This window comes from Salminus brasiliensis, chromosome 6, assembly GCF_030463535.1.
Source record: "Salminus brasiliensis chromosome 6, fSalBra1.hap2, whole genome shotgun sequence".
Taxonomy (NCBI): domain Eukaryota; kingdom Metazoa; phylum Chordata; class Actinopteri; order Characiformes; family Bryconidae; genus Salminus; species Salminus brasiliensis.
This window is the reverse complement of record NC_132883.1, coordinates 14,379,071-14,493,029: the sequence shown is the minus strand read 5'-3', so window position 1 is coordinate 14,493,029 and position 113,959 is coordinate 14,379,071. Positions and strand designations below refer to the sequence as shown.

The 113,959-nt window shown below is 40.4% G+C and overlaps 2 protein-coding genes across 2 annotated transcripts; one reads left to right on the top strand and one right to left on the bottom strand.

The window, feature by feature from the left end:
- Positions 1-21,928: 21,928 nt before the first annotated feature.
- On the top strand, positions 21,929-58,009 carry slc6a17 (solute carrier family 6 member 17). The gene is made up of 12 exons (XM_072681786.1): positions 21,929-22,320; positions 31,658-32,051; positions 38,717-38,874; positions 40,880-41,006; positions 42,869-43,050; positions 43,354-43,464; positions 44,970-45,211; positions 45,738-45,930; positions 46,142-46,334; positions 47,728-47,887; positions 48,083-48,245; positions 48,935-58,009. The coding sequence occupies exons 2-12, from the start codon at positions 31,760-31,762 to the stop codon at positions 49,301-49,303; spliced, it is 2,190 nt and encodes a 729-aa protein (XP_072537887.1). The 5' UTR covers positions 21,929-22,320; positions 31,658-31,759; the 3' UTR covers positions 49,304-58,009.
- A 27,649-nt stretch (positions 58,010-85,658) lies between these two features.
- kcnc4 (potassium voltage-gated channel, Shaw-related subfamily, member 4) lies at positions 85,659-113,317 on the bottom strand. The gene is made up of 5 exons (XM_072681785.1): positions 113,092-113,317; positions 111,933-112,961; positions 95,238-96,174; positions 94,043-94,237; positions 85,659-87,925 (listed from the first exon to the last, which is right to left on the bottom strand). Exons 2-5 carry the CDS (start codon positions 112,596-112,598, stop codon positions 87,858-87,860), a joined length of 1,866 nt encoding a protein of 621 aa, XP_072537886.1. The 5' UTR covers positions 112,599-112,961; positions 113,092-113,317; the 3' UTR covers positions 85,659-87,857.
- Between the last annotated feature and the right edge of the window lie 642 nt (positions 113,318-113,959).

The following is a 113,959-nucleotide window of genomic DNA, read 5'->3' as shown; positions in this document are numbered from 1 at the left end:
GATTGACATCCCCAGGCTTTGGGATCAACAGCAGCTAACATCATAGCAACAACATATGTAACATGAAATATGTAAAGAAAATGTAGTAGCCAGTTAGCTGCATAACTAATAGGCCAATTGCAAAGCTTAATTAGCTAGAGTTGGTTTAGGTTACTTAGAAATTCATTAATTTAATCAGTAAATCAATTGATTAATTAATTATTAATGAATAAAAATTGTACCAACGTGTGGTACAGTTTTTAAATATTTAAACACAGTACAGTAAATCTCACCCGCTGCTACAGATGCATATTCTTAATCTACCGTGTATTTAAGGCTCCCAAATATTTTGTTTTGGGGGAGTAGAGTGCATTGTTTGTTGGTGGGTCAAGGGTCAAAAAGATTAAGCGATATAGATATATCTTTAGTAATATTGTTCATTTGTATTGGTATATATCTATTTATTAAACTTATTGATTAAAAATAGAAGCCCACTTTTGTCATTGGAGACAAAGGGGCGAGCACCCCTCGCAACACTGTACCAGTTTAATAATATGCCATTTAAAAGTGTGGGATAGTAGATCATTATGATGGCTTTTGGGGTTATTAACACCCTCTAGTGGAAGCAGTGGAAGAAATCAGGTTAACCTGTACTGCATGACCAGCTGAACGTTTAGCTCTGTCTGTGTTGTCAGGCTGTAGCAGGTCTCTCTAAACTGACAGCACAGGCCTTAACAGGAGTTAAAGCAGTTTCTGGATGTACAGCATTGTGAATAGTTCTGTCTGTACATCCACATAAACATTTACTTAAAAAAATACTTTTCCATTCATTTTTAAAATCTAAATAAATATAGTATATACCTATTATACTGTATACACCACAACATTAGTAGATTTGGAGGCCAGCGTTGGTCAGAGTTGAGGTCAAAGGCTGTCAAAGCTGCCCTGGATTCATTTACTGGACTGTAAAGCAACCATAAACTTTCTTGCTACAGCAGCTGTAAATGTGTCAACACCTGGTCCCCTGGTTTTCAAATATAGCGCATCTCATTGTGCAGACTGGGTCTGTTAGAAGAATGGTTATAATTTTTTTTTTTAGTGATGTATTTTTTTTAGAAAGGCTGTAGACTAAGATGTACAATATGGAACCGTTACCGTAATCGTGTGGAAAAGGTTCCTCACATTGACAAATCTCATTTACAAAGCACTTTCCTTAAAGAACCCTTAAAAACTTGTTTAAAATAATATATATATGTACATATATATATATATATATATATATATATTTATTAATTTATTTTTTTTAAGAAACTGAATCTGTTAAAAGTCTGCAGCACTTGAGAACCTATTCAAAGTTCTACCATTATTTCATGCTCTCCTGGGCTGATTCATGGCTTGCTCAAATGATTTCCATCTACCAAGTATTTGGTCTTGGAACCCACCCAAAAGCGCCGCCATCACGCAGTTGGTGATGTATAGCCTATTATCGGCCACTGCCTTTGAGTCATAATGCGTCTTGTGCACTGGAAAAGGCCAAAGCCCAGGAGTGACTATAAGTTGCAACTTCAAAAAGCGAGACAAGAGCATCGGGCAGGAGATATATGTCCATAATCATTCCTTATAATGACCAAGCTGCTTGAAGTAGAGAAGCTGACCAGGAGTTTAAGAAGCCTAAAACTGTATATCAACCGTGGAGACCATGGAGATTTTTATGATGCTTTACACCAAGTTCGGCACTGAAGCCAAGGTTGTTTATAGTCGTAATGGTGCAATGTTGCCCGTTCTCCTGAATACAGCAGCAGGCAAGGCCTAATGCAAAAAAGATGCTCCCCTCCCCCCGTGACTTCTGCCAAGACGGTGTGGGTACTAGACCAGTGTATAAGAGCTACACTCTTAGCAGAAAGGGTTCTATGCGCAGTAGTGTCTGTCTCATCAGCAGAAGCCTTTTTGGTGCTGTGTATATCCCTTTAGGACCATCTACAAGTGTGTTCCAAAACCAGGGATGACATCATAGGCCATTAAATGTTTTACAATTTTAGCTTATAGCAATAATACACTAAAAGTCACCATTCCAAATTGTGGAATCAGTGTTATCACTAAAAGAAATCCCTTTTATTTTAACATGATTCGTCATTTGTGATGCTTGAGGTGTTTTGGAGTTCACGCTCTTATACATCTGCTAAACGCTGTAAACGTAAACGTTATACCAGCTGGTTTTCTGCTTAGAACAATTTAAGATGCTTTGTGACAACCAACCAAACTGACCACTAAATAACAACACAAATCCCAGTCATGGTAATAATAAGTAAAACATGTGAGATGCTTCCAAACGTACTAAAGTGTGAGGTGTACTAAAGGAAGTTTGGGCTCCCCTGGTCCTGCTCCCCTGGTTAAAGTGTCTGAGAATAGCTAAATGCCAAAACTGTCTACCGAAAATGTTAAAAATGCCTAAAGCTAAAGCTGAAACATTGTTTTTAAGATTTCAAGCAAGATTGGTGCAATGTTTTTGTTTTGTTCAGTTATAGAGACCAAAATCGAAAGGAGCCCAATTCAAAAGTTTGGAGATTTACCAAGCTCACAGACTTTACCAGTCCACAGGATACCGGGCTTAATAGGGCTATGGCAATTATTCACAATTATTGTTAGGAAAGCAAATTGCTTAATAAATGCTCCAACTTCTCAAACATTGTCCCAACAATCAACAGCCATGAGCTTCTCTAAGCAGCTGCCTAACACTCTGAAAACGAAAAGAACTGATGCCTAGACTAGAAGATGATGGCAAAGCATTGTCTTTTCTTCAGCTAGCCATTTCTTAGTTCCTAATGTAATTAACCCTTGTATAGTCCTAACATTCTGTATACTCCCCTTGTCCTAAGGGTCACAAAATGACCCAAAGACAGTCTGTTTACCCTGGTGGTGTACAGCTTTCATTTACTGTAAGTATTTTTTGCTTTATGTAACTCTAAAACTCTAAACCTGCTGAAAGAACTGCATGTAGGAAAGGCCAGTCTAAACCAGTGTTTCACTTTAGAAGACCATCAGGGACATTTAGCAGACTCTGAAGAGGTGGTGCACTATTTGCCTGTGCAGTGACACCTGCACAAATATAACCTGCATCTTCACTACAAAATTCAGCTTCAAAAGTAGTCAAAGGAACATGCATCTTGCATCAAGTCCTGTAGACCTGAGGAAAATTAAAATGAGTGGTGGCAATCTATTAATTGTGTTAATCACAACAATATTCTGTGATCACAAGTAAAAAGGCTGGTTAGCACATCCTTGAATTTTGGGGCGGAAGAACAAATACATGTCTAATAAACTTGTAATATCTCAGTGTAGTTTTGAGATTTTTAGCCTCGAACACGACGAAGCTCGGACACTGAAGCTTTAGTAGAGAAAAGGCTTCAGCAACTTTTTAAAGAGATTAAAAAATGGATGATCAGTCATTGGGCTGGATTAAGCCAGCTAAGAAATTTGCTTTAAAAAAGGGTAACGTGCTAAAGCAGATTAATTGTGGGCATTTGAAAGCGCTAGTTAAAATATAACATTTTTGGCCACAAAGCATGCAAAGGTATGTTTGGAGAAAAAAAAAGGTGCAGAATTGCATTAAAAAAAAACTCCTCTCCAACTGTTATGCTCTGGGCTTGTGTGGCAGCCAGTGGCACTGGGAAGATTTCAGCGGTTCAAGGAAGAATGGATTCTGTTAAATACCAGCAAATTCTGAAAGCAGACATTGGACAGTCTATAAAAAAAGCTGAAGATGAAAAGAGGATGGCTTCTACAGAATAATGATCCTCAAAATCCACAGTGAACTACCACAAGAAGCGCAAGCTAAAGTTTTTACCATGGCCATCATGGTCCTCCAACTATCTGTGAATAGACCTCAAAAAGAGAAGCATACAAGCCAGTCCAGAACTCACAGAACTAGACGCCATTTGCAAGGTTCTAGTAAACCTTTACTTGAGCATGATTCCATAAATATCAAACATCAAACTCTTAGCAAAGCAGGAGAACTGCAGCTGACGTTTAATAGGTTTCATATAATGTGGAAACCAGGTGTGAGCAAATTAGTGAGTAACATTTACTGAGTAAAAGCGGTTTCCACTGTTTGAGAAATGCCCCGCCCCCCCAGATAAAATGGAGATATTGATTGGTTTTGCCTCTTGAGTTGAACTGTATAAGTGTTTGTATCTTTAGGCCAGTGCAATGTGCAGTTTACAGAGAGAGGAGATTTCCAGTGTAAGCAGCTTGCACCCAATTAAAAGTGGTGGGTCAAATGGCTGCCCACCCCATAAACAGACACAAACCTCAGCCTGTAGAAACTGAGCCAGTGGACCTGCTGCTCAGTGATTTAGGCATATGCTGTTGTCTTATGAAAAATGAGAGATAAAGCTAGATAGAAGCTGAATGGATGAGTGAGGCCTCAGAACAGAGCTCGTATACTGTGTGTAAGCCCTTGTTACTGTGCCAGGGACTAGCTTTGAGACACTGAGATAAAGGAAGATGCCCGGTGATGTCTTCATCTGCTGAAGCAAGAAGCTAAATCAATAGAACAATGAGGCGTAAAGAGAGGCGGGTCGGAGGAGGGATGATAAGTCACACTGCCCTCTGCAGTGTCTGGACGGGGTCATTTGTCATTGTGCGCAGGGGTGGGAACGTAAGCAATAGAAACAGATATGGATTTCTGTGTGGTGGGTTTTTCAGCCACCTTTTCTGCGGTGCTGTTCCCACCCAGGGGTGGGAGCAATTTCAGCCCTAATTAAATGGGCTGTGCCTGTTTATATGGACAAAAATATTTGGACACCTGCTCATTCATTGCTTTTCTTCTGAAATCAAGGGTATTGCTTTTGTTGGAGTAGCTGTTTCTACTGCCCAGGGAAAAAAGGCTTTCTATTAGATTCTGGGGCATTGCTCTGAGGATTTGACTGCATTCTGCAACAAGCGCGTTAGTGAGGTCATGATGTTGAACGATCACCACCTCATCTCATCATGACCTCCATCTTTCCAGAGAACACAGTTCCACTGTGTGGCCTCACTGCTGGGGGGCTGATACTTCTCTAGCCCACACCAACAATAGGTTCATGTTTATCTGCTCCAGAAAGTCCTCCTATTTTATTGGCTGTATGTCTCTACAGGCACTACACAAGCTGTGTGTGTGTGTGTGCACATTTGCACATCTGTGATAGCAGTGGGTGCAACTTAAAGTAGCTGAATGCATTCATCAGAAGGGGTGTCCACAAACAATTGGACATATAGAATAAATTGAATGATTTATTAGAATGATTGAATAAATATGCCTCTTCGTCACTTTTAAAGCATGCTGGCTGGTGTGGAAAGCTTATGCATGGCACAGGCTGAGCTGGCTTAGCGACAGTGTGATGTAGCTGGCTCTGTTCTCATGTGTGAACACTCCATCAGAGAGGTGACCTTTAAGGAGGCTGAAACAAACTGCTGCAGCACAGGTGGTGGTGAAATCTTTCACACATCTGCTGATCACACGCAATCACACACACACACACATACACAAATGGAGATCAGCAGGAGGAGAGAGAACCTACTGATGCTTGAAACTGCTCTAAGAGGATTTTGAATGAACTGTCTAATGTTAATGTTCTACAGAGAGACAAAATCAAGCAGGCAGAAAGACAGGCGGACATTTAATAGAAAGATAGAGGTGGGCAGATATTTAGACAGACAGACAGATGCCCTTTAACTTAATCTGGTTGAAGTTTAGCTTGTTTCTCAATGCTCTCTGAGGTATGAATGCTCAATCCTGGTCCTGGAGATCTACCACCCTGCAGAGTCAACTCCTAACTTAATCTAGCACACCCGATTCAGGTCATGAAAGCCTTCACATGCATCTGACTATTAGAGCCAGGTGTGCTGGATATGATCTCTCCAGGGTGGTGGATCTCCAGAACCAGGAAAGAGCAGCCCTGCCTCAGCGCATTGAAAAGCAAGCTAAACATCAACAACATTCATTTAAAGGGTTTCTTGCTAAGGGTTTGTGTATAAAACACTGCCACTAGAGGGCACTATAACATAAGTCCATCACTCAGTCTATTATTTGTGCTCTGTTGATTATGATAATACTGACATTTCTGACATCCCTGCCTGATTCCCCAACAGAATCATTTAGAAGAAAAAGGCATGGCCTTGAAGAAATGATGACATGAAGGCAAAACTGCCACCTTTCAAAAGAATACATCAATAAGCTGCATTTTAATAGCTCTTGCACATACTAATCACTGTCATGCAAAAACCTGGTATCTCCAAAATGGCAGGAGATGGAAAAAAGCTTGTACTTCATGCCATATTATGGAGCATTTTTCTATTGGTCCATTCATCTGACACAATATGAGGAACAACTGCCAGATTCACATTATGGCAAAAGTGCAGATACAAGGCTTCTGAGTGACAGCAACACTATACAACACATATACCACTTGTCCATTCTCCATCGGTTATTGCTGTTTGCCCACATAGCCTTAATTAGAGAAGAGGCGGATGAGAGATGCACTCAGGCGTGATTGTGCAGAGACATCCCGCAGCCTCATTTTGACGTCGACACACACCCCTCATTACAGTCCATGCAGGTTCTTTTCAGTGTGAGTGCTAGATCTGTGCTGCTGGTAACCTTAGACAACCGTTGTGTGAGGTTAGATTGAGAACATGGAGAGGCCCAGAATAGCTCATTGATTCCTGGCTTTTTCTGAGGCACGCCTCATTGTCCCGGTGCTCTTAACTATCAGATAACAAGCTCTAGTTTTGCTTGCACATTTATGAGTGTCAGTCTAATGAGTTTTACCTTCAGCTTACATGGAAATGAGATTTGTGGAGCAGAAAGGATATTTGGAGGCTCTCTCTTTCACTCCCTCTCGCTTGTCGTCACCTTATTAGAGCATAGGCCCCCTTCTGCTTGGTTACACAAGAATGGAAGAAGGTATTACCAAGGAGTGTGCGGTGAGGATTTAGAAAAACACAACCACGTACAAAAAGCTTATTAAAAATGAAGGTGCCAAAAGGGTATGCAGAACCTTTTTAATGTTTCCATTCACATGATGTAAAGGTTCTACACAGATTAAACTACCTTCCATTTAGGGACCTTAATTTCTAGGAATGTATTGTTCAGTATACACTTCTACACTGTTAAAAGGTTCCATTCATGTGATGTAAAGGTTTTTTTTTTTTACTGTGGAGGACCCTCTTAAGGTGCTTTAAGGAAGGTTTGAATTTCACTTGTCTGTGTGAAAAGCCAGGAGTAAACACCCTCCAGATGCACTGCAATGCGGATTGCGATCAGATCACTCAAACCACATTTGGAAGTGGTCAGAGATTAATGTTGGCCACATTTAACACAAGTGTATACACCTTAGAAAACCTTAATACCAGTAATGTTTACTGTGGATCTTGGCTTCTCTGTCCCTCTTGCTATCTCTTCCTCATGTTGTGTGTGCGCTCACAGTTGGTGTGCTTTTTACCCAGGAAAGTAAAGTCTTATCTCATCTGGTCACTCAGGGGATGCATTTTAATGACAATTATAAACAGAATCCAGGCAAAGGATGCAAAAGGTACGCTGCAGAAATAGCAGAGCTTTGTTACTGACTACCGACTCATCCATGCCATCAACATGCCTACTGTGAATTCTCCAGAAAATGACCTGATCTAGTCACATATCCAGCTCCTCCGGGTGCCAGTGGTGCCAAAAAGGTCACGTCCCTGCTCCAGAGAGTCCTATTCTATTGTTAATACTTCTGTACAGAGACTAGACGAGCTGGGTCAGCGATAGGTGTAACTTAAAGTAGTCAAATGCATTCATTAGAAGGGCTGTCCACAAACATTTGGACATACAGTTTATGTATAAATTAAAGTAAACTAAGCTGGTCTGTTTGCTTATCTTCGATATCTCGTCTAGTGTATATAGTGCTACACAGTCTATTGTTTGCTGTAGTCATCCAAGCTCTTGTTGGTGTGCTGAAAGCTTTTCTAAGCAGACAGTCCTCTCTCTCTCTCTCTTACACACTTTTTTTTTTTTCATTTTTCAAAAGGCCCCTGTGAACAAACCCTGTAGTCATTAAACGGGTGGATTAACAGGCAGAGCTTTAGGTTACAGATTATGAATGAATTGTGCTCAAGTGTATTGCCTCAAATGGAAATTACTCTTTTAATATGTTATAATGGCCACTGCTTTCTATACAGTAGAAAAATAGAGCATATTACTTATCTAACAACAACAATGACACAGTACACCGATCAGCCATAACATTAATACCACAGACAGGTGAAGAGAAAAACATTGATTATCTTCATTTGCAGTGGCATCTGTCAGGGATAGGATACATTAGGCAGCAAGTGAACAGCCATTTCTTGAAGGTGATGTTAAAAGCAGGAAAAGGGTCATGGACACCTAAAGCTCACTGATGTGATCCATGTAGGCCCCATTTCCCAATTTATAACTCTTAAAGGATCTGCTGGTACCGTCTTGGTGTCAGATGCAGCAGACTTAAGAGGTCTTGTGGAATCCTTGCCTCTAATGCTCAGATCTCAATATTAGGCAGGTGGTTATAATGTTATAATTGATTTGTGCATATGATCACTTACTTTATGTACGCCTACGTGACCCAGGGAGTATTACACATATGCTTGTTTGATATGTAAGATATTTTAATAGAATTTCCATGAATCATACTAGTGTTTACATATGTGTTATTATTAGTAGCATTATTTAATATAAGTAATAGCATAAATCATAAAAAATAGTAATTTTATATTTAATCGTAATATTCTTTTATATAACACTTATAACACTGCAGCGTAGTGCCTGCACACAAGATTTTCACTCTCATTTAAAACGGTGTGTATTGATGTACACTTATTATAATCTCACGTAATCTCATTTCATCTAATCTAGTCTAAACATCTCTGGTTACCTTACAGTAAGCTCAGGCTCACTCAGATGTTTGATTGGCATCCCCGTATGTAGCAGTACAGCCTGTGCATGTGCTTCATTGCTTTCTCTAAGCTGAAGCCTCACTGCAAATCACAGTGTTGAATGGTCAGTAAACATGAGCATCTTAAAGGCTGGATAGGTTCTGACTCAGACTGACGTGCCATTTCTGCACCAAGACACACCAAAGCCAGTGGATGACTCACTACTCAACACTTTGCACCTGCTATTTTATTCCTCAGTTCCCAAATGCGTTGTTGTCAGCTGAACTGCCTCTTGGTCATGCCCTGCGCACTTCTTGTTAAAAATAGAGACGGCCAAGCCGGAGAAGCACTGGAAATGACCATTGCACCAACTTACCATGAGATTAGAGATCAGTTTAGTGCATTATATAAGCCAAGCCGTCCGTCTATGCTCAAAGTCTGTAGGAGGCCATCTGCCGTAGCATTGCACCTCATACACCACAGTAATATGGGCTTAGGCCTGACTTAACCCTCGCAACCCTCTTACTGTGACTAGCCAGAGTGGCTTACATAACAGTGACAGGCATTGCAGTTCATATTAAAGATGACTCACACAGTGCAGTACACACAGTTTACTCACCGTTACACTCCGCTTTCCACTGGCAAGTCTACAGAGGCAGGAAAGAAGCCAAAGAACAATGCCAGCATTAACCTAGAGCTTCCTGACCGTTTTCTACATGGCAGTTTGGTGAAGAAGCAAATGTCCTTCATGACCTACAGTATGACTTTGTAAAGGTTAAAAAAGCACAGGCATAGTTGTGATACTGTTCAAACTAACCCCATTGTGTGGACGCTATACTTTAGCCTGGATAGCTCTCGCTAATTCTTTACAAGCTTCAAGTTTTTAGACAGCAAGTGCCAAGTCAAGTTATCTTTATTTATATAGCACCTTTAAAAACAAGTGTCGACCAAAATACTGTCAAATTAAAAACAAAAAGGTGATTCAAATAATTACATAAATGAAAGAATGACAATAAACAAGCAATAAAACAGGGCAGATCAAGAAAACTCAAATGCCCAGGATTTAAATGATTTTTTTTATGGGATTTAAATAATAACTAAGTGAATTCTAAGTGAAACTAGCAACAGTCCAGAATGTTCTTCATTTTCCCATTTTGACAATTTGTCTAGCTAACGATTGATGTACATCCAGCATCTTTAGTGATGCTTTTTTAGCCTTTCCCAGCACCAATCATCTCTTTAACACATCTTCTGAAAGTTGTTTGCATTGATGGTAATGTTTTACACTAGCATTGTGTGCCTTTATTAATGGGCAAAGCCCATTATCCACACTTCCAGCCTCATCTACTTAACTGAAACTCATTGTCAATTAGCACAGAGATTCATTTCCAATGAATTCCAAAGAGTTCACTTACTTTTTCTAGCCTGCACTGTGGATGCTTATTGAATATGCTCAATAAAAGATAAGAACAGTACAGCTGCTTGTCTTCCCATTTTAATTACATTGTTTTTGTCTATAATTGTAATTTCCAATGAATTCCAAAGAGTTCACTTACTTTTTCTAGCCTGCACTGTGGATATTTACTGAATGTGCTCAATAAAAGATAAAAACAGTACTGCTTATGTAACTGCTTATGTTCTTAGTTCATTAGTAATCAATGCAGAAATCCAAGTAATTCCAAAGGCTTCACCTACTTGTTCTTACAATTGTATAACAGCTCCTCATTCTCAGCATGTCTAACACACAAGACATAGATAATCTGTATCTACTGATTAGCTGTTTTTTTTTTTTTTGCAAAATGCAGTTTGTGCCAGACTGCTGACCCCACAAGTCCCATGCACTCTTATGACAAAACAATGTCATGGGAAACCTGATCCAGCTTGATTGTAGCATTGTTTTGGGATCATTGAGTGTATAGGGAGGTGTTTCTCTTCTGAGCTTTTTTCACAGTCAGTGTATTTCTCCAGATGCTAGAAATCAAATCCTTTCTGAACAAGTAGACTCTCTCTAATCATGAAAACATAACAACTAAGCATGGGCTAGGCTAATAATGGGGCTAATCAGTGCACTATTGTTTGGTGGCACACAGTAGTCACACAAAATTCAAATGGACTACACTAGGACATTTTGGTTTTGGCTAATTCATTTTAAAAGCACTTGAACACTATGGATATTTTTGACATAAGCAATGTGCATATTTTTACAGATGAACTTTAATAATACAATGTTACCCCATGTAATGTTACAGTTTACCCCATTGGTGAGGTTAATTGTTAAAGACTGAGAGGCTGGTTGTAACAATTGCTAGAAAGAAGTCTATAAAAAACCTCAACAACATCTAAATAAATGTGATTAGTGCAATGAGACATAAATAACATAAAGAAGGCTGGCCAATAAATCTGAAATTTACATTACATATTTTAAGTTTTTGATGCATTAATGCATAAAACTCAAGAAAAATATGTATTTGCTCTTCATTTATTTGTTTTGTTTTGTTAAACTCACAGCTCTCACTGTAAATTGGCAAAGTTCTTCAACAATGGTGCTATAAATATTTAAATATCTATTTATCTACCAGCAAAATAAGCAGATTTTGAATTAATGTTAAATATACACAGTTATTGTCAGGCAAAATTTATTCGTATCTCCATTTTGATACTTTTGACATTATTGGAATCTGGATGTTGTTGTATACGTTGTATATACACCAATACGTATGAATATGGATAGCTCTCGCTAATTCTTTACAAGCTTCAAGTTTTTAGACAGCAAGTGCCAAGTCAAGTTATCTTTATTTATATAGCACCTTTAAAAACAAGTGTCGACCAAAATACTGTCAAATTATAAACAAAAAGGTGATTCAAATAATTACATAAATGAAAGAATGACAATAAACAAGTGACAAAACAGGGCAGATCAAGAAAACTCAAATGCCCAGGATTTAAATGAAATTTTTTAATGGGATTTAAATAATAACTAAGTGAAGTTTCCCAGCACCAGGCATCTCTTTAAAACATCTTCGGAATCTGGAAGTTGTTGGATACATTGTACGTACACCAATTCATGATAAATGGATCAGTAAATTTCCAGTGACACTCTGACACGCTGTTTTTGTGAAAAGATTTTATTCCAAGTCATTTTGAAGCATTTCTCTTGGTCCATTCATCATGAGATACGAAGCTCTGGTTCTGACAGCATCAATATGCTATATGTTACTCTACATTAGGTTGTGCTCCGCTCTCCCCTATAGCTTGTTATTGCGCAAGAAACCCTATATATCTAGTGTGCTGTATACACAGCAACACGATCCTCAGAGAGCAGAACCATGAAGGCTACTAACTGTGCTAATCAGCCCACTACTGTCCAGTGCCTCATAGTGATTTTATAGAAAATATCAACCATGGAATTTGACTTGTTATTCTGAGGATTGGCAGCAATGTCTATTTTTGGCAGCAATATCCAACATACTGTGTGCACATCAACACAATCCTCAGAGAGCTTCTGTCAGATTGCAGGATGAAATAGCTTTCTATGTATTTATATTTATCACTGAAATGCATATTCATGAGGAACCTAAAGGTACAGGATATCCATGAGTCACAGTGTTCCTGCGCATGGGCACACGCATACACACATATATATGCTCTGCTGGATTCATCACAAAGCAATGTGTGGGTTCTGCCTCTGAATAACCCCTGAAATAATGTTTTTAAAATCCTTGCATTGAAGCACTGTCAGACCTTTAGCAAACAGAAACATTGTGCAGGTAGTATACCAGAAAACCACACGCACTTATCCTCATACCCACTATTAGAAAATACAGATGCAGAATGTAATGTTACAGAGAATTTAATGCCAGCATGGACCGTGTTGTTCAGCCTGTTTATGGTGACGTTGTTCTGCAGATGGCTGTATGTTTTGCAATGTGGGCAGACTGCCCCTTCCAGAAGCTCAGTAACTTTCCAATTTCCACAGTAAGCAGTTAGCAGCGAAACTGTGTGATGCAGAACCGCAACAGCTGGCATTCAATCAAAAGAAAAAGCTGTCACTTGCACTTCATTTTTAGCCCCAATGTCCGCTTTAGTTCAATTTTACGTGACCTTTTTTCAACCTCTCTTTACCAATTCCAGTTAGAACAGGCTGCATTTGTGCATATGGTGCCTTTAAGACTAATATATGGAATAGACCTCTAGCTATCTGTAGTTCTGACTTCTCACACACTAACATGTCAGATCAGTGGTGCCTATATGGTGTTACCTTACCATTGATATATGCAGTAGAGTAGTGACTAACACATCTGTGCAGCAAGAGATGGGCTTCAGTGATGCCAGTGAGTGGAAAAACAAGGCTGGTGAAGTCCTAAGTTAAGTTCTGGGAACTAAATCTGTAATTTTATAGTACTTTATTGTTTAGTAGAGCCACCATGCCTTGGTTATTCAAATGCAAGTACTGCAGTAATACTGTGATTTCATTGGCAATGTTTGGCTGGAAACAAAATGCTTTTGTAATGGAAAATTGTCCAATCTGAATGTTATTCTGTAGTATCTTGGTAGATACATCCAAACTCTCCTCAGAAACTGGAATGAACACCTTACAGGCCAAATAAAAGTTAATAAGTTTAATAAGTGTCATTGGAAACTGGGAAATACCAATTTTCCAAGTTGAATTTTTTCAATGGGAAACACAAGCTTCTGGATGAGGCATAAGTGTTACTGTATGTGACAACATTTGATGTATTCTGCTGGTAAAAAAAAATCATAACATTTGCCATTTTCATTTCTATGTGATCCATGTGCAAATCAATTTTCATATAGCAAAGCAAAGACCTGACCTGGTGCTTTATTTTTCTGTGTGGTAGGTGTAGGTAGTTAACTGTCTAGTATGTAAAACCTTCAGTATCACTTTACTTGGATGGTCCATTGTAGATGTGTCATAGATGCTCACCTGACATTCAACTGAATGTCTCTAAAAGGCAACTGAACTCTAAGTTGAATGTAAATGACTGTCTATTGAATGTGACCCCATACCTAACCCTCCCCCTAATCTTGAATCAAACCTAAATACTAACCCTATAACCTTAACCTGAACCATAAATATAACCCTACACCTTTATTTACATTCAACCACACAGTTCAACTGCATTCAGTTAAATGTTAGTTGAATGTCAGGCAATCATGTACGAAGCATCTACAATAAATCTCACCTTTCTGATAAGCACATGAATGTAGCACAATAACCAGCATAATTAAGGAGCTCTGGTTTCCAATGAGTGGGACCAATTTCTTGAGACAAAACGTCACTCAGGGCTCCTGCAAGTCCACAAAACATCACTGACTATGAATATGAACAGCACCTGCTAGCTTAGCACTAATCCCATTAACATTAACAGATGAAAATGCCTTCAGTTGGACTGTCTATTCCTCCCATTGCTCTTGTCAAGGTCATTATTTGCAAGTCTTCCGGTAATCGTTTGGCGTGTTGCTGCTAAAGCAGCCAGTTCCAGGTGGGCAACGATGCTCTTTATGTCTGACATTTTTACAGCACGTGGAAGACGCATGCTGCATACGAAAAAAAAAGGCTGTGTCTTTGTGTCTTTGGCTCTGACACTGTGAAAGCCCCCTGGCAGCAGCCGCTCATGGCTGTTGTGACGTAGAGGGCTGAGAAAAACAATACGTGCTGAGGCTATTTCAGTACTTCCGCAACAAGGTGTAGATGTGGTGGGCTGTGTTGTTCATTAGAGGTGGGCGAGACCACTGATTTACATTGCAATCTGATATGAGATGCACAATTTCTGCAGTCAAAACACCATCCTTTTGTGGTGAAATTGTGCTTCTAAAGGCTAACATGTTATTAGGGCTGACGTTATATACCTGGAGAGTCGTTGAAGTTATCCAAAGGGTTCTTTGAAGTGATGCTTAAAAAGAGTCACTTGTTTGTGAGTGAACGTGTGTGTGTGTGTGTGGGGGGTGCCCTGTACAGGGGTATTCCTGCGCCCAGTAATGCCAAGTAGGCTCCAGGCCCACTGTGATAAGCAGATAAGATGATAGAAGCAGAAAAGAAGATGAATGGATAGTCGAGATTAGGATCTGTAGCACTTTCAGAATTGGTCTGCTTTTCCGTATTGTTCATACACTTATACTGTTAACAAAGGTGTCAAAAGGCTTCTGCATGTGATGCCTCTTTAATTCCTTAGACAACCGTATAAAGGATGGTTCTCTAGATAAGCATTTTTGCAAAATTGTTTTCATTAAGGGCATTTTCACTATATGTAGTACACTATATGTCCAAAAGTAGACACCTGCACCTTCATCGCTGCTTTTGAAATCAAGGGCAATAACAGAAACAGTACAGTAACAGTAGCAGCTTCTACTGTACTGTCAAAGCATTCGACTAGAATTTGAAACATTGCTCTGAGGATTCGATAGAATTTAGCCATGAGAGCATTAGTGAGGACAGGTATTGATAATAGATGATTAGTTATAAATCAAAAGTACCACTTAAACTTGTCCCTGAGGGAGTGGCTGGAGCTCCAGCACTCTAGAGGAGTCAGTTCCACTGCTCCATAGCCCAGTGCTATGGGCTTTATAGCCCTCTATCTCCCAGATGGCATTGGGCATGGTGATGTTGGACTCATGTGTGTCTGCTCCAGAGTGTCCTGTTATATTGCCAGTGCCTAACTGTGGTGATTAATCAACCATGTGCAATGTGTCAGTAATGGGTGCACCATAAAGTAGCTTAACCTGTTAAATGGAGTTTCTGGATACTTTTGAACATAAACTGTATATATGGAGCAATGACAACTCACAGAACCATTTGTTTAAATGGAGAATCTGTTATATATGGTTCTTCAAATATGATTTTCCAGCATCGCTCAAAGAATGTGATAATTTGTGAAATGTATTGCCAGTAGCGCAGCTATCAAAGAGTAGGCATTATTATAAGTTGGACCCCTGGTGATGTCACAGCCATCCTTGGCTGGGCATCCTCCTTCTCCCTCCATCCCCATCACTCAGCACAAGGCGTCTACTAACTGATGGAACAGAACTGAGAGTTAGTGGCCTCCTCCTTCAGCTGCCCAGTGGCATTTTGAAAGATGTGCTTGGCTAGTGTCAGCCTTCAACCTCCCATTGCTAGTTGCATCATGTAATATGGGGTCTCCTAGCTAGTGCGTGGGAATTGTCAGTGACTAAACATGGGAGAAAACAGAATTAAAAAAACAACAACAACATAAAAAGCATCTCTGTTTGGTGAATCAATCTTGGAATCCTCTCTGTTGTTACTTTCTCTCTTCCTCCCCTGAGTTCCGACGTAAAAAGGAAGAGTGAGAGGGGCTGACTGAAGCATCCTCATCTCCTCTGTCTGGCACATCCTCCTCCCTCTCTCCCTTTCTCTCTCTCCCTCTCCCCCATCCTCTACCCTCCACCTCGCTTTCGTCAGCACCTGACGTGCGTGAGCGCAGCAGTGCTGACGGAAAGACGTTCAGTATCACTCCGGAAGAGAGGGATCAGGGACAGACAGAATTCTCAAAGCCAATCTGGCATTGCAGTGCAGTCCCACTGCGCACTTGGCACAGGGTATCTGGAGGCATCAGTTTGAAGCCAAGTCTAAGCCTGTTTCTATTGTTCTCTTGTGGATGTTCTGTGGGTGTCAATATTGTACGGTCTCATGTGTGGGATAAATCATTCAACACAAGAATCGCAGCTCGCACGCCAGTACTTCACTTCAAAAGCATATTTTCTGGAACCACAACATGACAAGGATGAATTGTGATGAACTAGTCATCAATATCTCAACGGCAGTACTGTTTAGAGTAGATGTGGTTTAGATTCGTTTAGATCAGATTTGGCTGTTTAGTTGGATCACTCCTAAGAGAACTGACTGATTCACAGAGGCTGTGTCAGAAAACTCGTTTAGTTCTTTCATTACCCGAGCACAGTGACGCCAGAAGCACGGCTAATCTCATCAACATCACAGTGCTCTACTGGGGCCATTCACTGTGATGGTCTTATCAACAGAAGATATCAGAGAACGAACCCTAAACTGCAAAAACAGCTTGTATCAAATATGTCATGTTTGTGATATCATAAACATTCATTTTACACTAACACATGATCACCTACATCACCTTAGCATGGCTGTACCACAATCAAGTGATAAGGAGTGTTGTTACTGCAGATCAGAAGAAATTGGTCTGTGCACTTCAGTGTAGATATACACTATATAAGTACTGTCAATAGAATGGAACTCTCTGGAGCAGATAAACATGAACCTATTGGCACCATGTCTAATGCCAGGTGTGGGCTAGAGGAGTATAAAGCCTCTCAGCATTGATCTGTGGAGCAATGAAACTGTGTTTACTGGAGCTCATGATTTGGGGAGTTGGGAATTAAGTGGGATGGGGATCTTGACTTCACTAATGCTCTTGTTTCTGAATGCAATTAAATTCTCCAAACGATGCTCCAAAATCTAGTAGAAAGCCTTCCCTCCAACAAAAGCAAGATAAATGATTTTTAATACCCCCTGATATCAGACGAAACAGTGCAAGAGCAGGTTGCAAGAGCAAGGCGTGTAATAGTCCATGAGGTCACGAAGGATGCACATGGCAGAGTTGCAATGTGAATGCTACCTCTCTCCAAAAGGAGCATTGCTGCCTGTCTGCAGTTTGCTAAAGATCACATGGACAAGCCAGACGACTATTGGACCAGTGTTTTGTGGACAGATGAAACCAAACTAGATTTTTTGGTCTAAATGAGAAGCGTTATGTTTGGAGAAGGGAAAACTGCATTCCTGCATAAACACCTATTGATGGAACAATACATTTTGAATTATACCAGCAAGGGCTAAAGGAAAATATTAGGATATCTGTCCATGAGCTGAATCTCAAGAGAACCTGGGCCATGCAGCAAGACAACGACCCTAAGCACAAAAGTTGTACTACCGAAGAATGGTTAAAGAACCATAAAGTTCATGTTTTAGAATGGCCAAGTCAAAATTCTGACCTTAATACAATAGAAATGTTGTGGAAGGACCTCATGAAGCAAGCAACGCATGGGGGAAACCCACCAACATAACATAGTTGAAGCTCCTTTGTATGGAGGAATTGGCTAAATTTGGAAATGTTTAAGTGCAGTTATTGCTGCACAAGCGGTCCACACAACTGCCAGCACTAAGGTGGCAGTTGTGTGGCAGTGGTGGCTCAGTGGTCAGAGCGCAAGGCTATCAATAATAGGGTTGTGTGTTCGATTCCTGGGCTTGGCAAGCTGCCACTGTTGGGCCCTTGAGCAAGGCCCTTTACCCTCTCTGCTCCCCGGGTGCTGGAGTTGGCTGCCCACCGCTCTGGGTGTGTGTGTACTCACTGCCCCTAGTTCACTTGTGTGTGTGTGTGTTCACTACCACAGATGGGTTAAATGCGGAGGACACATTTTACTGTACAGTGCTGTTCAGTTTGCTGTACGTTACAAATACGTTCACCTTTTTTATACTTTTGTTCACATACTCATTTGTTTTATTTGGTAAACCATATCTACCTTTAGGACTGAAAATCTAAAGTTTTTGGTCCAATATATGCAGAAATAATATGAAAACAATATGATGATAATTCTACACAAGTGAGATCCAAACGATATCTTGTTCCTTTTTAGGAACAACCTTTTTAGGTTTACATTTTTTTGTACACATGTTTTATGTGATTATAATGAATGTAAATGTGAATATAATGTACTTTAATTCCTGATGACAACATTTATATACAACACTGTGCTTCTCTGGCAGAAAGCTAACAGGTCTGGTTATCTAATATCTATTAGGCATTAACTATATAATGGCCATAAATTCAGACCTAAAAGCCTGGTTCGGCTGTGCTGTAAATTCAGACCTTGTTCTATGCTCCATTACCTCAGTAATAAATTTACAGCCTGTCAGGCTCTGCCGGTTAATGCCCACAAACCTTTACATACAACAGAGGATGTCTTTATCAGTACCGAGGTGTGATGTGCAGCCTCTGGGGAAAGCTCATTTGAAGGTTGAGGGACACATGCTTCTTTAGAAGACTATATTAGCAGGCGAACTTGTACACAAACCTGCTTTTGTTGTATTTTGTTTCAAGTCCGCTTTTGCAGTTTGAGTGAATTTATGTAACACAATTCACCATTTATTTTTTGCATAATCATCTTCTACTTATCTATAATCCTTAATTAAACAGATTTTTTGTTCGGTACCTTTACCGCTAACATGTGTAAACTAAACAAGTTCATTTTCAGAGGGAACTGCAGAAAGGTTGTGCAGCTTAAGCGGTCCCTGGTAGTTGGTAGGCTAGGCTGTTGTTATGTGGTCACTAGGGTGTTTTTAAATGGTTGCTATGAAATTGCTAGGTGGTTGCTATGGTATACCAGATGGTTGCAAGTGTGTTGTTAGTGTTTGCTAGTATTGCTAAATGGTTGGTAGATGGATGTTATAGTGTGGCTAAGTAGTAGGGCAGTTGCTATCTCCCAGGTGGTTGATATGGTGTTGCTAAGTGGTTGGTTCAGGTGGTTCCTAGGGTGTAGCTAGGTGGTTGCTAGGCAGTTGTCATGGTGCCCCAGGTGTTTACTATGACATTTTCAATGGTGCTGCTAGGCGGTTGCTATGCTATCCCAGATGTTAACCAATTGTGCTGATAAATGAGTAGGAGATGAATGTTATAGTGTTGCTAGGTGATTGCTATGTTTTTTTCTAGTGTGTTGCTATGGTGTTAGGGTGTTGCCAAGTAGTTAATGTGGTACCCCATGCAAAGTAACACCCAACTATAATGATGTCTGTTTTGACTGGCTCGGCTCTGGGCTCATTTAAAAGGTAGTCCAGGCTGAAACACTTTGATTTCTTGATATGGGCCCTAAAATGTGCTTCCAAAAGATTATGTCAAAACGCCTTAGACAAACTGTTTGATGTCATACAGTGATTTTCAGATTATTCTGCATGTGAACGAAGGAAGAAGGGACAGGCATCTGTGGTTTTATCACTGTAGATATGATGTAATGGATTGTGTGGTGATACGAAAGTGGCTCCCATCAACTGAGCTACGTCACGCTCAAGGTCACAGTGATGCAAAAGATTTTTCAATAATTAAAGAGAGACCCATCACTGCCGCTTTACTGCGTGCGGATGGAACGAAACACAGCAGTGTGACGATATGCCACTGTTAAATGCTATTGTCATGCAAAAAAAACAACAATAAATGAAAGCATTATCAACTGCATCTCTGCAATCGCATATTCGATCCTGGGTCCTGAGAGCGGGCCAGCGGCTGTGTTGTTTTGTTAATATCCGGTGTCATCGTGCTGTACGTGCCCATTTGGCCCATTCATGTCCACCCGTACGCAGGCTCTGGAGGGGTGGGTGGGTGTCTGGTTTGGGGCAACAACAGTGAGAATGAGTAAGAATCATATGATCCGCTGTTGCCATGGCAACAGATCCCAGCAGTGGGCCCTGGCGAGGTGAGTCACATGAGAGAGGCGAGGAGCTTTCTGCGTGCTCCGTCAGAGAGAGTGCTACACACACTCACCCACGAAAGCACCGCAGGCTCTGGGTGCTTCACTCTACCCAAGGTTACATGCTTTAGCACAAGGGGTGGCCTTGTGTCTCAGACCAGGGAGGCATTGAGTCTTTCGGTTCCAATTTGTGTTTTTGTGCACATGTTGGCACAGTTCCAATAATTAAAATATATAGATATTACAGATATGTTCATGGATTACATGGATCAAGATACATTAAAAGGCATGCAGATTTGATTTGAAATCATTAATTGTTAATTATACATGTAATAACGTCAATGTTTTCTGATATTTAAATTGATTGCATAACGTCATTCTACCCATCGTCTGTCATTTCAATACTTTAGTCTAATCTGCATGTTATCCATGTTTTAGCTGAATAAACCATCCAAAAATAGCAGAATAAATCCAAACGGTGGACGGGAAGTGTCCCTACCTGTTTGTTTTTCCAGGGTCTCCACAGCAGCTACAGTTGAACAGCTGTGCCTCAGTACTGATCTCCCAACCCAGGGGGTATGACATCTAAACACACACTCATAAAACACACACACGCACACACCTCTCACACACAAATGCACAGTGCCTTTCAATCACTATCACCACATGAGCCAAATCCTGTTTGTTGTTCTCTTTTCTGATATATTTGATCTAGGACTGTTTGATCTCCCCCCCACACACACACATCATGTCAGCCAGGCCTCCTATTATAGCCTGCAGACGGCATCATCATCATCATCATTTAAAATACTCATCATTTGGCATACTTTTACCAGAGCGGTAACCTATGACAAGAAACCTAAACCTAAAAATCATGGCTTTTAACACAGTGAGACTCTGAATGTATTACCTAAGATAGTGGAGCTGTAATGCTATCCATCTCAATTCTGACTGCGCTATTGTCGAGATGGACTGAATAAAGTCAAGGGCAGAATAAATTCGCTAGACCTGTCAGGAAGAAAAATGAGGCAGACACAGTCTGACTCCTCTCCGGACGTGATGAGATAGTCTGTGAAGACTTGGAGACACATAGCCTACTCCCGCTCCTCTGAGTGGTGCAGCGAGTTAGCTACAGCTTTAAAAACTGTGTGAGGGTCTCAGCAGACGCTTCAAGGCTTCGCGGCTTCGCGGTTTGTACACATCAAATTGACCAGGTTTAAATGAACACTGTTGGTGTTAGAAGAGCTCAGTGTTAGCTACATTTCAACACTACATTTGTAATTTCAAAAAGAGCCCTTTCACACAATTCACGTTCAAGTTTAGTCAGCTAGTGTGAATAATAACTATTATATGAATTTTTTAAGTATAAAAGGTCATTTTTAAATATTATTTAAGTAAATATTTAAAGAGGTTAAAGTTAGCTTAGCATCCCGTTGTAACCTGAATGGGTATTTCATCAGAATTTTCCCGCGTTGCCCAGGTTACGCGCATGCTGACGTAGGAGCGCGTTGGTGACTCACGCGCACCTATAGTAGGCTAATTCGCTAATTTGCTCTCCACCAATCGCCATTAGAGGAAAGAAGAAGTGGCTGCGATAAAATTGTGTTTGCTGTACCGCTGGAGGGTGAATCCCAGAGCTGGCTGCGAGACCCTCCTGCCGCGTATGACCCCCGGCTCGGTGCTGGAAGTTAGCTAGTGCTACTATTTTTGGGGGCGGCTAACGAGGCGCTATCGGCTCCCGCGGGGGCTTTGCGTCAGGAGTCAGGCTCGCGCGCTGCGCACTGTTTGACAGCTCCATCTCCAGCACTGACCGAGCAGTGGAAACGACCAGCGCATCAGAGAGGAGACATTTTCGTAAGGTTGAGAGGACGTTTAGAGACGGTGCGCGTGAGATATAGCGCAAGGCTTCGTCCAATCTGACGGTCATCTCGCGCTGACAGTGAGGTGAGTGATTTCCAGCGGTTTTTTCTCACGTGACGTGTGCGGTTAGTGCATGAATGGGACTGTTTGATGGGAATGATGCGCGGCTTAATGAGGTAGTAGATTTTCCCACTAGTTTTCTCACCTGCCCCGTCGAACAGTTGCATGACTGGGGCTGTAATCTGCTGTTTTCATGCAGTGCACTGTAACACAATAGAGGAAGGCTGTCTTTTAACTTTTGGAGGGGGTGAGGCAGGCTTTTGTGATTATTTCCACTCCTTTGCGTTTATTTGTGGCTCATACGGCGTCCGCGCACCTCATTTTAAAATCCCACCCGTGTAGTTTCTGCCCTCCATACTAAATCGTGTAGTAATTCACAGGCATATCCTTGTCGATACGTGATGGCGTGCTCGGGTGGGCTCCCCACCCCCTTTCCCTGACGTACCAGTTTTAGGGTGGAAACGCGACCCACTTGTTTGACCTTGAGGATGCTGCGCGCGTCTTACCATGGCCGTGACGGTGCTGTTTAAGCCCCGCGCGCACCACGTGTTCGTGTTTCCAAACAAACCTGCGCATCTGCTGCTTGTGGTAAAGGGTCAGAAAGGCGAACGTGAGGCGCGCTGGGTGTGTGACGCCTTTTTCCATCACTGCAGTGGAGAGCATCCACAGCTCAGCCCACAGTTTGATAAGAATAGTGTTCCAGTTCTGATGCTTCTACACCTATTTTAATTCTGATGATTTTACACCTGTTCCAGTTCTGATGCTTCTACACCTGTTCCAGTTCTGATGGTTCTACACCTGTTCCAGTTCTAATGCTTCTACACCTGTTCCAGTTCTAATGCTTCTAGACCTGTTCCAGTTCTGATGCTTCTACACCTGTTCCAGTTCTAATGCTTCTACACCTGTTCCAGTTCTGATGCTTCTACACCTGTTCCAGTTCTGATGGTTCTACACCTGTTCCAGTTCTAATGCTTCTACACCTGTTCCAGTTCTAATGCTTCTACACCTGTTCCAGTTCTAATGCTTCTACACCTGTTCCAGTTCTAATGCTTCTACACTTGTTCCAGTTCTGATGCTTCTACACCTGTTCCAGTTCTAATGCTTCTACACCTGTTTTAATTCTGATGTTCCTACTCCTGTTCCAGTTCTAATGCTTCTACACCTGTACCAGTTCTAATGCTTCTACACCTGTTCCAGTTCTGATGCTTCTACACCTGTTCCAGTTCTAATGCTTCTACACTTGTTCCAGTTCTGATGCTTCTACACCTGTTCCTGTTCTGATGCTTCTACACCTGTTCCAGTTCTGATGCTTCTACACCTGTTCCAGTTCTGATGCTTCTACACCTGTACCAGTTCTGATGCTTCTACACCTGTTCCAGTTCTGATGCTTCTACACCTGTTCCAGTTCTGATGCTTCTACACCTGTACCAGTTCTGATGCTTCTACACCTGTTTTAGTTCTAATGCTTCTACACCTGTTCCAGTTCTGATGCTTCTACACCTGTACCAGTTCTGATGCTTCTACACCTGTTTTAGTTCTAATGCTTCTACACCTGTTCCAGTTCTGATGCTTCTACACCTGTACCAGGTCTGATGCTTCTACACCTGTTTTAGTTCTAATGCTTCTACACCTGTTCCAGTTCTGATGCTTCTACACCTGTACCAGTTCTGATGCTTCTACACCTGTACCAGTTCTGATGCTTCTACACCTGTTTTAGTTCTAATGCTTCTACACCTGTACCAGTTCTGATGCTTCTACACCTGTACCAGTTCTGATGCTTCTACACCTGTTTTAGTTCTAATGCTTCTACACTTGTCCTGTCTATCATTTGAGTTGTAGATAATTGTGATAATAGTACAATAGTGGTAACACTGAAGATCTTGCTTTAAACTACTGTAAAAATGTGTTTCCGGTATCAGTGCAACTCTTTCACGTAATCCTTTTCCATGATGTAGCTTTTAGAGGCAGTAAATACTTCAGACTTCTGTTTCCCAACACTGTATGTTTCACTGGTACATTAAACCACTTCAAATGACTCCACACTGTTTACATTGCAGAAATTTAGCAAAATCTGTAGTCCTTAAATTGACGGAGAACCTTTACATTTCGGCTTTAGACAGGTTCTTCTCACTCCACCGATCTCCAAAAACTTTTTTTTAAAGGAACATCCATTGAAATATTTAACCAAAAGTGGATCTTTTATGGCGTCCATCTGAAGAATCCATTTCAGCACCTGTTTTCAAGAGTCCTACTGAGAAACCTTGTTTGATTCTGTGGACAGAGGGTGCCCCAGGCCAAAATCTATTGCTCACGTAAATGCAGAGAAATTACGGCATAAAACCCTCACCATCTGATCAATGTGCCATTAGGCAGCTCTAATAGCCAATAGACGTGGATGCATGAGTCACTCTTATGCTCCACTTTAGCTCTACACCTGACAAAGCCTATGTACTTTGCATATACCTGATTCCTTTGAATGAATCTGGAAGTGACGTGCTCCTGCTTCTGGCAAAGGTGGAAAGTTCAAAGCGTACAAAGGAAACGGCTTTAGGACAAAGACAGTGGACCCAGAATAGAATTCTTTAAGGCATAAGCAGTGTCACTATCTGTTATCGTCTAGGTACATTTATGTATGCGGACTTGTGCATGTGCACGCCTGGTCATTGGTCTGATAGAAAGAAACAGAGGTCACCTTTTGTATGCTACTTCATCTGTGTTTTTGGGGGGTTGAATCCTTTCCCTTTGAGCTCTGAGTCTCCTCTCCATGCAGTATATTTGTTCTGTTTTTCCAGGAACTGTCAATCAAAGTGCAACGGGTGGAAGAGAGAAAGCAGAGGTTCACATGAAGCATGGAAAGTGAGAATTTCATCGAGGCCTATTGCCTAGCAACCCTTTGAGATAAACTGGAGCAGTCCCCTCTACAACTGACGATTTGAACGTAATGTGTTAGATCAGCAGGCTGTTTTTTTGTTTCTTTGCCTCTGGAGACAGTCACAGCCAGGTGAGAGCTAGTTGTACCAGCTGAGGCACAGATGTAGTGTCTTTACAGTTTGAAAATGTCACCGCAGTCGTTAGTCAATTAATCCGAAAAGCATAAATGCCCTGTAGAGTCTTTTTTCCATACCATTTTCTATTTCAATGTAACAGACATCCTTCCCACACTGTTACACATACAGGTGTCTAAAATTGTTTCTAAAAGCAATGCCATAGACCCACTTTTGGTTCCCTAAATAGCTTTTCAGTGAATGGTTCTTTAAAGAACGGGTTTTATACAAAACCTAAGTCTATAAGATCTTCTACCTAATGTTCATGTGTTACACAGGTTAAAGGTTCTATATATAACTATTGGTGATATGTAGAACCATTTACAAGGTTGTTTAAACTAAACATCTACTAGACGTTTTTCATTACAGAGAAGACACACTCACTGTGAACGATATAAGATAGGACATCCTTTTGCTCTCAAAACAGTCTCAGTTCTGGACAGACACTGGAAACATTTCTTTAGGATTCTGGTCTGGTCTGATGGCATCTTGCAGAGTGAGACATTTTTTCATGCTGTGAATCTCCCTTTCTACCAGATCCCAAAAGGTGTTCTAATGGATTCTGGTGACTGGGAGGTAGGGTTGCTCGATATATCGTCTCTGCATTGTCATCGCAATGTGCACATGCATAGTAGCCACATCGCAGAACGTACAGTGTCCTGCACGCCATATTAAGTCATATGTCATGCTATAAATTGCTTAATGCACAAGGAAATTTTGCATTGTTCTCATAAGCAGATTACATCTACCAAATTTAGAGTTTATATTACTCCAATCTAATATACAGAGGGCATTATTAATATCATGACGTGTTAAATCACTGACTTCTGGTCAAATCTGGTGTAAAGTTTTTATATCAGTATATATATATATATATATATATATATATATATATATATATATATATATATATTGCAATTAATTATTTTTCTAATATTGTGCAGCCTACTGCACTTGGAAGGCCACTGAAGAGCTCTGAATCATTGTCATGTTCATGAAACCATCTGCAATGGCTTTTGCCTTGTGACACGATGCATGGAAGTATCTATTAAAAGATGAGTAATTTGTGACCTTGAAAGAATGCATTGTCAGTAACAATACCCTAAATCTGCCAAGAAAGCATTCCTAGCATTATTGCACCACTTCCACCAGCCTGCACTGTTGACAACAAGGCAGGTTGGGTCCATGGACTCATGATGTGGGTGGCAAACTCTGACCCTGCCATCTGTGTGCATCAGCAGTAGTTGAGATTCATCAGACCAGGCTATATGCTTTCCAGTCTTCAGCTGTCCGGTTTGGTGATCCCGTTGCCTCTGCAGCCTCAGCTTTCTGTTCTTGGCTGACAGAACCTGAGATGGTTTTCTGCTGTTGTAGCCCATCTGCCTCAAGGTTTGATGTGTTATGCATTCTGAGATGCTTTTCTGCTTCGGTTGACGGGAACATCACCTAAAGCTTCTGGCCAATATCTGCATGATTCTGTGCTTTACGCTGCTGACAGATGGTGATTGGATAATTGCATGGATGAGTAGGTGTACATGTGTTGAAAATAAAGTGCGTGGTGAGTGTATGATCAGCCAAAGAACCGATTTCTTGTGGTGTGGCTGCGTTTTGCTGAGAGTCTCAGTGTGCTCATAGAAGAACAGTGCCTGAATGTCTGAAAGCCTTCTCCTCCAGTAGAAACCTGGCTAGCTGCATTCTCTGGGAGCATGGTGTGGGACAATAATACACTTGCCTTTACTTACTCTTTAGAAAAGCACTTTTAAGGGTTCCTTAGTAAAGGCTATGGTTATATGTAGAAACATGACTACCTATAGAATCAGTTTATATGTTTAATCGGTTCTTTTCGGATGCACGTGGTTCGGTTCTATGCTGAAGAAAATGTTGTATTAAAAACCCTGAAAATGGTTGCATATGACATCAAAATGGGTCCTCTCTTCCTAGACTCATTTCTGGTACTATATATAGAACGCCTCTTGCTAACGCTTCTTGTTGGCAGTGCTAAGAAGGGCTTTTAGTACATGTGCAAGCTGGTCGGTAGATGTGATCAATTTCAGTGTTCTAGCGGCCTTAATAGCCTACACTTACTCAGCTAACCAGCTTTTGCATTTGCTCTGTTTCTTATTGCCATTTCCACCTTTAATGCTTTGCGGTTCTTAAATAAGGCTGACTCTGTTTACAGTGCACTGCTTCTCCTTGCTGAATGCTAAAATTCTTCCATTGCTGCAGTGAAAAAAGACTTGAGTTGCTGAGTTTCGACCACAATGCTCTTCTAGTTCTCTGCTGACAGGTCCCATTTCTAAATGGTTCTTTGCTGGGAACCTTTATAAATTATAGCTAGGGTACTGACAGTAGAGCACGGTGATTAGAATGTGCTAAATATCTTATGGCCAGCCTGCATACACCAGACTGATTTTGTCTGAATCTGACACTTTCCTCGTACATTGTTTTGGAGAGAATTGCACTGATGTCACACATTAATATTCATTTGCAACCACTTTACACATTTGAATCACGTAAATTCAAACTGGCATTTTTTTCAGCCTACTGTGAGAGCAAATAAGACTGCCAGCATGAAATTTGGGTCAAATTCATGCATGTTATTACTGTTTTAATCCTCCAACTCTTAAGGCCCATCGGCTGGTCCAGATGTCTGTTCTTCACTCTTGTAACTGTGTATGATAGCAGCTGCACAGTAGATCCTAGAACACACAGTGCACTGAATTGAATCAAATGCATACCTAACGTGAATCAAAATAAATCAACACAGTTATTGCTAAAAGATGAAATTGTGGATATTCTATCCATGTGGAAGCGGTGATGCATGTATTTAAATCAGATGTATGTTTTTTTGTTTTGAGCCATTCATTGTAGTGAGTCTTAAAGGGGCCATATAATGAAAAACTCAATTTGCTCACTTTTTTCAATAAAAGAGTTTATTATTGTATGTAAACAGTTTCAAAACATACCTTTCACTCGCCAGTTCGCACAGTCCAAATATGTCCACATATATGTGAAACTAAGCTGTTTTGAAATCACTGTTCGTCACAAAAAACAACAGATTTACATACATTATATCAGCTTGTTCAGGCCTACAGCGATTGAGCTCCACACCATTCACGCTTAAGTTCTAAGAAGTGTTTCAGCCTGGGTTTCTTTCTGAATGTTGCGCAATACTGGGCAGTAATAAAGGCACAGTATTGAAAGCAGTGTGGTTATTAGAGATATTCAGTATTACTGAATTTGGTGCCTAAAGCCACACAAAGGTAAAAAAGTGAGCTTCAGGAAGTAAACTAAATTTAAAGCAGCGTTGTGTGAAAATGTATATTTTTGCTATAGTTGTGGAGTGTAATTCGCTTTTACACCACAGTTGTAAATACAAACAAAGCTTTAAACTCCCTCTTATGGACAAGTGGTACATGAAATGCTTGAGGATACTGAACCATGAAAGAAGCCTGTCAATTTATATGAGAATGTTACACACAGCCTTTGAGAGGTCTTGTCTGCGCTCCACCAAAGTTACATAGTGTGGTAGCAGTCTTCTGGGCCCAGAGTGGCAATGACAAATATGCCATTCTCCCTATTACAAGTCATTGTACTTTAAAAAATATTTTAAAAGCATGATTTTTATTTTAAGGTAACACAGGGTGATCATACGTCCCCTTTTTTTCCGGACATGTGAACGATGCGTCTGGCTGGGAATTCTTAATTATGTAATATGTCTGGGCCTTCGCACTGATTTCACATCAGCATTTGCTTCCACAGTCTGGTGTAAATTGCTTCTCTGACTGCTTCTCACCAGTCAGAAATAAACATAGTTCTATGATTTTAGAGGTATTTAACTGCTCCTATCCTCTTACAGATACACTAGTACTATGACCGTACAACGTAGGACTTCTTGAAGCCCCTTGGCCACAATTTCCTAATTTCCTAATTGTCCCCAGTGTCCACTTTTTTGAAAATCAAAATATATCACCTTGCATAAATGTTGCTTTAAGGGGTAATTGGTTGACTTATCAGCTGTCATTCCTTTCATTTACACACTAAAGTACGCTGCAAGACGCTGCTTGACTTCAGTTTGAGTTATTAGTTCTCTATGGTGTTCCCAAACACTTATAAACAGCATTTATCAGATGGTGTAAAATTGGATAAAAAAGTTGATAATAAAATAGCTTGTGTTGGATGTGCTACTAAGAGTGTGCATGTCTGTCCTTAAGAGGACTTCTGTTGTAGAGTGTGGGTGGGAGATCGTTTATCCGCATAATGTGCCTGGGGGGGGACTCTAATCATGCTAGGTTGTTTGGTATGTTCATGTGAGGATGTAGAGAGTGCAGGGTGGGCATTGCCTAGCAACGCCGACATTCTTAGCAGTCCTCTGACCTTCATTGATCAAACATGACTCTGTCTGTGATATGAAGAGCCTCCTTATGTGAGACTGGCCACATTCGGCTTGTTATTGGAATGTCAAGTACAGACACTAAAGAAGGAGAAAATTGCCCGTTTCATCAATTCTTCATTCTTCTGCAAGGAACAAATGCCAAAACACACTGCAAAAATATCAACATTGTAACATTTGCACTTAACTTAAGAATGTCCATGGAAAAAAACAGACGATATCGGTATCAGCTTATAAATATTCTGGATGGTTTAGATTTGACTGATATTACAAGGATTTGATGCCTAATGATATACAGTATTCACATTAAAAGATGCATTAAAATATTTAGTTTGAGTGATGAATATATGCAAATGTTTATAGGTATGGATGTTTGTATATACAGTGCAAAAAGTAAACAATGTCACAGACTATGATTTTGTAAAGACTGAGAATCTTGCAGTGTTTGAGATTATTTCCCTATTCCCTATTATTGTATCCCTAACACCTTCTCAGCTCCTTCATTACTCATGTACCCGCCAGAGAGGTTTGTGCAGTAGTTTTGTTGCTTCCGGTTTGGAGCTGGACAGAGCTCACTTATTGTTTATTCACAATGTCCACATAACAATCTGCATCAGCCAAGACTACAAACTTAGCTGATTTTATTGGGAAGTCATTGGAACTGGTGTAAACCCAGCACAAGAGTCTTTCCGTTTCTATTTGGTGAAATTCAACCATTCTGTTTCTAGTTGTGCTGTGAGATTCTCTGTCTAATATATGCACGCCTCTGTTGGGGTCTGTCCATAGGGTTTATTTCAGTGCTGTTTAAGTCAAGGGACTATGAGAGCTTTGGCAAAACCTTTAGTTTATCTCTATTGTGGAGTTTATCCTCTGTATTCTATTTTCATCTTCATTCAGCTTATTTAGATGTCAAGCTTGTGTAGATGTTCCTTCAACCCTTCTTTGCATTATTCTAATCATTAATTCTAATCCGGGTATGTGTAGCAGAAATCAAAATATGAAAAGAAAATCTGAATTCTTATAAATTATTAAAAATATTTTTTCTCATTGTCTAAAATTCTACATTCTCCTAAAAATCAAATACTGGTATGACACGGGGCAGTACTTTAGAGCAGTACTTTAGAATTATCACTCCTGATTCTCCAAAGAACCTTTTTAATGCATGATTTTTTTTAAGGATACATACATTTTTAAGAACTGTAGTTAATTTTCTTTTATAGTATAATTTTATGGAACCCTGTATTTACAAGAGTAAACCATTCACATTTACAGTACAGGTTTTTTACATTTTGCTCTTTGTAAAGGTAGTTCAGTAGGTCAGTGGGAGAATAGCTGCCTCTTAGCCAGTGGCTTGCCCAAACCTCCTCGACTTAAGAAGGGATAAACCAGCTCCCTGCTGGAAGGAGCTACTGTTCATCATCCTCTGGAATTTCAGGATTTTCGAAAAGCTCCTGCTGATTTTAGCATGTGCAGAATGTAACTGCTGTGAACTTGGTCTGAATCTTTCAGACGAGCACTCTCCCCTTTCAGAGGCGTAATTGCCTAGTCATTCCTAGCCATACGACTCAGCTTTTAGAACTAGCAGCTGCAGCGCAATGCAGAGCTAAAGACGCATGTGTAGAACTTCCTCAGCAAATGAATTCTATTGACTAACTACTGTTATCTTTCTTAGTAGATAAGCTTGTAAAGACATGAGCCGTAAAAGAAACATGGTTAGCAGATCATTCTTATGTCAAACTAATGGAAACTGTTTCCCTGCTAGAGGCTTACAATTTGCTTCATGACAGCAGCATTAATCACAGGGTGGTGCTTATCACATTGGCTTTGGGTGGGTTGGGACAGCTCACTGAATCCATGCATTTCATGTAGTGTTTTATTCATGTCATGTCTAATCTCTTCATTCCTGTTTTATGACCCTATACAGCTGCATTTCTTGTGCCAGAGTGGAGGCTAGCGCGTCCACCATCTTGTCCCGCTCTCGTTTCTAACCTTCATCTGTTGGGGCCGACACAAGTCCAGTGCAGCCATGCCCAAAAGCAGTAAAGTGACCCAACGCGAGCACAGCAATGAGCATGTCACAGAGTCTGTTGCCGATCTGCTGGCCCTGGAGGCCCCCATGGACTACAAGAGCAGTCAGATGAGCATGGCCGGAGGAGGCCCGCAGCCAATAGGCAAGCAGCCAGGCATCTCCCCAGATCTGGAGGACGGACGGCCAGCCTGGAACAGCAAGCTGGAGTACATCTTGGCCCAGGTGGGCTTCTCAGTGGGTCTGGGCAACGTTTGGCGTTTTCCCTACTTGTGCCAGAAGAACGGAGGAGGTAAGGTTTTAGCAGCCTTGGTTTTATGTTTAGTGACAGAGTTTCAATAACGTTCTAGTCCAGGGGTGGGCAACAGGGGCCGGAGTCCAGCACAGTTTGCTGATTTCTCTGCTCTAACAAGCCTACTAAACCTGGCAGTTAACGGGTGAGTTGAATCAGGTGTGTTTAAGCAGGAAAAGCAAAAAAACTGTGCAGGAATACGGCCCTCCAGGACCAGAATTGCCCACCCCTGCTGTAGTCAATGTCATGACAATGACACATGATGTAAAAGCAAACATTTGCTTCTCTTACTGTTAAAAATAAAGGTTCTTAAATTGTTCCTAAAACTTAACTTGAACGTTTACATTTTTGTAGAACGTTAAACTGAACTATCACATCTCATTTGTTCTTTAGAGGATTGAATTCATTGAAAGGTTTAAGAAAGTGGTTTTCCAAAGCACCCTTTTTGGCAGCTTAATTTTTAAGAGTGTTTGGCAAAATGTAATGGAGCTAATAAGATTATTGAGTAAACATTCAGAAGTGATCTGATATTAGACATATTTCTTGCTGTGTATGATTCATTAACCACCAAATTAAGCTCTATGTAGCTCTGTATACTTAGCTCTGTAGCCTTATGTAGCAATTTATAAAATGCTTTTTGAACTCTGTAGTTCTTGTGTGTTGAAAGTACTAAGCTGACGGTTTTGCGTAGTTATTTAAAGCGGCTGAATGTGCAGGCTAGGGGAGCAGGGTTTAATCTTTAATCTTTATTATACCCTCTCTTACCCCATTATATTTCTAGCTGTCATCTCTCTGGGGCTGGATTCTCAAAATATTGAAGACTGTGAGAAATCTGAGCAGGACCGTCTCATCCTCCGAGCCTTTGTCATAACTGTCGGGCACCATATTGTCACGTTGTCGGCCAATTAGGACCCCTTTAGAAAAGTGATACCAGGATAAAAATTAGGAGATAGTCATCTTTCAACAGTATGACATGAAGAGAAGACTCTTACTGACACTCATCACTGTAAAGTCCTCTAAATCATATTCTCACCAAGCACTTTATTAGGGACGCTATATTAATACTGGGTGCACCACTCATTGATCTCAGAACAGCTTCACTTCTTAGTGGTGTGGATTCCACAAAATGTTGGAAACATTCCTTTCAATTGTTAATAAAACCTTTTTTTAAGTTGTCTTTTTGTAACATAGTGCATCGTCATACTGAAAGTGTCCATCAGAAGATGGGTAAATTGTGGCAATGAAAGCATGTATTAAGTATTGTATGAAACTGTTGAATGAAATTGTATGGAAATATCTGTTCCTGCCAGTGTTTACACTAGTCTGAGGGCAGTGAAATATCATGCATACTGGAACACTTCTTTTATTGGTAGAGAGCAGAACAGCTGACACATCACTTTCCCTTTAGGTTTAAGATGCCCAATGCTTCTTTTGAGAATGAGTGACTAGAAAGGTCCCAAAGCCGTCTTAGGCCAAGTGGGTCATAAGACTGTTGTTAGTAACCTACATAAACCTTTGAGAATCCTGTCCCTGGTTGCTTTGTCTGTCTATGCATTGTGAATTCTATGTTAAAACCTGGTGTAGTAAACAGCATGCACTCCTAATACAGTACAACAGCAATCTGGCCCATACAGTGATACTACATTTTACCTGAGTTGACAGATACTCTGAATTGGACAGTTGTACTTCTGGTCTTTGTCTTCCTAAGCAGAAGCAGAATCCATCTTGCAGTGATGCCTTATTTTCGGTCTCTGGATGATTTTTTTTGTTTGAATGAAGCTTCCTAAATTGAAGGTTATTTAGGCGTTATTTAATTCCTATGATTGCATTTATACATTAAGTTGCAAGATTGTTAGGTGCACCGTTCTAGTAGCATCTCCTTTGGCTTTGAGGACAGCAAGAATTTGTCTGTGGATTCTACAAGATACGAGAATCATTGTGAATGAATGTTGTTCCATGAGAAAACGATTGTGTTGAGTCTTGTTGTGAACGCAATACTCAATAGAGTATGTTGCCTGTAAATGTGTGGACAAACGTTAACTATGAAATGAAGAACTTGGTCAGCAGTGATGTTCAGATACTCTGTAATGCTCAGACATTCTTGGATGAGAATGAGACCTGTTCCAGGAAGACAGCCCAGGCACCACTACAATACCAGGCCCTGTTTTTATTCAGCATCAGACAACAGGAATATGCCTTCGTTCAACCAGTGTTGATGTTTCTATGCTTATTAGAGACATACGTTGTTGTTCTTCACTGACAGCATCGGCTTCTGACATGGTCATGGGCTGTCATGATCATGACACTCTGATCTAGCATGTTGAATTCAGATGTGATTTGAATGGTTGAGGGCACACAGTCTGGTTTCATATAAACCATAGGGATGTTAGAAAATATCAATATGTGTTTCAATATACAATACTGCATCAATTCTCAAAAAATCCCGTCATTGAATAACAGTGTTGTACTGTCTTCAGATTCCACTGTTCTGATTGTATAGAAGGTAAACTTTTCTTTTACACACTTTTGATATGGTGGTGTGTTTTTTTCTACTATGACAGTTTTCTTGAAATTTGATGATTAGGGATGTCCCAATTAAGGTTTTTTACTGCCAATCTGATCTGACTGACTGTTGGATAACAAGTTAATCCTATATAATTCTATACAGACCCACAACTTAGGTAAGATGTGCTAATACACACTATTAAACAACAGTAAGATCACGTTTTTAGTAACAGTTTCTATGATCAGACATTCTCAACTACATCTACTTTGTTTGGTAGCAGCTTTTTAAATGATTGTTTTAAGCTCTGTAGTGTTTAATATCTTACAAGCCAGTCTGACTGACCTACCTAACCATTCAGCTCCCAGTTGGTAGAACAGAGCATGTCCATTTTAATTGCTGCTCTGTGAGCCGGTTCCTTTTCCCCAAATGTTTTGTTTCAGGTAAATAATGCAGAAGTTTTTAAGGTGGAATGGAGTGTTAGAATTAGACGCCACCTTATGCCTTGTTCTGGCTGCTAACTGGTAACGTCACCACACCTTAAATTAAGCTCAGTTAAAATAAAGCTCTAAAGTTTTGTTTTGTTCACTGAAATAATGTCAGTTCATCTGCAGCTGCTGAGGATCGTGTCTATTAGTGGCGCATAAAGGAGGCCGAATGGCTTCCTGTAGCTGCCCGCATCAGATTTAAAACCCTGACGCTGGCCTACAAAGCCAAGAACGGACCAGCCCCTCCGTATCTGATGGCAATGGTCAAAAGCCGATCCGCACCAAGAGCCCTTCGAGCTTCAAGTACGGCTCGGCTCGACCCACCATCCCTCAAAATCCGCGGAAGACAAGCGTCCAGGCTTTTTTCTGTCCTGGCACCAAAGTGGTGGAACGAGCTGCCCCTGGATGTCCGAACGGCCGAGTCGCTCGCTGTCTTCAAACGCAGACTGAAGACCCACCTCTTCAGAGAGTACTTGGACGAATAGTTCTATGGTCGCCTTATTGTGTTGTGTTTAGTAATGTCTAAGCTTGGAGGTATCTTTTGTATTATTAGTCTATTCTAACTAGCTAAGGCTTTTCTTGGGTAAATAGCAAAGCACTTTGTAAGTCGCTCTGGATAAGAGCGTCTGCTAAATGCCGTAAATGTAAATGTAAATGTAAATGAATGTCACTCTGCTACAGCAAACCTATGAATCAGAAGTGGATCAAAACTTTAAAAGCTGATACCCAATTTTGATTAAAAATGCCTGGATCACCCCCAATACTGAGTAAATCGGGTCAGATTGGGACATTCCTATTCATGATGTCATATCACCAGGTTCTTGCCAAAGCAAAGCCCTAATAAAGGATCATGAAGTACCACAGTGATACATTGCTGCATTTCACACCATTTCCAGTAAACCTTGTAGTGGTTATGTACAAAAAACACCCCAATGACCATGTTTGGGAGATGCTACAGCCAACTATCATGCCACGTTTAAAATCACAGAGGTCACGTTTTTACTTGTTTTGAATGCATTCCATTCTTCAAAGATCTAAATGCTCCACCTCGCTTGACTAGAACTTTTTGGACTGTAGCTCAGGAACCTAATAATTAGCAACTCGAAGGATGTTCCAATGTGAGTACCTTGCGCGTTCTGTCATCTCAAGCCACGGCTTGTCTGGAAGCCATGGAGATGTCTCTTCCCTTTGTCATCCCAGTGGGCCTTGTTTTCTTTGCCTGCCGTCCCTTGCTGCCACCTCTTTGTCTCTTTCTCACGCACTCCATCCTTTTCTAGCTCCTTCTTCCTCTGTCCTCTGTTCTAAGCAAGACCTGCAATTTTCCTTTCATTACCGTCCAGCATAAATAACTCCCTGACGAAAAGCTCCAACAGAGGAACAGTGTGTCACCCAACAGCAAGAAAGCATCACAATCAGACTGATGGCAAAAAGCTTTTATTTATTTATTTATTTATTTATTTATTTATATAAATCAAAGCCCATCAAAGAGCCACACTCTGTGATCAGCCTCGGCTCTAATTACATTCATAAGCTCATGGAAGGCTAGAATAGTGGTTGGCGTAACATAAGCCCCGGACCACTGAGCTGTTATTTCGAGAGTGCTCTTTGACTTCAAACGGATGCTTGTGAAAAGGAGGATCAAGGTGTAGTCGGCCATCTCAGGCTGAAATCTCCGTCACCATGGTGCTGCTTGACGTCAGGCCTGCGAGTCATGATTTACTATTCCATTGTGTCCTGTTAGGCTCTGTCTGCTCACTCGTGCTCAATGGGGCATGGGTTGTCATTAGATGATTCAGCAAGGTACATTCATTGACAAATAAATCTGCACATGTTTCTTGGTCTTGTTTTGATGTTAGAAGAATTTCAGAGTGATTTAATGATAATTAAATGGTAAGATTTAATTATCTAAAAATCTAATCTAATCTAAAAACACAGTTGTAACCTTTGCCTGTGCATAGTTGGTCAGGCAAGTCAGATTTGCTTCTTTAATTTTGCTATGAAGTCTAATGTAGGTAAGGGCATGCCTGCCTGAAAATAAGCACTGCAAAAATTACTAAGAATCATTCCTTCAATATTATTTCTGTAAATATAATTACACTACAGAACTACTTTGTTTATTTTATTTATTTATTTATTTATTTTTAGTGGCTTATCTAATCTAAACCTAACATGGCTGAATCCCACCTGTTACTTAGTACTCCCTTGATTGCATGATGCTGCCAGCAAAAGCCCTCTTGGACTCTTAGCCACAGATGGCATTGTCATTCTCCCGATGATGGCGTGCAGTTTTAGAAGCATGGATAATGTTCTGGGGAACTGCTATTTTAAATGATTTTGACTGTTATTTCACCATATATTTCTGCAGATGTACATGGTTTTTACATAAATCCACTTATTAATCTGTTTATGAATGAATAAGTGTGTACGTGTTGTTAATGACTATATGTAAACACATGAGGATTTATGAATACATACACTTTCTATAATAGTATTTCACTGCCAACTCTGCCATAATGTGATTTATCAAGACGTAAAGCAGCCTGTATGACGTGTAACAACACTATTAACTTCAGAGCACGGCTTATTTAAAGTCCTTTACCATGAACATGTTTGTGTTTAGGGGATTAGCTGTCATATGTAAAATCTACATAATATAATATATATGTATATGCTATATAATAAACTTAAAAGTGCCTCTCCTGAGGAAAATACAGAATGGTTGCACAGCTTAATTGGTTCACACTATTCTAGTTTTCTTAATTGGTTCTGGCAGTTGCTAGGCAGTCACTAGGGTAAAAATGTTTTTTGCTAGGTTGCTATTGGACAGCTATGCAATTGTTAGGAATTTGCTATCGTGTTGCTAGGTGTTTGCTATAATAAAACCGGTGGTTGCTGTGGCATTCCAGGTGGTTTGCTATGTGATTGCTAAGTAGTTGTTTAGTGGTTGATAGGTGCTGTCTTAGGTTGTTACTAGGGTGTTGCCAAGTGGGTGCCCATGTGGTTGGTTGGGTGTTACTAGTATATGTGTAACGTGGTGACATAAATGTGCACTCATTTCATTCTTAGGGGCAAAATCACGGATGAATCAGTGTTTAAAACTGCAGGACAAGATAGAAAGAATTATGATTAGTCAGATAATAGTATAGCAATCATAATAACTATTTATTTATTATTTATCTCTTGTTTATGTGGTTTCTCACATTGTTGGAATTACTGTTATCTGTGCAAATAGACAAAACCTGCCTAGGTAAAAACAGTACTAGCAGCAATTATTAAGCCAGACCTTTTGTGTGGGTAACAGTATAGCTTACTATAAGCTATAAGCCACATAAGCAAGTCTATTTGAGATGTCCTGTTTCAGTGCAAAACTAAAGATGGAATTTCTGGACTCCAAACACCTCTTGGCAGAAATTGTGAAAATGGATTAAAGGTGCAATATACTGTACATACATATGAATATTACCTGCATAACAGTTAAAACCATGAGTTTGCTTATGATACTAGCCTATCCCAGGTAAAAGGTAAGACAACAGATGTCAGTTGATTGTGGTGATGTGGTTAGCCCTATGCTAAAACTGTCCATAAACTAGCAGTTTGGAGATGACGTCTTGTTGTACTGATTGCTGAGTTTATCACACTTTGTGTCTATAAATGGTGTTTTCTTTTTCATTCAGGTGCGTATCTCGTTCCATACTTCATCCTGCTTCTCCTCATTGGCATCCCACTTTTCTTTCTGGAGCTGGCTGTGGGTCAGAGGATCCGCAGGGGGAGCATTGGGGTCTGGAACTATGTGTCCCCTCGACTGGGTGGCATAGGCGTGTCCAGCTTAATGGTGAGTGAATGGATAAAGTGGATAAAGTTGTATGAGAATGGAATTAATGAAGTCTTGACTGACAGTCAGACTAAGATTGGCCTTTTTTGTTTGATAAAAAACAACTGCCTAAAAAAAGACATTTCTAAAAGTAGATCATGGTGTCTGGATTGTGTCTGGATTTGAGGAGCACTAAAGTAGGCTGGACAAGCCCCCTGAGCTGCAGCTGAAGAAGAAGCTACACCAAACCTCCTAAAGGCTAATTTATTCAGCACATCATCATGCCTACTGCATATATACCTGATGTCAGCCCTGACTGACAGATGCATCTGGATTTCCTGGTCTGGACATTAATGTAATGCTGAAAAGGGGTCAGTGTAGAAGAACTGTCCCAGCCCATTACATTCAGCATAATGTTATCATCTTCTAGTGTGACTGCACATCAGAACTGGCTGCACAGCATTGACTGATTATCTACTAAATTGTAATATTAAGTTGAGATGGCAAGCTAAATGATGTGAAGGAACCATACATTTTAATGAGTTCCTGTGGCCTCTCCATGCTAATCCAGCATCTACTGTCCTCCTGACTCATTACAAAACTGACCGGCAATCTAAACCTCCCCTGTATCAGCACAGTGTTTTTTTTAAGTAATTTGTTTAAGACGTCTGGACAAAAGTAAATGAAGCTGCCACTGACTTGTCGTGGAAGCACAGTGACTATTCTTCCAGCGGAGCTATCTTGACCCAAAATGGGTCTAATTTAACATGTGGGTGAAGGACGGCTCTTTTTTGAAGGCCCCATCAGTATTTAAGGGTAGGAAATCAGTCTGAAACTGTTCTGCGGTGAGGAGAGCTGCTATTAATACCCACAAAGAGAAAGCAGCACAGGCCAGAGAGAGAGAGAGAGTGAGAGAGAGAGAGCTGAATGTGCTTTAATAATTCACAAACTCTTCCGACTGTGAACTTGTGACGTAGCTAGAAGCCATTTGCTTGTGTGGCCTGGAGTCTCTGGCAGTAAGAAGTCCAGATTTCTGTTTAAATATGTGGACATTCAGCAGTATGACCCTTAACCACACAAATAAGCCAATAGTTATTTAATATCACTGCTGAAAAAGTGGACAGTGGTCTAATGTGTTGCAAGCAGGAAAGCAAATGCATAGGAATATACTTTACATTTCAGTCATTCTTAAGAATTAGAAATGCACTTTACAGGCATTGCACAGCAGTACAACAGAATTCAGTCTGTGTAACCCACGTAGCAGTGAACACGTGCAAATGAGTAGTTGGGGAAGGCCGATCCAGACATATTTAAATGGATCTGGGATTGGCTATTTTAGTCGCAATCCAGTTACAATACTTTGTTTTACCGAAGAGGAGGTAAGAAAACCGCACACCGCACTCACCTCACTATTTCACATCAGTAGTCGACTAAACTAAATATATCAGTCCAGAAAGTCTCATTTTAGAAACTGTTGCTAATAGTAAAGTACTTTTACTGAACATATTAATCAGCAGCTCATCTTATCTAAACTGTGTGACTGTTTTATTATTTATACAAACACAAAAATCAAATTGGATTGGCTGATACTCAGCACTAAGAGACTCAGATTCGATCAGGGGCAAAAGATCTTGATTGGGACATACCTAGAATAGGGCAGTGAGAACACACATCTAGAGCAGTGGGCAGCACCTCAGCACCCACTGAGCAATTAGGGGATGCCTTGAGGGAGCAGAAAAACACACTGTTCCTTCACTCCCCCACTCCCAGGGATCAAACCAAGCCCACTTATATAATAACCTTTAAGAGAAAGTGCTGTTCCTTCACCCCCACCCTACTTCCACTTCCTGCCACTCCGTACTAGGCCACAACTACCCCCATGTTTTCACTAGTTGTCTGTTCAGTTGACTGTCTACTCTAGATTCTTGGTTATGCTCATGAACAAAATAACACAAGCTTTAGTTAGTTGTTGTCATCTCTCATTTGCACTCTGTATCTCGTTTGCTCTCTCTGTCTCTCTCTATAGGTGTGTGGCTTTGTGGGTCTCTACTATAATGTGATCATAGGCTGGAGCATCTTCTACTTCTTCCAGTCGTTCCAGTATCCTCTGCCCTGGAGCGAGTGCCCCATCAGGAGAAATGGAAGCCAAGCCAGTGAGTGTGCTGCAAATCCAAAAATGACAAATTCTTCAGTAGCTTCTTGTCGCAGATATAAATAGCTGACCTGGATGGTTTGCGTTTGTAGTGTGCTAAATAAACTACAGTTTGAAATGCAGTGTTTTTCTATGATTTTGAGAGCAGCCTGATAAAGCTGTCATAAATCTGACTACATACTACAAAACTGGAAATCATTCATGTAACAGCCTATAATGTCAGTGAATATTGGTTAGAGATCTTTTGAATAACTGTTCAGATGATTAAATGTTATGTGCAATATAAATGTTATACCATATATATCATAATCATTAAATATATTTTTAATTATTCACCTTAAATTCATTTTCAATTCATTTTTTAATTCACACTTAGAATTCATTAGCGCCACCAGTGCTAAAAGGATGAGGGCTAGCATGTGTTTCCTCCAGTCAAATTGCTAACTGTCAACTCGGTTTAGTCATCTAGCTTCATAATAATAATAATAATTTAGCTAATAATTTAGGGGCAGTGGTGGCTCAGCGGTTAGAGCTCCGGGATATCGATAACAGGGTTGTGGGTTCGATTCCCGGGCTCGGCAAGCTGCCACTGTTGGGCCCTTGAGCAAGGCCCTTTACCCTCTCTGCTCCCCGGGCGCTGGAGTTGGCTGCCCACCGCTCTGGGTGTGTGTGTGTACTCACTGCCCCTAACACATGTGTGTGTGTGAGTGTGTTCACTACCAGATGGGTTAAATGCGGAGGACACATTTCGCTGTACACTGTACAGTGACAAATATGTGCACCTTTACCTTTAATACTTTCTAGGACTTATGGATGGCTGTGGCATCACCTACACATCAGCCCATTACTATGAATTTTACATTCAAAACGTGTTGCTGCTGAAACTGTATGCTCATACTGAGCCCTTCTATATTCCTATAGTAGCAGCTTTGCTAGCAGCCCTGGCTGTCAGAAGACTGTCCCAGCATGCCCTGTGGCCAGTGTCTATGGTGTGACTGACTGGAGTTCACACTGATGCAGACAGACCGTAGGCCCTGCAGTCACATCTGGTCTCTGCCGCTCTAACTGAAGCACATGTGGGCAGCTGGAGGCACCAAGACACTTTAAAAGAGCACTGAGGAATCAGAAGAAATTGCTAGTTTGCAGTCACAAAAAAATGTAACTGAAAAAACATACCAGCCGTTAATGTAAGAACTTACACTTTCTCACAGCTTTCTGTTGGTCAGTTCATCATGTGATACACAACATAAAAGGGTGCTGGAATTGCATGACAATGATGATATGGACAATTTATCTTCATGTTTACAATGTTGAGAGATGGAGGTTAAATAACTAAGTAAAGGACACTTTTATTCCTACTTCCTACTTAAAATGGCAGTAATTTCAACATCAAAAATATCAGCTGCAGATATTTACAACATAATTAAAGGGCTATTTTGGAATAACCTGTTTTATTTAGGCCTCAGACATTTAGTATGGTTTGTTTTTGGTTAACTCTTGATTGGTAAAGTGAGTGTTCTTGTGTGAGTGTTCTTACCATGGTGAGATCCAAAGAGCTTTCTGAGGCCTTCAAGAGCAGCCCAAATCCACATTCAACCCAGCATACTTGTTCCAGTGAGGTCCATTTGAGAACCTGTGACTTCTAAAGCTTAACAGTGATTATAAGTAATGACAAATCAGTCAGATATGTAATACTCCAGGAAATACAATATTCGGAATTTGATCACTTGAGAATCCTAGGCTACAAGACACTACAAATATAACTGCTTGTCATTTGAGCTGAACTCAGCAGCTCTGTGACATGCTGTACAGTGAGGGAGCAGAGTTGTATAATTTGTCTACTTGTCTTTTCTACTTGAGCAGTCGTGGAGCCAGAGTGTGAGAAGAGCTCTGCCACCACGTACTTCTGGTACCGTGAGACACTGAACATCACCAGCACTATTGCAGACAGTGGGGGGCTAAACTGGAGGATGACTTTGTCTCTGCTGGGAGCCTGGATCATTGTCTGTTTGGCTGTCATTAAGGGCATCCAGTCATCCGGCAAGGTCAGTACGATCCCAATAGACCAGGGTTGGGCAGCCTAAGGGGCAGAGTCAAGTACAGTTTGCTGATTTCCCTAATCGAACAGACCTACTAAACCTGGCGGTTAATAGGTTAGGTTGAATCAGTTGTGCTTAAGCAGGAAAAGTGCAAAACTAAAGAATCCAGGCCTCCAAGACCGGAGTTGCCCACCATTGCAATAGAATAAGCACATACAATCCACTTTTTAACAATTGTTCTGCCCTCTACCTGCCTCTCAATGCCTCTGTTTACTACCTGCCTTTCCATGTCCACCATCCTCTATGTAGGTGATGTACTTCAGCTCACTGTTCCCATACGTGGTGCTCTTCTGCTTCCTGGTTCGTGGAATGTTTCTTAAGGGTGCTGTGGATGGCATTGCTCACATGTTCACCCCCAAGGTAAGAAAAGTGCCTACTCTATAATGATACTTAAATGCAGGTTTATTTATAGGTCTGTTTATCTCAGCAGCAACTGTGCTTTTGCCTGTAAAACACGATGTGCTGATTTCATGTATTAAGCTTAGTCATAGACTTTATTTTCCTTTAAATGGAAAATCTCCATTCAAATGACTTGGTTTTAATTCCTGTGCGGGAAACAGGCCCAAAATATTACATTAGAATAAATACAAATGAACATAAACACAGTAAAAAAAAACAAGAACAATGAACTGAGCACAGGTTTAGATGCTGACTTTTCTGCATTCCATAACTGTAGGGATTTGTTGAGTTCCCTGAGTACTCATTGATCCATAGCATGAATAATTGAGTATTTTAAGTTGTTTTTTAATGTATAATTATAAAGGTTGTGGCTTTAGTTGAGAAGAAAATCGTTGCCCTAGCATTAGCAAAAGGCTTTTAGAAAAACTGGGTAAAGGCTGGTTTACATGGGTGCTAATCTGTAGCTTTCAGGATACAAATGCTGTCACTAAAATATAACAAAGACAACCATTTTCACAGAGATGCAATCTGGCTCTAGCTGTAACCTATCCATTTACTGAACACACACATACACACTATTGATCAAACACACACAGTGAGCATGTGCCCATAGTAGTGGACAGCTATCACTGCAGCACCAAGGGTTAAGGGAAGGGTTAAGGGCCTTTCTCAAGGGCCCAACTGCATAAATGTACCCTTCTCCTTTCCCATTTGCCAAAAAATATTGATTAGATTTCATTGACCTCCATATATCCTTTATTGACTCTAGGCATTTTATATTATTTTCTGTTTTTTGATTTGAACCATTAAAACTCATTGAAGGTGCCAGATTTAAAGCAAAAACAAAAACATCAAGACTGTTTTGTTGCTCTGAAATTAGTCTGTTTTTCTTAAGTTATAATAAATTGTCCTGAAAATGTAGGAAAACACACACACACACACACACACACAATACAGAACCCATACTAATTTTTTTTCTCACCTCTAAGCAGAGAGGGAAGGAGATTCATTATGCTGCAGTTCAAGCAACACTTCAAAATGTACTTAGGAGTCAGCGTTTCTGAAAAGAAGCTAATTCCAAGGGTTTACAATTTCCTCCTTATCTGTGTCTCACAGCACACCACTTTAACCTCTGTCTCCCCCTGGTGGTGAACTCAGTGTAGTTACATGCTCATTCATACAGAGATAAATGTATTACTCATTACTCACGCATGTCCAAGAAGGAGCATGGGTCTTAAGCAAGTCCTGATAAATGAGTTATTAAGTAGGTGGCTATAAGTAGATACTGGGAACTAATTTTAAAGTAATAAATTATTCCCGCCAGTGGAAACCGACTGAGGATGGTAAATTCTTGAAGTTTTCTTGCAGTATCATGACAATGCATGGGTTATGCTTGGGTCAGGGTTCAGAAATGCAGGTAAATCAGCTCTGTTGCATGTTTGTTAAAAGTTCTTTTATCTCGGCAGTTGGAAATCATGCTGGAGCCCCAGGTGTGGCGTGAGGCTGCCACACAGGTTTTCTTCGCTTTGGGACTGGGTTTCGGCGGAGTGATTGCTTTCTCCAGCTACAACAAGCGGGACAATAACTGCCATTTTGATGCAGTGCTGGTCTCCGTCATCAACTTCCTGACCTCGATTTTAGCCACGCTGGTAGTGTTTGCAGTGCTTGGATTCAAGGCCAACATCTTGAATGAGAAATGCGTAGTTGAGTGAGTGGCTCTCTCAAGCAGTCTTCAAATGCTGTATAATATATGGTCGCTGTCATGCAAAAATCTCATATTTCAAAAATAGCAGTGCAAAGTGTACAAAGATTTCATATCCAGGTGATTTTGGAGCATTTCTATTGGTGCATACATCAGTCAATGTTACACAATGTAAAGTATTAGATTTAAAAGATGTCAAAAAGTAAAGAACACAAAATATTCTGTACAAAATTTTACATAAGGCTGTAAAAATGTAAAAAATGTTTTTGCCTGACAGCAGCAATATACAATATGTATAATGGTATTAAATAAGTAATTGTATGTGTGCATAATTAATAGTATGAAATAGTGTCTACATATTTTTGTCATGCTATTTGTCTTGGCCATTTCTGAGACATTTAAGTGTTATATTTGTATGTAATGCATGATTGTGTGGATCATTTTGATTAATTGATTATTTGAGATGTCAAGTATGCAGGGTAGTATGCAGTCTCTAATAACTATTATATTATTCACCTCTCCACCCTTATAGCAATGCAGAAAAGATTTTGGGCCTCTTGAACTCAAATGTGCTGAGTCACGATCTCATCCCTCCTCATGTCAACTTCTCCCACCTGACTACTTCAGACTACGCAGAGATGTATGAAGTTATTAAAATTGTAAAGGAAGACAGTTTTGCTCAGCTGGGCCTGGAACAGTGTCTCCTGGAGAATGAACTCAATAAAGTAAGCTCTTTTTCCACTGAGAGAACGGTTACATCTGGTTTGGTTATGTCGGTTGAGCAGTTTTGTACACCACATAGGACAATATAGAGTATACTGTAGATTTGCCAATAAAGCTTTGCTGTTGGGTTAGTTTTGGAATAAATCTCACTGAAATACTTTTCTGTCCATTCATTTGATCCATTTAAAATGTTTCTTGCATGTTCTCCTGCAGGCTGTTCAGGGCACCGGTCTGGCCTTCATTGCTTTCACAGAGGCCATGACCCATTTCCCAGCCTCCCCATTCTGGTCAGTGATGTTCTTTTTCATGCTGATTAACCTGGGCCTGGGTAGCATGATCGGCACCATGACTGGCATCACCACGCCCATCCTTGACACCTTCAAAATCCGCAAGGAGGTCCTTACTGGTGAGCGCTTCCACACGTTGCAGAGACTGGACGGATAGTAATTAGCACTGTAGAGGAACACTGTTTAGTGTCTTTAATGTTTGGAATACTTCACAAATTCACTGTTTACTTAGGAACCTCATACTTTTCCCCATTCAGAGAAATTTTGCACACTGAAAAAAACAATACATTGAACTTACTTGCATCAACATAAATGGAAGATTCCACATGAGTAAAATGGCACAATGATTACCAAAAGTAGTTACTCAAATTTTGTGTTCAAAAAATGTTCACTGTCTTAACTATTCAGTATTTATCAGCACTGTTCTGCACTGCACTTTGGTATTTTTGGGGATAGAAGGCATGCATGTTAAGTGTTATGTACTATTGATTTAAATGTTACAGAATTTTCATTGTAGCCAAAAGTAAGTAAACTAAATGACTGCACTGTGTCTTGATTATGTTGTCCTGTGAGGACATTTCCTGTGTCCCGACAAAAAGCATCTAACACCTCTACAGTTTTTAAACAATGTTTTTATAGGTTTCACACAAACAAGCAGACAACCACAATAACAGTAGCCATTAGTTGAAACAGTAATACATATATTAATGTTTTTAACCATCATCAAAGGCTGTACAAGGTTACAAAAAACACTAACAAATAGGGGAGTAACAGTACATGTCATTGCTTTAGGACTACTGCTATGGTAACTGAAGTCTTGTTTGTCCTCCCTGCCCCCCCTCCACCTTCTGTGTCTGTTCTCTCTCTCTGTTGCTGCTGCATTGTAAATAGAGTGACTTAGACACATGTTTATATCTCTCTGTATTTTTTTTATCTCATAGTTTGGCTTGGTGAGGGACCTTCACTTGAGCAATCTCAGATACCATCTGAACATCTGTTAATATTTAACTACTATATTTAACTAATATTTAATATTTATCTGCTAATATTTGTTGTTATTTTGTTCAGTCCCATACACAATAAAATACAGTATGTTCTCTCTCTAAACATTTAACAGAAGTGTCGAGTGTAAAATATAGATTCTCATTCACCATTTATGATATATTATAATTGCTGTATTCTTGTATTATTGAATTGCTTTTTAAAATGCATGCCTTTTAACAAACCTGTTTTTATACTTTATATTAATCTGAATAAGTAAATTTTTAAAGTTTTGTCCCCCAAGGAACAACGGTGGGGCATCTGTGTTGTAGACTGATATAAAGGCAGTACACATAGTTGTTAAAGAAACACCAGATATATAGATATATACATTTCTTGTACAGGATTAAAATACACTACCAAAGAAGAAAGGCAGTATTTGTATTTGAATAACTGTTGGCTGAGTCAATAACAGACTATTAGACATCTTTATGAGAACCTAAAAGACCTTGTACCCTTGTGTATCCTCAGTGGGTTGCTGTATCGTGGCTTTTTTTTGTGGCCTGTTGTTCGTTCAGCGCTCTGGGAACTATTTCGTCACCATGTTTGATGACTACTCTGCCGGCCTGCCTCTCACTATCGTAGTCATCTTGGAAAATGTGTCTGTGGCCTGGATATATGGCACTAAGAGGTAAACAGTGTGCAATCAGTTTGTAAATGTTCTGCACAAGTGTCTAAAGAAAGGACCACGGACCTCTTCCTCATCTGGAGACATTTTAACGGCTGTGTACCATGGAATTAGACTGACCTAGAAACAAAGCTTTCAAATGTTTAACCTGAAATCAGATACCTCATCTGGGTTGTAATGTGTTTGTATGTTTACCAGGTTCGTGCAAGATCTAGAGGATATGCTGGGTTTCAAACCATACAAAATCTATTTCTACCTCTGGAAGTATGTCTCTCCGGTCTGCCTTATTGTGCTCATTTCTGCATCAGTCGTGGAGATGGCAATAAGTCCACCTGGATACAATGCTTGGGTTCAGGACCTGGTGAGTGGACCACAGTTTAAAATGTCTTCTTGTCTCATCTTGTAGAGGTGTAAAATGCATCCATACATTGTGATGCATCCATCTGAAAGTAGCGATTTACATGCATCATTGAATTTACAAAATTGATTCCAGTTCTTTTTCATTTGTGATTAGATACTTATTGCAGTTAATGTAGCATATACCAGTGACAAGACAAGCCAACACAATCTAATTCCCAGACTAGGGAGTATGTAATTCTTCCCTGAGATTATATTTTATCAACCCAACAGTGCCGCCTAAGTGGTTAAAACAAATGTCATGCAAAAACCTTATCTTCATTTTTTGCCATTTTCCTTGTCCTGGAAAGTTCATTTCCAATTTGAAGAGATGAGGCTTTGCTTGACAGTTACCGTAAATATTTACACCTTATTGCTCATTTCATCAGCTTAGCTGACCATTAGGTGCACTTTTTAGTTCTATAACTACAGACTGTGGTCCATCTGTTTGCCCCACCATCTTTTAGTCTGTTATTGCCCCAAACGGCAAAAAAAGGCACATTCCACACCTGTTCGACCCTACCACAGCAGTCCCTCTCTCTTTCTTTCCTCACTTACTCCATCTTTACATTATCTCATCTTAATACTTTGCCTGCTTGGTCATTATGGCCCTCTCTGGGACTTATTCATCCTCTTCTTAACTTCCTCCTCCAGGCCTCAGAGAGGTTCCAGAGCTATCCTCCATGGGCACTGGCTATGTGCTTCGCCCTTATCATCACGGCCATGCTTCCCCTGCCGCTAGTCTTCATCGCCCGACACTTCAACTGGTTGCCCGATGGCTCCAACAAGCTGTCGGTGTCCTACCGCAAGAGCCTGACCAAGGACACGTCCAACCTGGAGGATGAAACACGCTTCATCCTGGGCAAAAATCCCAGCGAGGCGCCCTCCCCCATGCCCAGCCACCGGGCATACCTGGGCCCCGGCAGCACGTCACCTGTGGAGCTCATCACCAACTCCACCTCCATCAGCGGTTATGGCAGCGGCTACCAGACCAACCCTGCCCCGCCCAAGTCTGAGTCATGAACCCCCGCCCACCAGCCCGCCCCAGTGGGACCGAGGACGAGCTGGACGCAGCGAGGGAAGACGGAAGAAAGGGAGATGAAGTCACAGCATACGTCACACTTTAATTCAAGCCATACAGAGGAAGGGATGGGGGAAGAAGGACCGAAGGAGTAAAACAGAAAAACAGCCTGCATTCACCAAGTCACTAGAACTAGCTCCGAAAGCAACAGAAGGTAAATTAACACCTTGTCTCTCTCCTACTCACCCATCTGGACTAAAGCTGCTAAGCATTTCCACCGATGAGGTGGTGGATAGAGATCACACTGAATCATCCACACAATACTGACAGAGGTCCACATAACCTTCTGGTGAGTGGTTTACTATGACTGCCCTTGTCACATTATACATACAGATTTGCCTATAGATGAATAAACTAAAGATGTGTTGTTGTAATAAAAAAACAAGTCAGAATAACTGATTAGGCCCTGATTGGCAAGGCTTTGTGTCCAGTAATGGATGCAGAAGGGATAAAGCACTTATTCGTAAAGTTTTTCAGTATGTTTCTCTCTGTTGTAACCGTAGCTACTGCAGTACATCAAGAGGATGCAGTGGTTAGTTAGCACTGTCCAAGGTACTGAAAGCTCTTAGACCTCTAAATGTCTGTGTATTTTTTACATAATGCATTTAAAGAGCAGGGAAGAAAGAATGCAACAGCAACAACAACAACTAAAAAAACCTGAGCCCGTCTCATTTACGGTGATGTAGCCAAGCACATAGAGACTTGAATGCACCCCACCAGTAAGGAATAGACTGTATAGATAATACTGATGTAATCAATAGTATTTACTCTGACTCTTGTTCTTTGTAAGTGTTCATGCTCATAGATAGATAGGCCAATCACAGTCTACCATTATCTCACGTAGTACTGACCAGATACCTCCAGTAGGGGGTGGTGTATGTACCAAAAAAAAAAAAAACACCAACAAACACAGTGCATATAGTCTCAAAACAGTATCAATCACACAGTATAAACAACAGCACGCTTTTGTGATTATAGGAATATTTTGCCATAGTTTTCCCTTAGGGTTTTATTTTTTAAAAAGTGTTTATTAGATAAAGATGCATAGTTTTAGTAATCGAATGACTGCCAGCTGAAAAAAAGATACAGCACAAAAAAGAAGCTTATTTATGTTATTTGGAAGTGCAATAACAGTAAAAGAGGTCTTCGAAGGCAGTCTTTACAAAGCACAAGAACTATGAGTTCATAAAAAGTCTACTATATACACAGTTGTGACAGAAAAATGAGCATTTGTGCTCAAAGTTAAAAGTAGGCAACTAATTCTCTTCAGAAATATTAAAATTGTACACTTTTTGAGGTGAATATAATTAATCTAATTAGTTGACTTCTTTGACAGTTAAAAAGTACAAATGGTTTCTCTTTTGGAAGAGATCACTCCTGAAAAGGGTAGCTCCTTTGTTAATTATGTGCCATAGTTTTTGTGCTTAGTCTGCCCTTTCTGACAGGAATGGATGTAATTATACAGAAGAAGTTAAATACTGGATATTTTTATATATGTTATTTATGTACGTCTGTATCATGTTATTGTGTATAACAATCATTTCACACATCACTTGCACTGTACTTCAATGGTTATTGCCTCTATAGGCCTACTTATTGATAGCACCTCCCTAATGGACCAAGAAGTACCAGATATGCCAGATCTGGTAAGTTGTGTTTTTTGGTTTCCGATTGTCGTACACCTTTGTGCACAAGTTGTATGGAATAGGCCGACACCGGTGTTCCTGAAAAGGTTGCCAACGGAAACCTCCTTTACCTTGATCTTCGTGTGTTCCCCTGAAACCATGCACACTTCAAGCTATTCCCTATTTCTGCTCCTCAGAAAATGAGGCAGCAGAGCATTTGATCACTAGGCAGCTCCAAGCTTCTCTGTGTGTTGTCTCCTGCGACTGGCACGGCGACTCGCAGTGTAAAAATAGAGACGAGCAGCGCGGCGCTCAGCAGCCGGTCCCCAGGGGAGCCTGTGTCACACACAGTGAGGCCGCATGCTAACGAATTCTCATCGGACGAGGCGGAGGGTAGGGAGGGAGGCAATTCCCAGCATGGACATGCTGTTTCTACAAGAGCTTCGTGGAACCCCTGGCAACCACTCCATGCACTCATCCACCTCCAAGCAGAGGGATCCCACACACTGGAAAAAATAAAAAAAAAGTGATTCTTGGAATTTAGTTTTGATGCTTTTACATTCGATTGGACAATTAAATATCTACATACTTTCCATATGAAGTAAACATATTTTATCAACATTTACTAGCAACAATTACTGCTAAAAGTAAGTAAACTGACAACGATGTTAAAGGTGCCATAGAATGAAAAACTGTATTGAATAATAAGTTTGGTGCATTGAAGAGACATATTGTGAACCTGAAACACTGTTGTTTCTTCATCCAAATGAAAATCCCACATAAGCCAAACAGATCTTTAAAACGCCTCAATTTCAAAACCACTGTTATGTATCAGCCTTAACTTGTTATTATTTACGCTCCCTAAATTTACATACATCAGTGTTCTTGCCCAGATTTCAACCTGGCCTATGCTGTTATCTGCAAAAGGAGACCTCAACATCAGGGTGCCAAGAAGTCAGTGTCAGGGAAACTAGCTGGTATCTGTGCTTGACTAAAAGCTAACCCTAGCTAAGCCAGGCTAACCTGCTGAAAACCAGCCAATCAGAGCAGAGCTCATTAAATTAATCACAAACTCACCAAAAAAAATCCTGTTTCATTTATTCACTCAGGCAGAATAACAGGGTTGTAAATGGGAGTGTAAAACCTCTTCTACCAGAAGATTCCAGAGGCAAGTGTGCAGTATTTGACGTAGGTTGACAAACTGGTGGAGGCGGGGAGGAAAGAGGTGAAGTAGAGGTGAAAGCTGGTGATTGGTCAAGATAAAGATGAGACAGAATTAGAGTCTCCTGGTTTAACTTTCACTAAAGATTTCGTATCTGGTCCTTTTTCATATCACATATTTTTTATTTAGAACAGCTTAAATCACTGAATAAATACATCCTATGGCACCTTTAAAAATAATATATTTTATTCATTTGAAAATAATAAATGATAAATTCAGTATCACTTTTTTAGTAGTTTATAAAACTGCAAAAAATGCACCAGGTTGTGTTTTTCAGTATAATTAATAATAATTTAGTGGCTATATCCTACTTCATTGTGCACTATGAAAGATACATTACATTACAAACACTAAGCTCCTGTAGTAGCTGGCCATTGGCTTGGTGGTATGAATCAACAGGTTTACTGTCTTTTCTAACTACAGGGAAACACATCAAAATGATTATCTGTGGTGATTGATCATATACTACAGATGCCTCAGTTAGAGATCAGGTTTAACAGCGCTGAAGTATTTATTTAAAAAGATCTGACAGTCCAAGTTTTCTTCGCATAGCCTAAGTATTTACTTACTAATGCATTGTGGAATCTGGTAATTACTTGATGAGTTGCATTAGGTGTGTTAGAGCAGGGCAGTCACCAAGTTGTGCTGGACTACGGCCCTCCAGGACTGAATTGTGCACCCCTAAGTTAGGCCTAGTGAGACAGTTGTTGATGTGTTGTCTGTAGTAGCATATTGTAACCACAGTGTGTCATCGTCTGCCAGTTGAAGACAGCTCGAAGGTGTGTCTCTGTGCCTCCTTCTGCTCCCCCACAGCATCTCCGAAATGTCAGTGGAACAGCCCCCACCTCCCCCGCTTTCCTCAGCACAGCTGCAAGACAGTGCCTATTAATGATTTCTAGAACACCGTCCTGATGTTTAGTCTGTAGGTGCCCATGTTGTTCTGCTTCTTAGGCTTCTTAGGCTTCTTAGGCTTTATTCAGACAGGCAGCTCAATTGTGGCTTTGTTGGCATTGCTAACTTGAGCCGCAACAATTTTCTGCAGTTGGATCGTGAGAAAACCATGTCAAATTAGAATTTTAAGATCTGATTTGAGTCAAAATGGCATGTGGTTATAAATCAGACTTAAATAAAGATGGAAATTCACAAAGCTTCTTACTGACAGGAGCAGATCCTAGACCCCTGCTCTGAGAAGCTGGTATGAATACAGACCCAGATCTCATGCTTTTTGTTGTTTTGTTTTTTTTTTGGCTGATAGGTATCACAAAATGGTACTTTTCCCTGGACTGCAATAGAATTTTTTTTACATTTTTAAAATAAGTGTGTAACCTGGCTTCCTTAAAATTCGAGTAAACTAGACAGTACGAACATTTTATGTGAATAAGTTACACATCAGCTGTTCCAAACCTAGCCTGTACTGCGCCCCCAAGTGGTTAAACATGCAGTTCCTCTGTGTCCATAACTCTGCCTCAATTGATGATGAAAAGTGGGGATTTATCCCCCTTTTACAGGCTGTTTCTAATACGGATAGCAGCTGCCTCGATGCCTTGCTGCCTATGGTGTCTCATAGGTCAGTATCTTAGAAGGCAGCGATGAAGGTACCTACATCTCGTTTGATGTGTACTTTGAAGGCAATATTTCATCATGATGTTGCCAGGATACCGACATCTCCTGTTAGCCTCAGAAATTAAAAATTAAGGCACAATGGCCGTATATATATCTTACATTTGTACAGATTGCTGCTTGCTTACACCATGCTTTTGCTTTTTCTCACGAGCTGAGCCTGGCGATATCCCAGAGGATCATGAGATACGTAATGGAAGTCATGTCTGAATCGAATGTTTATATAAAATGTAGCTGTATCCTTTTCTTCCATTACATATCCCATGATCCTCTGGGTTATCGGCAGGCATTTATTATGTTTCAGACACAGCCTATGTAGCGGCAACACTCTTAACTGTTAATGCTCCCGCTGGTCACTGCTGTACACTGCTGTACACTGATGTACAAATCTGAAAAGCCTCTGATTGGCTCCTTTCTACCTTGGCCATGCCTCACTAAGCCCCGCCTCTGCATGCTCATTATCGACCCAATATCCCCAATATCCCCAAATACACATAATATATTATTCTTCTCATTCGTCATACTGTTTGTTCGACTGGTCTCTCTGTTGGAGAGGAGGAGTCTTTCGTTAAGTTGGATGGTGATTTGCTAAGATTGATCATTTCTGAGAAACTCAGAAACCTAGATCAGTGTTACATTCTGTCAATTTCTATAGAGGTTTAATAGAATCTTAGATTTTAAGGCAGCCAAGCTACTTACTCTTCAAGTCCTACCCTAGTTACCAGCGCCATCACCGCACAAATGCATAAGTGTCAGACCATGCAGATTTGACTGGTTACTGGTCACTTGAAATGTGGACAGCCTGTGTGAAGAAAGCCTTAGAGTTCACTGCAGTCTCCCCCTGCCACAGTCGAGGCCCCAGACCTGCAGCCCACAAAGCACAATCCGACAAAGGGGCGGTTTCAACAGAGCTCAATTGCTTGGACTGATTAATGAGCACAGACGGACAGACGGACTGAGTGAGAGTGATATAGAGTTGAAGGCTCTCTGTTCAAATTTCCACCGTGGGCTCTTCTCCTCCTCCCGCACCATCAGTACAAACATCAATGTTTGAAATGTTTGCAGCACTATGACAAATGAGAGCTACACAAACAGGGAGAACAAAGACTACACTGCTAGCGCAAAGCTAAAGCACACACACACACACATGCACATTATACTGGCAGAGCAGGAAAAGAACAGCTTTAATGAGCTACATTATCACATACACCAAGCACATCATTCCAAGCACAAATGAATGCAGCAACTTTTACTCCAGGCTAGTTGGAGGTTTGAGGTTGTTGAGTCTTGAAGTGTGATTTGTACTGGGGGAATAGAGGAGGCTTTTGCTGTGAGTGTTTCCGTGTTGTAATAGTAAGTGGGGGCACATGCACTTAAACAGTTAAAAGGTGTACCTTCTTAATGTATCCTATTGATCAGCCTGATTGAGAGCAAGAAGTCAAACAATCTATGACTTTTATACAAGTAATTGTTTATCGATTGAGCGAGTAATACATGCTGTTAGGATGAACGCATATTCATCCTGACTTCTATTTCCCGACATCTTACAAATAGCTCTATTACATGTACCGTACAGTAACACGCTGTACAGTCCACAGTAGCCTGAACTTCTGCATATTAATACACAAGTTTCAAATAAAGTTTTATGGTTTTGTTACATAATACACAGATAAATACTGCTTTTATTTCAACCCATCGAACCCTTTGTTAGTTATAAATCCTAATGCTGATACTCCTTAAATGATTGAACTGGTAATTGTTTAGCATATTTGTGAAGTCCCACAGGGTTCCATTGTGGGGCCTATGAAACTGATGATAATTCGGACATAAATGTAGTTATGAGGGTGAATAAGTGAAGTGTGGGCCACTGTACAGGGTTTAAAGAGCTTAAGCTCTTCTTAAGCTCATCTTAACACAGTACAAGTGAGGAAACTATAAACAGCACAAAAATAAATAGGATGTAAGCACATGTCTAGATTTGATCATTGACAGCATTTCTTTCTCCATAAAAGACAGTAAATGAGAGAATCTAGTGACTGAGGGTTTAGCGACAATACATACAGTGTATTGTAAATATTGGATATTCTATAATATAATGAAGAAGAAAGAAGAAGCAGTCCTCATAGTTCTAGCTAAGTATTCAAATTTTACATTCATGGCATTTGCCCCAAAAATTGGTGTATCATGGTGTTCTTGCCAAGCTGAGGAAATCAAACCCTAGTGTGCTATTGGCAGGGGGCTGTTACCCATTACGCTAAACTCAGTTGGCCTTTGTACAGAAAGGTCAGCTATGTTTTTTTAGTTCTATCCCTGAACTAATCTGCATATCAGATGATTTTTCACAAAAACTGAAAAAAATATACACTAAATCTAAGAAGTGCTCACATTTTTGTAAAATGCATTTTACACATATGTATTCTGATGCAGAATTGGAGAGTTTATTTATGTTAAGATTCTCGCTGTTGTACTAAAATCATTACACTCCTACACTCTACAGTACATGACATGAGTTTTTAATCAGGGGTGCATCTCAAGTCATTAAGACAATCTAGAATTTACCAAATTGCTCAGTTCCCTTTGCCTACTAGGAACCTTCCTGCAGCACAACACAGCACAGCACACTTGGAGCGGCACAAGGTGGTATAACTAAATTAACTTAACGAGGCTCAATTGAATTTGTCTAAAACTGTTAAGGCAATCGCAACTCTGGGGCCTCGGGCCATTTCCATTAAGCCTCACAAGTCGAGTAGACGTGATTATCCTAGCTGTCTTTGTTCCGTAGGAAACACACTACATGCATTCTCATCTTTTTCAAGTGGTGCTGGAGGCCATGGTATTTGTGAGCAAATGACTATACTGTACATGTATGTAAATTGTGATTTTAAGTATAATAACTGTAAATATTGGTGTAAATTTTGTTAATTTACTGTGAAGAGTATATACTGTACGGCTGTATACAAACGGGTGTATTCTTGTATCCTTAAGTATGTATGATGTACATGATGAAGTTAGAATATCTATTTTGTACGTCTTCGTACCAGTGTATTTGTCGTATGTGACGCTTGTGACTGATGTGTCAAAAAACAAAATGTGTGTTGAAAACTGCAGGGTGGTTTTTTGTTTGTTTGTTTATTTGTTTACTTTTTTTTTAAGTTTGATGTTGTGAGACCTGATATTTTCATTGGTTCTTCTCCCTTGATAAAGGGCCTCAGGACCGTGAGCTGTCTGTGCTACTGTCTTTCCTCTGGACCTCTTCACATTAGTTCACTTGATAAGTTCTGTTTTTTATTGTAAATGTTGCTTTATGAATAACTGATGTAGCTGTCAACATATCTTTTTTTGCCATTTAGACCTTCCGTACTTTATTCAGTGTGCTGTATCTGCAATATTATTGTTTTTGCTGCTTTCAGATTTCGTGAAAATGTCCGAAATCCACGCACTTCTAAGTTCAGTGTGTTGGTTATCACAATAGCAAAATGACCATAGCAGACCTTTAGCTAAGGCAACACATTCTTTATGTCTTGAAGTATAACAAACGCAAAGAATTACCAAAAAATAACAAAACAAAAAAAACGATACAGTAATGCACTCTGGCAGTGCGGTTTTTATGATTAAAAATATTTATTGTGAATGTATATGCATTTCAATCCCCTTAAAGTGCTGTAATATGATTTTAAACTTCTTTAAGTGAGAACACATCCATGCCTTTTCACAAACTGTTATGCTTTTATCTTCAGAGCAATGTAAAGTCTCCACGTTTGTGCTGTACTAGATTTTAGGTGCAAAAAAGCAATATTTCCGCAGGCACTTCAGCTAAAAGTGGGTAGATGTACTGTGGGACAGATCAAGTGTGAGGATACTAACTATCACAGTCTTGGAGCCTGTCGGGACCAGCACTGATGGCGTAGCTCTTCTCACGAAATAGGCAACATGCCGTAGTGCTGTACGTTTTAGGCCTTTCAACTTGATATGACCCCACACCAAGCCCTGTTCATAAGGGTGCGAGCACACTCATATACTAGCCAAACGTACTCTTACTCTTAGCTGTACTGAGGACTCTTCTGATGTCAGTGTCATTGATATTGTACAGTATTTCTGACACATTTGGACAGAAAATGAAAACTTATATGACTACTGTATCTGAACCATCACGAAGATCAACAATAAAGAGTTGATTCTCAGTTCCTGCACATCTTTGTCGTTCTTTACATACATTCAAGTCCAGATCGAATGTACAGTACCTTCTGAGTGGTGCACACTTACTGTAGTTATATCAGCGTTGATATATATATATGCCTTAGCTGGGGTCTGAAGAACTCATCACACATTCAGTGTGCATCATACAAACACACACATTTGCAAAGTTAAACACTCCTGTGACAAGCCGCTGACTAGAGGGTGAGTCATGGTGTGTTGAGTGGTGGCTCTTTACAGGCCCGATGAAAACAAAGACAGCAGAGTGAGTGAGAGAGAGAGATGGCACTTGTATGGAGCATGCCACCTGATAGGCTTTGTTCTTCTTTGTCGTGTTTCTGCAACAATTATTTTCGGACAAACGTATAGATATTTTAACTTCAGGTAGTTTTACTTGCTCAACTTGAGGCAAGCATCTCCTGACCCTATGCAAAGCACATTAAATAAATGTACTCTACTGTTAGCATTGATGGACCCTTTCATTTCAACTTCTGCTAAGGGCTAATGGTTCTGAACAAATGGTCTCCTGGTACCTGACCTAGACGAATTGCCACTCCTCCACATATGCTCCACCTGATGTCAACATTATGTTACGGGACTAATTATGCATTATTATTATTATTATTATTATTATTACTACTGCTAAGCATACCAGTGATACAGGGTGCAAGTCCATCGCAGGACATGCACCACACACAACTACTCACTCACACCTAGGGGAAATTTAGTATGGTCAATTCACCACAGGTGCATTGTTTTGTGATGAGAGAACATACCCAACCACAGGCTCCAGGAGCTATGCGACACACACTACCCACATTCTACCCGATAACATACCATTTATTAGCAATCTAGTAGTAGTATCTAGTAGTATTAGCAAAGTAGTAGTAGATTTGACCAGAGGCGGCACGGTGGCACTGCAGGTAGTTGTGTGTGTTCTCTTTGTGACTGCGTGGGTTTCCTCTGGGTGCTCCAGTTTTCTTCTGCAACCGAAAAATACACATGATAGATGACCATGCTAATTTGCCCCTAGCTGTGAGTGTGTGAATGAATGGTTGTGTGTGATACCCTGTGATGGATTGGTGCTCTGTCCAGGGGGTATTTCTGCCCTGGATGTAAAAAAGCACTGCACATATTTACTTGACTCCAGCCGGTCCCCAGGGACCCTCTGACCATCCAGATTTTTGCTCTGTCTCTACGCTTGGTGAATTGGGTTGAAGCAATAATCTGGACTGTCTGGATATCCATGGGGACTGGTCTGATAACCACTGCTAAAGGCAACATGCATCATTTGCTACATGTTCTGTGTGGTGAAGAAACAATTAAGCTCACTCACTCACTCACTGGTTACTCTGCAGGCTCATTTAAAATCAATGCAGTATAAACTGATGGCATGAAGACATGTGGAACCGATATGATGAAGTCTACCATTACATTGAATGACAATTCCATGACAAATGGACCAATAGAAATGCTGTAAATGAGGAAAATGGCTTTACGCTTACTTGCCTTACAAAAATAAGACAGCAGTTCCTTTTCCTTTATTGTTACGATTCAAGAGATTTTCAAGGTTTGGTTAAACAGGTTTTGGCATCGATATATATCAACCTCATTCTGATCCATCAAGAGGCTTTGCTAATAACATTAAAACATGAGAGAAATATGTGAGTGAATCAAATTTAATTAACACACCGATTAGCCATAACATTAAGACAGGTGAAGTGAAAAACATTGATTATCTTCAGTGGCATCAGTAAAGGGATGACATATTAGGCAGCACATAAAGTTCCTGAAAGTGATGATGGCCAAGCATAAGAATCTGAACCACTTTCACATGAACCAAATTGTAATGGTTAGACGAGTGTGTCAGAACATCTCCAAAACATCAGGAAGGGGTTTGTGGGGTTTTTCCTGATATACAGTGGTCAGTACCTACCAAAAGTGGTTTAAGAAAGGACTACCTGTGAACTGGCAACGGGGTCATGGGCAACTAATGCTCATTGATGCAAACCATGGAGGCCCCACCTCACAAGTTACAGGACTTAATGTTTCTGTTGCTGCTAACGTCTTGGTGCCAGATACCACAAGACACCTTCAGAGGTTTTGTGGAATCCATGCCTTGAACGGTCAGATCTGTTGTTTTAGCACAACTGGGGGGCCTACCCAGTATTAGGCACTAATGGTACTAATGTTATGGCTGATTGGTGTATTTATTATTAGAATGCTTGCATTTGCAATTAATAGACCAGAACCTGCTAGCAATGTGAATGTTCTTGGAGTGAGCTTCAGGTTGTTCCAGCCCTAAATGGTGGGGGAGTAGTGGTAGTATTAGTGTCTGTCTACCATGCAGTTGGTTGGGTGGCTGGAGGGGTTGTTGCTTTTCTTACCTCCTTCAGAAGGCTGCTGCCAGTCCACAATGTGTTAAATCAGTCAAATCCGGAGTGACAGCAGTAGTCAAAATTCATCTGGAGGTTGCGTGTGAAAAATGGCAAGTGTGGCTTGAAAGTGTGAGATTGAAATATCATGGCCAATGCATGAGAGTTGGCAGCCTTGCCATATTCATATGAAGTATGAGCGCTTTCAGCTCGTATCACTAGTCGAGTAAAAAAAGAAGAAACCTACCTTTCAATATTCTTAGCACTTTGTCCTGGTCAGGGTGGCGGTGGATCAGGAGTCTATGCAGAATCATTGGGCATAAGGCAGAAAACAACTAAAAGGTAAAGGTGCATGTCTTTGTCACTGTACAGTGTACACTGCCCAGCGAAATGTGTCCTCCACATTTAGCCCATCTATGGTAGTGAACACACACACTAGTGAACTAGGGGCAGTGAGTATACACACACCCAGAGCGGTGGGCAGCCAACTCTAACCTCTAACCACCTGAGCCACCACTGCTAGCCAGTTAACCAACCATCTGAGTACCCAGCTCTGATGCATTGACTAGAAGATGCCCATGCCAGCCAGCATTACAGTAAAGTAATGTGGGGTAAGAGAGAGCCATCTACCCAGACTGAGAGAGCAAGGCCAACTGTGCTCCCTCTGCCTCCGGCTACTGATGGCAGGCAGCATGACCAAGGATTTGAATCTTCGATTCTTGTTTTACTCTTACTGTATAGTACTGAAAAATGGTTCTCTAGTGGAGCCCTTTTTAAAAAGGTTCTATTTTGAACTACTTACAAAATGTTTTCCAATAAACCTAAGAACCCTTTTACTAGGCAGAGAACCATTTAAGAAGGTAGTGTTGTAGTACTCAAGTCCGGTCTACGTCCCGAGACCATGAAACTTTCTGAGTTAACGTTAATCAGAAACTGAACTTTTGTCTATTGTTATTGAATAACAGTCACGTTTAAGGATGTACAGACCAATATGCTGAAGAAGAATAAGCCACCCTACAGGGTAGTGAATGCATTGCACAATTTAGCATTTAGCATCACATACCATAACAGCACAGGATGCATTGTGATGAGGGTGCCAATAAACTCCAGGTTCGAGCTGATACTCATTTCTCATGTTTGCTATGAGCTTACTATCCTTTCTGAAGCTTACTGTGTTTGCAGTGAAAAAAGACCAGGCTACTAAAGTTAGGTGAGGTAACTTTTTCTTATTTGCTGTTTAAATCTCGGTGTAAATTTTAGCCACATATCATCTACTAAGGCTTATGACTATAATATGACTTTAATTTAATTTAGTAATGACAGAATGCTGACTGGAGTACTATGATGCCCTTAGAAATGGAGCTGTGATTGGAGTTGTTGAGTGCTGGCATGTATCAAGGATCTTATTGTTCCTTTCCATGAGAGCTTAAATGGATAGTTGAGGTCTTGACTTAGACTCGACAACCAAAAGTCTTGGTCTTGACTACAACACAATCCTAATGGTTCTGTGAGTTGTCTTGGTTTTATTTAAAACAATCATCCTTACTGACTTTGAAGAACCCTTTTTTAAGAGCGTAGCATACTCTACTTTGCGGACTTACTGTTCCATTTTGTAGGCCACGTTGCTTTGGACTGAACTAAGTGGGAAATGTCATAGCTCAGAACTTCTGTCCTGCACTGCGTGCCTTAACCTTTAGCCCTCAGTTCATTCCCAGCACTTCCTGTGTCTAAAGTCTGAGTCTGAGTCTCTGTCCAGCCAAGCGTGTGAGGCTGAAGACCATTCACCGGCAGGAACTCAGGCAGAAAGCCAAGCGAAATTGACAACACTGGCTGCCTCAGAGACAATCCTCTCAGCTGACTGGAAACAATTAATGCCTCCAGATCGATCAGGAGGTCTCTACGGGATCAGAGGGAGCTGGCATGAAAAATATGGGATTATGGGAGTCAGACTGTGTGTGAGTATGTGGGTGGGTGAGACCCATGATAAAATGCTTAAAATGAAAAATGTGTATGAAGAAACTCTCTAAGTTACTGGAAGATTTTATCTAATGTGTTTATTCTGAGCAAACTGTACAGATGTCCATTTGCCCCACTCCACCCAAAGCTACATCGCTTAGCTTTGCACATTCCTTTTAGGACCATCTCACTAATTGAATAAAATTGCTGTAGGGATGCCAGACCGGAGCAGATTTCCCCTGTAAATGGACATGTCATTTTTTAGATTTATGTTTGGCAGCCATTATTGTCACATGGGGCAATTTAGCCCCGGACACCTAGCACGAACCCAGCATTAGTGAGGCTCAATACCTCAGCTCTGGCACATATTACCCCATGTTAGTCTGGACAGCCAAGTGCCTTTCACCCTGCTGTTGGCAAGAATATGTCAGACATTTGAAATGTTGAAAGCTGACTTTCCTCAACAGTGCAAAAAGCATGGTGATTTGCTGTAAAACTAAAGAAATATACTAACAACTTTTTTAGGCAGGATAAAGCTTCACAAAGCTGAATAAATACAGTCAGGGAATCAAGTCCACAGATCAGCCATAACATTTACACCACCTGCCTAATTTCGAGTAGGTCTCACATTTGTCATCACAACAAATCTGACCATTCGAGTCAGGAGACTCCACACGACCTCTGAAGGCGTCCTGTGTTATCTGGCGCCAAGACGTTAGCAGCAGATCCTGGCAAAGGCAACTTCCAGACCAGGATCCTTGATCCTTTCCTCTACTAAGAAAATGATTGCCATCTCTGAGTCTTATATGACAATAGTCCCTTATTCCTAGTTCTTCAAGGTGCCTGAACTTCTGGTTTATTATTTGTCTGTTTTTATATGGCTTCTCCTTTACAGCAAAAGATGCAACAACAGTTGCAGTAAATGCAGAAAAATCCGGAACAGAGGCTGCAACAATAGTCCTACTTCACAATCCATAATAAAGGTCTGAATCCCTCTATTGTATATGCCATGCATGGTAAGCAACTCCTTTCTTGCATATATCATCATCTTTAATGGAAACACTAATTATGACGTTTCCCAATAGAAACCTTGTTAATGTTGACATAAAAAGCAAGCTTACACTCCAAACATCTTAAAAAGGATCAATGAAGGCCTGTCATTGTTTCCTTCTCCAGTGTATCCTGTAATTCACGACATCATGTTTTTCAAGTCAGTGTTCAACAATTCACTAGTACAATAAGAGATAAGGAAAAACAAGAATCGAACTATGTACTTCCCACACTTAGGTTTGAGCAGGTGACGCAATGATCCTCTGGTTTACAGTCAGGGTCACTGGGATCCAAACTGAGCTGGCTTGTACAGATGACTCTTTGTACCTATATGGCACAGGGCAAGTCAATGTCCTGCCCTTCTACCTACATTACCTGTTGTGGCAAGGAATAACAGCTCAGTCCTCAAACCCATAGTGCTGGGAAGAACCTATTTACTGCAGCAGCTTGGGACTTACCCAACATGACTCACTACACAAGAAAAACTGTACTAATCGGCAGTGACGTCCCTATCCTTAGTAGCTTTTGCATGTGCATGCTTCTCTACAATGGGACATTATTCTCTATACTATTATGGCATTGATAGACTTGTAAGGTGCCATCAGTAATTTTATGGACCCAACCAATAATATCTTGCAAACCACCTCAAACAGCTCTCTTATAACCACTGCAGAGGAAATTGACTGGTTCTACTCTAGTCTGGTCTGGATCGTGCAATATTATCAGCAGTGAATAATCAACTGAGACCACCACATTCAAAAACTTTGGAAAAGAGCCAAGCTATCTACAGAAGAACTCAGTCCTTTGTCTATTAGACCACTTAGCATATCTTTATGGATTGTCTAGCTAATATGCAAACATTAGCTCCCTTTGTATATGTCTCTTCTCCGACCAGTGGTTCTTTTCTCACTGTGGAAAACACAGCTTATGCCTTCAGGCCATCTTAAGCTTTGGCTGTAGTGGCAAACACCATCAGTACTTGGTTCTTTGAGAAGGATATGGATAAAGAAGATGTCGGGTACCTGAAGTGGACATCTTCAGCCCTATGATGATAGCATTATGCTGTTGGAGCCATCTACACAGACCAACTTTGTGCTCCAGTAGCCAGAATCATGGACAATGGTCTGGTGTATCAAGAGCTGTGCCTTGGGCATTAGTGTCATGCCACTGAATACTGGACCTAGCTCATTCCACATTTCTGGAATACTTATAAACCACATACTTTAACACTGTTCCAGGAACTGGTGTATTTATATCAGAATCAGAAAGGCTTGCAGTAGCACTACAGCACCTCCTATGATTTCTTATCCATGTTTTGGTGTTATGTGTTTGTGTAGGTCTCTGTAGATCATGTGCTGCCCTTTTCATGTGTGGATCCTGTTTGTTTTGTCGCTGTACTCCATTCAGTTCTTTGCACACTGGGTCTTATCTCACCTTCTGTTTTTTCCTTGACTTCTCTGCTGTTTTGATGTTTGAAGTTGTTTTTTCCCCCTTTTTTTTTTTTACAGTTCTCCTCTCGAATACTTCCGCTATTGTTCGTTCCAAAGGCTACATATCCGCTATCAGCTGTGTTTTCTCTCAGTTGCACAAACACACAAGTTTTTGGAAAAGTAAAGGAACTGCGAGACAGGCTTGACTTGGCTCATGAGTGGGCCTCTGTTTTGCTAGGGAGGTGCGTCACGCTTGAACTCTAACACTCTCTCCTGTGTTCGCTTTGAACAGTATCCTTCTCATTTCTATCCTGTGAAAACACCTCACTTCCATCATGCTCCTGTGGCACACAAACACACAAACACACACACACACACACACACACACACACACACACATAGAAACACTATCACACATGCACATCCTCTTTCTCTCACTTACTCACACACGCACACGAAGTACTATGAAGCAGACTCGCACAAGCAGGCACATCCAGTCTCACAGCTGGGACTGACATCCTGGCAGGCTAATTAAAGAAGAGGATGCGCTGGATTCCAGGTTCCTCTGTAAATGTTTACTTGGCTGAGAGGCCAGTGACTGTTTCCCCTTTTCCCACCACTCAGACACCTGATTTAGAAACAAACTCTCGGCAGTAGATGTCCTTCTGATCCTCATCCTGCCAGCTTTCGTTTAGTTTCCCTTTCTATTGCTGTAACTCAACACAATAACAAAAAAGCAATTCTTGAAAAAAAGAAAAAAAAATTATCATCAGTTTTGCTATACCCTGGGGTGTAAACGTTAAGGACGGAGACGGACGGAGCCTTCTGTCCGTACTTCTGCATGTTCTCTGACAGCTTTTGGATGCAGATGGAAGTGAGAAGGGTGTGCGACCTTTGTGATATGTTTCTTTCATATACATTATCACAACCTTTTATTATCGCCATGTTTGTTGTAGTCTGAAACTGTTCAGAGACTTTGAACTGCCCTCTAGTGGAAGATGTATGAAGTATGTGACGGTTACACTGGTTACCTCGTTTCAAACTGGACGTATTTATTTTCGTATATGTAATGGGAGTATAACTGAGCCCTAACGGTACACAAGAGTAACGCTTTGGACCTCATGGTTCAGTGTGTGTAAGTTCAGTACATTCACACATTCTGTCTGACAACGCTGACACACCGTCCTAATCAGATCTACCATGATTCAATAAGTTGAAATAAGATGGAAAAGGTGTCGTGTAATGTCACTAAAATACTTCTTTATTTTATTTTCAATAAAGAAGAAAGAAAGAACAGACTGATAGTATAGGAGTCACTCTCTCTGTGTGCAGCAGCAGTAAGGAGAGACCAGGGGAGGGGGTGAATACCCGTATTTAGCCTAATAATGAAATTACTGCATTTACCCTTATAGCGGTATAACTGCATGCACCAAACTGCGATGTCCGTTTCTTACAATAATTATTAATAATATCTTACACATAGTTCATTTTGCATATGAAATGCTGGATATAAAAATAAAAAATAGATACTTTTATTGGAATGAAGTTAGAAAACTCATATTGCTATGAATTATTATCATGTGAAATGTAGTGGCTTTACCTGTATAGACACATTCAAAACTGCTTAGTAATCTGACATTTCTTTAAACCTAAAGAGTTCTACACACTTATACATATACAAACATGGTTCTGTATGACACTTAACAAAGGACCAACTGTCGGTGTAGGTATGTTATGATTCTGTCCTGTTTTTGCCCTTCTGCTCTGTTTTCTCTTGTTTTTTCCTTGTCAGTCAGCCTGTTTTGTCGTGGTTTTCTTATGTGCTCTTCAGCACATGGCTTTGTTTCATTTTCTGTTCTTGTCTCCTTCCTTGTCTCCATCCTAGTTCCGCCTTGTCATTAGTGTTCCCACCTGTGCCTCCTTTGTAGCCCTGCCCTCTCGCTATCCTTCTCAGGTGTTTCGTGTCGATGTCTGTGTATATGTAGTCCCTGACAACGGGTTGTTTGACACAACAGCGGAAGCCTTTTTGGTGCTACATTAAGCAATGTTTCATAAGAAGTATCATTGAAGCAATGTACTGAGACCTATTTGAGTGCAATAGAATCTTCAGCCTGCTAAACATGAGTGAGTGAGTAAGTGAAAGCCAAGCCAAGCCAAGACCATTCTCAAAAGAGAGAGAAGAGCCCTTCGAGCTTCAAGTACAGCTCGGCTCGACCCGCCATCCCTCAAAATCCGCGGAAGACAAACGTTCAGGCTTTTTTCTGTCCTGGCACCAAAGTGGTGGAGCGAGCTTCCCCTGGGTGTCCGAACAGCCGAGTCGCTCGCTGCCTTCAAAAGCAGACTGAAGACTTACCTCTTCAGAGAGTACTTGAATAGCATGAATAGCAGAGTACTATGGTCACCTTGACTTGCGTTTAGTAGTGTCTAAAGCTTAGAGGTATCTTTGAACTATTAGTCTATTCTAACTAGCTGAGGTTTTTCTTGGGTAAATAGCAAAGCACTTTTGTAAGTTGCTCTGGATAAGAGCGTCTGCTAAATGCCTTAAATGTAAATGTAATGTAAATGTAAACAAGAAAGAAGTGTACCAGGACCAGGCAAAACAATGGATCTTTGAGTATTCTTGGTTTTATATAGAACTGTTGCCTCCCTTGAGGGTTGAACCCCTCTTGGAAGGCAGTAAGCTATAATTGTGGGTTATCTTGATTTCAGATGGATATTTCAATGTGGGGGAGCAAATGTTCACATGACCACATCCAAATGTATATCGGGTATGAACAATAGACAGGTGATGCCTTCATCGGTAAGTAAGGAAACAGAACAACGTATAACACGGACACAGGAGATGCAAGCGTGGGCGGTCATAATTGTGACTGATGAGATAGCAGACATTGTGTCCCAGGTAACAGTTGTTTTCTTTCACCTAGCTGGACACACCTAGCCCAGGACACCCTTAAACTTGATGTACCAGCAGCAATTACAGGCAAACATTATATTAGTATGCTCTGTTTTACTCCATTGTTTACCAAATGACTAACTTCATATCAAATTATAATTCTAAGTACATATAATTCTATGTATGATATTGCATTATATAATACGCTGTTGTAATCATAGTTATTTGATGTGGTGCACATTTTGACTCACAAACATGAACATGACAGAAACAGCAGGTTGTGTCACTGGCCTGTTCGTGGAGGAAAAGGGAGGTACTCTCTCACTCACTGATGAAGACTTCTGTCACAAACCTTCTAATGGCATAAGGGAGAAAAGATTCTGTTAGATTTAGGAATGACGAACATGGTGCAAAAATAGCAACAGTGCTGTATTATGTAATACATTACACAACAAGTGCAACAGTAGAACAAAGGTTAAAGTACCTGCTTTCATTTCAGATTATAAAGGCTCAGGTATGAAGCTCCTGATCTTCGGTCACTGTTCTTTGGTACGTGTACCAGTGTACAGTAACAGTACATCAGCAATCAAGAAAAACTGCCACCCTGAAAATAATATCAACACCAATCACAGGTGCATTGCAGGCTGAGGGATGGGAATCTGTGTAGTGTATGCTGGGTCTACTCTATTTGACTCAGTTTGACTGAATGTGGCCTGATTACATGAAATTCAGATATTCAAGAGCAATCCAGTGAGAATAGTCTGTGTTTCTAAGTGGGAACAGATAGAGCAGACGGAGGAGAGAGGAACACAGACACTGCTTGTGTTTTTTCCTGTTGGCGATGGAGAGTGGTGCGTGACTTTTCCTCCGTAAGATAGCTGGAAAGAAGAGCGAGGTGACCACAGGGCCATTGTTTTCTCTCGGCCCAAGGGAGCAATGCTCTGAGGGTGTGTTGATCCGGGAAAACGGGGCCACGGTCAGGAACGTGCACCTTACACCGCCGGCACCCGCATTCGTATTATACACAGCATCCTTTCACACCCAATACACTGGAAGAGGCCTGAAACTTCACACATGGAATGGACTTGAAAACATGGAAGCCCAATCCCACTACTTAAAATGTGAAAATCTGTATTTTTTCTTTCAAAAAGCATAAAGCATCTTAAAATAATGAAACATTATCTCAAAGTCTCGAGAATACTTCTCAAAAGATCTCAAAAGAATGACCTCACCTAATAATGAAAAAATAATCAGTAGTTGCTGATTTTTTTTAATGGTGGGAATGGGCTTCCATATAATAGCAACCTTGCCGTTGACTGAAATTAACACTGAACAGTGGTACCAAACAGCAGCATTACATTAGTTATACATAAAACTGCAGATAAACATACTCTTATTAACCAAAGAAGAACAGGATGGGGGGGGGGCTTAATTAATGTTAATTAATGTTAATTAACCTTTTTTTTACAGCCGTCAGCCATAACTTTAATACCACCTCCTTATTTCTACACTCATTGTCCATTTTATCAGCTCCACTCACCATATCAGAGCACTCTGTACTTCTATAATTATCTGCTTCTCTGTATACTTTGTTAGCCTCCTTTCACCCTGTTCCTCAATAAACAGGGCCCCTCAGGACCACCACAGAGCTCCTATATGTTGAGTGGAGTTGATATAATGTACAATGAGTTTAGAAATAAGGAGTTGGTGTTAATGTTATGGCTGACTGGTGTTAAAGGTAATTATTCAGTTTTTGTGAAGAAAGACTGCTTATCATGATACAGGCCTTGGACTTACATGTTTGCAGCAACTACTTTGCTTCTGAAGATTGTTCAATTACGCTTTAGAGAAATGTCTCTATAGTAAAAGCAATAGTTCTGTAACAGGACATGACAAAAAAAAAAACAACCTTTGGTCATTAGAATGTCTTAAAATTAGGTAAATACAACCTCAGATTAACACCACCAGACAACATATTCCACTGTGTCATTATTTATTTAACAATGAAAAAGCCATGTGTGAAAACCTAAGTACACTCCCTGAATCAATAGCTTTTAGCACCAACAATTGCTAGTTGTTTTCTGTGTGACTATCAGTCTCTCACATCATTCTGGAGGAATCTTTGGCCTCTTCACTCTTCTTTACAATGTTGCTTCAGTTTATTGAGGTTTGTGGGTATTTGTTTATGCACAGCTCCTGTCAAGTCCTCAACCTTTTTGATTTGGGTTAAGTTCTAGACTTTGACTGGGCCAATGCAACACCTTAATTCTTTTCTGTTGTAGATTTGATGCTGTGCTTGAGATCATTGTCCTGTTGCATGACCCAATTTCATCCAAGTTTTAGCTGTTTAATTGATAGACACACATTAGACTCTATGGTTCTTTGGTAAACAGAGGAGTTCATGGTCGACTCAATAACTGCAAGGTGCCCAGGTCTTGTGGCTGCAAAACAAGCCCTCCACCACTGTGTTTGGCAGTTGGTATGAGGTGTTTGTGCCGATATGCTGTGTTTGGTGTTCGCCAAACATGGCACTATACAGTATGCCCATGCTGCCATGTTCTTTTAAAATAGAAGAGGCTTTCTCCTACCAATCCTTCCCAACAAGTCAAACTTCCTCAGTCACAAACATTTAACATTCTAACCCTGGCCTATAAAGAAGACCTTGTGGCACAATGGTAGTGCGTCTGACTCCAGATCAGGAGGTTGAAATCACGTCGGGGTCATGCGTTCATTTTAGGGGCAGGGGTGGCTTAGTGGTTAGAGCTCCAGGCTATTGATGACAGGGTTGTGGGTTTGATGCCCAGGCTTGGCAAGCTGCCACTGTTGGCTGTGGGCCCTGAGCAAGGCCTTTCACCTTCTCTGCTCCCCAGGTGCTGGAGTAGGCTGCCCACCGCTCTGGGTGTGTGTGTGCTCACTGCCCCTAGTTTGTGTTTGTGTGTGTTCCCCACCACAGATGGACCAAATGCAGAGGACACATTTCAAATACTTGCACCTTTACCTTACCTTCAGCGTCTGAAAGCTCTTAGGTTTTTTGCAATTTCTCTGAGCATTGCACAGCCTGACCTTGAGGTGGATTTACTGGAAAGATTGGCAAGTGTCATGAATGTTTTCTACATGAGAATAATCTTTCTCACTGTACGATGATGGACTTCAGATTGTTTGGAAATGGCCTTGTAACCCCTCCCAGATTGAAGGGCAGCAGCAATTGCTTCTCTAAGACTATAGCTGATGTATTTCCTCTTTGCAATTGTGTAAACACACACCTGAATAGTCCAGACCAGCATACTGCCTAAACATCATGGTCTCTTGGTTAATCAAAGGCATTTGAATAGCAGCACCTGGCCGCTACTTGCCCCTCTTAATTCCTATGGAAGCAGTAAGGTTGTACTTAATTTTTCATACACTTTTTCTGCATTTTTGGTACATTGTAATTTGTCATGTTGTTGTATTTACCTACTTATAAGACCTGCTAGGGACCCAATGTTTTTTATTATGTTCTGATATGTAAAACTACAGAATTCAAAAAGTCCTTTATTTTTCACATGACTATACAGCCAATACAATCCTAATCCTAAACCAAAGAATAGCCCCAGCAGTTTGTACAGAAGTCCCTGTAGTTAGGGAATAACACACCTTAGTGTGTAATAATCCTTACTGCATTAAGGGGTTAAATGGTTATTTGGTATGACAGAAAACCTTGTGCATGGTTCTATAACGAAGAGACTCCCTCTATAACAATGATTTAAAAGTTCTAAATACAACAATGACAACTCATAGAACCATTTGGTTGTTTAAATTGTCTTTTACCTTGATAAAGAAGTCTTTGCATTGATGTTAAATGGATTATATGCCTTTACTTAGCATAAAAAAAGTTTTCACCAACTCTATACCAAAGAGTTCTTTTCTTTTAACAGGACTTTTGTGATGTAGCATGTCTTAGCCCATAACAGATGAAGGCTAATGTGGCACAAGCCACAGATCTGTTTGATTGTGGTAATGGGGGACAGTATTACATTACACTGACTGGTCAGAGTGTCCATGCAATAGCTTGGTAAGATGAATCCCATTTTCTTTTACGTTACATGGAAGGCCAGGTATGTATGCCATGTTTACCTGAGGAAGTGATGCCACCAGGATACACTGTGGGAAGAAGCTGGTGCAATTAGTTCGATGATCTGGGAAACCCCAAATCCAGGCATTCATGTGGACATGTGGATGTGGTACATTTATCCCCTAACTAAACATAGTTGTGGACCAAGTACACCTTTTCATGCTAGTGGTATGATCTCATGGCAGTGGTCTCTTTCAGCAGGATATGCATCCTGCCACACTATCATTGGAAAAGGACGCAGTTTGACTGACATCCAAAAGGGCATGTTCTAGAGGCGCTGTAGTGCAGGTATACTGAGAACAGACTTCTCTCACATTAAGTGCCTCCCGATGGCATAACCTTCTGCCAGTTAGTACGGCCACATACCCACTATTAAGTAGGTGGTCATAATAGTCTGATATGATTGTGTAAATGCCAGTAAAGAAATAAAAGAGAGGGAAACACATAGGTAAAAAGTAAAACGTTGCCTAGAACTAATATAAAACAGTTACAAGTATTTAGATGTAGGTACTGCAAGAGAAAATTACGTTTACACATCATTAGAGCATTTCATAATGGTCCTCAGGCCACTGGCTGTGTGTCACTGGCTTCAAACTGCACATTACAAGAGCTGAAAGCTGCACACAGATTGCCCCAATTATCCTTCCGTCTACTACCACCCACAATGCACCAGGCTTTTAAAGAGGCCAATTAAAAACTGCTGCTTTACCAGCTTCCAAGTTACCAGTCTTACTGTTTTATGGGCCACAGCACATCCACGACTTTGTTACTTCACATGGATTAGTAATAAGGACTACCAAGGCTTCATCCCAGATGAAAGAAATTATATAACCGGGAAATTTTCATTCCTATGCACCATTTTTCTGTGCTAAATTTGTTGTCATGATAAAAAAAAACAAAGTAAACATATACCTGTGGATTGTGTTTTAGAATACCTTTTATTTATTCACCAAACCAGAACAGAAATGTCTAATGAGGCTGTGTTTTTTTGCGCCAGTGTTTTCATTGCCAGTGCTTAATGACATTTGAACATGTAAAACTGTCCACTTTTAGGTGTTTTTGCAATTTATTGCCTGATATCTTCTGTTTGTTTCATCCTGTATGTGCTCAGAAACAGAAACTGCTTGGTGAATGGATGAAACCAATGCTGTAGTCAGGCTGGTTGTCTGGGAAATTTGACTGATTACATACATTACCTTTCCTTGTTATCCCATCTGTGTGCATAGTGTTGGGTGTAGCTTACTACTGTTCCTAAGCAGCTGTTTTTCAGGGTTGCTGAAACATTTGCATGCCCCTAGACTCAAATCTATCAAGATCTCAATTAAGTACAGGCTATAGCTATACATAAACAACGCATCGGTAAACACTTGTTATGTTAACAGTTGACTCACAGTGCACAAAAAATTCACTTTGCGACTTCTGTACCTGGATTTGTACCATTGCTGGATGCTGGTACTTTTACGCTCAACCCAGTTCATCCTCATCCTCATCCCAGTTTATCCCCAGTTCATCCTCATCTACTTTCTGACTGGATTGCTAGGGCAATTATTGCTATGATGGAACCTTTTAGAAATCTGTTTAACATTGAAAGGTTTACCGCTATTACCACAATTGTGTGCCCTGTTTTTTACTGTAGCTATAAAATCCTTTCTATAAAGCTATTGGAATGAATTTTGCGTGAAATGTGAAAAATAAAGACCAAAAACATAAAGTGTGAAAGATAAAGACCAAAACAAGACCCCCGCAACACCAAACAACAAACAGCAGGTCCCATTACCCATTAAAAAGCCTATGGAGAGCTGGCGGGACAAAAGTGTTATTACAAACATCTATTACCAAAGAAGTTTGTATAAAACTCCCTGTACTTACACCTTGGTGTGTAATAAGCCTTTTTCCATTATAAGGGGTTAATTTTAATATATAGAAATCCAGCGTCGATCTGGAGATCCTAATATGAGCATGATACCAAAATATGTGCTTGGTGGTAAATGTGTTGCTGTCATTTTCAACAACAACATAGTCCTGCTCAGTAACCTTGCATCTGAAACTGCAAACCCAACTAAGCAACTCCAAACAAAAATTCACTCAAACTCTCATTTGGTTAAATTTGAGATTTTTTAGATTTTACCTAGATTCTGTAAAGGCTATCCTAGCTCGCATCATGAGCTACAAAACAGAGTGTTTGTTGGTGGGGCATGGACTGAATACTTATATTTCTGTAGCAATTATGGATTACCAGGTTATTGTTGTTTCCTGATGACATAGCATCTCTTGAATGTAGTCAACTGAAGCACTTATGCACTTAGGCCTATTAGGATGCACCAATTACATATCAATGCTTTCTCTTAATCTGCTTTCTGCAATGACCCCACATTCTATTTACATCTCTATGTAATGCCATCAATGATAAAGTAGTTATTTCATGAATAGCACACAGGAAGTGGCAAATGCCTGTGAAGGCCTTTTTTTGTGTGTAAGTGCTATTGCACTATAGCAGAGGCCTTATTTATCAAGACCAGCTACCAGCAAAATGTGGACTTGGATATTTCAGCTGGGAGAACTTACATGTTTAGCTTTTTTAATCTTGTTTGTGCTAAAAGTAAATACAGTCACTAAATCATAGGCCAGTGTAGCATAGCAATACTTTAAACTCCTTTTATGTAGCGCTGCTAAATAGTGCCTCAGCAGGGCAAAATCCAGGGAAACAGGAGAGTATAAACCAGTGACATAAGGTCTGTGCATTGTAGAAAGCACATAGGCAACAGGTTGCTATGTCCTCCACAACCGACTATTCTGCATGAATTACTCGTAAAGAATCAACCCTGTTATTATCATGGCCATAAGCCAACCACAGCCAGTCAGACATTCAACTAGCAGCATTAATGTTCTGCAGTAAATAACATGAAAATGATTGGTATATTACCTCAGCGGTTACATTTACATTTACATTACATTTAGGGCATTTAGCAGACCCTCTTATCCAGAGTGACTTACAAAAGTGCTTTGCTATTTACCCAAGAATAACCTCAGCTTGTTTAAATTTACATTTACATTTGTGGCATTTAGCTCTTATCCAGAGCGACTTACAAGGTTAATTGTTTTACAGAGGAGGGCCAACACAGTGTTGGGAGTCTTGCCCAGGGACTCTTATTGGTGTAGCGCAGCATAGTCACCCAGACTGGGAATCAAACCCCAGTCTCCAATGTGGTGTGGTAGCTCACTGGCAGGTAGAGATGTTATCTGTTGCGCCACACCAACCACCAAATTGGATTAGCTAGTGCTGAATGGATAAGAAAACACATAGCTATCATAAATATTTTCCATGTCTGCAGTTTTGCAGTACTGACCTAGGTTGGAGAACCTGTCGGAAGCATGTTGTTGTGTTGACTGTATATGGGATGTTGCCATCAAAAAATCCCAAATCATTTTTAGCTGTTTAGCTCTTCCTCTGATGGTGGTGGGTAGTGTAGCAATTGTATGGTTGTTTTCTGTAGCCCACAACAGAACTTAGCTTCTAGCTTCTGCATAATGCTAGTGGGTCCAGGCTCATGCAAGAAAAAAGCTGTTGATAGCAACCCTTCGACATTAGAATGGCAGCCAAATCTGAACTTCTCTGACCTGAGCAGTCTACAAAAACAGACAAGCTCACCTTATTTCACAGTTTGTTGGTTTTTCGGCATACCCAAATATAGGTACACAAGAATACCAAGGTGTGTGTTGCCATGGAAGGTCTCGCGGCTGTGTGAATGGAGGCTAGATTGGAGTGGCCACTGATTAAATGATTAAAACAACACCATCCCTCTGCCTCATTGATTTGAAAATTGCAGCGACTTTTCTGTCTCCTCTAACTGAAGTAATTCCTGGAAAAGCACAAAGCAGCTTCCCACACACAGCATACAAGATTGCCTTCACTCTTAGCAAATCTACCTGTGCCATCCACTACACCCATCAGCACAGCCATACACTCCTCAGGTCAACAGGATCAAAGACATCATGTAAAGCTGTGTTACTGTGATAAATATTAATGCTGCCGAGTTGCATGCCTGAAATGCATAATGCCAGCCCTTCAGTTTTGCATCCTTCCATAGGCAACATAATTGATTCCAATTAGAGCATGTTTAGTGGCTGATGTATGTCAAGCACTTGTACACAGAGTAAAAGTCAAACTTGCTAATGGTTTTCTGTTTGTCTCTGAAGATAACAGCACATCTCAGGGCAAAGAGCGCAACAAACAGCTCTTAGGCTGGGATTCAACACAGATCCATTTCATTTGGAACCAGGTTAAAATGGTATGTTTATTCAAGCGCAAACCAGAAATGAAATCTGGCTCAGTACAAATGGTTTCCATTGAATTTAAATATAGGGATGTTCCAATCCAACCCAGGGGGTCAGGATTGGGGGCCAATCCAGGCATATTTGAATTGATCGTCTTTGTTTTAACCACGTTTTAACCACGGTGTTCAGAGCCTCATCTGATGTCCTGATGGCAGCTGTGAGGACCTTCTCAGAAGGTAAATAAAAGAGTGTGGACTCTACAGTGGAACATAAAAGCATCATGATATTTTTAACTTGGTGAGTCAGACTGGATTATAAGATATTAAATACCCTATAAAACAGTCATTTTAAGCAAAGTCTCTACTAAACTTAACCAGTCCAGAATGTCTCATTATACAAATTGTTATACAACTGTGACAAATTCTAATCAAAATAGTTTCTGTCCTGGTTTTTCTGTTTTCTAAAATTACCAAACAAAAGAGACTGGGCTAATGTTGTAGTTATGAGCTGGGCAATACCTAGCAGGGGAACACATAAGGCGCTCATCAATGTTTTTTCACTCCACCTGTCAATGAGGTTAATGTTTTGGCTGATCATTGTATAATCTTGATATAAGGCTTTTAGAAAACTGGCTCCACCGATATACAGACTACAAGACAGATTACTAATCTTTCTTTTATAGATACTCAGTGACTCGCATATTGCTGCACCCATTTCCACATAAATAGGGGTCATTATTTTGTGATTTGCCTCAATTTGTGTGTGTATATATGAAGGCCTCTGCATGAATATTTCAGCATTGTCCACAGATTTGTTTTGCACCATTATACCCCATTCTCCTGTTGCACCTGGGCTTTCAGCCAATGTAATTGGCTTGTGCGCTGTCATGCCAGCAGTTGGCAGGCCTGCTCAGCCAAATCTGGCACCCAAGAAAAATAACACACAGTTGGAGCTGTTCATGACATTTCAGAATGCTCAGGTATTGGCCCAGGAAGTCACACTCCTAACCAGAGTTTTATTAGCTCTCCTGTCATCACAAAGTAGCACACAGCAGCACATGGCAGACATTGTAACTGAACTGTCCAAGTGTTAACTGCACATGTAGAAGACATTACACTGTTAAAGCACTACCTAAAACTTTCTGCTCAACCCAATGTCTTGGATTGCAGCATTTGGCAACCAGGTGTATTTACTCAAATCTGTCATTGCCAGCAAAGGAGTCATGGATCACAGGGGAGGTGAAGTTTGGATTGCCTACCCTCTGGGTCAGTCTTGTCCCACTGTCAAACCCCATATTTTGCTTAACTCCTCCTAATTCCTGTGTTTTCCTTTCCTTTCTGTTTTCTTTCTCTCATTACTATGTATTGAAATGCCCTATTTCGACTGTCCCAGTACTGCCAGACCTGGCTATCCACTATCCTGCTGCCCACTGCAATGCTGTCCTGCTCTGGATCTTCAGATTTATTAATTCTCACCTCACTGCATAGCTGTGCATCTGACTGTTTACTTGCCTGGACTTTCACATTTCACTTACACTCTCTGTATTTATGGCTTGGTGTCACATTGATGTCACATCTCTTCATTCACTTTTGTTTTTTGTCCCTTTTTGTGTTGTTCTGTTATTTGTTGTGCTATCCGGTGTCAAGAGGACAGAGTTCCCCTTTTAAATCTTCCCAAGGTTTCTTCCTTTCGACCTGAAGGAGTTTTTTCCTTGAAACTGTTGCACTTGGCTTGTTCAAAAGAGGCTCGGACACAGATCTCTGTAAAGCTGCTTTGTGACAACATTCATTGTGGAAAACCTGCTATATAAATAAAACTGAATTTAATTGAATTGAACTGCAATGAAGAAGAATTGCAGAAGAAATTACAGCACATGCACATAAGCTAGAATGGCTCAAGAACATAAACACACAATGCCGTAGTAAGAGTAGTAAGAGCTAACAAATGAAGGAAAACAAACTTAGAGAAGTGCATTCAGAAACCCAAAGGAAGTTAATCTCCCAGTGGACAGTTTGTACTGACTGCAGGGTATTCCCACTGGCTGTGCTTTCTATGTTGTGACAGTAAAGATCTTGTTGCTCTGGCTTTGACAACTGCCTTTCTTCAAGCTCTATACAGAAGATGGCATACTCTGGAATACAGTTTTAAATCCTAGCTACACAGTGTACAGACTGTGGGCAGGGGTGCTCAATAAGGCAGCTGGCTTCCATTTATCTAAAAAAAATAAACAACAATTTGAAACATGCGTAAGATTAAAGCCAAACATCTGATATACATAATCTAACATTTACCCCAAATGGTTTCACTTAGCTAACATGTTTGGTGTCTACAGATTGCTTCTTTAGGTTTGCACTGGAGCATAACATATGTTATGGCTGAAATATCTGATTAGGAACACCAGTACTGTTGATTACTGCTACTTACTGTAGATTACTGTAAGTTGAAGAAAGTGTACCAGTGTTTTATGTCCATTTTTTCCAAAACTCTTGAAATATATGTTCAGCCTCCAAAAAACAGTAATATAATAAATAAACAATATTCACAATAAAGACATAACAGGGTGATGTATGTTCAGGTTCCTGACCTAGCACACCTGTCAGTCAATTAAAAAAAATATTTTTATTGCATTAATAGTGTACAAAAACATTCAAAAACAACAGTTTTGCTGTCTATTTTGCATGACTTGACAGGGTGGTAGGGTTGAGCTTGAAAGACCCCATCTAACATGTTGTGTTTATGGTTGTTTATTGTGTTCATAGTTGGGTTCTTTGTTAACTCTCTGCAACTGGTATACACTTTACATTCTCTGTAATTGGAAATATAATTTCCTCACTAGCAAAGACAAACAGGTCAGCAGACAAACAGTGGATAGGACATCTTCGACTGTTTAACCATGCTATATAACATCATCTGCAAGTATTGGTGTTATTTTTGACGTATGATCGTGTTTCTGGTTTCTGCATTAAACATTGCTATGTAACAACATACACTTAATAATTCTACCTCATTCTTACTGTAAACAAAAAGGCGTTCATGGAATAAATGCTACATTTGTTCCAGCTGTAAGTAATTTTAGTAGATCTAGTCTTGTCTGTTGAACCGGTCACAAAGATTTGGACCTTGCACCCTACAGTTGTCATCCTGGAATGTTGGACGGTCACTGTTACATTCTGCTTGGATGTAAAGCAGAAGCTCATGGGCAGGGACTAAAATGAAAAGTAAAACTGGACTGGTTTCATCATTAAGGCAAGGGAGCTTAAAAACAAGCATAAGGGAAAGAAATGGGAGCTGACTCACCGTATAGCTGGACCATCATTGCTGAGCTCAAGTGTCATCATAGGGCACTGCAAGTGCACTCTTTTTTTCATTGCTCACAAAATGGCTTTATAGCCACACAAGATTCTCAGAAAAGGCCATGAAAAGTAGGTCACACTAAAGCAAGGAGCACAAGGTGCAGGGGTTTTGCCTGTAATACATGCACAATACATGTACCATTTCCCATACAGAAATCTGCTATATTTACATAGCACACATATAGCATACATGTCCAAACATACAAGCATATATATAGCATTCATATCTGTCAGTATCATATACTAAACAAATATATATATATATATATATATATATATATATATATATATATATATATATATATATATATATATATATATATACAATATGGACAAGTATTGGTTTACCTACAGGAGCCTACAGGAGCTTTTATGACATCCCATTTTAAATCCATCAACATTAAAATGAAGTTAGTCCCCCATTGCAGCTGTATCAGCTAGCACTCGTCTGGAAGGGTTTTCTAAAAGATATTGGATGTTTTTACTTCCTTTATTTAACCAGGGTAGTCACATTGAGATTGAAATCTCTTTTACAAGCGAGCCCTGGACAAGAGAGCAGCACATAAACACAAGAACTACACCCTGAGTAACAAGTGAAAAATAAATATACATAAATACAATTACACTTTAACAAGAACAAACATATGTATAAACATTTGTGATCATTAATTTAAATTCATTCAAAGAAACTGCTTCAACCAAAAATGCTGTGAAAGGTGCACTGTAACTAAAAGCTGTCTTTATAAATTCAAGCCGAACTATTGGGATATCCAAAAATATAATACCATTATTTGAATGTAATTTACAGATTCATAAATAGATCCATTCATCCAGTAGAGCATTTGTGAGGTCAGACACAAACTCACCTAACCATCCATGCCTTTATGGACCTGGAACAGAACCCCCCAAACCTAAACATCTCCACATTTTAATAATACCACCCCCAGTGCACAGTGAAATATCTATTAAGGAAGAAATTACACTAACTGACTTGTTGAAATGGTGGTGTCGTATTACAGTACCATGCTGGAATTCAGTGAGCTCTTTAGAATGACCCATTCTTTCCCTAATGTGTGTGAAGGCAGACTGCATGGCTAAGTGCATGATTTTATACACCTGTGGCAATGGGGTCAAATGAAACACCTGAATTTAAAAATTCATATTTTTAGGATAAGGATTTATAAACATATTTGTGATACACATTTCTGTTTATGTATATGCTGATATACACATATGGGACAAATATGTTTCCCATATTTGAAAATATCACATTTCAAATACATTGGCATATATGTCACATATATTTTAATATTTGACAAATACATGCAGAATGTAAAGTAATTCCATTTATTCTAATATGTGTAAAATCCATATATTACCATATATTGAATGAATATTGTGCAGCTTGTGAAAGGTGAGAATAATGTTTCTCAGCACTTGCAGACACGGAAACACACATTTATTAACATCAGAACTCTCTTTCTTAACGTGTCAACTCTGATATGAATCTGATCAGTTCTATAAATGATATTAAACTCCTCATTTTCATGACAGAGACCCTGTCTCAGTGATGGCCTCTACTTATCCTAAAACAAGGGATGCTATTAGAGAAACAGGGGCAGGGCCAGGCTTCATTGACACAGCCTGATACTCGGAAATCGTAGCCGGAGTTGCCTTTCATGATTCCTAACATGCTGAAGATGAGGAGGGAAAAGGACAAGAGAATGGGGTGAGAGGAAAAAAGGAAAAGACGCCTCAGAGTGGTGTTACCATGACAACTCCTTTGTGGCACATTCTTTTTTTCATTAGAGCTTAGGGGCACAGAGCAGCCTGTGAGTGTGTTTGTGTGTGTAATTGATTAGCATCATAGATAGGCTAGAGCTAAGAGACTAACCTGTACACTCTGTCCTGTGGCAGGGCATAAACACATTCATTAACACATATTACAGTTCTCAGGTTATCATTAATAAGTAGCTTATTAATTAATTAATTAGGTAGCTTGTCCATACCCACAAACACTTTTGTGGCAACTTGTGAGCTTCCTTGGCAAAAATGAAACCAAATGAAACCTTTTATCACAATTCTTTTTACTGTAGTTTAAACATAATTGTAATTCTATCATTTAAAATAATACTGAGCAAAATCATGCTGTTATAGGTAATAAGGCTGGAAGAATTATGAAAAATGTACCACTATTCTTAACAATATGAAAAAACAGATGTATGGTATTATTTAGATTTCAGATATATGACATATATTACACTGTATAAAAACCTGTTTGATGAAAAATAACTGAAAATAATTTGTTAATGTATACAAACCCTGTAAACACAAAGACATTATCTATAAATTAACAACCCAATATTAATACCAATAATTACGTTTCTGATTTCTTAACTTACATAGATTATTTATTTTTTTAATAAGGTTTTTTCTTTGTAATGTCACTGTAAAAACAAAACTGCAAAATCAAACATTATGAAATTACAAACTTAGAATTTTTTTTACATATCCTGAATTATTGCAACCAAACACAATTCCAAAAAATAAATTAATTAAAAATCACCCAGCATGCAGTCCCACTCAACAACACAAAAACTGGTCCTTTATTTCAGCCTACAACACTGAAACCAGAAAGACAAACAAAATACATAAAGTACATAACCACACCTAAGACAAGGTAGCCCTGCAGAACCGACAACACACTGACGGTGAGTGAGGGCAAGGACACACACAATGTCCAAATAGTTGGTGCAAGGGGCTAATGGGAAAAGTGTGAGTTTTGAAACGGTTCTGATGTTTGTTTTAATCGCTTTTTTAAACACGTTCCATGTAACTGGGTCAGCTGTGCTGTTTTAATAATACACACTGAACTGCAGGGTTTGTTCGTGCAGCACAACCTCTGAATAAAACACATCCCTTCCATGGACTCCTGGTGCCATCTATACATTGCTGAGTGTTGGCTGTGTGCTAATGTTCACCCTTGTGCTACCACAGAAGTATTCTGTCAGTGTGTAATAGTCAGAGAGTTCATTTCTCTGCAGAACGTTTAGTTTAGTGGCTTTGACAGTGTTTGATGGTAATAATACAGAAGAAATGTCAACAATGTTTGTTTGTTTGTTTTGTTCTTGTTGTTTTACAGTGTAGAGTATATGGAATCATCTTATATCCAACAATTAATTGTGACATATGGAAATAGTAAATGTTTGTAGGCACCCCTTCTAATTAATGCAGTTTAAGTTGCACTCATTGCATCCCTAACATGCCAACATTTTTTCATTAATTTCTGTAAAACCCATAGAACTTTTAATGTATTAGCCCTATATTATGCATATGTCCAATATATGATATGTATACTATATATATATATATGCGTGTGTGTGTGTGTGTGTGTGTGTGTGTACAACCATCCCACACACTACCAACACCATGCTTCATAGTCAGTATGAGGTTACATTGAAAAGCAAAAGGCATAATGGGGCCCAATGCGGCTAATAAGCTTTACTCAGAAAGATCATCTAAATGCTGAACTTGAGACTTGCATTTACATTTCTTTTGATTAGCAGTTGCACCCTCTGTGCTATTCTGCCGTAGATCCCATCCTTCTGCAGTGTTTTTCTGTTAGTTGAGTTCTGAACACTGACCTTATCTGAGGCCACAGAAACCTGTTGTTCTTCAGATGTTGTTCCTGGGATCTTTGTCACTGCCTGGATGAATTGATGACATTGTTTCATATTCATATGTTCTTCCATTTGGACAGTATGGGTGTGATAGTGGTTTGAGTGGTAACCTTAGAAATAGCTCTGTAACTTGGGAGGTATCCACAACCTTTTTATCTGAGATCCTCAGGAATCTATCTCTGTTCTCTCTCCCTCACTCATTATAACAACATAAAAGACAGAACAAGATTCCTATTGATTGTGATTATTTTCATTCTAGCAAAGTGTGTTCCTTCCTTTAAAATACATTTCCATAGTTTTAACACATCTGTTTTACTCCCATGAAGGGCCTGTTAATCAGTAGATGAGTTGAGTGTCCAGGGAAAACACTGAAATGTGCAGTCAAGAGGCACTCCACCACTAGCCTTATGGAACAGCAGACCTAAGCAGCTTTGATTGTGGAGTTTATTTCAATGTTGAGGAAGTGTTTTATTCCATGTTGGTCAGAACAGTCGATCAAAATCTCCTTTGGATGAAACTGACGAGCTCGCCAGTCTGAAACAGCTCAACAATAACAAACACAAGTTACGAACGAACTCAAATGCTGTGCCATCAGAGTCCTTTGGTTAAAGTTAAAGCTGCTGCATTCTCAGCTCACAAAAAGCCCCAATTATTTCTTTTTATTTCAAATTGTCTTTTTTTAATTTTCAGTTGGTTAGATTTGTGCCCAGGCCGAAGTAGCAGATGAGCATCTCCCCATGGCAACGGTGTTCAATATTGCCATGACAACCAGTTTTGTGGGGTAAAAAAAGACAACAAAGGTGGGGTGGGGGCATACTGAGCAGACGAGCCGGGGGAAGACGGAGGAAGGCACTAAAAAATAGCATGTCTCCCTAAAGCAGAAAGCCCTTTTCCCTCGAAACTTTTCAGAAGCACTTTTGTGTGATAGACTAAAGAAATCGTCTAGTCATGCTCACGCTATACTGTACTGCACCACACTACACAACACTACACTACACTACACTACACTACACTATAGTACACTATAGTACACTATAGTATACTAGTACACTACACTACAGTACACTACACTACACTACACTATACAACACAACACTACAGTACACTACACTACACTACACTGTACCCTGTGCACTACACTACACTACACTACACTACACTATACTACACGACATTATACTACACTGCAATACACTACACTACACTATACCACACTGCAATACACTGCACTGTACACAATACTATACAGCACTACACTACAATACACTATACTACACCGCACTACACAATGCTATACACTACACTACACTACACTACACTACATTACACCACACTACACTACACTGCACTGCACTGCACTGCACTGCATTGCACTACATTACACTATACTGCACTGCACTACACTACACTGCACTACATTATACTGTACTGCACTGCATTGCACTACATTACACTATATTGCACTACACTACACTACACTGTACTACACTACACTGCACTGCACTACATTATACTGTACTGCACAACATACACTAGAATGTATTTAATCAGTCTGGGTTTTGTTTGGATTGCAGTTGGTTTCAAGTCAAAGGTAGTTAATGAGAGAGAAAGAGCAAGAGAGGGGGGAGAGAAACCATTACGAATAACTAGTAAGACCTATTTCTATTTCTGCAATACTTCTATAATAATCTATTATATTTTGTCTCTGTATAATAATGCAGTCAACCGGTAGCTTATAACACTTATGCAGTGGCCTATAGTAAGTGTCTAAACTTAAGGGGGACTTTGATGGTTAACACATTGACAGTCTCAATATGGCGTATAAGTCTAGGACTATTAAACTATGTTGCATAAACATCAATACAAATTGAAATGCTGCCATTTTTGTTGCTTTGAGCAAGCAACAGTGAGCTAAATATGTCACTTAACTTCACATTATCACTCAGCCTTTCCAGCCTTCACAGATTCACATTCCCCAAGAGAAACTTCGCTTCCCTTCATTTCTACTTGACTGAGCTCATAGCAACTATATGACATCATCACAATATGGTAGATTTGACTTATTATGTGTTTAATAACAAAAAAAACGTCATGATTTGTCTATACGTCAAATGTAATAATTGTATGATACTAAAATAATAATTAATAAATGTTTGTGGTTCTTTTTCATATGGGAAGAAAATGGGAGAGAGAGAGAGAGGGAGAGACAGACGGGATAGTGAGAGCCAGAGAGAACAAGCTTAACAATAATTAGAAGAGCTTATCTGTCCCGATCACCATGGAGACGCAAGTGTTTTCCAGGCCGTTTAGTGTTTAGCATGTGGAGGTCTGCAAGCAGGCAGACAGAGGGAGGCTTTGGCAAAGCCCAGCTTTCATACTGTACATCCGAATCACGGCAACATAGCAGGGCTCACACTGTCACCAGAACAGGGCTAGTGTCTCTGAGCTGGAGTCTACACAAAGCCTTTAAAACAGAAAGAGCAGAGATTACAGATTAAGAGCGACACGGCAGCTTTCAGCATATGGGGAATAGTTCTCTTTTTTTATTTGTATTCCTTCAGAGGTGCATAGAAACACATGCCTACATGATACAATATATTAACATCATCACCATAGACTCACAGTTTATACAGTTTCATTAACAGTTACTGTACTGTACCATACAATCCTATACCTCTTAATGGTGTGTGGCGTCTCCCCCCAGAAGAACATACAGAGATGTTGTGGGGGAAGCAGCGTTACAGATAAATACAATAGAAAAAATAATCTCTGTTTATCTCATATAGCACTATAGTTACTGTAATAGCAGATTACAATGCATTTGTGGCAAGATTAGACGAAGTTTATAACATACGCATAGACCTAACATACTGTGCTACATATGACTGTGCTTTATTTACAGGTTGCACTTCCTAATTTAAACGCGGGGCTTTACGTTGGTAAATGGAACTAAGAGTCTGTTCTGCTTCTTAAACATAAGGCAACTATGGCACACTATATACTGAAAGAAATCCAGAAAGGCTATAGGATTGTCTCTCTTTTTCAAGAGAGCATACACTAAATCATTGCTGTAACACAAAAACCTTGTATGTCCATTTTTTTGGACATAATTTGAATCTGGCCGTCGTTCTTTGCATTATGTCGATGAACCAATAGAAATGCTCCAGAAAATAGAATCTTTGCATTGAATTCCATTGAAAGCTTTCATTGAAAGGAAAAGGCTTTTTCCTTCTCCTGTTAAGTTGACATTTGGGAGGTTTTTGCGTGACAGCAACCATATACTTCTGTCCATGTGTTCGAATATGGAGGACGTATCGATCACATTCACTTCTCAGAAAACATAAATTTTTTTTCTCCATTACATGACAGTAGGCACAACTGGGGCAGATTATAGCATGTTTACCCATGAAGGAGGTTTAGGTAGTCCACTTAGGTAACACACACATACACACACACAGTGACACATACACACTCACACAGACCACAATGGTGCTTGGTCCCCTTTCAACCAGTGACATTGCAAATGGTCCTAGAAAAAACGAACGTGAGTTATGATACAAGCTTATTTTGTAGGGAACCGATCGGTGGAGGTTTCGCTTGTAGCCATTAAACCCAGAGCGATTCTACACTCTTTAATGGAGGGGTATCAAATACATTTTTTATTCCTTAAATAACCCATTTTTCAAAAAAGTAAGAGAAATTAATCAAAATTCCTTTGGGAGCTTCTAAGCTTTCAAGAAACAAAAGGCTTCTTAGAAGCACCTTCTTCAATTCCAGTGTGTTTTGCAGGGCCCAGTGAGCAGCTCTGCTGTCTCTCTAGCAGGGCTGTGGTATGATGCTGATCAGACACAGGCCTGCTCCGACTGTTATGCTGTCTTCAAAACAAAGCCGAGCTCCCAATTTGTAACGTAAGGAGGGCGATCATTTCTAGACGTAGATCAATGTGATACAATTACCAACACACAGCTTCTATTGTAATTCCACGTCACGCCTCGTGAGTTTGTGTTTGCATTTTTGACAACACACCTCTGATATGTGACAGTGTACACCTCGGAAAACGTGCATAAGGTCCTGAAGATCAAAAGGAAATATTGCTCATGTGGAACAATGCGATGCTGTTAGCGACACTGGGCCTTAATTATCCACAGATAATTACACAGTTTTTTTACCAGGATTCTGACCTTTACCAGTGTTTTCTGATTTGGGATTTGTTCCGTTTACGAGACAGTGGGATCCATCACTATACAAGCATAGCTGTGAACAATTCTACAGTTACAAAGCACATCATGAATCTGACCTAGACGTTTTGTCTGACACGTAGACTCAAGAACAAATTGACAAAAATTCTAAGGAAGACATTGGTGAACGAGGCCCAACGTGAGAAGCCACTTCGGATAAGACATCACAGAGTATGTTCAAATTAATACATAGCCTACACCAATGTTATGCCTGATCTGACATATGGCAGGTTTGACATATAGAGAGCTAGGTCATGCAAAGACATGCTGAGATGCATGAGGACGAGTAGATGTATGTGAAAAGACCATCAAAAGCATTACATATACTTTTAGCAGACGAGTGACCATTGTCCATTATGAGAAGGGAACATAACGAATGGCTGTGATGGCTAAAAGAAAGAGTGACCCTCTCCCCCCTCTCCCGTCACTGCTGAAGAGGTCCGGAGGCTCCATCATCATGGTGCACATGGTGCTTCAGGTCAAGGTAGTTACTTCAGGCTGGCTATAGCTGGCTGCAGTAGTGAGGGCATCTTTGCAGGTCTCTGCAACAAAGATAAGAAAAAGACGAGAGAGCACAGTAAATACAGTCATATTCAAACTGGATTAGTTTATCAGGGAGATCTCTACTGTGATAAAACCCTCACATCCTGACAGCAATACGGTTACAGCAGGACCAGAGTGAGTTTCTACTGGGTCGTATTTTCTTTGTGTCACGCCATATACGACTCATTTACTGTAAACCGGAACCCTTTGCAGGCCAGTGTTTTCTAATGAACAGACTACGAAAAGAACTCCAAGTCCCTACAAGTATTAGGGGATCACGTGACACTCAACACCACCAATCACTGTTCTGTCTCATGTTTCTGGTTTTCAGAGTACTAACAGTTTTCAGCTGTCTATGTTGCCTGACCAGACAGTCCTTAAAATAAGGGTGCTACAAAGTGTTCTCAATTGGTGCCATAGAGAAACCACTTTTGGTTCCATAAGGAACCATGTTTGTAATAGAGATGTGTGAGTGTGAAGAACACTCAAGGGCTTTTTTAACAATAAAAAATAGGTTCTTTATGGAACCAAAAGTGGTTCTTCTATGGCATCAATTAAGAACACTTTGCAGTACCTTTATTTTTAAGCATGTTTGTAACCTTTGTTTGTTTTGTTCTTTACCTTGTGAAGTATTACTACTGTTTTCCAGCAACATACCAAATGGTTGGTTTTGTTTTGCTATCTGACTGTTTTTACCATGTTTGTATTTTTACTTAGCTTAGTTTTCGGTTCTAGTCTTGGCTCTTGGCTGTTAATTATTTGCTGTCTTGGTGTAGATCTCGACTTTTATAGTGATCTATCCGGTTCCTTGCCTGTTTTTTTTGTGATTGCAATCTTCAAGCCTTAGACTGAACCTTTTTCCGCAGGCAGCTGACTACATTCAGTAGCGTTACCCTATGAACCCAGATGATTGTGTCTAATATAATCATACAATCATTATATCTAGAAAACTAAAGCTGACGGCATTGCATACACAGATCTATTAGCCACCAAAGCACATTATTAATTATTATATCATTTAAACATAGAGACATCATTTATCTCTCCAATACTTCAAAAAAAGGTGTTTAGAAGAAAAATGTCCCTCAAAGGTTCCTGAAAGCACCTGTGAAGGAATTTTATTTTATATTGTGATCCTATGACTCCTATGTAACCATTGCTAAAGTAATGGTCTCTAAGCAGCTTATTTGTGTGAGTACAAGTAGCAGAATGTTCTAAGAAGTATATATAACAGCGATAACAGGAAACATCTGAATAAGACGTTCCCCCTTCCTTGCGGTTGGGCCTGAAGTAGTATCAGCTTAAGATAGAGAGCGCACCTCCCTGTTGTGTTGCAAACGCTTGATATGTAACCATATAAGATAATTTACTCAGCGCTCAGCAACAAAGTATTAACCAATCACATCGTTTAGTACCATACAAGGTAAGGAACCAACGACCAGAGCTTAACTTATATACGAATGGAGATGAGACAGGATTCACTCTGAGCACTGTATGTGTATGACCCTCAATCCTCAAGCCTCGACTGCTTTATTCCAACACACCTTACGAGGTTCCTCCACAGTTTCAAATTGAGGAATTTCCAGACATTCCTCAAGGATCTTAGTCTTAAACAGTGTAGTGGAGATCTTATGAACTAGTTTGAAGAAGAAAGTTTGACTCGGGATTTCCCCTGGACGCTCTCCAGTCAACATGTGGTTTTGTTCAGTTCCATCACAAGCTCACCTGATTTAACATCATTAAGCTTTGATTTACCAAAACAGGTGTACAACTGTTATTTACAACTGTAAATAATACCAGACTCCAATGAGGAGAGCTCTAGAGATAACAAACATAGTGATGTAAAAGCATCCATTTGGTATTAATATTATTTGTATTTATTCTATTATTAATTTTTACTGAGTAAATAAATACTTCCTGATGAGATGTTTGCAAGATCTAATTTTTAAGTCGCATCTCATTGATAAACAAACGGATGTCACATTTCCCAAATCACACAACAATAGCTCTGTCTCCAAACCATTTACTTAGTCTGGAAAGTAAAAAGGTTCCAGACAGAGCTTAACACCAGAATAGACTCCCTCCCTAGATCTTGAAAGAGGTCTCAAGGTTTTTGCAGCAGGTCAAACCCTCTATATGAGGTCAGAACCTAGGTCAGAGCAGCTGTAATGTCCCTGCATATTTGTATTACAGCAACCCCAATGTCATTCCTAAACAATTTGATATGCTGGAGATAACTGCAAAATTCTGTTTGTAAAACTGAACAGCGCTCTAGAGTCTACCAGCCCAGATGCATTCAAATAAGAATGTACACAGAGATACACTCCTGCTCTCTGGTGCACAGCTGATTTAAACCAGACCACCTCTGGCCCTTGCAGACAGTGCACAGGCTCCCGCAACACAGAAGTGATCCAGAGAAAGGCCTTGAGGTTCACCCGTGCCGCTTATGAAGGCCAATTAGCAGCAATTAAAATGGAGATGTCACTCGAGACCAGAAGCACGTCTGCAACTCACGCTGCTGCCGTGCCTGCTGATGATGTGTTTCAGAGGTAGCTGACTGCTCTGCCACATCATTACGCTCCCATCAGAAAGGAGGCAGCCTGAAACCGCCAGCGCTGCTCAAATGCACATGCTAATCAGGCACGCTATTTATGGGTAAAAAGCAGCTTTCTGCAAGACATGGCTGTGACATACGAGCACTTCCTGAGTTTTTACACTTTGAAAAGGGGGAGCAATTATATTTGCAGGGCCTTTGCTTCCTAAAGATCAAGTGGAAAATGTGACAAACTGAAATAAAACAAGACTAAACAACTAGAATCATTATAGAAATAACCCAAACAGTGCAATATAATCTGGAATTAGATGCATACTTATAGGCTTATGAAGTACTGTACACAGTTGGCCAATATCAGACAGCTAGAGCTAAGAATAAACCTTAATTAATAAGGCAGTGTCAGATGTTTAGATGGGAACTTGAGCTGCAAATCCCCTAAAATCCTCCCAGATTACTTTTTCATATTATAACAGAAAAAGACTATTACTATGTAGCAATAATGATGTACAGTTTCAAGAACAAGTAAGTGAACTCTTTGAAAGTACCAAGATTTCTGTATTGATTATTTATAAAATCTGGTCCAATCTAAATGAACTAATATATAGCAATTATAACCGTTGTACTGTTCATGTCTTTTGTTGAGCACATTGAGTAAATACACACAAAGCAAGCTAGCAAGTGAACCACTGAAATGAGCAACCTGTAGATCCGCCATCTAAAACGTTTCCTGTGGCTGCAAATAAGATTTGCAAACACTGAAGAGCAAATTTAGACCATTTCTTATTGCAGATATGTTACAGGTCATTAATATATCTGGAGTGCCTTGCATGCACAGCATGTCATCAGATAGAGTCAGGGCTTTAACTTGGCTATTCCAAAACACACATCTTATTTTTTATTATTTATTTCAAATTTTACCCCATTCTGTAGCCAATATGGAAGGCCAATTACCTAATCCCTGTTCATGTGAACTTTCCCTATCACTGGCAATGCACCCAACAATAGGGGCGTGCAGGCTAGCAAGTCTTCTCCAACACATGTGAAGCTAGCCATTACCTCTTCTGCTTGGATACAACAGGCACCTGTGCTGACCAACACCACACTAGGAATGATGTGGGGAGGTAGTGCCATCAACCCACCCCTGAGAGAGCAAGGCCAATTGTGCTCTCTTTGACTTTGGCTGCTGATGGCAAGCAGCATTACCCAGGAATAGAACAAGCAATCCTTGAATCAAAGTGGCATCATCACTGGACCACTCTGAGCCATCTTTTTCCTTTTCAACACTTCTTTAGTTGATTTCCTGGTGTGCTTTGGGTCATTCTCTTGTTGCATCACCCAGTGTCTCTTCAGCTTGTAGTCATGGACTGCTGCCCTTACATTCTCCTGTAAAGTGTTTAAACACACCTTTAAATTCACTGTTCCATCAATGATTTCAAGGCTTCCAGGCAGCAAAAGCAACCTCAAACCTTGACACATCTTTGATGCCAACGCTGAAAGCTTTTATTCAGTCACCTATGCTGTAGGTAAATCGCTCTGATATTGACTGACAATTGAACCTGATTGAACCTGTTTGGATACACAAAAACAGAACGCTGAAGATGTTTTTCTCAGTTTCACTGCATTTAATGGACCTGAAGGCCTTTCTTAGTATAGATCTGTAAATTTGGCAATTGCATGTCTAATGACAGAACAGCATCCAAAGGTCTGGTCATGGAGTCAGTGCCCTTAATCGCTGTTCATTTTCTGACAAGGCCACAGCTGCCACCACTGCTGCCGTCCAGTCTTCTATCGATTCTCCAAGTGCATCTGTCTCAGCACTGGCAGGGGAAATTACACAGCCTTTCAAACAGACCAGAAATCAACCGTCACAGCATGTCTGAACAGGTTTCTCGGCCTTTGCTTGAGTCTTCTATGAAAGGGGAGGAACCACAACATAACATCAGTATGGTTGGATAAGATGTTATTCAGATTCTGCTGAAGCACTGTTTCAAGTCAAAAACACTAAATATTGTAATGGGCGGATGCCAATATGCACCTTAGACCCTGTATGTAAGCCACACTTTAATTCTTCACTTCTTTAAACAAAAAGCTGCTGGTGTTGTCTGAACAATGGGCTGACAACCCCAGAGTCCAGACTTTAACATTGTTGAATGTGTTTGGATTACTCAGATGGTAAAAAGCAGAAAAACTACACTTTTTAGGGTGTTAGACCCTATTTTAGACCCTAATTAGACCCTACGGGGCTCCACAAAATATGCTAAAGAAAATGAAAAAACTTCTCCATATCTTCAGTTGCTAAAGCACAAATGCCAGCAGATCTGACCACACAGCCTCTAAATTCACATTTTGCGTTGTCATGTCACATTACATGAAAAATGTCACTATACTGGCCTCTTTATTACAGTGCAAGGCCAAGATATCACCAATGCACTGCCTGTCTGGACTTATATAAATGTTTATGCATCATCCCTGCACACCATCACGCCTTTCTTCCAAAGTCAGGTTTTAAGATCTCCTAATGACACTCTATACATCATGTTTTATAACATTCCAACTTTCTGCATGTTTTCAGACTAGTCCTTCTTAACAAACACAAATGGTGTGAAAACACCAGTCTGGGAACATTTGGTCGGCTTCATTTATCAAGTTTTTGATCCTCTTTTGCCAATCTACAGATGGGGCCTGCAGGGTGAAATATTCTTTCAAAACTTATTTTCCCTAAAAAATGTGCCCACCACATAACAAGTTCACATTCCCTAAAGGGCATCTTCAGTTCTGAAAAGTAAATACTAGCCAGCACATCACATTTTGGTCTGGGCACTCGTAGCAATTGCTCATGGCAATTCTTTTTTTATAGAGGTATAAATCAGCATATAGTTTAGCAGTGGCTTGTTTTCCTGGGATGTACATTAACTTTCGATAAGAACCACATTTAACAGCTGATGGAACTTCCAGACTTTTGAGTGAGGTCAGTGATGCTGTCTTGGACTCTCAGCCAATTCTTATATATAAATGTAAGCAGTTGTACCACTTGAGAGCCCCTGGAAACTCAATTCGTATGATATTTGATATATGATAACACAAGATAAACAAATTATCTTGAAGTAATTGAAGTAATTAAAGTAATTACTTAAAATAATGCTTTTTTACTTTTAATTAAAACAATAAAAGTACTTTTTGATAAAAGCTGACCAGTTATATCCCTGTTCCACTCATGATGACTAACCTCTTATTGACACTCTCAGAATCAACTTTATTCTATATAGACCTTAGTCTACATAATCTGCAGTTGTATTTATGCATACTTGTAAAAAACAGGGCTGCATTTTTTGTATTCAAGCCCCACATTTGCATTACATTATAAAATATGCAGTTATCATTCCACCCTGGACTAGTCAGGAATCTATAAGTTCCAAAATATTAAATGGATAAGATGTTATTTATTTGTGCTAAACAAACCTATTTTATTGCACTATTTTGTTCTTTCTTCCGGTGTTTAACCCTGGCAGGCAGCACCCAAGTTACTGTACGCCTCATCTGTGATGTGGTCTGGTTGCTGTACCTGCGCAGTCAGCGGGATCAGCTCCACAAGAGAAGTCTCCAGAGGTCAGAAGAAAGCAAGTGCCCTCTTTCTTGCCCTTGTCTCGGTTTCGTGAGCGGCGTAGGGACCACCTCTCACTGGGGGAAAGAGGCTGGGTCAGGCTGCAGCCCTCCTCATCTGACAGAGCCGCATTAGCATCCCCATTCTGCTTTGAGTCTGATAGGAAAACAAAGAAGAAAAGGGCACAGGTTGTCAGTGCTAATGTTTATGCTGCTTATCAAGAGAAAGGGGATTTAGTTCAGTTTCATTAATAATCCTGAAATGGTCTGTATGTAAAATACCATGTCAATTTTATTTATTAAATGTCCAGTCAAAACAGCCATTAAGTTCATTTCCAGCAGATAATTGGGTAGATACACATTTTAAGGTATATAGTATAATTCACTTGCAAAAGGAAGGAGAAAGTTGATGAAAAATAAGTGGAATAAAACCAAGACTAAAATTAAAGTTACAGAAATAATTATACACAGAATATAGAGACGATTCAGAGAAAAGGGGACTCCTAGCAACCATGCCAGACCTGTCAGACCTTTAAAACTATCCCTCTTAGATGAGCTTTTATCTTTCATTTTTCATTTCCAACAAATCCATGCGTTTCAGTCCATCCTTCCAATGTGAGAAAACAAGTCAATGCTAGGATGTAGAGCTCATCGAGAAGACAAACAAAAAGCTGCTGGTGTTGTCTGAACAATGGGCTGACAACCCCAGAGTCCAGACCTTAACATTGTTGAATGTGTTTGGATTACTCGGATGGTAAAAAGCAAAAAAACAACACTTTTTTCGGTGTTGAAAAAAACGAAAGAAGAAAACTCTGTTATGAAGTTATGAAACTTTCATAACTACAGTGCTATTAAAATTAAAATCATAGGCCCTACAATTGAACCCTGTGGAACCCTTGGATTGTAAAAAAGGTGTTGAAAAATCAAATAAACTCCAGAAGAAAAGAATTGAAGCTCTAATAAATGTAAAGAGTGGACACACTAAATACTGAAATACTTGCTATTGTTTTTAATTGTTGAGGCTTCTATATACTCTACTCTATATACTGTACTCCATATAAGCTGTATTGACTGTAAATTAAATAAATGAAGGACGGACCTTTGTAAAAGTCTGCAAGTATCTATTTCTATCGCTCATTCTAATATCAAAAATTTACCTGAGCGGTTCCTCACAATGTTCTCCTCAGGTGCAAGCGGACATGTGTCACTTTGCGTGCTGTTCCTGTGCGAGTTGCTCTCTGATTTTCCGAATGATGCCGAGTCCAGCACCGCATCAGGGTTGGGGAGGTGCCTCTTTTTCTTCTTTGGCAGCTTCTGTTTGGCCATGGCCAGGGAGTAGTACATTCCGAAATTGTTCACAATAACAGGGACAGGCATTGCGATGGTCAGCACACCCGCTATCGCACACAGAGCCCCAACCATCATACCCAGCCAGGTCTGAGGGAACATGTCCCCATACCCCAGGGTTGTCATGGTGACCACTGCCCACCAGAAGCTGATTGGAATGTTCTTAAAATGAGTGTGATTGCTGCCACGAGGGTCAGTTGGGTTAGCGCCAATGCGCTCAGCGTAGTAGATCATGGTGGCAAAGATGAGGACACCAAGGGCAAGGAAGATAATGAGGAGGCAGAACTCATTAACGCTGGCTCGCAGGGTGTGGCCAAGCACCCTCAACCCCACGAAATGTCTAGTCAACTTGAAGATCCGCAGAATCCGCACGAAACGCACCACACGCAAGAACCCAAGCACATCCGTGGCAGCTTTGGAAGAGAGTCCGCTCAGACTCAACTCTAGGTAGAAGGGCAGAATGGCCACAAAGTCAATGATGTTTAGAAGGTTCTTAATGAAGACGAGCTTGTTAGGACAGCAGATGATGCGTACTAGGAACTCGAAGGTAAACCACACCACACAGATGCCCTCTACTAGGGTGAGCACAGGCTTGGTCACCACTTCTAGTGTGACCACCACTTTCGTGGTGTTGCCATCAGGAATCTCCTCAGTACGGTTCTGGAGGTCATTGAAGGCCTCGTGGGTCTCCAGACAGAAGTTGGTGATGGACACCAGAATGAAAAAGAGAGATACAAAGGCAACGATCTGTAAGACACAAAAACACAAAGTTTGCAGATTAGAGAAGTCACATCTGGATCAAGAGGGTTATTACATGTCCACCTAAAGAAAATAGAAGTTCTGCATAATTAAGATACTGATTAACATACTGATTTGATCTGAACTCATATTCCATTACTACAACTGTGTAGAAACCTGTCACCCAAGTTTTTATATGTAATGCTGATTTAACAAATGATTAAAATTCTGCCTTACAAAAACATCTGTGGTTTTAAAAAATACATTTTATGTCCAAATGAATAAATGCATTCAGCTACTTTAACTTGTGCCCATTGCCAATACAGATGTGCAAATGCACAGGCACAGCTTGTTTAGTCCCTATAGAAAAGTACTGCCAATTGAATAGGACTCTCTGGAACAGATAAACATAAACCTATTGGCACCATGTCTAATGCCAGATATATGAGGTGGGGTGGTGTTCAGCTAAACTCTATAACACGCTTTTTTGCTAAATACTATCAAATCCTGACAACAGTGTTGCAAAATCTACAGAAAGCCTTCCCTGGATAAACTTGTTTAATACTTTTGATTTCAGAAGAAACAATTTATGAACAGGTGTCCCAATACCTTTGGCCATATAGTATGTTTTAGGTCAAAACTGTAAATGAGTAAATAAGGAATTAGGCAATGTATATAATACTTTTTTTTTATGCTTTAATTATAAGCATTTAGACATTAAATGCATCAGATGTCTAGTTCCTGTCATCCCCTCCCCCCCAACTGTAAACAACTCTGACTTGGTAGCTTCTGTTCAAAACCATTACTGTGTTATTTTTTTATTGTCAAATCATTTATTAGCAAAAATAGGAAAACATCTTCCACAGAACTATCTCTCGAGGTAAACTAATCAAAGCAATGACACGCACTGAGCCATGCTGTGTGGAAAACAATTCTCTGTAAGCTCAAACAATTACAGCCTCTGTAGGTTAGTCAGGCACAGCAGGAAGGCCTTCAGTTCAGTTCAACAGCAACAGTAATAATAAGACAAAGAGACGCAAAAAATAAAGATGCACACAACAGATGGCATCAAAGTGGCCTCTCTTTTTAATGCTAATCACCAGGTGAATACCCCGGCTATGGAAAGTTTCTGGCAAAATTAGCAGAAAAAAACATGGAGGTCTACTGGTGTAGCCTATAGTTAGCATTGCTGGAATGATTGCAATTTTGAAGCTGTGGTTATTGACTTAAAGTCTTTTAAGTCAATAACCACAGAGTCTTTAGGCTCTTTAAAAATGCTGTATGATAGTAATGAGGGTGTTTCATTAAACAAATGAGCATTTATGTGCAACCACTGGTATGACCATGCCACCAAAAGCCATCACAAATAATCATACACCACACAGAATCCTCCTCGGACTTGCACCCCAGAGACTTCACTCAGACTCACACCCTAGAGACTCGGCGTTGGCTTGCAAATAGAGACTCAGATGTGTATCCCTGAGACTTAACTCAGACTCACAGCTAGTAACTCAAGACACAACCTGGCCTTACATCCAAAGACCTTACTCTTGGCTTAGACTCGTAACCATAGTCTTGAGACTTGACTCAGACTAGAAACCAGAGACTCAATCCTTGACTCAGACTCGCAACCAGAGACTTAATACTTGACTAGGACTCGCAACCAGAGATTCAAGACTCGACTCAGACTCACAACCAGAGGCTCAAGATTTGACTCAGACTCGCAACCAAAACTCAAGATATAACCTGGCCTCACACCCAAAGACTTTACACTCAGCTCAGACTCGTAACCAGAGACTCAAGACTTGATTCAGACTCTGAACCAGAGACTCAAGACTTGACCCTGCCTTGCATTCAGAGACTATACACTCAACTCAGACTCGTACCCCCAAGACTCAACTCAGACACACAACCCAGAGACTTGAGACTCAACTTGGACTCGCAACAAGCGAAACAAGACTCGAATTAGACTTGCATCTGAGACTCAAGACTTGACCCTGCCTTGCATCCACAAACTATATGTTCAACTCAAGACTCGCACCTCAGAAGCCTGACTTTACCCCCTTGAATTTGTCCTCTAAAGACTCACTCAGATTCGCTACCAGGGGCTTAACTCTGGGACTAGCATCCTAAAATACTTGACTTAAATTAACAGAGACTTGACTCAGCCTCACACCCAGAGACTTAAGACTTGACCCCTAGACACTGACATGTAGTGCAAGACAGAAGTCATGTGACTGAACACACAGATATACCTAAGTGCAAGCGGAAACAAGGAAGTGATCGAATGCTACACTATGAAGAAATACACGGGTAATTTACTCGACATTGAAAAAGTATTCATTGGGTTTACTGTACACCTGTAAACTGTTGGCACACAAGAGCAAGATAATCTGAATTAGAAAGAAATGAGAGACTGGGGCTTTAAAAGCTGTAAAAGCCAAAAAACAAATAAAAGGCCCACAGACTAAGCGTATTTAATGCTATTGTGTCTGTCAAGCTAACACCAGTAGGCTGATGGTTTCAGGAAATAGCACCCATTACTCATCCCTAACTAGGTTAGCATGCTGTGGCTATCTCTCTGAATGAATGTTAGCTGGATCAGAGACAACAAAATGCATCCTGAAGGAAGAGAGGAGTGCAGGAAGAGAAAAAGAGAGACGGAGTGAATGAATGGAGAAGGGGGGAGAAAGAGAACAAGTGGAGAGGCTATGGCAAAGACACCACGCTTGTGCTTCACAGTAGGGGACGTGTCCTCGTAATGAGAGCGACAGGCCCGTGGGCACCACATGGCGCTTGATGCGATCAGGTTTGTTTGTGTTTACACATGTCCTCAGCTCAAACCCCTAATTGATAATCATGGTGACAGAAGCACTTTAAATCAGTTGAGTTTTACAGCCCCAGCAACTAAGTACCAACAGCCTTGATTCAGCCTGATTCTGGGTTTGCTTTGAAACAGAAAGCCCAATAGAGCATCCATCATCCTGCTATTGACCATGTCATGCAGACAATGCCTGCACCTCTATTCTTCCTCTCTCGGCAGCTGTCTAAATATACGCTCCTGCCCTACACACTCAGAAGCTTCTGTATTGTGTTTTAGCATTCAGAAGTTCCAGTTTCACATTTTATCCACATCCTAATATATAATCTAATTTAGGTAAGGATGTTTTAGAAGAATCGCAACTGTTAACTGGTACTTATTATTAATGTATCAAGCCATTCATTATAATAATAAGATAACATGCAGTTAAGCAGACCTCAGACCTATTGGAAACATTTCAGTCTGCAAGTGTGGAATTTTAACTTTTATCTTGGAAAGGTTGGGAAAAAGCCAGGTCTCATTAGTTGTAATTTTGTAGCCTAACAAAATGTATTAGTTTCACTTCAGGTTTGCTAGTGACCTATAATCCAGATATAAAGTTATGTTGTTCAGATATTCTTTAATTCTTAAACATGACAGATAAGCAGATATACTATATAACAATGGCATAAAATATGAAATATAGCCTTTTTAATAAACAGCCAGGTTGATTTTTAAGAAGAAATTAAACAGTGAGAATAAAAAGAGGCTAAAGAAAAACGATACACAGTAAAAACAAATAGAAAACACAAATAAAATCATAACGGGGTGATTCCCCAACCTAACTTAAACTAAACCTAACCTAACTAAAAAGCACTTACTATTTAAGACCTTTAAATTAGAGCTACCCTAACCCCACTCTTTCACCCAATGGAAGAATATTTATCATTGAATATTTACACAACATAAAGGACAAGAAGTGATACAAAAAGATACAAAAAATGACAAAAAGAGATTTAGTACCAACATCAACAGTATTTTAAATACCATTCGTAATTTAATAAATGTCCTCAAATTGTGTTTTGGGGTATTTTTATAACAAAACAATGCTATATAATACACTCAATTTGAAATGTAGCCATATTTGCAATTATATTATAATTATATTGCCATTTGTAAACATATAAATCTGTGCTGAAATTGGAACTAAGAATGATGATGACAAGGTTCAATTTGACTGCCAACAAGAATCTAGTAATTTGGATTGGAAAACAGGCTTACAACATCTCTACAACAATCCTTTCGGAGCTTCTGGCAGTAATGTGCTGTACTCTCTGCCATGACTAGATAAACAATGAAGGAACCACACGTAGGCTCTAATGAGAAAATGGACAGTAGTGACATCAAACAGTTCTCACATTTCAGTAAGTGTAATGTGTAACACCATTATCCGAACCTCGCACTGATTGGGCTAAAAACAACCTAAATGATGTTTACAGTTGTTAAAAGAGCTCAAAATACATTCTGCACATCTGCTTGGGTTATCAGATATGCTGTTGTATAAATCCCTAGAAAACAGACGTGCTATGGACAGTCCTGTCAGAAATAACCAAACGTTTATAGTAGACTGGGTATTAATTAAATTTTTACTTAATGCACATTGAGCACGATAAATGGCTTGTTAAAGGAGTCATGAACTACTACTACTACAACCACTGATGGTGCAGTTCATTTCACTGATGAACTTCACCATCAGTGGGGGGGGGGGGGGGGGGGGCAAATGGGTGCTAGGCTAAAAGTTAACCCAGCTGAACACCTACAATCTTTTCAGCTAGTTACCTGCACATCACGTCCAGAAGACACCATCAGGACAGCAACACTATGTGTTCATGTTACAGGGCGACTAGGCTAGGCTACGCTAGGATATGCTATGTTATGTGGCCCCTGTGAGCTATCAAACAACATTGTTTTCGTTTGCAAATTATATAAGGAAAATCAGCGTGTTTCATTCTAAGGTAAAGTAACAGGGTTGTAAATAGCTGCATTTTGGCATTTTTTGACCCAACCTAAGTGACATACTTGCTATTTATACATCAAGTATCAATTTAAAATAATCAATAAATGCATTCTACAGTATCTTTAAATTAACTTAATCATACTGTCACTTGACTAGGATAACATAAACGTGTGTATACGATCAAGTCACAAAAACACCATAAAAAATACAGCAGCAGTAGGCCAGAGTATGCAGCTGTTATCGCAGAAAAGCTTCTCTACACATACAGACACACGATGCCTGGTCAAGGTCGACATGTCCAGATGTTTCTAATCTGGGCTCAGTCATCAATACCCGGACTAGCAGAAGCGCGCGCACACACACACACACACACACACACACAAGAAAAATGCCCAGAGCAGGGACTGACAGACACACCACCCTATGTGTCCCTGTGTGTGTGGGCGCAGCTGCACATGCTGTCTCTCATGCCAGCTGTTCATTATTCCAGCCCTGTACCTCACTCTGCCGCTGATCACACAGGGATATTACTCAGCAGGTTATGCACCTGTTGCTCATTCTGTGATTCCTGCTCCCATTAACAAGCCTGCCTCTGCCTGGGTTAGTCTTCTTAAAGAATACATACAGACAAATGAAAGGAAAATAAATGAGCAGTGAAACACAACACGGGCAGATGCTTCCAGGGAGATTTACTGCATGATGCAATTAAGGCATGGCTAAAAATGCTGAGCAGGCCCAGCTGACCTCGACTGTGGATCATGATGGCAACAAATGATCTGTGTAACTTTGAGAGAAGTTTCATATAATGCTGGGGCACAGAGGGCAGGGTTTCCACAGAACCCTTGGCTAAAGTGACATCTGCACTTAAGACCTGTGAGCAAAACAGAAGAGCAGCTGTTCCTCAGGTGACCAAGAATCCCAGGACGGGATCAGACTGTCAACAAGGACACTCCATTCCCAACTGCTCTGCATTAACCTTTCATTACCCCTCATGAAGCACATTTGGGAGTTCAGTGATGTAAAAGCCACAGGCACTGCTCAACAGAGATGTAGAGAAAAGTCATGTACAGTTAGATGAGCCATCCTTTACCGTATTCTCCATAAGCAAACAAGCTAATTGTACAGTGTTAGCAACATAGATAGGGTCAGGTCCATAAGTATTAACTCAATTTATATAGTCTCAAAAGTCAAGTCAAGTCAAGTCAGATTTATTTGTACAGCGTTTTTTACAACTGTTGTCATCACAAAGCAGCTTTACATAATTAGTAAAAAATAAAAGACAGAGACAAAAAGAAGAAAAAAAAGTAATTGGACAATTGACTGATAAATTGACTGAATGGTGACCTGTTTCCATATTAGTTCATGACAAATTAAGGAGCCCAAATGTCTGCAGTTGATTGCAGAAGTATAGGATTGGTATTTAGGGAACACCCTTTTACTTGTTGATGCAAGTACAAGAGGCCATCCTTTAGACTGAAAAATTGAAGCAAACCTATCAGAGAAATGGCAGGAATGGCAAAATTAACAATTTGGTACATTCTAAATGAAAAGGAATACACTGGCGAGCTCAGCAGCAGCAAAGGCCTGGAAAACCGCAGACGACAACTAAAGTAGAAGAACAAAGAATTCTTAGTGAAAAAAAGCCCCTTTACAAAATCTAGTCAAGTCAAGAACACTCTTGAGGAGGTAGGCGTATATTGTCAAAGTCTACAATCAAGAGACGCCTTCATGAATTTCACTACAATAAGGCTTATAAGTATTATTGACATGAGGGTTGTGGATGAAACCACTGGCAGTTAACACAAATCAGCATCACTGCTGGGAGTTTTAAAGGTAAATTCCACGTAATTGAAGTCAGTGAAAACATGTATTACATGTTAATGAATACAGTAGAGTATTCTGAAGTGTAGAACGCAATTCAGCTCAGTCAAGCTTTGTCTGTTAGCCTTCCTGAACCAGTGTTTCACATTCCTTCAAGACAGTTGAAGCCATTAGACTTTTATCAATTATTGGGGGAAATAAATTAGCTAAACATGTCCTCAAATTTAACTTTTTGCCTGCAGCGAGCAAAGGTTGCTGTATGTCATGAAAAGGACACATTTCCAATTGTTAAGCAGCTTGTGTTGCAGCCAGTGGCACAAGAAACATTTCACTGGTAGAGGGAAAAATACATTTAATTAACTACCAAATGTGATTCAGAAGAGTAAAAAAATCCACAATTAAGAAATGAAAGACTCTTAGCCTGCTACGAAAGATGTGCCAAAGGAGGTGTTTCTAAGTATTGACAATGCAGGATGTCCAAACTTCTGCTTTCTGACATTTTTGTTAAGGATAAAAAATCTTGCTTCCTGTTATATTAAAGTGTCATTTTTTTTAAATCATGCAATCTCTTACATGCTTAGCTATTCACACTAGGAAACTAATTGTGCCCCCCAGTCCAACCCGTGCCAGCATCAGCCGCTACCGATCCAATCTTTGTGTTTGTATAAATAATACAGCCGCACAGTTTAGCTAAGCTGAGCTGCTAATACATACTGAAATAAACTCACTTTATTTTAGTAACAGTTTCTATAATGAGACATTCTGGACTGATATATGCAGTTTAGTGGAGATCTCCTATACTACTGTACTACTGTCAAAGACACTTAGCTTAAGTCATTAGACAAAGCTTACTCATTTTTTATTTATTTTGTTGAAGTTACTGGTGGTATAATATCATTTCAGTGTGTGGCAGCCTTACTTTGCACGTGCCAAAATTCATAGCTTGACTCGTTATGGCCTTACTTATGGACTCGTTATTATCCAGTGACATCTGGGAGGAAAGTGTAAACATTAGAAACTGTATCAGGTTTGGAACAGTTCTGTTTATCACAGGGTGCGATAGCAGCTATCACGGCTAAAGATCCCATAGTCAAATCCAATTTAGGCCTACAGTTCGTAATATGAGCATCCCTGATACATCTTAGCAGTGCTAAAACGTTTACTTCTCTGAGGATTCTATGTGCAAAATTCATTACCAGTAAACCTTTTTTTTTCCATTGTACGGACAATAGAGCATGTTTCCATGCGCTACGTAAAGCCATTGCAACAGGTGTGTGTTTTAATGGACATAAAAATGCCCTATACATGCAGCCTAAAGCAGTGGGAGGAGCCTAAACAGCAGCTGCAGAGCTTCAAGCCTGGGGGCGGGGCCGCCACCCGCAGCACTACGTTTATCTAACCGCCAAATGGTTTATACCACCGCTAAACAGACAGTGGGGGAGCTGCCTACAGCCCTTTCCAAAGCACTTTGGGAATGATGGTGACAAACATCTGGCACAGCAAGAAGACGCCATCATCGTGCTCATAAAAGGCTCCTGCAAGGACTAATTATAACATACAGTACACAAAGGGCTGTGCATGGTTCTGTCTGAGTGTGTGTGTACGTGTGTGTGTGTGTGTGTGTGTGTGTGTGTGTGTGTGTGTGTGTGTGTGTGTATGCCCATACATAAAGATAAGTGTAAGACATATGGGATCGCTGCGCATATACTTGTCTGCAGACACATCTGTGGACCTACCAGTCTTCGCCACTGTGTACTATTTCACACAGAGAGTTACCATGACGTTAAGTTTACAATTAAAAAGGACGTTTTTTAAACGATGTCATTTGGTTTGAACCCTTGCCAGCAGTAGCAGCAGCTTTCCAATAGGGTGTGTTTCAAATCCAAGACTTGGTCTGTACAGTTTATTCTATCAAAACCAATGTTAGGTCCACCATATTTAAAGGGGGCATATTTTATATGTATATTTTATATGTGATGTCAGAAAAAGCAATGCATCTATATATTTGCCTATTTAATGTAGTCATGTAGCTTCACCCATTCACACTGAAGTTATAAAGAGTGTAGACATAAGTGGATTTGCGGGTAAAAACCTATAATATACAACAATAGTTGAGATAATGTCCAACACATTAATGCTTCTAAACGCAATAGATCTGTAATAAGGTTTTGGCCTAAAGTAACTTTTGAAATACGTTGATAGCGGAGGGGTACACACAGGTGTTGTAAGGTAAAAAAATATATATATATATGTGTACAAAAGGAAACTTCATCATTGACACACAAGACTGTACTTCAGCACTGTCTAAAAGCCATTTCTGCTCTGAAGCTTCTGCAGAGTTCAAGCAGGTTAAAGGAGCCCAACATTTCTTCATGCTTGATGCTGGAACCTCCACATGAGCACTCCAAATGGTGCCTTTTAACAGCTATGCACTAATGTTTTCTCTAACGACCTAAGTGGCTGTTAATGACTAGAAATGGACTTATAGTATACCATGCATTGCTGCCTGTTCCTCTTACACTGCTGTCTACGTAAATGAGAGCACATTCAACCCCCATGTTCCCCTGGGTGCCAAAAAGCACTCGGACATGCTGTCCGGATGGGAGGAGTGGATGTTGTGCCCCAATGCAAACAGAAAGCTCGCTATGTGGTCATATAGATCAGACCATAGCTTTCAGATTCTGTCCTCTACTGTCCACCATTATATGTGTTTCACTGCAGTCTATAGCGTAGCGAGCAGGATTTTACACGAATGACCATGAAGCGACTGTTCATGTTTTTTTTTTGTGTGTGTGTGTTTTTTTTTCATCTCAAAGAAGCAAATACAGCATTTGGTGTTGGCAACTACAGTGGCTGCCGTTCAAATGGCCTTCAGAAAAGCAGGCTGGAACAGTCAAAGAGAGCTGCCACGTTCATTTGTATTTATAACAGATGAAAGCAGCTTTGATGCCAACAAATGAAATGCAACAGGCTGGTTCATTCTTTCATTCTGCGGCGAGCAGACACCTGGCTCAGGATCATTTCAGCAAGACATACGAACAGCAAACAGAGCAGCCAATAGGAGAGTGCTCCTTATGCTGTAGCCAATTACCCAGCCGGTGATTAATTACTGCTCGGTCAAGCCATGAACACAATAATAATGAGGTAAGGCTAAAACAAGAGCAACAACACACACAAACAACCGTGTAGTTTCAGTGTCAGTTTCTCAAGCGGCAGAACCAGCTATCAAAGTGGATGAAATTCTCATGCTATAGAATGTCCAATTAAAATCACATCACGGCTAAAAGTGTGGGAATAACTTCTGGAGCAATGGCGTTAACTGTACCTCTAAATCACAGACAGGCAAATAGACAAACAAATATGATGCTCAATGTAATGAACATAGACAAGCACTGAAAAAAGGGAGGATTGGGAGATCCGCTGGCTGGAGGCAAGAGTGCGCTACCGCAGTGGTGTAAATGGTTGAGTTTTAAACACAAATGTGCAAAAAAAAAAAAAATCAGTGAATAGACGATCCTTTAAAGAACAAATGAAGCCACACACCATGCACTCAAAAAAACAACATATATAGTAAATTATGTAATTCAATAAATGATAAAATAATGATATAATATATAGTAAACTTTGCACTTTAAAAAATACTGAAAGCGCTACGTCACCAACATTTAAACAGTGTAAAAAATTGAAATGTACAAAAAAGCATCAAATATTTTTAAACCGTTATCAGTTCTTCCTAAAACCACTTTTTGGTATCATGTAGTTTGCATTTTTGCCTGTTTTGAATGTCATCACTTTTGGGAAATTGAATTGGTTAAATACTGTAGATATGGCTCCTCTACCCTGATGAACCCAGACAGTTCAGTACGTGCAGCTTTGGTTCTTCTTGTCTGTTTCATTGGTTCTGTAAAGGTAAACTTAATGGAAAACTGTACTGATCTTGGCATAGTTAAATAATGCATTAGTGTCATACTGTGAACCTCAAACACAGTTGAACCTTAAAACTGTTACGCAATAGTCTTGACTCATTATGTTTCCTTACATCCAGCCCACAAGTGAAAACTGCCCCAGGGTTAAATGGTTTTTTAAATGTTTACAAGGCTCCAGTAACTCTAGGAGAATATGGCAGTGAGGCTAAAAAGGCCAAAAGATAACGCTCAAACAACCAAAGAAGGGGAAAGCACAGACCAGATGACAAATCACTTCAGGGAGTGGCTAAAAATGCTCAAAGGCTAAAAACTAAAGCTGAGCCCACCAGAGAAGGGACAACTATAGGTAAAGCAAGTGTCAGAGGGCATAGGATGTGTCCAGGGGGACAGGATGTGTCACGACACCAGAAACCAGCCAACAAAAGCAGTACTTTTTTTCTACTTTAAGTCACAAAACCATAATACCATAATAGTTTTAACAGTTTGTTGAAACAACAGGCTTTTATCGGAGTCTGGGCATTTCCGCCCCAGCCAACGTCACATACTTACTATCTACACAGCAGTGCACAACTTAAAATGCTCAATAAGTTAAGTTCTTTTTTTTTCTTTTTGGTTTACCACTACCTTCTACCTTATATAAATAACAATAAATGTTTTGCAAAATTAAGCAAGAATATAGTAAAGTAAAGCTTTTTAAATATATTTTAATCCAAACCAATATTCTTTCAAAATGTCCTCTATTGAGAAACCCAACCGACAACGTCTTTTCACCTTCCTCCCTCAACGTGTGAGAGTGTGTGTCTCTTTCTCTCTCCCCCCTTTCCCCCTCTCTCTCGTCTGATTTACGACACTTCTTACAGACTGATTAACCTTCTGAATTCTGCTTCTAACAGCATTAGTCAGCCTGGGAAGCAGCTATTCAAGAAACATGAGCCCTCTGGCCCATAATGCACCAGAAATGAACAGGAGAGGGCCAGAGACCGCAGGTGGCAAAGCAAACAGACAAACAGACTTGACCAGGGCAGGATCCGCCGTACATCTGTTCCATGGCATTCCTGAGACGTTAGAATGTGCTGGGTTTTATATACAGTATCATAAGAGATTGTATCATAATCAGTGAGCTTGCTCTCTCTCTCTCTCTCCCTCTCTCTCATTACTTGTTTTTCAAGAGGGCTCAACCCTACTGCAGACTGCCATGCTTGCTCACATGATGTCCATCTGAATTAATTAGGGGAAGAGAAACAGAGGGGAGGGAGTGATTGCAAAGTAACAGTGCAAATGTACGTGTGTTAAGGTGAAGCAGCGCTGAGTGAGGAGCACTGCGGGATGAGATGCGGGACGGGTCGTGTTTAATGTGTTTTAAACGCTTCCGATGACTAGTTCCCATCACCCCATCTAGAATTCTGACTCGTTTCTCTATTTTGAAGCATTTCACACCAAACCACTCTGAATGACTTTGTTGAATTGTTGAATTCTAACAATTGAATTATTTTAACATTTAGAAAATTTGGTGAATTTTTCCTATAACTATAAAAAATTACCAACTGTTATTATTCAGTATTTTAAGTTGTTATTTGATGTTAAAATAGTAAGTGTGTGACTTACTATGGCTGTGAAGGAAAAAGCTCAGATCCCATTTACAACCCTGTTATTTTGCCTCCAAATGAAATTCCAAATGCCTCCAAATGTTTTTCCTTTTATGAAGGGCTTTTGAGGAAAAAGGATAAGCTCTGCTAACAGTGGCTGGTTTATATCACCACAGTGGCCCACACCAGCATACCATAGCCAAGCCAAGTCTAGCCTAACATAGCATAGCATATCTTAGCTTTTAAAGCAGCGTTTTGCGATAATTGGCATTTCTTGCTCCTGGGCTCCCTCTACAGTGGTGGCGCTTTAAGCCTTTTTTGCATTTCTGGACAAGCTGGGAAATACAGAACTAGCATTTGAAGTAAAAGAAGCATGCTGGCTGTCATGGTGGAGTATTTTGACAGTATTTTATACAAATATGTTTTCCCATGCATTGTCCTGCCTGCCGCTTCACCAGAGTTACATATTGTAGTTAATAGCGTGCTGAGCCCAGAGTAGCAAAGATACGGTGTAGCGCTGCACTTCCTATTACAGGACAGTGGAGAATGTATATGATTTTGAATCTATTATTTGAATTAATAAATGCTACGTAATGTTGCTTTAAGACTGTAACTGTAAGATTTTTTCTCAACTTACTCCCAAATCTTACTGGATAGTGTTGTCGGTTCTTTTGATGGGTAAAGAGATTGTACTGGGGTCTGACATGGTTAGCTTTTAGCTTTATTGAGCAGTGCTTCACCTGGTCAGATTTTATTTTCTTTAGCCTCACTTCTATGTTCTCCCAAAGTAGCTGTTTCATTTAGTCTCTAAGAGCTTTTGCTAGTGGGCTGGGTGTGTGAACATTCTGAAGGTGTAAATGAAATGACATTTTAGTAACAGTTTTGGGACTTTGAATTTGCCTATTTTTACAGCTCTGTTTTCCTCTGTTTTGTTTTTGAATGAAGGAATCCTGATGATGTAGGTTAATAAAAACTGTGCATTTTAGTGGTTAAGCCCCTAAGAAAGGGTTAAAACCCTGAGAGATCTATTATTTCAATTACCAGCTCTCATACAGAGGAAAAGACATTTCCTGTTTAAAATAGATTATCCAAAATGCCAAACTGTCCGTAGTACAATCAATTTGAATGCTCAATAAAAAGCTTTTTAACTCAAGCCTGGTCTAATTCTTTTTGTCTCTCATGCACTGGCTCACACCAATGCAATGCAATTTGATGCAACTGAATCCAACCTTGAAATTTGCCTCCGTGCGTTCGGCGTCTTTGACGAGACTCCATTAGTTGTAACCAAAACAGAAATACGCACAAACAGTTGAGCATGCTAATAGCCCACGGGAAATCAGATCCTGGGACCAAAAAACCTCAAACGGTAATGAAGATTTTACACGCAATTACACAAATGCATAAGAAATAGCTTCATAGGAGGCGCCAGAAATGGCACCTGCCCCTTGCTGAGTCTTAAAATAGTACTCATAATATTATTCATGACTGATGTTCATTTGAGAGACATAGCCTGTGGTAGGTGTTCTCAGTATCGGTCGAACTGAGAAGCTGAGCAGTGTCCGACTGAACTGTCTGTCTGTGTGTGGCCGGAGATTACACTAATGTGGTGCGAACTGCACTGAGAGACCTCAGACTGAAATAGGATTTAGGATATTACTAAACACAGGAAAATGTGTTGCGGTGTTGCTAATGCGTGGAGTGTGCAGAACGTACAGCAGGGCTGTAGAGACACAGGCCAAACTGAGAGACACAGTGGCAGTGATTTACATTACAACAGTGGCTTTAGAGTCCTTTGTGTGTGACAGCTCTGGCTTGTCTCAATCTGATAGACTCTGAGGTGTCCACACAGACACATACAGGCACTACAGGACCTATCTCTCTCTCTCTCTGTCACAGCTGCTCTTTGCAGGCATATGAATACCCGTGACACTATCTCAGCACAAAGTCGATCGGCGAGGTGGAAAGTCTTTAATTTACCACAGGGGAGCTCTGTGCTCCAGCCTAAGGCCAGAGTAATGGCTTCTCCCCAGCACTCCTGCCTCACCTTTTAGATCACAGAACAAAAAGCAATCACTCTCACAAAAAAAAAAGATTTTTTTGGCTGTATAAAATGTTCTATGAGTCAACATTGTAGAAGCACCTGTGTGTTACAGTGAAAATCTGTGCATTGCTATATTATGAAGCTCATATATCTGTACCATATAAACCTATATATATATATATATATATATGTGTGTGTGTGTGTGTGTGTGTGTGTGTGTATAAACCTGAGCAGTATGAATATGTTAGTTACCATATGAATATGTGCAGTATGAGTACTACTTATACATCTCTCTGCAGTATGAATCTGTGCATTATAATGAATCTCTGTGAAGAGTAATTCTTTGTCATTACATTGTGAATCTCTGCAGCATGCAACTATGTGTAAAAATCTCTGTGTAGCAGGAATATGTGTATTATTATAATATGACATTTTAAAATATGAATCTGTGTAACATGAATCTCTGTGCAGTATGATCTGTGCATTATTATAATATGACTCTATGCAGTGTGAATCTATGTGTAATATGAATCTCTGTGCAGTATGATGTGTGCATTATTATAATATGACTCTATGCAGTTTGAATCTATGTGTAATATGAATCTCTGTGCAGTATGATCTGTGCATTATTATAATATGACTCTATGCAGTTTGAATCTATGTGTAATATGAATCTCTGTGCAGTATGATGTGTGCATTATTATAATATGACTCTATGCAGTTTGAATTTATGTGTAATATGAATCTCTGTGCAGTATGATCTGTGCATTATTATAATATGACTCTATGCAGTTTGAATCTATGTGTAATATGAATCTCTGTGCAGTATGATGTGTGCATTATTATAATATGACTCTATGCAGTATGATCTGTGCATTATTATAATATGACTCTATGCAGTTTGAATCTATGTGTAATATAAATCTCTGTGCAGTACGAATCTGTGCATTGTATAAATCTTTGTGCAATATGAATCTATGAATATGTACATTCATATAATAAGAATGTTTGTGGCTTATTAACCTGTGTATTACAGACAATATGACTATGAAATATGAATCTGTGTATTACTTACAGTATGAATATGTGTGCATTGCTGTGTTTTACGTATAATATGAATCTCTTTTCTTGAAATATACATATCTATGCTTTACTTTGAAACCTATATAATGTTATATATGAATCTCTGTGCTGCTTTAGGGACGGTTGATTCTAGGCAGCTCACGGTGCAACTGTGTGTAATCTGATTTTTACAGCTGCGCGCCCTGTGTGTGACAGCTCATCTGTCTCTGTGCCTGCTTTCCGTCCAGCTGCTGTAAATAGTTTGGTGCTGAACCGTGTTTCCATTAAAGTGCGGTGCTTTCGTATTTGGTCATTACGCACAGCACAAAGCCATATCTGACCACTCCGTCTGCGAGACAGGCATTACTTCTAAAGGTAACCTGCCTGTTTTACGCCCTTATTAGTCTACCATGCCGTTGTGGCACCTGTTGCTCGCGCGCGTAACGGGAACTTCTCCCACGGTTTGGTCACTCAGAACTGGCCTTTTCTGGATCGGTTTCGGTCACTGTCTTACCCTGGCCGCTCGGGAGCTGTACGGGTCCTCGAAAAGAGCCCATATCTTAGGCTGACAGGAGGCGAAGCGGCCGCGCGCGCGCTCGGGCGCGTCCTCAATGCCCAGGCGCTCGTCGTCGTCGGCGTCGGTGTCTGGCTCGGGCGGCTCGAAGATGTCGAGCGCCTCCTCGGCGTCGCGGTGCTGCCGGTACGTCATCCAGCAGCACGGCTCCACGTCCGTCTCATCGATGCCCCAGAAGGCGAGCTCCTCCTCGAAGAGCGGCCCGCACACGTCGGCCGGGCAGTGCAGCTTGCCCGTGCGGTAGTAGTTGAGCACGTAGGCGAAGATGGCCGGGTGGCGGTCGAAGAAGAACTCGTTGGTGGTGGTGGTAGTGGTGGTGACAGTGGCGGTGGTCGTGGTGGTGGAGGTGGTGGTGGTGGTGGCGGAGGCGCGCGCTCCCGCGGCGTCCCCACCCCGCGCGTCCGGCTCGGCGAGCCACGCGAGCCGCGTGCCCGGCAGGCTCCTAAGCGTGCTCTTGTACGTCTCGTGGCGCGTTCCGCCCACGTTGAGGATGATCTTGTCCGAGTCCTCGGCCCTGGCCATCTCTTCCTTCAGACATGTTTTGGACGGAGGTTTGTTGCCCGACTTGCGTCCGCGGTACGACGAAACACACACCGAGCTGATCATAGATTTGGACGGGCGGGCCGCTGGCCGATGGCGAAACGGGTGCGCTTACCAACGTCTATCATCTGCACGATGAGCGAGAGGAGCCACGCGATGGACGCGCCGCGACGAGCGTCAGCATGGTGCGATCACCACGACCACATGGGTGCCGGAGGCCTTGGGGGACATGTCACAAACCACCTGATGCTTTTCCAGTCGACTGCAACCAAACCACACCAGAGGACAGGTGCTGGAAACGGGTGGAGAGCTGTGCGCTTTCCCAGCTGTTGGTCTACAATTTCAAGCTGTCCTTCCAGGCGCTTAGCATCAAAGGTCCATGTTTCACCACCTTCAGCGCAAAAGCCCCATCATACAGTTTTACGCACCCTGGAGAGAGCACAGGCACGAGAGAGCGTCAAAGTTAGATATGCATCGTCATATGTCAAAACCAGCCTTCGACTTATTTCGAGTATTTTCAGAGCTGCCACCAGCTGCCAACTTTATGAAGAACCCTCACCTCAGCTGCGCTCGCATCTCGAAGTGTTAAAGAGCGCAGGCGTCTCCACACACACACACAAACACACACACACGCACCCGTACAGTGAGAACGTCGTCAACGCTGCTAAGAAAAATCCATCCTGTTTTCCGGATCGGGAAAGCTGGCAGAGGACGAGACGATGGCAGTTTGTTGGGAAAAGATCTGTTGCATCTCCTGAAGTATCCTCCCTCAGCTCAGTCAGGCGACCCAACCAGCACCCGGGGGGATGGATCGGCGCGTTAACTCTTTCCTTGCCTTTAGCCGGAGTGAGAGGGAGTGCCAAAAACGTTGGATGTGGATTTCAGCTGCTGCCTCTTGTTCACTGAGCTGCTCTTGCAAAGACTGCGTTTATTGAACATGTTAAGTTGTTTTGGGTGTATAAATAATAAGTATGTAAAACTGGGTGGAGCACAAGCTGCTCAGATGCTGTTTTAAACTTTATAACCCTGTTATTTTGTCTCAGAATGAAACATGCTGATTTCTTTTGATGCCCTTATGGAGAAATCATAAGAAAAAATGACGGGCTCTGTCTCTGTTGGCTGGTTAATGTCACCAAGACAGCCCACAGTAACCACACAGCACAGAATAGCCTATAACAAGAGCAAAAGCAGAAGCTTTTCTGTAATTATTCCTGCAGTTTTCCTGCTGGATAGTAGGTGTGCAGTTAGCTAACTGATCAGATTGTATCCAATCAGCGGCTCCAAAAGCTCCAGCTAGCTGGATAACAGTATCAGATATAGGGCTGATATATAGGTCCCTTCCTCTTTTCCTAGCCTGTTCATGCTACAACAATTTAGCCCCGCCCACTCACACTGAAGTTATGAGGAGGGTTTCAGACTGGACTGTC

Coding starts and splice junctions, on each gene's coding strand:
- slc6a17 (XM_072681786.1), top strand. CDS start 31,760: ATGCCCAAAAGCAGTAAAGTGACCCAACGCGAGCACAGCAATGAGCAT. Junction 46,335..47,727: donor CCGCAAGGAGGTCCTTACTG/GTGAGCGCTTCC, acceptor GTGTATCCTCAG/TGGGTTGCTGTATCGTGGCT. Junction 48,246..48,934: donor ATGCTTGGGTTCAGGACCTG/GTGAGTGGACCA, acceptor TTCCTCCTCCAG/GCCTCAGAGAGGTTCCAGAG.
- kcnc4 (XM_072681785.1), bottom strand. CDS start 112,598: ATGATCAGCTCGGTGTGTGTTTCGTCGTACCGCGGACGCAAGTCGGGC. Junction 94,238..95,237: donor CATTGTGAGGAACCGCTCAG/GTAAATTTTTGA, acceptor TTTTCCTATCAG/ACTCAAAGCAGAATGGGGAT. Junction 87,926..94,042: donor TGATCCCGCTGACTGCGCAG/GTACAGCAACCA, acceptor TCTTTGTTGCAG/AGACCTGCAAAGATGCCCTC.